The 144,179-nt window shown below is 43.0% G+C and overlaps 3 protein-coding genes across 4 annotated transcripts; all 3 read left to right on the top strand.

Annotated features, from left to right (window-relative positions):
* Positions 1-73,179: 73,179 nt before the first annotated feature.
* Positions 73,180-94,369, top strand: LOC147975626 (uncharacterized). The gene is made up of 2 exons (XM_087520509.1): positions 73,180-74,236; positions 94,362-94,369. Exons 1-2 carry the CDS (start codon positions 73,180-73,182, stop codon positions 94,367-94,369), a joined length of 1,065 nt encoding a protein of 354 aa, XP_087376635.1.
* Positions 94,370-98,672: 4,303 nt separating this feature from the next.
* CLPP6 (CLP protease proteolytic subunit 6) lies at positions 98,673-124,901 on the top strand. 2 transcript variants are annotated; one of them, XM_048714563.2, is made up of 9 exons: positions 98,673-98,919; positions 98,987-99,051; positions 105,545-105,614; positions 105,768-105,972; positions 106,115-106,180; positions 123,536-123,676; positions 124,168-124,221; positions 124,339-124,431; positions 124,521-124,901. In XM_048714563.2, the coding sequence occupies exons 1-9, from the start codon at positions 98,861-98,863 to the stop codon at positions 124,566-124,568; spliced, it is 801 nt and encodes a 266-aa protein (XP_048570520.1). In that variant the 5' UTR covers positions 98,673-98,860; the 3' UTR covers positions 124,569-124,901. The 2 variants fall into 2 exon arrangements, with proteins under 2 accessions (XP_048570520.1, XP_048570521.1); XM_048714564.2 differs by having other exon boundaries at positions 98,793-98,919; positions 99,017-99,051.
* On the top strand, positions 99,058-105,615 carry LOC125551315 (uncharacterized). Its single transcript, XM_048714497.2, is given in 2 exon segments — positions 99,058-101,251; positions 101,254-105,615. Coding segments are annotated over 2 exon segments (1,809 nt in total). The 5' UTR covers positions 99,058-101,113; the 3' UTR covers positions 102,925-105,615.
* Positions 124,902-144,179: the final 19,278 nt, after the last annotated feature.

Raw genomic sequence — 144,179 nt, 5'->3', positions numbered from 1 at the left:
CCTGGGTGCTAATTTTCCTTTAACCCCAAATCTCTTGATTCCACGAAGTGGGGACACATGGAGATATGCTCGGTCTCCAACTTCATACGTTATCTCCTTGCGTTTACTGTCGGCATAACTCTTCTGTCTCAACTTGGTTATCTTGAGTCTATCTCGAATTAGCTTGACTTTCTCTTCGGAGTCTCTGATAAGATCGGGACCAAAAAGTTTTCGGTCTCCAACACCATCCCACAGCAATGGTGTTCTGCACCTCCTCCCGTATAGAGCTTCGAAAGGGGCCATCTTTAGACTGGTCTGATAGCTGTTGTTGTACGAGAACTCTGCGTATGGCAAATTGTCATCCCAGCTAGACCCATAGTCTAGTGCACAAGCTCTCAACATGTCCTCCAGAATATGGTTGACTCTCTCGGTCTGTCCATCTGTCTGCGGATGAAAAGCGGTACTGAACTCCAGCCTTGTACCCAAAGTTTCATGTAACTGATTCCAAAACTTTGAGGTAAATTGTGTTCCTCTATCTGACACGATACTCCTCGGAACTCCATGCAGACATACGATCCTGGTCATGTATATCTTGGCTAACTTAGCGCTGGTATATGTAGTCTTCACGGGAATGAAATGAGCTACCTTGGTCAAGCGATCAACTACTACCCAGATAGAATCATAACCTGAACGGGTCCTGGGTAATCCTGTGATAATATCCATTCCAAGTTTTTCCCATTTCCACTCGGGAATCGGTAGTGGTTGAAGTAACCCTGCCGGCTTCTGATGTTCTGCCTTTACTCGCTGACAAACATCGCATACTGCTACGTACTCGGCAATATCCTTCTTCATACCTGTCCACCAGAAACTTTCCTTCAAGTCCAGATACATCTTGGTGTTTCCTGGGTGAATCGAGTACGGTGAGTCATGGGCCTCCTGAAGAATTAACTTCCTGACCTCTGGGTCATTAGGCACATAGATACGATCCTCAAACCATAAAGTTCCGTGTTCATCCTCACGAAAACCTTTAGCCTTTCCGTTACTCATCTTTTCCTTTATCTCTGCAATTTCCTTGTCCGTCTTCTGCGCTTCACGGATCTTTTCGGTCAGGGTGGACTAAATATCCAAGGTGGCGACAAATCCTCTTGGTACTATTTCCAATCAGAGATCTCTGAGATTGTCGGCTAAATTCTGAGGTAATCCTCCGGCTATGAGGCTGTTCACATGGCTTTTACGGCTCAAGGCATCTGCTACAACATTTGCTTTCCCTGGGTGATAATGCAATCTCATATCATAGTCCTTGATCAATTCAAGCCATCTCCTTTGTCTGAGGTTCAACTCCTTCTGCGTGAAAATGTACTTCAAGCTCTTATGATCCGTGTAAACATCACAACAATTTCCGACAAGGAAATGTCTCCATGTCTTGAGTGCGTGCACTACGGCTGCTAACTCCAAATCATGTGTGGCATAATTCATCTCGTGAGGTCGTAGCTGTCTGGAGGTATAATCTACAACTTTTCCTTCCTGCATGAGCACTCCTCCGAGCCCTTGATGAGAAGCGTCACAATACACCTGGTAATCCTTGTGTGTGTCCGGCAAAATGAGTACTAGGGCTGTAACCAGACGTTTCTTCAACTCCTGAAAACTGGCTTCACAATCCTCGGTCCAAATGTACTTTGTTTCCTTCTTCAACAGCTCGGTCATGGGTTTAGCAATCTTGGAGAAATTCTCAATAAATCTCCGATAATATCCTGCAAGCTCGAGAAAACTGCGGATCTCCTTGACTGAGGTGGGGGATTGCCAGTTGGTGACCGATTCAACCTTGGTGGGGTCGACTGCTATTCCTTCTCCTGAAATAACATGTCTGAGGAATCCGACTTCCTTCAACCAAAATTCACATTTGCTGAACTTGGCATATAACTAATGTTCTCGGAGTATCTCCAGGACTAGACGCAGATGTTCCTTGTGCTCTTCCTCGCTCTTGGAGAAAACCAATATGTCATCGATGAACACCACGACAAACTTGTCCAGATATTCCATAAATACCTTGTTCATCATGCTCATGAAATACGCAGGGGCATTAGTCAATCCGAATGACATGACGGTATACTCATATAAACCATACCTGGTGGTGAAAGCTGTTTTGGGTATATCCTGTTCACGAATCTTCAGCTGGTGATACCCTGATCGAAGATCGATCTTGGAAAATACTTTGGCTCCGACTAGCTGATCAAATAAATCGTTAATCATTGGTAGAGGGTACTTATTCTTGATGGTCACGTCATTCAATGAACGATAATCTACAACCATTCTCAGGGTTCCATCCTTCTTCTCTAGCAAAAGAACTGGGGCCCCCCAAGGTGACGAACTTGGGCGAATATATCCTTTCTCCAATAATTCCTTGATCTTCTGCTTGATCTCTTCCAAATCATTCGGGGGCATCCGATAAGGTCTCTTGGATATTGGGGCTGTGCCCGGTAATAACTCAATCAAAAATTATATTTCTCTATTCGGTGGCATTCCTGGTAATTCCTCCGGAAATACATCCGGAAAATCTTGTACTACAGGCACTTCCTCCTGAACCACTCCCGTGAGGGAATTCACCTGCTTCTTTATCGGTGTGCGTCTGGATACATACTTGATCCTCTTCTGCTCCGGGGTGGTGAGCAAAATTGTCTTGCGGGCACAGTCGATGTTCCCTTCAAACTTCGTCAACCAGTCCATGCCTAGAATCACGTCCAATCCCTGGGATTCTAAGACTATGAGGTCTACAGGAAAATCATGATTTCTGATGCTGAGGGTTGAATGACAGCCTAAGCCTGCCATCATCTCTCCTCCTGGAGAAGTGACTTGGATCGGGGTTCTAAGGGTTCTAGTGGGCAACCCGTACTTTTCCACAACTACCCTTGATATGAATGAATGTGTTGCGCCGGAATCAAAGAGTACCAATACTGGGCATGAATTTAATAAAAACTTACCAACCACAGTTTCTGGCTGATCATAGACATCCTCCATGTCGATGTGATTCACCTGAGCACGAGGAAAAGGGTTGGGCTTCTTTGCTGAGCTTCCATTGCCGTTGCCGTTTCCATTCCTCTGCTTGGCCTCCGGGCAGTCGGTGGCATAGTGTCCTGTCTTCTGGCACTTGAAATAGGTGATGTGACTCAGATCCTTCTGAGTCAGAGCAGGACGGTGCTGGTTGCCGTTGCCTCCATTGCCTGACTTGGGGTTGTTGTCGTGGTTGCGATTGTTCCCATTCCCTCCATGGTTATGTCCTCCATGATTGTGTCCTCCATGGTTGTGATGGGTATGTCCTCCCAAGTATGGGGCATAGTGGGGCTTCTGCTGAGCTCCGGAGTTGTACTTTCCCTGTCCATATTTCCGCTTGCGGCTTTCAATCTGCTACTGCTTGCCTTCAAGTATAGTGGCCTTGTCTACCAACTCCTGGTAGTTGTTGAAGGTAGCCACCATTAGCTACATTCCGAGCTCATCATTGAGTCCTTCAAGAAAATTCTCCTGTTTTGCGGCATCTCTAGCCACATCATCTGGGTCATATCGAGATAATTTGCTGAGCTCATCAACATACTGCCCCACAGTACGGTTCCCCTGGCGTAAGTTGCGGAACTCACACTTCTTCAGACTCATGGCTCCAGCTGGGACATGCGCGGTGCGGAAAGCCCGCTGGAACTGATCCCATGTCATGGTGGCGACCGGATAAGTGGCGGTGTAGTTTTCCCACCAAGAGGCTGCAGGTCCATTCAGTTGATGTGCGGCAAAACGCACCTTCTCAGCATCTGTGCATCCAGCAGTTGTTAGATCCCTTCCGATCTTGCGGAGCTAATCATCAGCTACAATCGGCTCGGTGCTACTAGAGAACACCGGCGGATTCAGCCTTAGGAACCGGGTCAGGTTATCGACAGGGGGTGGTGGCAGTGGATTGTTGTTGTTGTTGCCTTGGTTTTGGATGAGCATTTGCATTAAGGCATTCTGTTGTTGAATCAGCTGGGTGAGCTCCGGCGGGAAAGTGAAAGCGGGGTCACGTCTCGGAGGCATCTGGTGTTATGGAGTGGATGAGAAATTAGAATAGAACAAGGGTCTAATGAGAAAATAGAACTACCCAAATGAATGCACAAACACAATCACACCAATCATTTATTCATTCATCTCAAACAAGGTTCAAACTCGGATTACAAGATCTCACGACTAATCGAAAATAATGGCCTAACTGATCGACGAAAATAAAATAACATGGCAGTCGACTAAATGTCTTCATCAATTATCCCTGCGTCCTCTGGTGTGGCGCCTCCTCTTGCGGCTTCCTTCAGTGTAGCTCTCTTCATAATCCTGGTCATTGCTCACGAGAGGTCCATCATCTCCACTCGGGAAAAGGTCTTCTCCCAGGTCCATCTTCTCCTCCAGTGTGGCAATATATTTCTTCCGGTCCTCGAGTCTTTCCATAAAATCCTTGACTTCATCCTCATGCTCATAGTAGGCTTCACGTGCTGCATCCTCCAGTTCAATTTCATGAAGATGCAACTTTTGGACCGTCTTCAAGCTCCTACACATCTGAATCTCTAGAGCCCTGATGTGAGCCTCCAAGTCTTGGACATATGAGTGAACAGAGTCATCATCTATGGTGCGGATAATCTCTCCATCTGCAGTCCTGCGAGAAATCATGGTGTGGTCTGATCCAACAAGCTCGGTCATGTATTCCTCCTGGATGCGTCCAAGTGCACTATGAACTACTATGTCTCTCCCGAGTATCCAAGTGGGAGCAGTGAACTTGAAGTCAACGGACGCTGAGAGACTTCCGAAAGTCCTCCCTGGTATGTGCACCTTAATCCTATAACGGTGGTCTTCTGGAAATGCCATGATAGGGGTCCCGGTGATAGACGGTAGAGCAATCTTCAATTCCTTGGTGATCTGGACCAGCCTCCTGCCGAAAAGCATTGTTTCATCTGGCTGGCAAAACTCTAGTAGCAGAACTGGGATGAACTTGACGGCCATCTAGAATGTTGAAATCGGAGAGAAGTCAGAAATGAACAGGGGAGTATTACGGAATGGTAAGGACATAAAATAAAATAGTTTCTTCCTATGGCTTTCCGATCCTAGGGGTTACGTCCTACGATCAGCGTGTGCTCTGATACCATCTCTGTAACGACCCGACCCAAAATCGGTCAAGTCTCTGTGTAGCTGTACCATCCCAAAATTATGCTGGCACACACAGTACATTGATGAAAAGATTCAAAGTTCAATCACACCTGAATTTATTACACAGTTCTCATATCGAGTCTTTATTACATCATAATAAATTCGGCCGAAGGCCAACTCATGAGAAATAAACTAAATAAGCTGCGGAAGCGTAGACGAATAGCGAGTCCATCCGACTCCATAGGGCAATCGCCAAGCGTAGATCGTAGCCTCACTCCTGGTCGGAAAACTCCTCTGCAACATGAGACGTTGCAGCCATGTAGGTCAGCATTTAGAATATGTCGGCAAGTCATAGAGAGACAACAATAATAAAGCTAACACTATATGCAATTTGGCTGTGGGGCTCTAAGTTTTATGTTTTTGCGAAAAAGCCAGCTTTTCCCTACAACAAAGGACTTGCTTACAATTACTACAAAATGTTGGTAGTTATTGAGATGGTTCTGCCAACCAATGTCTCATTCCCAATTACTAATTAACCCCTCAATTAATTTATTTGTTCGGTGTTGAGATTTCCGAAATACTCCAGTTTCCAGAGGCTCATTTGTCCGTAACCGGGGACACGGCTAATCGATTAGGTTGTTACTCTGCAGAGTCTTGTGCACTTTACCCGCAAGAATCGTTCCCTCCTTTATGTCCTCGCACTGCCTGGTGTTTGAAGACGGGATGAATGAAACAGGGTCTTCCGTAGAGTTTCTCTGAGCCCTGCCGGTACCCATCCATGTCCTGTCATTCTTCTACATCTGCTGGCACCGTCCGTCCAGAGTCACGCCTAAGGTCAACCCAGCCAAAGCCCATAATGGCTTGCGGCTGCACAGGTAAGCTTCCGGTCAAGGGGTATCCATCCGTCTCTTCGTGGCTGGGTGAAGCTTTCCGCAAGATGTCATGGCGCTTCTCCATGCATCCCGGCCATCCGCTGGTTTCTCCAGGGTGCCCGTCAACCGTCCTCCACCCAGTAGTGAATTAGAAGTCCATCTTGATCTTGAAGTCATGGGGTTGTCATCATCTTGACTCTCACATCTCCCTTATGAATCTCTCAACCAACCCCGTCTACGAGCATAGCAAGGTAAACTACATCGTCCCGGGCAATAGTAGCGTACAGGGCGCACACCCCTTTTACCACGCTGGGCTGGCCCATGTTACTTTTTTTTCTGTTACAGACGCAAAAAAACAGCGGTTCGGTGACTCAAACTGGCGATTTCCTTGCTCTTAGTTCGTTGTCACAACCAACCAGCCACACCTACTTGACATGTTTATATATAGCCTTTCTCTTCTTATATAATCTTTCTTTTTTTTCTTTTTTTTGCTAGAATGGTTTTTGTTTTGCATTTCTCTTCTGTTTATATATAGCCTTTCTCTTCTTATAAGCATGGATGATACAATGAAAAAGTGTGAACACAGACAGATGAAATAAGTGAACAAGAATGTAATGTCGGTGAGAAACACATACTCCCCCAAGCTTAGGCTTTTGGCCTAACTTGGTAATCTATCAGTAATCTGGATAGTAGTCGGCGTGGTAGCTCACGGAGGCTCTCGGTGCGGATGCCTCGGCCTGCCGTGCTGCCTCCACTGCCGCATTGTGAGCTCGGGCCTCGCTCTCAAGAACAAAATATCTTAATTTGTTGTGATAGTCAAAAAGAGCAGGCATAGGCAAATATGTGTGCACAATAGATGTTTGGTTAAACAACAGATTGTAAGTGAAGTTATGATTTTTTTTTCTTTCAGGATCTTATTACTTTTTAAAGCATCAAAATATAAATACTGCATGGGTAGGATAGGGTCAAAAGGCAAAGGTGAAACACCCAGCCCTCGTGCTAAACGCGTGGCATATATTCCACCATAGAAATAGCCACTGTTAGCATTATCCTGCAATCTGTGTGCAACAATCGCGCCAAGGTTATAACTCCTTTTACCGGTGAGAGCGGTGCGTATGTGGCTCAAGTCTGGAGCACAAAGCGTACTATAGTCTTTCTTGCTTACTATACATTTCCCATTAAATAATCCAAAGTACTGAATTGCGGGAAAATGAATGCTCTTTATTCTACCTTGTATTACTCCCCTTGTCTCACTGTAGCAAAGACTAGTCAAGAATGATTGGTACTCAGCCCTTAGCCGTTTGTCAAGCGAACCCCAGAATGGGACTTTGCAGTGGTGAGCAAAACTCTCTAGTGAGATGGTAAATGGATTTTCATAAAGCTTTAATGACACCCTAGACTCACGGGGATGGAATTTAGATCCTTTGACAAATGATTCGGTAAGAGTGTGGCGTTGCTCGCACTTATCTGAAATGTAGGGACCGAGACCAGCATTGTGAACATATTGCTCAAATTCCTCCTTAATGCCCACATGCATCATATAGTCATCGCATGGCCATAAGCATGTTTTGGTGGCTGCATCTCAAATGGAACTTTCACTTGGTTCGACATAAGACAAACGAGCGGAGTTGTCACTAGAAGATGCCCCCGAGGATCTCTTCCTCAAAGAACTCCTTCCAAATAGGTTCATCATGTTCGCGTACAATTTTCTTAAAAAAAATTGAGTGACAAAAATTTATCAATAAAACTTTATAAGATTGATAGCAACTACTCATAGGGATACATAGAGGCCATAGCAAGCATTCAAACTACTTAGAACTCTAAGAATTCAACATGCAAGCTCATCTACAGTAGCACCAAGAGTAGCTAATTATTCAAAATATAAACCACTAAAACAAAAACTAATTGGACAAACGGTGGAGTCACATACCAAGCAACAATCCCTAGAAATAGTTTCGGAAACGGAGCTTCGAGCAAAGAGATCAAAATCTGTGGGTTTGAGAGCAAGAACACGGGAGAGAGAGCAATGGAGAATTTTGCTGGAGGTAAGTGATGATGTGGTGTGAAGGTATAGTGAGGGGGGCCACATGCGGACCAAAACTCACCAGGGCACACTTGGGGGTCCTGGCGCGCCCAAGTGGGTTGTGCCCACCTGGTGCACCTCCCTCTGATATTATTTGCACCAGAAATTCTTCAATATTCAGAACAAATTGTATTAAATTTTTAGAGCATTCTAAGAACTTTTATTTTTGGGTCATTTTTTATTGCACGGGAAATTCAAAAAATAGACTAAACATGGCATTTTATTTTATTTAACTAATAAAAACAAAAAACAAAAAGTAGGGATAGAAGGTAGTGCTTACTAAATTCATCAACTTCATACCGCTCAAAAATTATCCATTAATAAGGTTGATCAAGTCTTATTAACAACCACTTTCAATTAGCATGAAACCGAAGAACTATCGTAAATCACTAAGTTACCTCAACGGGGATATGAATGTCCCCAACAATAAGCATTTCATATTTCTTTTTTCACAGTAGGTAGAGGTATTTGAAAACTTCCAATAGTGATTGTCAGATATTTTTCAATAACATTAATACCATTCACATGGAATTGTTTCTTTGGAAAGTGCACCATATGCTCATTACCATTGATATGAAAAGTGACCTTGATTTTATTGCAATGAATAACAGCCCCTAAAGTGTTCAAGAAGGGTCTACCAAGGATAATCGGCATGTTGTCGTCCTCGGGCATCTCAAGTATAACAAAGTCAGTCAAAATAGTAACATTAGCAACAACAACGGGCACATCCTCACAAATACCGATAGGTATGGCAGTTGATTTATCATCCTTTTGCAAAGATATTTTAGTAGGTGTGAGTTTATTCAAATAAAGTCTTATATAAAGATAAAGGCATAACACTAACACCAGCTCCTAAATCACATAAAGTAGTTTTCACATAATTCTTTTTGATGGAGCAAGGTATAGTTGGTATTCCCGGATCTCCATGTTTTTTAGGTACTCCATCTTTAAAAGTATAATTAGAAATCATAGTGGAGATTTCAGCTTTCGGTATTTTTCTCTTATTAGTGATGATGTCTTTCATATACTTTGCATAAGGAGGCATTTTCAAGATATCAGTCAAGCGAGTTCGCAAAAAGACTGGCCTCAGCATTTCAGCAAAGCGTTCAAATTCTTCATCATCTTTCTTTTTAGTTGACTTCGGTGGAAAAGCCACAAAGTTATTATCATACCTTTTATTCTTAGGTTGTGGGTTATCAAGATCAATAGGTGGTTCTATCTCAACATCATTGTCTGGTTCTTTATTATTTGTTTAAGTATTTTCATGAACATCAGCATTATCTTTTTCATTATCACTAGGTGAATGTTCATTACCAGACTGAGTTTCAGCATCAGAGATAGAAGTTTCATTATCATTATCAGGAGGTTTTTCTATTTCAGGTTCACTAGAAGCATGCAAAGTCCTATCATTTTTCTTCTTCTTCTTTTTAGAAGGACTAGGTGCAGTGGTGTTGCTCCTTTGTGAATCCTGTTCAATTCTTTTTGGGTGTCCCTCAGGATAAAGTGGTTCCTGAGTCATTTTACCTCCTCTAGTTGCAACTCTAACAGCAAAGTCATGTATATTGTTATTCATTTCATCAAGCAATTCTCTTTGAGATTTAGCAACTTGTTCTAACTGAGTTTGAACCATAGAAGCATGCTTTCCAACACCTCTAACATCATTTGAGATTCTGAATAACAAGTCACTCAAGCGAGCAATCATATCAGAATTGTATTTCAATTGTTTCATAACATTTGCATAGAAGTGGTCTCGTTTTCTAATATAGTTTTCAAACTCATAAAGACATTGGCTAGGGTGCATATTGTGAGGATTGTCGTTATCATTGAACTTCATTAGAGAATTTACCTCTACCACCTTAGGCAGTGGTGGTGTATTAAGCCCATGTATTTCTTCAATAGGAGGTAAATTTTTGATATCCTCATCTTTAATACCTTTTTCCTTCATAGATTTCTTTGCCTCTTGCATATCTTCAGGACTGAGATATAATATACCCCTCTTCTTCGGAGTGGTGTTAGGCGGTGGTTCAGGAAGAGTCCAATCATCATAATTTTTCAATATGTTATTCAATAATTCTTCAGCTTGCCCAACAGTTCGTTCCCTGAAAACACAACCAGCACAACTATCTAGGAAATCCCTAGAAGCATCAGTTAGTCCATTATAGAAGATATCAAGTATTTCATTTTCTTAAGAGGATGATCAGGCAAAACATTAAGTAATTGGCAAAGCCTCCCCCAAGCTTGTGGAGACTCTCTCTTCTTTAATTTGCACAAAATTAAATATTTCCTGCAAGGCAGCTTGTTTCTTATGAGCAGGGAAATATTTTTCAGAGAAGTAATAAATCATATCCTAGGGACTACGCACACAACCAGGACCAAGAGTATTATACCAAGCTTTAGCATCACCCTTTAATGAGAAAGGAAATAATTTGAGAATAAAGTAATAGCGCATTTTCTCATCATGAGTAAAATGGGTGGCTATGTCATTCAACTTAGTAAGATGTGCCACAACAGTTTCAGTTTCATAACCACGGAAAGGATCAGAGTCAACCAAAGTAATTAACTCTGGGTCGACAGAGAATTCATAGTCCTTATCATCAATAAAGATTGGTGAAGTAGAAAAGTTAGGATCATATTTCATTCTAGCATTCAGAGATTTTTTTGTACTTGCATAATAATGTCTCTAGATCATCTCTATCTCTATGATACGTCTCCGTCGTATCTACTTTTCCAAACACGTTTGCCCTTGTTTTGGACTCTAACTTGCATGATTTGAATGGAACTAACCCGGACTGACGCTATTTTCAGCAGAATTGCCATCGTATTATTTATGCGCAGAAACAAAAGTTCTCGGAATGACCTGAAACTTCACGGAACGTCTTTTTGTAAATAATAAAAAATCCTGACAAAAGTTCAAGACCAGGGGGCCCACACCCTAGCCACGAGGGTGGGGGCGCGCCTGCCCCCTGGGCGCACCCCCCTACCTCGTGGGCCCAACGGAGCTCCTCCGACCTCAACTGCAACTCTATATATTTTCTTTCGGGGAGAAAAAAATCAGAGAGAAGGATCATCGCGTTTTACGATACAGGGTCGCCGCCAAGCCCTAAAACCTCTCGGGAGGGCTGATCTGGAGTCCGTTCGGGGCTCCGGAGAGGGGAATCCGTCGCCATCGTCATCATCAACCTTCCTCCATCACCAATTTCATGATGCTCACTGCCATGCGTGAGTAATTCCATCATAGGCTCGCTGGATGGTGATGGGTTGGATGAGATTTATAATATAATCGAGTTAGTTCTGTTAGGGTTTGATCCCTAGTATCCACTATGTTCTGAGATTGATGTTGCTATGACTTTGCTATGCTTAATGCTTGTCTCTAGGGCCCGAGTGCCATGATTTCAAATCTGAACCTATTATGTTTTCATCAATATATGAGAGTTCTTGATCCTATCTTGCAAGTCTATAGTCACCTACTATGTGTTATGATCCGGCAACCCCGAAGTGACAATAATAGGGACCACTCCCGGTGATGACCGTAGTTTGAGGAGTTCATGTATTCACTATCTGTTAATACTTTGGTCTGGTACTCTATTAAAAATAGGCCTTAATATCCCTTAGTTTCCATTAGGACCCCGCTGCCACAGGAGGGTAGGACAAAAGATGTCATGCAAGTTCTTTTCCATAAGCACGTATGACTATATTCGGAATAGATGCCTACATTACATTGATGAATTGGAGCTAGTTCTTTGTCACCCTATGTTATGACTGTTACATGATGAACCGCATCCGGCATAATTCTCTATCACCGATCCATTGCCTATGAGCTTCCCATATATTGTTCTTTGCTTATTTACTTTTCCGTTGATATTGTTACAACCACTACAAAATGCCAAAAACATTACTTTTGCTATCATTACCTTTTGCTACCGTTACCACTACTATCATATTACTTTGCTACTAAACACTTTGCTGAAGATATTAAGTTTCCAGGTGTGGTTGAATTGACAACTCAGCTGCTAATACTTGAGAATATTCTTTGGCATCCTTTTGTCGAATCAATAAATTTGGGTTGAATACTCTACCCTCGAAAACTGTTGCGACCCCCTATACTTGTGGGTTATCGAGACTATTTTCTGGCGCCGTTGCCGGGGAGCACAGCCCTATTATTTGAGTCACTTGGGATATATATCTGCATATCATTATGAAGAACTTGAGAGATCAAAAAACCAAGATTTATCCCTCAACTACGAGGGGAGGTAAGGAACTGCCATCTAGCTCTGCACTTGATTCACCTTCTGTTTTGAGTAAGCTTGTGACACCTAAACCTGCTTCTGCTATTCTTTCTGATATGTCGCATGTTATTGATGATACCACTTCTGCTATGCATGATACTTATGATGAAACTACTTCTATGCTTGATACTACTGTGCCACTTGGTGAATTTCTTGATGAATAACTTGCTAGGGTTAGAGAGAATGAAATTATTGAAACTGATAATATTGACAAAAGTGATGATGAAGACTCTTCCCCTAATAAATATGAATCTCCTGTTGTTCCTGAAGGTTATGTTTTGGAAAAAGAAGCTGCTATAGCTATTTTAGCTTGCAAAGATAGATACGAGCTCAAGAGGTTATTAACTAAATGGAAGCAGCAATCTCTTAATGCTGGAATGAAACCTAACCCTGCTTTTGCTACTTCACCTATGTGTGTTACTGATAAGGATTATGAATTCTCTGTTGATCCTGATATAATTACTTTGGTTGAATCTGAAACTATTGTGGCACATCTTACTAAATTAAATGATATAGCCACCCTGTTCACTAATGATGAGAAATCTCGCTACCTTTATATCCTTAAAATATTTCCATTCTCATTAAAGGTGATGCTAAGATATGGTTTAATTCTCTAGATCCGGGTTGTGTGCGTAGTCCCCAGGATATGACTTATTACTTCTCTGCTAAATATTTCCCTGCTCATAAGAAACAAGCTGCTTTGAGGGATATATATAATTTTGTGCAAATTGAAGAAGAGAGTCTCCCACAAGCTTGGGGGAGGCTTCTCAAGTTACTTAACGCTTTGCCTGATCATCCTCTTAAGAAAAATGAAATACTTGATATATTTTATAATGGACTAACCGATGCTTCCAGAGATTACCTGGATAGTTGTGTTGGTTCTGTTTTTAGGGAAAGAACACCAGATGAAGCTGAAATTCTATTGAATAATATGTTGACAAATGAAAATAATTGGACACTTCCTGAGCCAGCTCCCGAGCCTATTCCTAAACCAACTCTGAAGAAAAGAGGTGTTCTATTTCTCAGTCCTGAAGATATGCAAGAGACAAAGAAATCTATGAAAGAAAAAGGTATTAAAGTTGAAGATGTTAAGAATTTACCTCCTATTGAAGAAATACACGGTCTTGATTTACCGTCCGTTGAAGAAACATATGATCTTAATCCATTACCTATTGAAGAAATACATTGTCTTGATAACTCGACATAGGTAGTAAAGGTAAACTCTCTCTATAGATATGATAAAGCTGAAATCCCTCTTACTAAGTTTGCTAGCCAATGCTTAGATGAGTTTGATAATTTTATGGTGAAGCAAGAAGATTTTAATGCTTATTTTGGTAGACAATTGCAATACAATTCAAATATGCTTGAACACTTGGGTGATTATATGGCTAATGTCAAAGGTGAACTTAAACTTATTAGTAAACATTCTTCAATGGTTACCACTCAAGTAGAACAAGTACTTAAGGCTCAAAATGATTTGCTCAATGAATAGAATAGTAAGAATAATGATTATGCTGTTAGAGTGGCTACTAGAACTGGTAGAATGACTCAGGAACCTCTGTATCCTGAAGGCCACCCTAAGAGAATTGAGCAAGATTCTCAGAGAAATAATATAGATGCACCTAGTCCTTCTAAAAGGAAGAAAAAGAAAAATGATAGGACTATGCATGCTTCTAGTGAACCTATTGCTGAAACACCTAAGAATCCAAATGATATTTCTATTTCTGATGCTGAAACACAATCTAGTAATGAACCTGAAACTAGTGATAATGTTAATGATAATTTTCATGATGATGCTCAACCTAGTAATGATAATGATATAGAAATTGAACCTATTGTTGATCTTGATAACCCACAATCAAAGAATCAATGTTATGATAAGGAAGACTTTGTTGCTAGGAAACACGGAAAGGAAAGAGAGCCTTGGGTTCAGAAACCCATGCCTTTTCCTCCCAAACCATCCAAGAAAAGGATGATGAGGATTTTGAGCGCTTTGCTGAAATGATTAGACCTATCTTTTTGCGTATGCGATTAACTGATATGCTCAAAATGAATCCTTATGCTAAGTATATGAAAGAAATTGTTACTAATAAAAGAAAGATACCGGAAGTTGAAATTTCCACCATGCTTGCTAATTATACTTTTAAGGGTGGAAAAGAAACTTGGGGATCCAGGAGTACCCACTATACCATGATCCATTAAAAGAAACTATGTTAAACTGCTTTATGTGATCTTGGAGCCGGTGTTAGTGTTATGCCTCTCTCTTTATATCGTAGACTTGATTTGAATAAGTTGACACCTACTAAAATATCTTTGCAAATGGCTGATAAATCAACTGCTATACCTGTCGGTATTTGTGAGGATGTGCCTGTTGTGGTTGCAAACATTACTATTTTAACGGACTTTGTTATTCTTGATATTCCTGAGGACGATAGTATGTCTATTATTCTTGGAAGACCCTTTTTGAATACGGCAAGGGCTGTTATTGATTGCAACAAAGGCATTGTCACTTTTCATGTTAATGGTAATGAGCATACGGTACACTTTCCAAGGAAACAACCTCAAGTCCACAGTATCAATTCTATTGGAAAAATTCCATCGATTATTTTTTTAGGTTTTGAATTTCCTCTTCCTACTGTCAAGAAGAAATATGATATTCTTATTGTTGGGGATGTGCATGTCCCCGTTGAGGTAACCTAGTGTTATTCAAAAATTCTCCGGTTCCATGTTATTCGGAATGAGTTTGTTAACAAGACTTGATCAACCTTGTTAATGGGTTCCTTTTGATGATCATGAGATGGATAAATTTAGAAAACACAACTCTCTGTACCCTCCTTTTACTTTCTGTTATTTATATTAAATAAAATAAAAATAAGTATTTTCCGTCTGTTATCTGATTTATCCGTGCAATATAAAAATACCCCAAAAATAAAGTTCTCCAAATGCCCTAAAATTTAAATATGATTTTTCCTGGAATATTTGAGAATATCTGGCAGTGAGAACACAACAGGGGGAGCAAGCACCTGGCCACGAGGGTCCAAGGCGCGCCCCCCTGCCTCGTGGGCCCACGGTGGCCCTCCTCCACTTATTCCTGCACCCACACACTCCTTCTTCCTCCCACAAACACGATTATCCAGTTCAAACCCGATTCCAAGCTCATTTTGCTGCCATTTTTGATCTCCTTGCTCAAAGCACCTCTCACAAAACTGCTTGGGGGGATTGTTCCTTGGTATGTTACTCCTCCATTGGTCCAATTAGTTTTTGTTCTAGTGCTCTATTCATTGCAAATTTGTGCTGCCTAGGTGACCATGTTCTTGAGCTTGCATGTCAAATTTATATGGTCCCAAGTAGTTCTAATGCATGATATAGGCTCTAGGCACTTGTAGGAGTTGTTGCTATCAATTTTGTTGAGCTTGGCTCACTTCTCTATATATTTGCTTTCAGGGAGAAAAAAATCAGAGAGAAGGATTCATCGTGTTTTACAATACGGAGCCGCCGCCAAGCCCTAAAACCTCTCGGAAGGGCTGATCTGGAGTCTGTTCGGGGCTCCGGAGAGGGGAATCCGTCACCATCGTCATCATCAACCTTCCTCCATCACCAATTTCATGATACTCACCACTGTGCGTGAGTAATTCCATCGTAGGCTCGCTGGATGGTGATGGGTTGGATGAGATTTCTCATGTAATCGAGTTAGTTCTGTTAGGGTTTGATCCCTAGTATCCACTATGTTCTAAGATTGATGTTGCTATGACTTTTCTATGCTTAATGCTTGTCACTAGGGCCCGAGTGCCATGATTTCAGATCTGAACCTATTATGTTTTCTTCAATATATGAGAGTTCTTGATCCTATCTTGCAAGTCCATAGTCACCTACTATGTGTTATGATCCAGCAACCCCGAAGTGACAATACTCGGGACCACTCCCGGTGATGACCGTAGTTTGAGGAGTTCATGTATTCACTATGTGTTAATACTTTGGTCCAGTACTCTATTAAAAGGAGGCCTTAATATCCCTTAGTTTCCATTAGGACCCCGCTGCCACGGGAGGGTAGGACAAAAGATGTCATGCAAGTTCTTTTCCATAAGCACGTATGACTATATTCAGAATACATGCTTACATTACATTGATGAATTGGAGCTAGTTCTTTGTCACCCTATGTTATGACTGTTACATGATGAACCGCATCCGGCATAATTCTCTATCACCGATCCATTGCCTACAAGCTTACCATATATTGTTCTTTGCTTATTTACTTTTTCGTTGCTATTGTTACAACTACTACAAAATACCAAAAACATTACTTTTGCTATCATTACCATTTGCTACCGTTACCACTACTATCATATTACTTTGCTACTAAACACTTTGCTGCAGACATTAAGTCTCCAGGTGTGGTTGAATTGACAACTCAGCTGCTAATACTTGAGAATATTCTTTGGCTCCCCTTGTGTCGAATCAATAAATTTTGGTTGAATACTCTACCCTCGAAAACTGTTGCGACCCCCTATACTTGTGGCTTATCACCCTACAAGCAAGAATATCTCTAGTTGTATCCTCATTCATAACATAACCTTCTGGTACCTTAGGCAATTCATATCTAGGAAGGCTAGTTCTAGCAGGTCTTTCAGGAGTTTTAGTTTCAAGCTCATCATCAGATTCAACAACATCATGTTGTATTACTCTAGCAATTTTTTCATCAAGAAAATCACCAAGTGGCACATCATTATCATCAAGCAAGGTATTATCATCATCATAAGCATTATCCATAGCAGAAGTAGCATCATCAATAACTTGCGACATATCAGGATTAATAGCATGTGGTGGTGTTGCAAGTTTACTTATAACAGAAGGTGAATCTAAAGTAGAACTGGATGGCGGTTCCTTACCTCCCCTCGTCTTAGAGGGATAAATCTTAGTCTTAGCATCCTTCAGATTCTTCATAGTGATAAATTGATAATAATCCCAAGTGACTCAACAAATATAGATATGCTCCCCGGCAATGGTGCCAGAAAAAGGTCTTGATAACCCACAAGTATAGGGGGTCACAATAGTTTTCGAGGGTAGAGTATTCAAACCAAATTTATAGATTCGACACAAGGGGAGACAAAGAATATTTGAAGGTATTAGTAGTTGAGTTGTCAATTCAACCACACCTAGAGATTAATTATCTGCAGCAACGTGATCAGTAGCAAAGTAATATGAGAGTTTTGATAATAGTAGCAGCAGCAATGGTAACGGTAACAGTGATAACAGTAGTTTTGTAACAAGTACAACAATAACGATAGCAGTAGTAACTTAGCAAGAACAATATAAGATAAATTCGTAGGCATTGGATCGGTGACTTGTTGGATGATATTCATCATGAGACAGTTATAACCTAGGGCAATACGACACTAGCTCCAGTTGGTCAATATAATGTAGGCATGTATTCCGTAAATAGTCAAACATGCTTATGGAAAGAACTTGCATGACATCTTTTGTCCTACCCTCCCATGGCAGCGGGGTCCTATTGGAAACTAAGGGATATTAAGGCCTCCTTTTAATAGAGAACCAAAACAAAGCATTAACACACGGTGAATACATGAACTCCTCAAACTACGATCATCACCGGGAGTGGTCCCGACTATTGTCACTCCGGGGTTGCCGGATCATAACACGTAGTAGGCGACTATAACTTGCAAGACCGGATCTAGAACATGGATATAATGGTGATAACATAAACGGTTCAGATCTGAAATCATGGCACCCGGGCCAAAAGTGACAAGCATTAAGCATGGCAAAGTCATAGCAACATCAATCATAGAACATAGTGGATACTCGGGATCAGGCCCTAACCAAACTAACTCGATTACATGATGAATCTCATCCAACTCCTCATCGACCAGCGAGCCTACGAAGGAATTACTCACTCCCGGTGGGGAGCATCATGGAATTGGCGATGGAGAAGGTTTGGTGATGACGAAGAACGAAGATCCCCCTCTCCGGAGCCCCAAACGGACTCAAGATCTGGCCTCCCGATGAAGAACCGGAGGTGACAGCGGCTCCGTCTCGTGGATCACGATAATTCTTTCTCCCTGATTTTTTCTGGAAAAATAGGATTTTATAGTATCGGTTTTAGGGTCTGCGGGACCACCAAGTGGGGACAGCCCACCTGGGCGCGCCAGGAGGGGGGCGCGCCTTGTTGGGTTGTGCCCACCCAGGTGCCCCCTTCAGTGGATCTTGGCTCCAGAAATTCTTATTTATTGTATAAAAAATCCTCGCAAAGTTTTGTTCCATTCCGAGAACTTTTATTTCTGCACAAAAACAACACCATGGTAGTTCTGCTGAAAACAGCGTCAGTCCGGGGTTAGTTTCATTCAAATCATGCAAATTAGAGTCCAAAACAAGATGAAAAGCATTAGGAAAAGTAGATATGTTGGAGACGTATCACCAACCTTGCTTACAAACGAGTAACCATCAACGATAACTTCGATGACATCTTTGTCTACTCCTTGCCATTGCATTGATAACCCCATAGCCTTCCTTTTGCTCGCTTACCCATCAAGACTAGCCTTTGAGTATTACCGACAACGTCACTTGTGCACATTAGTGATCATCATCTCGTTGCATATATCATATCATCATTGGTAGCCATATCTTGATATCATCTCTTGTGTCACAAGGTTGTCATAGCATATACACAATTGCTATCTTGGTTCATCAATTTTGCATGAGAATGAGCTCAAAATAGAAAGAGCCAAACAAGCTTTTAAGCAAAAAGGAAAGATAAGCAAAGATATTTTAAGCAAGAACCATAGCATCATACTACATTAAGATTGTCATACTCGATCATCTTGGATCATATCATAGAAATACCATACATATAGCATACTTGGGATAGAAGTCGTTACATATTTGCTTTATAGGTTGTGCCCAAGTTTCATTTCTGCCTATTCTGCAATCGTGCTAGCGTCTCTCTAGAGTTGTGCAACAAGAGCATTTTCGTGGATTCCACATTTTGGCTCATTTCTTGGTTGCACGACCCCATTTATCTATTCGTGTGTGTGTTTCCGTGTACCACTATCTTGCTATTGGTCTACTTGTTGCATTTACAATTTGCGAATCTTTTCCAACATTATTGAGTCTCACTAACAATTGCATCAATTTTGAGCCACCATCCTAACCGAGCTCCACTATAAGCTTTATTTGTGTAGGTGTGAGAACCGACAAGAATTGGTACCAATTGTGCTATTTCCTTGTTACATCATTGAGTGATCTTTGATCCACCTTCAACATCAGTCAAGGTACATTTAGTATAAGTTCTTCTCTTTCTCCCACTCACATATTTGCTTGGAATGATGGATAGGCCAAGTTCTTCTACCAACCCACTCTTCATCGAGCAAGACGACGACCCAAACAATTATGTCACCAAGAGCCACCTCTTCGGTGCACAACGAGCTTTGCATCAAGAACAACAAGCATTGAGCGACCGCATCGACAACCTCACCACCGACTTGCATCTCTCTGAGAAACATACAAGGGACTACTTCGACAACATGCTCGACAAACAAAAACAAGATAACAACACAAGAATGGGTGAGATTCGTGCCTTGTTGGTCAATCGCTCTTCTACCACTTCATCCTACTCTAGGCGAAGCCGCTCAAGTCGAAACTCCTCTGACAACTCAAGTACACCGACATCGAACACTCTTTGCCAAGTCACGCACCAAGACCGTCAAGCAAACCGCAATCCTCTCCAAGGCAATCATACACAAGATCAACTCGACGAGCAAGCACATCGGCATCGCCAAAACCAAGCCACCATGGTGCAAGCTCAAGAATGGCAACGCCTATGCCGAAAAGAGGAAGAGCGAGTGCGACAACACCAAGACGAACAAGATGCCAAGGCCCAACATCAAGAACAAGAAGAAGCACTTTGCGAAGAAGTTCAAGATAGGATTTATCAATCACGAGTGCATCGTCAAGTTCCTCCACAAGCTCGATAAGCTCCTCCACAACATCGTCAAGAACCACAAGTTCGACAAGAGCAACTTGACAATGAAAATCCTCCATGGCAAGAGCAACATGAAGTAGACAATCCTCCTCGTCAAGGACATCACCATCCTCGACCCCAACACAATGAAGAGCAACGCTACGGCAAGCTAAAGTTCACCATGCCCAAGTTCACCAGAACCAATGATCCTGAAGAGTACCTTTCATGGGCATTGAAGGTCGACAAAATCTTTCCTTTGCACAACTACGAGGAAGAACAGAAGATCGCCATGGCATCCCTTGATTTTCAAGACTACGTCCTTATTTGGTGGGAACAAGTCATTGAGCGTCCTGAGGAAAGAGCTGAACCACCCATCACTACTTGGGCGCAAATGAAGGATGTCATGAGAGCACGTTTTGTGCCAACCTACTACAACCACGACCTCTTCAAGAAACTCCAACTTCTCAAGCAAGGAACAAAGAGCGTTGAAGAGTACTACAAGGAAATGGAGATTGCCATGATTCAAGCAAATGTCACGGAATATGATGAGCAAACTATGGCACGCTTCTTGAATGGACTCAATCACCCTATCAAGATGGTTGCCGACTTAAAACCTTACACCAACCTCATCGAGCTAGTGCACCAAGCCACCAAGGCGGAGAGGCAAGTGCAAGATGACTTCAAGTATGCCAAGTTCTCTTCCAAGTCCTATGGCTTCTCCAACAACCAAGCTTCAATGACTCCAACACCTTCTACAACCATCGGCGACAAGTCAAGTTACAAGAAAACTTCGACAATCGCAAGTCGTCCTCCTACTACAAGAAACTTCAAGCCGAGAGCTTCATCATCTACAACTCCACCAGATGAGACCGTCAAGACAAGTTCTATCAAGTGCTTCACATGCGACGGCCGAGGCCACAAGTCCTTTGGGTGTACCAACAAGCGCACCATGATCCTCAATGACGACGAAACATATGACTCCATGAATGAAGAGAAGATGGAAGCCCTTGAGCAAGTGGCCATGCATCGGCGCGTGAACGATAATGAAGATGATCGAGTCTTTTCTGACGAAGATTCGAGCCCCGCTCTCGTTGCCTCCAAGGTCTTGACACTTCAACATCAACAAGACGAGGACCAAAGATGCAATATCTTCCACACTAAGGACGGCATCAATGGAAGGTCCGTGAAGGTCGTCATCGATGGAGGGAGTTGACATAACTTGGTGAGTGAAAAACTATGCTCCATGCTCCAATTGGTCAAGATGAAGCACCCGCATCCCTACAAGGTTCAATGGCTAAGTGACTCTGGCACTATCCAAGTCTAGCATATGGTGCAAGTCTCCTTCAAGATCGGAGCATACGAAGACACTTTGGAATGTGATGTCATTTCGATGTTTGTTTGCCACCTCCTTCCTGGACGGCCAAGGCAATTTGACCGAGGCATCATCCACAACGGGTGAATGAATCACTATAGCTTCAAGATGAAGGGAAAGGAGTACGTGCTACAACCTATGTCTCCTAGCCAAGTGATCACCGACAAGCAAGCCATCCATCATGGAGAGAATAGTGAGAGAGCGAACCACCATAAAGAGAGTGAGAGCCACAAGCCCAAAATGAGCGCCTCCACAATGAGACACAAGAAAAACTTAGTCCTATTTGCCACCAAAAGTGAGATGAGAGAAGTGTGTGAGAACCCATCAAGTGTCATGCACTATGTCCTTTTATGTAAAGGACGAGGCACCTAAAACTAACACCTCTCACAATCTACCATTAGTGTTATCCTCTCTATTGCAGGAATTCCAAGATGTATTCCCTGACAAGCTACCTCCGGGTCTACCTCCACTACGAGGCATTGAACACCGCATCGACCTCATCCCCAGAGCACCCCTTCCTAACAAGGCTCCCTACCGCATCAATCTCGAGGAAACAAAGGAGATCCAATGGCAAGTACAACAAATCATCGACAATGGCCATCTACGTGAAAGTATGAGCCCTTGTGTCGTCCCGATAATCCTTGTTCCCAAGAAAGATGGTACATATCGCATGTGTTCTGATTGTCATCCTATCAATGCTATTACCGTGCATTATCGAAACACCATTCCATGCCTAGATGATATGCTAGATGAGCTTAGCGAAGCCGTAGTTTTCTCTAAGATTGATGTTAAAAGTGGCTACTATCAAATACGCATCCAAGAAGGTGATGAATGGAGAACCACATTTAAGACCAAATTTGGCTTATATGAATGGCTTGTAATGCCAATGGGTTTGTCCGAAGCACCCGGTACTTTCATGCGACTCATGCATTTTTTTTCTTAGGCCTTACATTGGCGTATTTGTTGTGGTCTATTTGACGATATCCTTGTCTTTAGCAAATCTCTTAAATATCATGTCACCCATCTTAGAACCGTGTTGCAAACCCTTAGGAAAGAGTGCCTTTATGCTAATATGGACAAATGCCTTTTTGGTGTTGATAAGCTTGTTTTCTTGGGTTTCGTTGTGTCTTCTAAGGGTGTTCATGTAGATGAGTTTAAGATCAATGCTATTAAAACTTGTCCCCAACCAACAAATTTGCAACAAGTGCGAAGTTCCCTTGGTTTAGCTGGTTTCTTCCATAGATTTGTGAAGAACTTTAGCACCATTGCTTTACCTTTACATGCTTTGAGTAAGAAGAATGCACCCTTTGTTTGGGGACCATCTCAAATTAACGCATTCAATGATCTTAAGAATTTGCTTACACATGCTCCTTTGCTTGCTTTACCCAACTATGATAAACCTTTTGAGATCCATTGTGATGCTAGTGGTTATGGCATAGGAGGTGTGTTAATGCAAGAGAGACGCCCCATAGCTTACTTTAGTGAAAAACTTTCTGGAGCGCAACTAAATTATCCCATCTATGACAAAGAGCTATATGCTTTAGTGAGAGTCTTGCATGTTTGGGAGCATTATCTCCGCCCTCATGAGTTCATTCTTCACACCGATCATGAAACACTTAAGTACCTTAAGGGTCAAACTAACACTACTAAGGAAAACCTTATACACATAACTTTTGCAGTAGCGCTGGTTAAAAAGGGGTGCTACTGCTACTTAGCAGTAGCGCGGGGCAACAGAAGGCGCTACTTCTATGTACATACCAGTAGCGCTACCTGGTAGAAGAGCGCTACTACTAAAATTACCCCACCGTTGCCGCCAGGCTAAGTGTAGTAGTAGCGATTTCCCATGAAACGTGCTGCTGCTAGGTAGTTTAGCAGTAGCGCTTTCTCCTAAACCTTGCTACTGCTAATCCAGCCTTATCCCCCCACCCGCCCACCCGTTTCCTCACTCTCCTCTGTCTAACTGTCGCGGCCATCATCCTCCTCCTGTCATCGCCCCCGATGCCGCATTGTTGCCGTCGTCGCTGCATTGCCGCCGCCATCAGTAAGCCTCCTCCCTCCTATAGCTGCCCCTCCTCCGTCCTCCACCCCACTCCTCCCTCCTCTAGCTGCCTCTCCTCCTCCCCTCGTCCCTTGTCCTGCTCCTCCCTCCTCTAGCCGCCCCTCCATCAACAGCACCTCCTCCCTCCATAGCCCCTCCTCCCTCCACAGCCCCCACTCCCTCCCCCTCCTCCATCCACAGCCCCTCCTCCCTCCATAGATTTAGTTGATAGTATAGATAGGTAGAATCTAGGTTTTTTCAATAGTATAGATAGCTAGAATTTTGTAGAATGTACATAGAATTTAAGTGGTTAATAGAACTAGTTTATTTATAGTAAGTCCTTAATAGAACTAGTTGAATTAGTAAGAAAATTAATTATTTTTATTTATAGTAAGTGCTTAGTTGAACTAGTTGAATTAGTAAGAAAATTAATTGTTTTTATTTATTGTAAGTGCTTAGTTGAACTAGTTGAATTAATAGAACTAGTTTATTTCTAGTAAGAAAATTTAGGTATAGATTTTTTTTGTAATTTTGTTTTTCAATATAGAAATGTATTGGAAAATTTGATGATCTAAAATTTTACCCGGTGGAATACACAGGCTTTGTAGAGTCGTGTCTCCTTGGAGTGATCGTCATCCGAGCTACCTCTGCTTCCTCTACACCCGAGTCGGTGAGCTAAAAGTCCACCTCTTCCTTCTCCACTCCTTGGTGTGTTGAATAGAGTAGAACTAGGGTATTTAGTCGGTGAGCCCACGTGTGGATGCTTATGATAATTGATCCGAATGGAATTGCAAGTTTAAGCATCGTTGTATGTGTATGGACATCTTTGTATCACGGGGAAAATCCGAGTGGCCTATGTTTTGCTAGAGTGTTGATTCATTTCGGTTCTGGCAAATTTCAGGCGCTCGATATGTCCTACTTTAGCAATGAAGGAAATATGCCCTAGAGGCAATAATAAAGTTGTTATTTATATTTCCTTATATCATGATAAATGTTTATTATTCATGCTAGAATTGTATTAACTGGAAACTTAGTACATGCGTGAATACATAGACAAACAGAGTGTCCCTAGTATGCCTCTACTTGACTAGCTCGTTAATCAAAGATGGTTAAATTTCCTAGCCATGGACATGTGTTGTCATTTGATGAACGGGATCACATCATTAGAGAATGATGTGATGGACAAGACCCATCCGTTAGCTTAGCATAATGATCGTTCAGTTTTATTGCTACTGCTTTCTTCATAACTTATACATGCTCCTCTGACTATGAGATTATGCAACTCCCGAATACCGGAGGAACACCTTGTGTGCTATCAAACGTCACAACGTAACTGGGTGATTATAAAGATGTTGTACATGTGTCTCCGATGGTGTTTGTTGAGTTGGCATAGATCGAGATTAGGATTTGTCACTCCGTGTATCGGAGAGGTACCTCTGGGCCCTCTCGGTAATGCACATCACTATAAGCCTTGCAAGCAATGTGACTAATGAGTTAGTTACAGGATTTTGCATTACGGAACGAGTAAAGAGACTTGTCGGTAACGAGATTGAACTAGGTATTGAGATGCCGACGATTGAATCTCAGGCAAATAACATACTGATGACAAAGGGAACAACGTACGTTGTTATGTGGTTTGACCGATAAAGATCTTCGTAGAATATGTAGGAGCCAATATGAGCATCCAGGTTCCGCTATTGGTTATTGACCGGAGATGTGTCTCGGTCATGTCTACATAGTTCTCGAACCCATAGGGTCCACACGCTTAATGTTCTGTGACGATCTGTATTATGAGTTATGTGATTTGATGACCGAAGTTTGTTCGGAGTCCCGGATGAGATCGGGGACATGACGAGGAGTCTTGAAATGGTCGAGATGTGAAGATTGATATATTGGAAGGCTATATTCGGACATCGGAAAGGTTCCTAGTGATACGGGTATTTTTTTCGGAGTACCGGAGAGTTACGGGAATTCCTATTGGGCCTTAATGGGACATACGGGAAAGGAGAGAAAGGCCTCAAGGGTGGGCACGCCCCTTCCCCATGGACTGGTCTGAATTGGACTAGGGAAAGGGGGCGCCCCCTTCCTTCCTTCTCCTTCTCCCTTCCTTTTTTCCTATTCCATGTAGGAGGTGGAATCCTACTAGGACTAGGGAGTCCTAGTAGGACTCCACACTTTGGGCGCGCCCTATGAGGGCCGGCCTCCTCCTCCCTCCATCCTTTATATACGTAGCCAGGGGGCACCCCGTAGACACACAAGTTGATCATTGATCCCTTAGCTGTGTGCGGTGCCCCCCTCCACCATAATCCACCTCGGTCATATCGTAGTGGTTCTTAGGCGAAGCCCTGTTCCGGTAGCACCATCATCGCTGTCATCACGCCGTCGTGCTGACGAAGCTATCCCTCGACACTCTGCTGGATTGTGAGTTCGTGGGACGTCACCAAGCCGAATATGTGCAGATCACGGAGGTGCCGTACTTCCGGTACTAGGATCGGTCGATCGTGAAGACGTACGACTACATTAACCGCGTTGTCATAACGCTTCCACTTACGGTCTATGAGGGTATGTGGACAACACTCTCCCCTCTCATTGCTATGCATCACCATGATCTTGCATGTGCATAGGAATTTTTTTGAAATTACTGCGTTCCCCAACAGTGGCATCCGAGCCAGGTTTATGCGTAGATGTTATATGCACGAGTAGAACACAAAGGAATTGTGGGCGTGGCTATATACATATTACTTGTCATCACTAGTTGTTTCTTGATTCGGCGGTATTGTTGGATGAAGCGGCCCAGACCGACATTACACATACGCTTACGCGAGACTGGTTCTACCGACGTGCTTTGCACACAGGTGGCTGGTGGGTGTCAGTTTCTCCAACTTTAGTTTAATCGGATTCAATGAACAGGGTTCTTTCTGAAGATCAAAAAGCAATCACTATACCGCATTGTGGTTTTTGATGCGTAGGTAAGAACGGTTCTTGCTCAGCCCGTAGCAACCACGTAAAACTTGCAACAACAAAGTAGAGGACGTCTAACTTGTTTTTGCAGGGCATGTTGTCATGTGATATGGTCAAGACGTGTTGAGATATAAATTGTTGTATAATATTATCATGTTTTGTTAAAGTTATCGGCAACTGGCAGGAGCCTTATGGTTGTCTCTTTATTCCATAAGATGCAAGCGCCATATAATTGCTTTACTTTATCACTATGCGATAGCAATAGTTGCAAAAGCAATAGTTGGTGAGACGACCATGTGACGACACGTTGATAGAGATCAAGATGATGGAGATCATGGTGTCATGCCTGTGACGATAGAGATCATGACGGTGTTTTGGAGATGGAGATCAAAGGCACAAGATGATGATGGCCATATCATGTCACATATTTTGATTGCATGTGATGGTTATCCTTTATGTGTCTTATTTTGCTTAGTTCGGAGGTAGCATTATAAGATGATCTCTCACTAAATTTCAAGGTATAAGTGTTCTCCCTGAGTATGCACCGTTGCGACAGTTTGTCGTGCCGAGACACCACGTGATGATCGGGTGTTATAAGCTCTACGTTCACATACAACGGGTGCAAGCCAGTTTTGCACACGCAGAATACTCGGGTTAAACTTGACGAGCCTAACATTTGTGGATATGGCCTCGGAACACTGAGACCGAAAGGTCGAGCGTGAATCATATAGTAGATATGATCAACATAGTGATGTTCACCATTGAAAACTACTCCATCTCACATGATGATCGCACATGGTTTAGTTGATATGGATCACGTGATCACTTAGATGATTAGAGGGATGTCTATCTAAGTGGGAGTTCTTAAGTAATATGATTAACTGAACTTAAATTTATCATGAACTTAGTCCTGGTAGTATTTGCATATCTATGTTGTAGATCAATTGCTCGCGTATTGCTTTCCTGTTTTATTTATGATATGTTCCTAGAGAAAACTATGTTGAAAGATGATAGAAGCAATGATGCGGATTGGATCCGTGATCTAAGGATTATCCTCAGTGCTGCACAGAAGAATTATGTCCTTGATGCACCACTAGGTGACAGAACTATTGCAGGAGCAAATACAGACATTATGAACGTTTGACAAAGCTCGGTATGATGACTACTTAATAGTTTAGTGCACCATGCTTTACGTCTTAGAACCGGGACTTCAAAAACGTTTTGAACGCCACGGAGCATATAAGATGTTCTAAGAGTTGAAATTGGTATTTCATACTCATACCCGTGTCGAGAGGTATGAGACCTCTCACAGTACTTTGCCTACAAGATGGAGGAGAATAGCTCAACTAGTGAGCATGTGCTCAGATTGTCTGGGTACCACAATTGCTTGAATCTAGTGGGAGTTAATCTTCCAGATAAGATAGTAATTGACAAAGTTCTCTAGTCACTATCACCAAGTTACTAGAACTTAGTGATGAATGATACGTCGCCAACGTATCTATAATTTTTGATTGTTCCATGCTATTATATATTCTGTTTTGGATGTTTAATGGGCTTATTTATACACTTTTATATTATTTTTGGGACTAACCTATTAACCGGAGGCCCAGCCCAAATTGCTATTTTTTTGCCTATTTCAGTGTTTCGCAGAAAAGAAATATCAAACGGAGTCCAAACGGAATGAAACCTTCGGGAGCGTGATTTTTGGAACAAATGTGATCCAGAGGACTTGGAGTGGACGTCAAGCAACCAACGAGGAGGCCACGAGGCAGGGGCGCGCCCTCCCCCTCGTGGGCCCCTCGTGGCTCCACCGACCTACTTCTTCCTCCTATATATACCTACGTACCCTAAAAACATCCATGAGCACCATGAAACCCTATTTCCACCGCCGCAACCTTCTGTAACCAAGAGATCCCATCTTGGGGCCTTTTCCGGAGCTCCGCCGGAGGGGGCATTGATCACGGAGGGCCTCTACATCAACTCCATGGACCCTCCGATGATGTGTGAGTAGTTTACTTCAGACCTTCGGGTCCATAGTTATTAGCTAGATGGATTCTTCTCTCGCTTTGGATCTCAGTACAAAGTTCTCCTCGATTCTCTTGGAGATCTATTCGATGTAATCTTCTTTTGCAGTGTGTTTGTCAAGATCCGATGAATTGTGGGTTTATGATCAAGACTACCAATGAACAATATTTGAATCTTCTCTGAATTCTTTTATGTATGATTGGTTATCTTTGCAATTCTCTTCGAATTATCAGTTTGGTTTGGCCTACTAGATTGATCTTTCTTGCAATGGGAGAAGTGCATAGCTTTGGGTTCAATCTTGCGGTGCTCGATCCCAGTGACAGTAGGGGAAACGACACGTATTGTATTGTTGCCATCGAGGATAAAAAGATGGGGTTTATATCATATTGCATGAGTTTATCCCTCTACATCATGTCATCTTGCTTAAAGCGTTACTCCGTTCTTATGAACTTAATATTCTAGATGTATGCTGGATAGCGGTCGATGTGTGGAGTAATAGTAGTAGATGCAGGCAGGAGTTGGTCTACTTGTCACAGACGTGATGCCTATATACATGATCATACCTAGATATTCTCATAACTATGCTTAATTCTATCAATTGCTTGACAGTAATTTTTTCACCCACCGTAATACTTATGCTATCTTGAGAGAAGCCACTAGTGAAACCTATGGGCCCCAGGTCTATTTTCCATCATACAAGTTTCCAATCTATTTTATTTTGCAATCTTTACTTTCAATTTATATCATAAAAATACCAAAAATATTTATCTTATTATTATTATCTCTATCAGATCTCACTCTTGCTAGTGGCCATGAAGGGATTGACAACCCCTTTATTGCGTTGGTTGCGAGGTTCTTATTTGTTTGTGTAGGTACGAGGTGTCTCGCGCGTGGTCTCCTACTGGATTGATACCTTGGTTCTCAAAAACTGAGGGAAATACTTACGCTGCTTTACTGCATCACCCTTTCCTCTTCAAGGGAAAACCAACGCATGCTCAAGAGGTAGCAAGAAGGATTTCTGGCGCCGTTGCCGGGGAGATCTATGCCAAGTCAAGACATACCAAGTACCCATCACAACTCTTATCCATCGCATTACATTATTTGCCATTTGCCTCTCGTTTTCCTATCCCCCACTTCACCCTTGCCGTTTTATTCGCCCTCTTTTCCGTTCGCCTCTTTTTCCTTCCTGCCTTCTATGTGCTCGTCCTTTTTGCTATTTGTTGCCTTCATGTCGAAAACTGGGGAGGTTATCGTTGATAAGGATAATAATATGGAAAACTTTGAAGCTATTGATGATCCACTTGAAAATTCTACTATTTTACACACTATAAGGTTTCGGATTGGTAGCGGCAATATTATTGGGAAGGGAGTTATTCAAGATTTCTTTACTTGTGTCGGTGCTTTGCCCACCATGAGCGGATCTATCCTTCATAAAACTAGTAGTCTCGCGGATGCTATATCTTTGCTCATAGTTGAACTTGAAAGACAATTTTTACATATGCATCCTTCCATACAAAGTATTTTCCTAGAATTTTCTAATATTGAGCATTCTTCTGTTAAACGAGCAGCAACCATCTTTTTAGCTCATGAGTTCAGATTTATAATAAAAGAAGCCAATGAAATTTTTGCGCATTATAGGGTGGATGCTGGCCGTCCTCCCATAGAAGCAATCCTTTTTTATCAAGAAGACATTATGCGTTTACGATCTTTAGATCATGTTGCTTTTAATGAAAACCTTAGAAAAAAGGTTCCTACCGATGTTCTTGTCAATAGGACCTCTGAACTTAATGATAATTTTGCTATCCAGAACAATGGGCTAGGTTTTTCCTTTGAACAAAGGCTCATGACTTTTTTTCCAAAAGAATGCTTATAATGATGAATTGGTTGTGCAATATGAGGGGCCAAACGAGTAACCAACACCTCCCGAGCTTGATCTTGGGGACTTTTGTCCCATTAAATTTAGCCCGTTTGATTACTTTTGCTTGCCACAAAGAAAGCTTGCTTCTGAACGTGGGGAGTATGAGATGCGTTTTCGCGATTTACCTTATCATTATCATGGTAATACCTAGATCTATCCTTGGTTTTATGCCTAGCTAGGGGCGTTAAACGATAGCGCTTGTTGGGAGGCAACCCAATTTTATTTTTTGTTCCTTGCTTTTTGTTCCTATTTAGTAATAAATAATTTATCTAGCCTCTGTTTTGGTTGTGTTTTTTGTGTTTAGTTAGTGTTTGTGCCAAGTAGAACCGTTGGGAAGACTTGGGGAAAGTCTTTTTGATCTTGCTGTAAAAAACAGAAACTTTAGCGCTCACGAGATTGCTGACATTTTTTAATGAAGAGTACTATTTAGTTAATTATTTTTGCAGATGATTAATAGATAAATTCCTCACGTCCAGCAATTTATTTTAGAATTTTTGGGGTTCCAGAAGTATTCGAAACCTACAGATTACTACAGATTGTTCTGTTTTTGACAGATTCTGTTTTTCGTGTGTTGTTTGCCTATTTTGATGAATCTATGGCTAGTAATAGAGTTTATGAACCATAGAAAAGTTGGAATACAGTAGGTTTAACACAAATATAAATAAAGAATGAGTTCATTACAGTAACTTGAAGTGGTGGTTTGTTTTCTTTTACTAACGGAGCTCACGAAGATTTTCTTTTAAGTTTTCTGTTGTGAAGTTTTCAAGTTTTGGGTAAATATTTGATGGATTATGGAACAAGGAGTGGCAAGAGCCTAAGCTTGTGGTTGCCCAAGGCACCCCAAGGTAATCCAAGGACAACCAAAAGCCTAAGCTTGGGGATTCCCTAGAAGGCATCCCCTCCTTCGCCTTCGTCCATCGGTAACTTTACTTGGAGCTATATTTTTATTCGCCACATGATATGTGTTTTGCTTGGAGCGTCTTGTATGATTTGAGTGTTTGCTTTTTTAGTTTACCACAATCGTCCTTGCCTTTTGGGAGAGACACACATTAATTGGAATTTATGAGAATACTCTATGTGATTCACTTATATCTTTTGAGTTGGATAATTTTTGCTCTAGTGCTTCCTTATATCTTTTAGAGAACGGCGGTGGTTCTATTTTATAGAAATAATTGATCTCTTATGCTTCACTTATATCATTTTGAGAGTCCTTTAGAACAGCATGGTAATTCACTTGGGTTATAAATTTTAAAATGCTAAGAGAAGTTGGATGCTTGATAGATTGATTTGAGATATAAAGGTGGTAATATTAGAGGTGTGCTAGTTGAGTAATTGTGAAATTGATGAATACTTGTGTTGAAGTTGGCAAGTCCCATAGCATGCATGTATGGTAAACATTATGTGACAAATTTGAAGCATGGGGTGTTCTTTGATTGCTTTCCTTATGAGTGGCGGTCGGGGACGAGCGATGGTCTTTTCCTACCAATCTATCCCCCTAGGAGCATGCACGTAGTGCTTGGTTTTGATGACTTGTAGATTTTTGCAATAAGTATGTGAGTTCTTTATGAGTGTTGAGTCCATGGATTATACGCACTCTCACCCTTCCATCATTGCTAGCCTCTTCGATGTCGTGCATTGCCCTTTCTCACCTTGAGAGTTGGTGCAAACTTCGCCGGTGCATCCAAACCCCGTGATATGATACGCTCTATCACACATAAGCCTCCTTATATCTTCCTCAAAACAGCCACCATACCTACCTATTATGGCATTTCTATAGCCATTCCGAGATATATTGCCATGCAACTTTCCACCGTTCCATTTATTATGACACGCATCATCATTGTCATATTGCTTTGCATGATTATGTAGTTGACATCGTATTTGTGGCAAGGCCACCATGCTTAATTTTTATACATGTCACTCCTGACTCGTCGCAATCCCGGTACACCGCCAGAGGCATCCACATGGAGTCATATTTTGTTCTAAGTATTGAGCTGTAATTCTTGAGTTGTAAGTAAAAAGAAGTGTGATGATCATCATTATTAGAGTGTTGTCCCAGTGAGGAAGCGATGATGGAGACTATGATTCCCCCACAAGTCAGGATGAGACTCCGGACGAAAAATAAAAAAAGAGAAAAGATGCCAAAAGAAAAAAAGGCCCAAATAAAAAAAGAGAGAGAAAAAGAGAGAAGGGACAATGTTACTATCCTTTTTCCACACTTGTGCTTCAAAGTAGCACCATGATCTTCATGATAGAGAGTCTCCTATGTTGTCACTTCCATAAACTAGTGGGAATTTTTCATTATAGAACTTGGCTTGTATATTCCAATGATGGGCTTCCTCAAATGCTCTAGGTCTTCGTGAGCAAGAGAGTTGGATGCACACCCACTTAGTTTCTTTGATGATCTTTCATATATTTATAGCTCTAGTGCATCTGTTGCATGGCAATCCCTACTCCTTGCATTGACATCAATCGGTGGGCATCTCCATAGCCCATTGATTAGCCGCGTCAATGTGAGACTTTCTCCCTTTTTGTCTTCTCACACAACCTCAATCATCATATTCTATTCCACCCATAGTGCTATGTCCATGGCTCGCGCTCATATATTGCGTAAAAGTTGAAAGAGTTTGAAAAGGCTAAGTATGAAACAATTGATTGGCTTGTCATCGGGGTTGTGCATGATGAGAGCATTTTGTGTGACGAAAATGAAGCATGGCCAAATTATATGACTTTGTAGGGATAAGTTTTCTTTGGCTATGGTATTCTGATAAGACATGATTGCTTGATTAGCATACTTGGAGAATTACTATTTTTATGTCAACAATAAACTTTTATCTCGAATCTTTCAGATCTGAACATTCATGCCACAATGGATAAAATACATAGAAGAATATTCTAGAAAGCATTCCGCATCAAAAATTCAGTTTTTATCATTTACTTACTCGAGGACGAGCACGAATTAAACTTGGGGATGCTTGATACGTCTCCAACATATCTATAATTTTTTATTGTTCCATGCTATTATATATTCTGTTTTGGATGTTTAATGGGCTTATTTATACACTTTTATATTATTTTTGGGACTATCCTATTAACCGGAGGCCCGGCCCAAATTGTTGTTTTTTGCCTATTTCAGTGTTTCGCAGAAAAGGAATATCAAACGGAGTCCAAATGGAATGAAACCTTCGGGAGCGTGATTTTTGGAACAAATGTGATCCAGAGGACTTGGAGTGGACGTCAAGCAACCAACAAGGAGGCCACGAGGCAGGGAGCGCGCCTACCCCCCTGGGCGCGCCCTCCCCCTCGTGGGCCCCTCGTGGCTCCACCGACCTACTTCTTCCTCCTATATATACCTATGTACCCTGAAAACATCCAGGAGCACCACAAAACCCTATTTCCACCACCCAACCTTATGTACCCAAGAGATCCCATCTTGGGGCCTTTTCCGGAGCTCCGCCGGAGGGGGCATTGATCACAAAGGGCCTCTACATCACCTCCATGGCCCCTCTGATGATGTGTGAGTAGTTTACTTCAGACCTTCTGGTCCATAGTTATTAGCTAGATGGCTTCTTCTCTCTCTTTGGATCTCAATACAAAGTTCTCCTTGATTCTCTTGGAGATCTATTCGATGTAATGTTCTTTTGCAGTGTGTTTGTCGAGATCCGATGAATTGTGGGTTTATGATCAAGACTATCTATGAACAATATTTGAATCTTCTCTGAATTCTTTTATGTATGATTGGTTATCTTTGCAAGTCTCTTCGAATTATCAGTTTGGTTTGGCCTACTAGATTGATCTTTCTTGTAATGGGAGAAGTGCTTTAGCTTTGGGTTCAATCTTGCGGTTCTAGATCCCAGTGACAGTAGGGGAAACGACACGTATTGTATTGTTGCGAGGATAAAAAGATGGGGTTTATATCATATTGCATGAGTTTATCCCTCTACATCATGTCATCTTGCTTAAAGCGTTACTCCGTTCTTATGAACTTAATATTCTAGATGCATGCTGGATAGTGGTTGATGTGTGGAGTAATAGTAGTAGATGCAGGCAGGAGTCGGTCTACTTGTCACGGACGTGATGCCTATATACATGATCATACCTAGATATTCTCATAACAATGCTCAATTCTATCAATTGCTCGACAGTAATTTGTTCACCCACCGTAATACTTATGCTATCTTGAGAGAAGCCACTAGTGAAACCTATGGCCCCCGGGTCTATTTTCTATCATACAAGTTTCCAATCTATTTTATTTTGCAATCTTTACTTTCAATTCATATCATAAAAATACCAAAAATATTTATCTTATTATTATTATCTCTATCAGATCTCACTCTTGCAAGTGGTCGTGAAGGGATTGACAACCCCTTTATCGCGTTGGTTGCGAGGTCCTTATTTGTGTGTGTAGGTACGAGGTGACTCGCGCGTGGTCTCCTACTGGATTGATACCTTGGTTCTGAAAAACTGAGGGAAATACTTACTCTGCTTTGCTGCATCACCCTTTCCTCTTCAAGGGAAAACCAACGCCTGCTCAAGAGGTAGCAATGAACTATAATATGCAAGGGATGACGAAAGTAATTCCCAAGCTCTTCGCGATGCTGAAATCAGCGAAGGTAGAAATCAAGAAATAGCATCAAGTGTTGATGCTTAACAAGACCACTAGTTTCAAGAAAAGGGCAAAGGGAAAGAAAGAGGAACTTCCAAGAAGAATAGCAAGCAAGTTGTTGCTCCCATGAAGAAGCCCAAAACTAGACCCAAGCCTGGAACTAAGTGCTTCTACTGCAAAGGAGATGGTCAGTGGAAGTGGAAGTGCCCTAGATACTTGGCGGATAAGAAGGATGGCAACATAAACAAAAGTATATTTGATATACATGTTATTGATGTGTACTTTACAACTGTTTATAGCAACCCCTCAGTATTTGATACTAGGTTCAGTTGCTAAGAGTAGTAACTCGAAAAGGGAGTTGCAAAATAAATAGAGACTAGTTAAGGGCGAGGTGATGATGTGAGTTGGAAGTGATTCCAAGGTTGAGAAGATCACCATCACACACTCCCTTTACCTTCGGGATTAGTGTTGAACCTAAAATAAATGTTATTTGGTGTTTGCATTAAGCATAATATGATTGGATCATGTTTATTGCAATACGGTTATTCATTTAAGTCAAAGAATAATTGTTATTCTATTTACATGAATAAAACCTTCTGAGGTCATACACCCAAGGTGAATGGTTTATTGAATCTCAATCGTAGTGATACACATATTCATAATATTGAAGCCAAAAGATGCAAAGTTAATAATGATAGTGCAACTTATATGTGCCACTGCCGTTTAGGTCATATTGGTATAAAGCGCATGAAGAAACTCCATATTGATGGGCTTTTGGAATCACTTGATTATGAATCATTTAATGCTTGCGAACCATGCATCGTGGGCAAGATGACTAAAACTCCTTCCTCCGGAACAATGGAGCAAGCAACTGACTTATTGGAAATCATACATACTGATGTATGCAATCCCATGAGTGTTGAGGTTCGCGGCGGGTATCGTTATTTTCTGATCTTCACAGATGATTTGAGCAGATATGGGTATATCTACTTGATGAAACATAAGTCTGAAACATTTGATAAGTTCAAAGAATTTCAGAGTGAAGTGGAAAATCATCGTAACAAGAAAATAAAGTTTCTGCGATCTGATCGTGGAGGAGAATATTTGAGTTATGAGTTTGGTCGTCATTTGAAACAATGCAGAATAGTTTCACAACTCACGCCACCTGGAACACCACAGCATAATGGTGTGTCCGGACATCATAACCGTACTTTATTAGATATGGTGCAATCTATGATGTCTCTTACCGATTTATCACTATCGTTTTGGGGTTATGCATTAGAGACAGCTGCATTCATGTTAAATAGGGCACCATCTAAATCCGTTGAGACGACACCATATGAACGGTGGTTTAGCAAGAAACCTAAGCTGTCGTTTCTTAAAGTTTGGGGCTATGATGCTTATGTGAAAAAGTTTCAACCTGATAAGCTCGAACCCAAATCGGAGAAATGTGTCTTCATAGGATACCCAAAGGAAACTATTGGGTACACCTTCTATCACAGATCCAAAGGCAAGATATTCGTTGCTAAGAATGGATCCTTTCTAGAGAAGAAGTTTCTCTCGAAATAAGTGATTGGGAGGAATGTAAAACTTGATGAGGTAATTGTACCTTCTCCCGAATTGGAAAGTAGTTCATCACAGAAATCAGTTCTAGTGATTCCTACACCAATTAGTAGGGAAGTTAATGATGATGATCATGAAACATTAGATCAAGTTACTACCGAACCTCGTAAGTCAACTAGAATACGTTCCGCACCACAGTGGTACGGTAATCCTGTTCTGGAGGTCATGTTACTTGACCATGATGAACCTACGAACTATGAGAAAGCGATGATGAGATTCCGTGAAATGGCTTGAATCCATGAAATCTAAGATGAGATCCATGTATTAGAACAAAGTATGGACTTTGATTGACTTGCCCGTTGATCAATGAGCCATTAAGAATAAATGGATTTTCAAGAGGAAGACGGACACTGATAGTAGTGTTACTATCTACAAAGCTCGAATTGTCGCAAAAGGTTTTCGACAAGTTCAAGATGTTGACAACAATGAGATTTTCTCACTCGTAGCGATGCTTAAGTCTGTCTGAATCATGTTAGCAATTGCCACATTTTATCAAATCTGGCAAATGGATGTCAAAACTGCATTCCTTAATGGATTTCTTAAAGAAGAGTTGTATATGATGCAACAAGAAGGTTTTGTCAATCCTAAAGGTGCTAACAAAGTGTGCAAGCTCCAGCAATCCATCTATGGACTGGTGCAAGCATCTCGGAGTTGGAATATATACTTTGATAAAGTGATCAAAGCATATGGTTTTATACAGACTTGCGGTGAAGCCTGTATTTACAAGAAAGTGAGTGGGAGCACTACATCATTTCTGATAAGTATATGTGAATGACATATTGTTGATCAGAAATAATGTAGAATTTTCTTAAAAGCATAAAGGAGTGTTTGAAAAGAGTTTTTCAAAGAAAGACCTCGATGAAGCTACTTACATATTAAGCATCAAGATCTATAGAGATAGATCAAGACGCTTGATATATTTTCAATAAGTACATACCTTGACAAGATTTTGAAGTAGTTCAAAATGGAAAAGTCAAAGAAGGAGTTCTTTCTTGTGTTGTAAGGTGTGAAGTTGAGTAAAGACTTAAAACCCAACCACAGCAGAAAATAGAAAGAGAATGAAAAGTCATTCCCTATGCCTCAGTCATAGGTTCTATAAAGAATGCTATGTTGTGTACCAGACCTATTGTGTACCTCACCATAAGTTTGGCAAGAGGGTACAATAGTGATCTAGGAGTGGATCACTGGATAGCGGTCAAAAATATCCTTAGTGGAATAAGGAAATATTTCTCGGTTATGGAGGTGACAAAGAGTTCGTTGTAAAGAGTTACGTCGATGCAAGCTTTGACACCGATTTGGATGACTCTAAGTCTCGATCTAGATACATATCGAAAGTAGGAGCAATTAGCTAGAGTAGCTCCATGCAAAGCATTGTAGACATAGAAAATTTGCAAAATACATACGGCTCTGAATGTGGCAGACCTGTTGACTAAATTTCTCTCACAAGCAAAACAAGATCACTCTTTGGGTGTTAATCACATAGTTTTGTGAACTAGATTATTGACTCTAGTAAACCCTTTGGGTGTTAGTCACATGGAGATGTGAACTAATCACATAAAGATGTGGACAATTGGTGCTAAATCACATGACGATGTGAACTAGATTATTGACTCTAGTGCAAGTGGGAGACTGAAGGAAATATGCCCTAGAGGCAATAATAAAGTTGTTATTTATATTTCCTTATATCATGATAAATTTTTATTATTCATGCTAGAATTGTATTAACCGGAAACTTAGTACATGTGTGAATACATAGACAAACAAAGTGTCCCTAGTATGCCTCTACTTGACTAGCTCGTTAATCAAAGATGGTTAAGTTTCCTAGCCATGGACATGTGTTGTCATTTGATGAACGGGATCACATCATTATAGAATGATGTGATGGACAAGACCCATCCGTTAGCTTAGCATAATGATCATTTAGTTTTATTGCTACTGCTTTCTTCATAACTTATACATGTTCCTCTGACTATGAGATTATGCAACTCCCGAATACCGGAGGAACACCTTGTGTGCTATCAAACGTCACAACGTAACTGGGTGATTATAAATATGCTCTACAGGTGTCTCTGATGGTGTTTGTTGAGTTGGCATAGATCGAGATTAGGATTTGTCACTCCGTGTATCGGAGAGGTATCTCTGGGCCCTCTCGGTAATGCACATCACTATAGGCCATGCAAGCAATGTGACTAATGAGTTAGTTACGGGATGTTGCATTATAGAACGAGTAAAGAGACTTGCCGGTAATGAGATTGAACTAGGTATTGAGATGCCGACGATCGAATCTCGGGCAAGTAACATACCGATGACAAAGGGAACAACGTATGTTGTTATGCGGTTTGACCCATAAAGATCTTCGTAGAATATGTAGAAGCCAATATGAGCATCCAGGTTCCGCTATTGGTTATTGACCAGAGATGTGTCTCGGTCATGTCTACATAGTTCTCGAACCTGTAGGGTCCGCACGCTTAACGTTTTGTGACGATTTGTATTATGAGTTATGTGACTTGATGACTGATATTTGTTCAGAGTCCCGGATGAGATCGGGGACATGACAAGGAGTCTCGAAATGGTCGAGACGTAAAGATCGATATATTGGAAGGCTATATTCAGACATCGGAAAGGTTCCGAGTGATTCAGGTATTTTTCGGAGTACTAGAGAGTTACGGGAATTCTTATTGGGCCTTAATGGGCCATACGGGAAAGGGGAGAAAGGCCTCAAGGGTGGCCGCGCCCCTTCCCCATGGACTGGTCCGAATTGGACTTGGGAAAGGGGGAAGCCCTTCCTTCCTTCTCCTTCTTCCTTCCCTTTTTCCTATTCCGTGTAGGAGGTGGAATCCTACTAGGACTATGGAGTCCTAGTAGGACTCCACACTTTGGGCGCGCCCTATGAGGGTCGTCCTCCTCTTCCCTCAATCCTTTATATACGTGGCCAGGGGGCACCCCATAGACACACAAGATGGTCATTGATCCCTTAGCCGTGTGTGGTGCCCCCTCCACCATAATCCACCTCAGTCATATCGTAGCGGTGCTTAGGCGAAGCCCTGTTCCGGTAGCATCATCAACACCGTCATCACGTCGTCGTGCTGACGAAGCTCTCCCTCAACACTCTGCTAGATCGTGAGTTCGTTGGACATCACCGAGCCGAACGTGTGCAGATCGCAGAGGTGCCGTACTTTTGGTACTAGGATTGGTCAATCGTGAAGGCGTACGACTACATCAACCGCGTTGTCATAACGCTTCCTCTTATGGTCTACGAGGGTACGTGGACAACACTCTCTGTAGCGACCAGACCTCAAACAGTCTGATCTCTGTGCTCCGGTGTCATCCCTGGATCAGTAATGCTAACACCACACAGTACTCGGAGGATTTATAGCAGAGTAGCAATCACACACTTATTACATCGAGTGTCTCAAAAGAGAACTTATTACAATAAATATGGCTTAAGGCCATCTAATAACGATAACAACGGAAGGCTTGGAAGATAAGTGAGTCCATCAACTCCAACGGCATCACTGAGTATAGAACCACGACCTAAAACTCCTTAATCATCGTATGAAAAGTCTGCAACATTAACGTTGCAGCCCGAAAACGGGTCAGCACATGGAATATGCTGGCAAGGTAACACATAGAGAGTAATGGAATGAAACAGCTATACTATATGCATATTTGGCTGGTGGAAAGCTCTATGGTTACAGTTTTGCATAAAGCCAATTTTTCCCTACTTCAAAGGAATAAATTTAATTACTATCATGGTGGTTGTTAAACATTGAGAATGGTTGACAGCATTCTCAATCCCAATTAAGCATCATCATTAAACATAACCCAACAAAATTAATTTAGAGTAACATGTTGAGATTCACATGAAAATCCGAGTACTAGATACTCAAGATGTCCATAACCGGGGACACGGCTAACCATGATTAGTTTATTACACTCTGTAGAGGTTTGCGCACTTTTCCCCACAAGACTCGATCGCCTCCGTTTGTTTTCTCGCACTACAGGGTGTTTGAGAAGACGGATGACCGAGACATAGTCTTTCAGAAGCGCTAGCACCTTACGATCGGGTAGACCGTACCACCTACATCCCCTACATCTGCTAGTTTACCACTGTAAGAGTTCGCACGACTTAGTCAACTATGCTAGAGCCCATAATAGCTTGTGGCTGCACACGGAAGTTTCTAGTATGAATAGTCTCATGATCCCTTTGAGCCTGGGTGGCGGTCCAAAAGAAAACAGGCAAGTCTTGGAATACCCAGGTGCCTCAATTCACCAGATGTGTGTTTAAGTTGCCACCTTAGATAAACCATTAATTAACAATCTCACATCTGTCATGGATTTCACTCACCCAGTCCACGTCTACTAGCATAGCATGGCATAATAAGCAAACGTAGAAGTAACTCCCAAAGGTTTGAAAATAAACAGGTAATAGGTACTACCTCATCTACTTCCCATCCCACAATTTAATTAGATCCTAATCATGCAATGTGTGAGGATTGATCTAATGCAATAAAATTGGGTAGTAGAAAAGGTATGATCAAAGTGTTACTTGCCTTGCTGATGATCCGCGAAACCTAACGATTCGAAGTAACAGACGGCGCACTCCGGGTATTCTATCGCAGACAAACAAACAAGCATACAATAAGTACTCATCTAATGCACAGGTAAAACTCAAATAAGAGATCTAACCAGAAGGTTCAACTTAAGAACTCCGGTTGGCAAAAAGAATCAAATCGAACGAAGTAACGAAAGACAAACGGCGAAAGAAAACAACTTCATTCTACTAATCTTAATCTAGGGCAAATTTTACAGTAACAAAAACTTGTTTAAGTTGGTTAAACGGATAGAGGGTTTCGAGATGAATCCCTAGGCGCTTGAATCGCCTGATTCCGATAAACGAGTGAAAAGTTAAACTAAAACGAAAATTGGATCAGGAATCGCGATCAGAAAAATCGCGGATTTAATCCGAGAAAAAGAAAAACGACGAACGCCGAATTTTTTTTCTCTTTTTTTCGGCACGGAAAACGAGGCGCGACGAACCTCGGGCGGCGGGATCGTCGGCGGCGGCGGCTCCGGCGGCGCGCGCGGATCGAGGCGGGGCTGATGGGCTGGGGCGGCTCGGGGCGGCGCTATTTAAAGGCTGTCCCCGGGCGGTGTCCCGCTCGGGTACGGCCCGAACTCGGTTCTTTTTTTTAATTATTCCGCTCGGAAGAAAAATAAAAAGAAATACCAAACGAACTCCAAAAATTCCGAAATAAATTTTCACGGGCTTCTAAAATCAAGCCGCACAAGGTGAACATTTATTTGGGCCCTAAATGCAATTTTGAAAAACGCACATTTTTCCTAAATTCAAATAAAACACCGAAAAACTCCGAAATAAAATCTTATTTGATTTTTTTATTAAATCCTCAATATTTTTTTATTTTGGCAAAGTCATTTTATTCCCTCTCTCATATTTTTGTAGTAGAAATAATTGATGATAAAATAAATAAAATCAAATGATCCTATTCTCAAAATTTGAGAAAACTCAAACATGAAAATAACGAAATCCCCAACTCTCTCCGTGGGTCATTGAGTTGCGTAGAATTTCTAGGATCAACCAAAATGCAAAATAAAATATGATATCCATGATGATCTAATGTATAACATTCCAAATTGAAAATTTGGGATGTTACACTCTCCCCCCTCGTTTCTATGCATCACCATGGTCTTGCGTGTGCGTAGGATTTTTTTTGAAATTACTGCGTTCCCCCAACAAGCAAAGGTCATGCCAGATTTTCCGTGAATTTAAGCATGACTCATGCTAGAATATGTAGGAAATATTGAGTGCCCCGGATTTGCTAGAAAGAGAATTAAACGACATTTCGAGTTGACTTTAAGTTTGTCGGGGCTCAATACATGACAGTCAAAAAATCGGTGAGGGAGAGTCTCCACCATATATGAGAGAAGAAGAATGTCGACTATTGTCGTGGGGGTCGCTTCTCCCTCTTCTCTTTGTGCTAGACCTTTGTTACGCACTAGGGGAAGAAGGAGTAGCGACCATCATTGACGGTCGAAACGGTGAGGAGTGTCCACCATATATGAGAGAAGAAGAATGATGACTGTTGTCGTGAGGGTCACTTCTCTTTCTTTTCCTTGTGCTAGATATTTGTAATGCACTAGGGAAAGGAAGAGTAGCGACCATCACCGACGGTCGCAATATCAGAGAGGGAGTGCCCACCATATACGTGAGATGAGAGTTTAGGAAGGAAGACTCGACAGACCTAAAGTCAACCCGTTGCATATTGAGTAATAGTGATCTGTGTGTTGAGTTTCCTGGTAGTTGCCTTCGATCGATTTTCAATTAATGTTTCAACTATGAACATAGGAAATGTCTGACAACGAAACTGAATTCGTGATGCGCGAATACTGCAAAGACAAGCGCGGCCTGTGCGACAGTTCTCACCTAGTTGGTGGTAGGCGCTTCAGCATCAAGCTGGATGAGACCTTCGAAGTGGATACAGTAAGTCAGAACGATAAGTCTTTTTTCGTAATTAAGCATGACTTCTGCTTCTTTTGCTTCAACTTATAATTTTAATTTTTTACTATTCTACTAGCGTATCCCCTGCCATGCAAGAATGTATGTCTTGGATAAGATTGGTTTCCGTACTATGGAAAGTATGGAGGTAAAGAGAGTTCACTTGAGGACCGAGCATGGTTATACTTTTGCCGTAAAATTATACAATGCAGACACCTACACCTATTTTGAATGCAAAAATTGGAGAGCACTATGCAAGGCTTATGCATTTGAGCCTGGTATGCTTATCACCTTTGATATTCGTCCGAAAGATGAAGTTGAAGGTAATATCGACATCTGGGTCGGTGTTCAGACGCCTCCAGTTCTACCATTATGTGAGTTTCTCAACCATATTTATGTCTTGGATATTGTTTATTCAAAAATAGTTGACAACTAATTTCTATTGACAGCTTATTTCCATTGAAGCAAACATGTCCGACGCTTGGTAGACATGACCTACTACTGTCTCGGGATTGAACTAAACTGCGAGTAGATAAGTCATTATGTTTCATGGCTTGGGGATCTTGATACTTTCAAGACAGATTATTTTTCTGGACTTCGAGATATTAGTACTCAAAATGTGCGACCACTAGTGTGCGTATTGAACTACGGCCACATGTATTTAGGAAAGATGGTAAGATTTTTACTATTAGTCCTCGGTGCATCTTTTGCATACATTATTTTTTAAGCTAAACTTCATTGCTAAGTAGTTACTAAGATGTTCTTCAACAGGGACTCCTGATGATAGTTGTGCGTCATTGGATTGATGCTAAAGGTTGCATGAAAATGGTTAGCTTACGGCCAAGACATCCTACATTGCACATGAGTGCATTTAGGATTTCTCAAAACGAGCAAGTCTTAATAGTCAAAGACTGGAGAAAAATTGTGAAGGATTGCAGTAGAGAAGTACTAGGGGGCAGCAATCAGAAGCGCGGCCCACAATTAGGAGGCAGGTTCATCTACATGCTCCAATATGATGAACCAGGAGTGCTACACATGTTCTACGCTATTTTACCTGAGAGAGAACAGCAGGAGTGATTAGCTAGCTAGAATGAGTTTGAAGATGATGATGTGCTACACTATGACTATGATGATTAAATAGCTAGTGTTGGTGGTAATGACTATGATGATTATTATTAGCTAGTGTTGGTAGTGATTAGATAGCTACACTATGGCTATGATGAATAAATAGTGTTGGTGGTAATGACTATGATGATTATTAGCTAGTGTTGTTGGTGATGATATGATGCAAGAGTTTTTATATTAATATGATGATGATGATGATGATGATGATGATGATGATGATGATGATGATGAGTTATTATATCACTGGTTGAAAGAACCATTGATTAGTTTCAAGTGGATGGATCCTAGGATCCATGCACTTGAAACTAATCCGCGGTTCTTTCACCTAGTGATTTAATAACTCATTATAATGTCAAAACTGTCTCTAAATTGCTACTGTATGAAAACTTGTATAAAGCTGTATGAATACGACATAAAATAAAAAAGAAATAGAATACGGAATAATACTAGTAGCGCGGGCAGTGAGACACGCTACTAGTAATTACCAGTAGCGCCTTTTGCAGGAAGCGCTACTACTAAGTAGATATAGCAGTAGCGCGGGTAAACCAACGCTACTGCTAACCTTTAACTGTAGCGCCATAGCAGTAGCATGGTCTCCTGTGCTACTGCTAGGCCAAAAACCCGCGCTACTGCTAGGCTTTTCCCTAGTAGTGTAAGTTGAACAAGCATCATGCTAAGTGGAGTGAATTCATTGAGTCATTTCCTTATGTCATCAAGTATATCAAAGGTAAGGAAAATGTTGTGGTGTATGCTCTTTCCCGCTTATGCATGCTTGTTACCCAACTTGAACTAAATATCATTGGCTTTGAGCACATAAAAGACTTGTATGCGCATGATCCTACTTTTGCTATTCCATATGCCAAATGTTTGACACATATGTCTTGGGAACACTATTACATCAAAGATGATTATCTTATGAGAGCTAACAAACTATGTATTCCCGAGTCTTCTCTTCGTTTGCTACTTTTGCAAGAATCTCATGGAGGAGGACTAATGGGACACTTTGGATGTGACAAGACATTCGCTACGCTCTCAAAGAACTTTTTTGGCCCAAGATGTTCCGAGACGTCTCACGCTTCACCAACACGTGCTCTACATGTTGCAAAGCTAAGTCTAAAGCTCAATCCCATGGTCTATATATGCCACTTCCTATTCCATATCACCCATCGGAAGATATTAGCATGGATTTTGTGCTTGGTTTGCCTAGAACTCGAAACGGCAAAGATTCCGTGTTTGTTTTTGTGGACCGGTTCTCTAAGATGGCTTGTTCCATTCCTTGCAACAAGATAGACGATGATTCACATGTTGCAAATCTTTTTGTAGGGAAATATTACGCCTCCAGGGAGTTCCAAAGACTATTGTATCGGACCGCGACGTCAAGTTCTTGAGCTACTTTTGGAATACCTTATGTGCCAAGCTTGGAATCAAGCTCTTGTTCTCTTCGGCATACCATCCTCAAACCGACGGCCAAATGAAGGTGACGAACCGAACACTCTCCACTCTACTTCGCGTGTTGATCAAGAAGAACATCAAGGAGTGGGAAGAGTATCTACCCATCGCCGAGTACGCCTACAACCGTGCAAGACATTCGACTACCGGCAAGTCCCCCTTCGAGGTCATCTACTGCTTCAACCTGTTGTCCCCATTGGACATTCTTCCTCTACCACTACAAGAGCGCATCAACATGGACGCGAGTGCCCGAGTGAACTACCTCAAGAAAATGCATGAATATACAAGGCACACCATCGAGCGCCAAGTACAATGACTCGCGACCAAGCTCAACTTCAACAAGCAACCCATGATATTCAACATTGGAGATCTTGTGTGGCTACACCTTCGCAAGGAATGCTTCCCCAACGAACGCAAGTCCAAACTTCTACCACGAGTTGATGGACCATTCAAGGTGCTTGAATGCTACAACAACAATGCCTACAAGATCGACATCCCACGCGACAAGTACTCCATGGGAGACATATTCAACGTCAAAGATCTCTCCCCGTACCATGGTGATGAGGATTTCGATCTGAGGCCGGATCTTTCCCAAGGGGGAGAGATGATGCGGAGCATCCTGTGGTCATCCCCATGGACACTACATCAACTACCCAAGCTCCAAGTGGACCCATGACAAGGGCTCGAGCACGTGCTATTCAATCTGAGGTGACATCTCTCCTACTTGAGTTTCCCTTTCAGTCAAGTGAGACATGGCTACTGCCTAAGTCAGAAACACTATGTGTGATCAGGTACAATGAGCAAGATACGGAGACGAGAGCTGAAGAAGAAGAAGGAACAGGCGACAACTCTCTGTCCAGCCCAGAACTTCCGGCCAGAGCCAGGAACCTCAGGCTGCCCCGGAACTTTCGACCCCCGACGACCCAGACAAGGCCGAGCGCGTCAACTTTCGGGTTAGCCCGGAACCTGGCCCGAACCTTCTGACCCCCGAAACATCCGGCCTGCCCGGGCCTTTCGGCCCCTGGACACCAGCCAAGCTCCCACCGTGCCAACTCTCGGGTTAGGCCGGACCCTCCCCGGAACCTGGCCCGGAACCTCCGGTGCCCAAAACTTCTGGCCTCGCCCGAAACTTCTGGCCCTGTGTGCGCGCAGTTGAAAGATCGTGGATGTCGCCTAGAGGGGGTGAATAGGCGCTTTTAAAATAATTACCGTTTAGGCTTGAACAAATGCGGAATAAACCTAGCAGTTAATTTGTCAAGCACAAAACCTACAACAACTAGGCTCACCTATGTGCACCAACAACTTATGCTAAGCAAGATAAACTACTAGGTGATAGCAAGATATATGACAAGAAACAATATGGCTATCACAAAGTAAAGTGCATAAGTAAAGAGCTTGGGTAAGAGATAACCGAGGCACGCGGAGACGATGATGTATCCCGAAGTTCACACCCTTGCGGATGCTAATCTCCGTTTGGAGCAGTGTGGAGGCACAATGCTCCCCAAGAAGCCACTAGGGCCACCGTAATCTCCTCACGCCCTCACACAGTGCAAGATGTCGTGATTCCACTAAGGGACCCTTGAGGGCGGTCACCGAACCCGTACAAATGGCAACCCTTGGGGGCGGTCACCGAACCCGTACACTTTGGCAACCCTTGGGGGCGGTCACCGGAACCCATCAAATTGCTCGGGGCGATCTCCACAACCTAATTGGAGACCCCGACGCTTGCTCGGAGCTTTACACCACAATGACTGAGCTCCGAACACCAACAACCGTCTAGGGCGCCCAAGCACCCAAGAGGAACAAGCTCAAGGGTACCAAGCACCCAAGAGTAATAAGCTTCTCAACTTGTAACTTCCACGTATCACCGTGGAGAACTCAAACCGATGCACCAAATGCAATGGCAAGGGTACACGGAGTGCCCAAGTCCTTCTCTCTCAAATCCCACCGAAGGAACTAATGCTAGGGAGGAAAATGAGAGGAAGAACAAGAAAGAGAACACAAAGAACTCCAAGATCTAGATCCAAGGGGTTCCCCTCACATAGAGGAGAAAGTGATTGGTGGAAATGTGGATCTAGATCTCCTCTCTTTTTCCCTCAAAAACTAGCAAGAAACCATGGAGGGATTGAGAGTTAGCAAGCTCGAAGAAGGTCAACAATGGGGGAAGAACACGAGCTCAAAGGATAAGGTTCATTGGGGAAGAAGACCCCCTTTATAGGAGGGGGAAATCCAACCGTTATGTGCTCAGCCCGCACACGAGCGGTACTACCGCTCCACGAGTGGTACTACCGCTCCGGTGGAAGAAACAGGGAAAAGGAGCAACAAAACATGAACCTTCGGGCGGTAGTACAGCAGGAGACAGCGGTACTACCGCTGGGTTAAGCGTTACTACCGCTCCCTTCGGCGGTACTGCCGCGCAGAACGAAGGGTAAAGGGAAAGAGGAAACCGGGCGGTACTATTGCGGAGGAAGGGCGGTACTGCCGCTAAGGAGCGGTACTGCCGCACTACTGCCGCAGCGAGGTACTGCACAATCCAACACAGAAAAAGACCCCTTGAATCGGCGCGGTAGGGACCTGGTAAGCCAGCGGTAGTACTGCTGCGGAGTCACCGCCGGTACTACCGCTGCAGAGCGGTACTGCCGCTTGTGACCCCTCGGCGGTACTACCGCTGGGTACCACGGTACTACCGCTGGGATCCTGACAAAAACCACACTCAAGAAAACAAGAACTGCCATAACTTCTGCAAATGAGCTCTGAATTGAGCAAACTCAAGCTTGTTGGAAACAAGACGATGAGTAGCATCAAAACAGCGACTGGTTATAGTAAGAAGAGGCAGGGGAGGTATGCCTAACAAAAAGAGGAGTGAAACCTCCAACCGAGAAGAATCGGCAAAGCCTCCAACATCGAAAACATCATAGAAGATGCATGCGAACTCCGTTTTCGATGAACTCAAGCTTGTCATCAAGATGACCATAAGCTCTAAGATTCACAAATAGAACCAAGAAAGATGATGCAAGGATGCAATGGTTTGAGCTCTCAACGAACGATACAATCAAGCTACTCATCGAGAGCCCCCCTTGATAGTACGGCAATCGATCCTATAACCCGGTCTCCCAACTACCATCATGAGACCGGTAAAATAGAAAACCTATCAAGGGCAAACCTTTGCCTTGCACATGGTCCACTTGAGCTAGATGATGATGATCTTGACTTCCTCAAGTTGGACCACCTTTCTTGATTGTGTTGGCTCAATGAAGACTAGTTGATTGCTCCCCCATACTCCACTATGGGTGAGCCACTCTTCCGCACATCTTCACATGTCCATTGTCACCACAATGGACGGCAAGCTTCAAGCATTTGATCTCTTCATGATGCTCCACTTGAACTTGCACACCGCAGCCTAACCCCACAAAGAACTCTCATGAAGACCATGGGTTAGTACACAAAGCGAAATTGACAATGCTTACCATACCATGGGATCACTTGATCCCTCTCGGTACATCTTCTGCGCTTTGTGAGTTTATCAACTTGATTCATTGTTTACTTAATCTCGATCAACCTTGAATCTTTCCAATTCTCTTCATTTGGATGATGTCTACAAGGTAGACATGAATGATCACACAATCTTCTTCTTCAAGACATGCTTGCAATAAGCTCGACACTCACATGACCAATCTTTGGATAATTCCTTGAATGGCACCTTGGTCGACACAAACTCTCCTTGAAACCAACACATGTACTCCAAGAAAAGCCTATGGACAAAACCTTTAAATATAACTCAAGGAAACCATTAGTCCCATAGAGATTGTCGTCAACTGCCAAAACCAAACATGGGGGCACCGCATGTTCTTTCAATCTCCCCCATTTTGGTAATTGATGACAATCACTTTCAAGAGAGTTTATACAAGGAATTATGCATCACCATGCAATGCAACAACCAATAATGCATGCGTATGAGATGAAAATGCTTAGGAACAAAACTAAAGAAAGGAGAAAACTCTAAAGACTTCTCCACAAAACTCTCTGAAACCTCCACAAAACTCTCTGAAACTTCTCCCCCATTGGCATCGATTGCCAAAATGGGCGAAAAGCTTAGAAGGCCAATATAGATTGAGTTCCTCCATAAGTTGTGTATTTCTCAACAAGAGAGTGGAATGCAATACACATATCCAACGGTAAATACTTGGAGGAAGACAAACTATATTGAGGCCCAAAGATTGCTAAAGTAATGATATGCCACAAGGACATAACAAAGAGAGACACAAGCAATCAAGCAATCAAAAGATACCAATTGAAGCAAGCAATCAACGGATATCAATTGAACCAACTAGACTAGATATCCTAAGAGACATATGAATAAAGGATATTATGATATGAGCATAGGAGTGTTCTTCTAGAGAAACTAGAGAAGCTCCCCATGATTTGTGCACACATAAGAATGTTTGTATTTGGAAACAAAGTGCACAAAATAGGATCATAGCTCCCCCAAAATCAATAGAAACTTACAACAAGTGCAAGTGAGCATATAGGAAACTTAGCCTAGTACTTGCAACAAACACATGGTTGAGCAACAAGTAAAAGAGGCAACTTAAGAATAGGCTCAACCAAAACCGATGTTTGTGAGTCACGGCAACGCACTTGAGAAGACTAAAGTACGGATGAGCATTAAGCATCAATAAAGTCTTGAAAGAATGAGGCACACAGTGCAAGGCCTATCATTCCCACACACAACTAGCAAATGGGTTCACAAGCTTACTAATAAGCATATAAAGAACCTATGCTTGTGACAACCCGTGGTGAAGATAGAAGAAGAAAGTCTCATCAAGATGAGGGGTACCAATTAAGATGGCAAAAGCAAAGATAAGCAAGAGGAAAATAATCTCCACCACACAAGAGTGCATCAAGATGCAACGAAAAAAGACACGCACTCAAGGCAAAAGCTTTCACGGAGCCACCAAAGAAATAACATAAGAAAGACAAGGTGGACGTGAAAGAAAGGATATCATCTAGAGATGTAATTTCTCTCAAGTGTATAAGGTTCTAGGTAGACGAAAATCATGATGATATATATCTACAAAGAAGGATGTACACCCAAAATAGTTACAACACGAAGGAACAAGATATCCAAAAGGAAGTCATACATATACCAATAAGATATTTGCTTGGAAGCATAGCACTTGGCTAGATATGGTCTTATTGTATATAAATGAATTCCTACTACACAACCATCAAAGATATCACAACTAGCAACATGAGATCATCGTTGAGATGCTTTAAGAAAGGAAACAAGTATCACAAGATGGAATTAAAATCATGCCAAGATGCAACCTACACAAGGTTGAAAGCAAGAAAGGAATGCATGAATAGATACTTGTTACCGAGATATCATTGGAAGGATGTAGAAGAAACCAATTGAAGGTAGTAGATAGTTCATTGATCATCCTAGCTTGAGTCCAATAAGCACATGGTGACACCACCTTTCTTGTGAGTGAGCCGAGCATCCAATGCATCTCCAATTGTTTCTAGAACAACAACACAAACAAAATGGTACCCAAACTCATTGGGACCAAAGAGTTAGAGAACCAACAATACATAGGACAAACTCCACATAAATATGTGCATATAGATATGAAAATGAACTTCTTGCACATCTCATCCAATTTGAGACTTGGTGGAGTTCCCTATAACTTGGGTCAAAGAAAAAAAAGCATGCCAAAGAAACTACATGAAGTTAATATGCATGCTCAAGACTTTCAGAACCGATACCAAAAAACAAAGAAATACCAAGGAAAGAAAAGATACCAAATGAATAAATCATCACTTGGAGGGTATCCATAATGGATACAACAAGGAATGAGATATCCATTGATATACACAAAGAAGAGGCATCAAACTCCCAAAAGAGAGGATGGTTCCAAACAAACCAAGATCTCTACAAAGTTTCATGATGGCACAAAGTACCAAAACGAAAACGGCTTGCCTTCCACCAACACACACTTGATAAGGATCGCAAGATGAGTGTTTTATAGAAAATAGGATAGCTCCACCAAGACTAGTGCATTAAAGAGAATTTGCATTTGAATACAAAATGCACAAGGTGGGATCACCGCTTTCACTATATCTAGAAAACACTAGACAAGATCAAGAAATTACCAAGATCCACAAGTGGTATGGAATACAATGGGAGTTGACACAAAGAGGCAGGGGAGGTATGCCTAACAAAAAGAGGAGTGAAACCTCCAACCGAGAAGAATCGGCAAAGCCTCCAACATCGAAAACATCATAGAAGATGCATGTGAACTCCGTTTTCGATGAACTCAAGCTTGTCATCAAGATGACCATAAGCTCTAAGATTCACAAATAGAACCAAGAAAGATGATGCAAGGATGCAATGGTTTGAGCTCTCAACGAACGATACGATCAAGCTAGGCAAGAGATAAAGCAAATAAAAGCAAAGGACAATGTAAAGATGATCAATAATTTCTACCACACATAAATGAGTACCAATTGTCAAAAGACAAGAAGTATTTGGAAATAATTCCCGGTGGTAGATAACAAGGATATCCGACATCATCTTCACACCAAACAAAAAGCAAATTACAACTTGTAGAGCTAACATGCCACCTAGGAACAAGATAATTTGCAATATCAATTCTAGGTGACAATATCTCAAATATACACATTTTCTAGGCTAGTAATATACACATAGCATATTACTCCCCCATAATGTGATACCAATTAAAGACTTAACAAGAGGCAATAAGAGGAACCAACAAGAGATAATTAATGGACTATTTAGAATTTGAATTTCTCATGAGAAGACATACCACATAGCAACTTGTAGTATCAATACTAGATGGTATTCCTCATGTACACACATTTATAGGATTGTGAGGTGCACAAAGCACATCACTCCCCCATAATGGGATATTCCATTAATCTCTCACAAGAGCCAACTAAGATATAAACAAGATGCAAAAGGCTCAAGCAAGACACACACGTACATGATGTGCAAACCAACACACACATACTTGATTGCTCAAGATAATCAAGTTGGAAGCACAACATATACAAACACATGCAAGGAACGAAACCAAACATGCAAAGGGAGAAGTGCTTAGCTTTGGGTTAAATCTTGCGGTGTCCTTTCCCAGTGACAGTAGGGGCAGCAAGGCATGTCTTGTATTGTTGCCATCAAGGATAACAAGATGGGGTTTTTATCATATTGCATGAATTTATCCCTCTACATCATGTCATCTTGCTTAAAGCGTTACTTTGTTCTTATGAACTTAATACTCTAGATGCATGCTGGACAGCGGTCGATGTGTGGAGTAATAGTAGTAGATGCAGGCAGGAGTCGGTCTACTTGTCTCGGATGTGATGCCTATATACATGATCATTCCTAGATATTCTCATAACTATGCTCAATTCTATCAATTGCTCAACAGTAATTTGTTCACCCACCGTAAAATACTTATGCTCTTGAGAGAAGCCACTAGTGAAACCTATGGCCCCCGGGTCTATCTTCCATCATATTAATCTTCCAACACTTAATTATTTTCATTGCCTTTTATTTTACTTTGCATCTTTATCATAAAAATACCAAAAATATTATCTTATCATATCTATCAGATCTCACTCTCGTAAGTGACCATGTAGGGATTGACAACCCCTTATCGCGTTGGTTGTGAGGATTTATTTGTTTTGTGTAGGTGCGAGGGACTCGCGCGTAGCCTCCTACTGGATTGATACCTTGGTTCTCAAAACTGAGGGAAATACTTACGCTACTTTGTTGCATCACCCTTTCCTCTTCAAGGGAAAACCAACGCAGTGCTCAAGAGGTAGCAAGTTACAAGTGATGATTCCAGGAATTTGAAGCCACCATAATGAGTGCATGAAGCCTTGGATGAAATATACAAGATGCCACTACATAAATTTCGTCCAGAGGCTATTCTAGGTGCTGTGTCACCTTATTATTGGGCCAGGCCCATGTAAATTCTAAATACTTGATTATAGGCTATTTTTAGAGTCTGTATATGTGGGGAAACAAGAGTTAGGGTTGGTTTCGGACCCCTTCCCCAAGGGCCACGAAATTCCCCCCTCTTCCCCCATATATATAGCCCTTAGGGCGTCGTTTAGACTTTGGGTTTTGTTTAGATTAAAAGTTCTCCATAGCTGCAACTTCGCATACTTCATTTGTGTTCAACAACCAGACCAAGACGTCACTGAACCCCATCTTGATCAATAAAGCTTTCCTCTTTTATTAGCAATATCCTGATTGCAATTTCAGTTTCTTGCTTGTTCTTTGTTTGCTTGCAGGAAATAGACCCTTGTGGTTAGGTTGATCGTCCTCCGGCATGATCAATAACCTCTCAGAGTTGTTTTAGCGATTGCTAAGGCGCGACGTCCTCGCACGTTCGTAGTCGGATCGTCAAAGTCTACTCCACCATAGACGATAGCCACCATCTCATCAAAAGATGGGACACCTTCGCCTCTATCAAGTGGTATCAGATTTCTAGGTTGCTCGGTGAGATTTTACAGTTTTTCATCATTTAGATTGAGCCTGTTCTTCATTCCTACAGTCCACAAAAAAACCAAAATAAATTAGGGTTAGTTCATCATATCCAAACCAATCTGAGCCTTTGCATAATCTTTTCTGTATTTTCTTTGTTGAATTTTCGGTTGCATCGTCGTGTGAAGTTGCTGGTCTTAGCGTCTAGTCCTTTAGAGTTTCGAGTTCTATCACAATTTGTCACGCCGCCGCGGCACCATCATCATCGCTGCTACCATATACCACCACCGCTGCCATATCCTACCACCTCTGTCATATCCTACCACCGCTGCCATAAACCAACACCCCTGCCATATCCTACCACCGCTCCCATATACCACCATCGCTGCTACATCCTACCACCATATGTCCACCACCAATTAGAGTTCTTTTCATATTAGGTTTGTTTTCGAGATCCATCTATTTTTCGATTCGTGTTTCCTTGCCTGAGTAGGTTTTGAAAAAAAAGAGTCTGGAGACCCCCGGGCAGTTTTTAGGCCAAAATTTTGGCAGGCGAAAATATGTTTTCCCTGTCCTATTTATAGGTTTTCTGAGTCTTTTGAGACACTCGCCATTATAGTGATTTTTTGCCGCACTTTTTCGTCGTTGATGTCTGATTTCTGGAAGAAAAAAAGTCAAAAAAAATTCCATGCCTATCCTCTCAATTTGATTTGGGAAGAGTTTTGAGGCACTCGCCATTATAATGATTTTTTGCAAAAAAAAGAGCGCAAAAAAAGAAAGCGGAAAAAATTCTCAGAGTGTGCTTTTCCCTTGTTTACGTGTCGCACCGTGATTTTGTTAGTGTTCTAGTCTCGCGTCTCTAGTACGGTCTAGCCTGGGACTAGCACAGTACCGTCGTTGAGTTCTTATTCAACTTTGCATCTCTGAATCGATTATTCTTGACCCTTTTTGCTACCATATTATAAGCCTTCCCAGCTCCACATACATCTACGTTGTGCGCTGGACTATCACTGGTAATCGCTCTATCCAAGCTTTGAGAGTTTTGGCTACAATGGTTGCCAATCACCACCTGCCGCTGGGGAAGAACTGGTAAGAATTTGAGATTTGCTTGACGGATTTGTGACACACCGCCACTTTCTAGTAGTCTATAGGATCATATTCTTGTGCGTTTCTATTGCTGCTAACCATGGCAGGACAACAAGCCGACGAGATTGACTGGGAGAACATGACAAACAAGGAGTTGCATGATAAATTTCAGCAAATGATGAGTGGCCAGGTGGAAGATGTGCTACACATATTTGAAGAGGCCATGGAGAAGATAGGTGGCATTGAGAAGGCGTTCGAAACAAAGCTCGATAACAAGTTTAATGGATTGCTCGCGCGTCTTCCACAAACACCGCTCGCTGCACCTGTCGCACCTCTACAGCAGCAGCAGCAGCAACAATAGCAGCAGCAGCAACAACAACAACAGCAGCAGCAGCAACAACAACAACTACAACTACAACAACAACAAACAGCAACAACAGCAACAACAACAACAACAACAACAACAACAACAACAACAACAACAACAACAACAACAACAACAACAACAACAACAACAACAACAACAACAACAACAACAACAACAACAACAACAACAACAACAACAACAACAACAACAACAACAACAGCAACAGCAGCAGCAGCAGCAACAACAACAACAACAACAACAACAACAACAACAACAACAACAACAACAACAACAACAACAACAACAACAACACCAACAACAACAGCAGCAGCAGCAACAACAACACCAGCAACAACAACAACAACAACAACAACAACAACAGCAGCAACAACAACAACACCAGCAACCAGCAACACCAGCAACAACAACAACAACAACAGCAGCAGCAACAGCAATAACAACAACAACAACAACAACAACAACAACAACAACAACAACAACAACAGCACCAGCACCAGTACCAACAGCAACAACAACAACAACAACAACAACAACAACAACAACAACAACAACAACAACAAGAGCAACAGCAACAGCAGCAATAGCAACAGCAACAGCAACAACAACAGCACCAGCACCAGCAACAGCACCACCACCACCACCACCACCACCACCAACAACAACAACAACAACAACATCACCTTCCAAATCAAGTGGGACGAGCACTGCGCGTTCCCCTTGAGCCTGGCCAAAATTTTGGTGCCGATGTACCTACTGTTGATGCTTTTGTAGCTCCTGCCGCTACTACAGAGGTGGAGGACCATTACGAGGATGAGGTCGATCAAAATCAGAACTATGTGCAACCACCACCACCACTAGGTCGTCCTCATGCATATCATCGAAACGGTAGGGCAGCACCACCACCTGAGGTACGAGATCATGACCATATTTCTAAACTAAAATTGAATATTCCACCATTTAAGGATATATATGTTCCTGATATATATCTTACTTGGGAGTTAGAAACTGAACAACATTTTACATGTTTACAATATCCTAAGGAGAGACGTGTTCCTGCTGCAGTTTGTGCTTTCACTAGTTTTGCATGTGTTTGGTGGTATGAACATTATAGATTATATCCTATTCCAGCTACTTGGGTTGCTTTGAAAACTGCTATGCGTACTCATTGGGTCCCATCATATTATCAATGTGAATTACTTCAAAAATTGCAGTTTTAAGACAAGGAAAAAATTTGTAGAAGAATATTTTAGGAATTACAAACTGGAATGATTAGATGTGGTATTGTTGAGGATAATGAAGCTATGCTTGCATGTTTTCTGGGTGGATTAAATAAAGAGATTCAGACCATTCTAGAGTATAAGGAGTATAATAATATCACTCGTTTATTCCATCTTGCTTGCAAAGCTGAACGTGAAGTGCAGGATTGACAGGCATTGGCGCAGACTAACTTTTCTGCAGGTCAACCTTCATCATGGACACCGCGTGTATCCTCTACTCCCACACGTCCTGCTGCAGAACCACTGACTTCAGCCGCCAATTCCAACCGAGATACAAGAAAACAAGCACCACCATCTGACAAGAGTACACCTTCCGGTTCCGCACACAGCTCTTCTTCATCCATGGCATCAACAGGGCAAACACATGATATTATTTGTCGTCATTGCAAAGGGTGGAGGTCATTATGCGAGAGAATGTCCATCTAAGCGTGTGATGATTGCTACTAAGGATGGTAGGTATGAGTCCGCTAGTGACTATGATGAGTTGATGTTGGCTCTTATTACAAGTAAAGAACACGGTGGAGATGATTCTGATCATGAGACGCAATACATGGCTCCTGAAGACGCTGACAGGTATGAATGTTTAGTTGCTCAACGTCCTTTGAGTGTGCAGGTCACACAAGCTGAGCAAAATTAGAGGCATAATTTGTTCCATACAAAGGGAGCTGTGAAGGAACGTTCTATTCGCGTCATCATAGATGGAGGGAGTTGCAACAGCTTGGCTAGCATGGAGATGGTGGAGAAGTTATCTCTCACCACAAGACCACATCCACATCCTTACTACATCCAGTGGTTCAACAACAGCGGCGAGGTTAAGGTAACACATATTGTTCGTGTGTACTTTAGTATTTCTACATATGCTGATTATGTTGATTGTGATGTGGTACCTATGCAAGCATGTTCCTTATTACTTGGTAGACCATGGCAATTTGATACAAATTCTGTACACCACGTTAGAAACAATCAGTATACTCTTGTTCATAAGGATAAAAAAATACTTTGCTTCATATGACTCCTGGTACCATTTTGAAAGATGATATTAATAGAGCTAATAAAGAAAAACAGGAGAAAATACGAGTGAAAATCAGATTGTGGCAAAAGAATTTGAGCAACAAATGAAGCCTAATAATAAACCATCTAGTGTTGCTTCTGAAATTAAATTGAAAAGTGCTTGTTTACTTGCCACCAAATCTGATATTGATGACCTAGATTTCAGCAAATCTGGTTGCTATGCTTTTGTGTGCAAAGAGGCATTATTTTATTTTAAGGATGTACCTTCCTATTTGCCTCCTGCCGTCACTAACATTTTGCAGGTGTTCGCTGACGTCTTTCCACAAGACGTGCCACCAGGATTACCACCTATTCGAGGGATTGAGCATCAGATTGACTTAATTACCGGTGCTTCGCTGCCAAACCATGTGCCATACCGTACCAATCCAGAGGAGATGAAGGAGATTATGCGTCAAGTATAGCAGCTGCTCGACAAAGGTTATGTACGCGAATCTCTTAGTCCTTGTGTTTTTCCTATTATACTAGTGCCAAAAAAGGATGGTACATCGCGTATGTGTGTTGATTGTAGAGGCATTAATTATATTACTATTCGTTATCGTCATCCCATTCCTAGGCTAGATGACATGCTTGATGAATTGAGTGGCTCTACAATATTCTCCAAAGTTGATTTGCGTAGTGGATACCGTCAAATTCGTATGAAATTGGGAGATGAATGGAAAACAGCATTTGAAACTAAGTTTGGATTATATGAGTGGTTATTCGTGCCTTTGGGGTTAACTAATGCACCTAGTACTTTCATGAGATCGATGAACGAAGTTTAACGTGCTTTCATTGGACGGTTTGTGGTACTCTAGTTTGATGATATACTAATTTATAGCAAATCTTTGGAGGAACATTTGGAACATTTACATGCTATTTTTATTGCTCTCCATGATGCACGTTTGTTTGGTAACCTTGGGAAGTGCATCTTTTGCACCGACCGGGTATCTTTTCTTGGCTATATTGTTACTCCATAGGGAATTGAAGTTGATAAAGCCAAGATTAAAGCTATTGAGAGTTGGCCGCAGCCCAAAACGGTCACACAAGTGAGGAGTTTTCTTGGCCTCGCTGGATTCTATAGGCGTTTTGTGAGAGATTTCAGCACCATTGCTGCACCTCTCAATGAGCTTACAAAGAAGGATGTGCCTTTTGTTTGGGATACCGCACAGGAAGAAGCCTTCATGGTATTGAAAGATAAGTTGACACATGCTCCTTTACTCCGACTTCCTAATTTAAATAAGACTTTTGAGCTTGAGTGTGATGCTAGTGGAATTGGATAAGGAGGTGTGTTATTACAAGATGGCAAACCTATTGCATACTTTTCTGAAAAATTGAGTGGGCCTAGTCTGAGTTATTCTACTTATGATAAAGAATTATATGCTCTTGTTCGGACTTTAGAAACATGGAAACATTATTTATGGCCCAAAGAATTTGTTATACATTCTGATAATGAATCTTTGAAACATATTAAAAGTCAAGCTAAACTGAATCGTAGACATGTTAAATGGGTTGAATTCATTGAGACTTTCCCTTATGTCATTAAACACAAGAAGGGTAAAGAAAATGTTATTGCTGATGCATTGTCTCGTCGTATACTATGCTTTGACAACTTGACTTCAAAATATTTGGTTTGGAGACCATCAAAGATCAATATGTGCATGATGCTGATTTTAAAGATGTAAAGCAGAATTGTAAAGAAGGAAGAACCACTACTGCAGGATGCTACTAACGCGACACTACGATCAGAGACCCTTCGAGAAACTGTGTGTGATGCCATAATCGCAAACGGTGTTGTATGAAAACCGTCAAAAAAGGTGAAAACATTTGCGATGGAGGATGCATCAAACACGGTTCAGATTTTAGTTGCGTGTGCGATCCAGGGCATATGGTTCAGTCCAATGAACTGTTTGCGATGAGGCGGAACAATAGAAATGGGAAGCCTGATGAAGGCGTGTGCGATATAGAGCATATGGTTCACTCGGATGAACTGTTTGTGATTAGGCAACACGGCAGAAACGGGCAGCCAAATGAAGGTGTGTGCGATATACAACATACGGTTCACTCGGATGAACTGTTTGTGATTAGGCAACACAAAAGAAACGGTCAGCCAGATCAAGGTGTGTGTGATTAAGGGCATACGCTTCAGAAGGATTAACTGTTTACGATTAGGCAATAGAACAGAAACGGGTAAGCCAGATCAAAGTGTCTACGATTGATGGCATACACTTCACATGGATGAACTGTTTGTGATTAGCCACAACAAACTGAAACAGTTAGATAGATCAATGTGTGTGCGCTAGACGGGCACACCCATTCTAATTAAAAGACGTGTGCTGACATTGCCTATTGCGGTGCACCCTATGGTGCAAACGCCACGTACGCGGCCGACAAGGCGTACGTGCCCACGTTACGCCTTCCGGGAATAGTGCCGCACTTATAACCGTCAGTAAATTTTGAGCATGCGTCCCATCACATTCCATATTGCAAACCTGTTCACACCGATCAAAACCTAAACGGTTTCCCACTTAGGAGCGTATTACTACGCGGTTATAAATACTACAACTCCAAGATGACTGCACATTCCTCCTCAACTCCTCATCCACAAAAGGTAAAAAACAGACAAGTCATTCATCATCGTTCCCTTGCGTCCACCATGGCCAGCGTGAGTTTTGGGTCGAGAGATTGCGACCAGGGAGAGGCGAGCCTGGAAGCGGGAGCACAAGAGATGTCCCGCCTTGACGCAACAGCAGCCAACATGCCCCGCCGCACGATCGTAGCAGCAGAGAGGTCCCACCGCGCCGCCGAAGCAGCACGAAGGACTCGCCGCGCCGTCGATGCAGCAGATTGGTCCGGCCGCACCTCGGAAGTAGAAGAGATGTCCCGCCATGCCACGAATGCAGCAGAGATGTCCTCCCTTGCCGCGGTGGCCTGGGAAAATGCCTCGCGGGCAGGCGAGGACTCTTACAGACGCATGTGTGCCCTTGTCCATAGGCAGATGGATCGGATCTCCAGGTGGGCGAGGTTGCAGGATGACCTACAAGCCTCGTTTGAACAGTCTACCGACATCATCCGGTAACTAAATGAGAGCAATGCGAAGCTCCGGGCTGAGCGCGACCTGCTGAGGGCGAAGATCGTTGGAAGTGCGGAGCAGCAGGAGCAGACCACTACCTTGTTGAAGAGGACCGACGGCATCGTCGAGAAACTTATGGACGAGAATAACAAGCTGCGCATCGAGCGCAGAAGGCTGGTGGAGGAATCCGTGGATGCTCTCAAGCAGCATCTTGAGGACAAGAAAGAGATCGTCGCCGCTCGCCGCAGAGACTAGTTCCCGCGGCCTGCAGCAACGCCTCAAGAAAGTAGAGATTAGCGAGCCAGATCGTTGTCTTCCTTCTTCTTTTGCCCTTGTGTATTTCGAGCGTTGCCGTATGTGGCTTTTTTTAATTATGTTTCTAAATATGTAAGACAATTATTATCCACTGTTATCATCCTTATATTCATCATGCTTTCTATAAGTCGCAGTTGATGCTATATAGGTCCGTCGGATCTTACATCAAGACCCATGCAAAACTTTTCAGATTTTCATTTTTCTCTCTTAAATCTCAGTCAAGTGAGACATATAGCCACGCCATAGAACAGGTGCTCGGACGCCATTAATGGAGACGTTGGGAGGGAGGTGCGTGACGGGTAGCGTTCAAAGGGCTCACCTCCCGATAAGCACGTGCAGGGGTCTGATCGCACACCTTCCGTACTCAAATAGCTACCCCGCACAGCACCTCCTAGCCAATAAAAAAGGGGACACATGGCCGCACGTAATTGGTAAGTCGAACGGCCACGGTTTCAATAATACTTGTGTTTCCGATTTGTAACGTGGCAACACTTGTTCTAAAATGACTTTGTTGATTGTTAATGTGTGGGCCTTCGCAAATCGGACAGAAAAATTACCACAGCATGTTGGTGCGCATGTCATGAGACCATGCTAAGTTTCATGATTTTCAGGCGTGTTTTGGAATTATAGGAATTAAAAAACCAAGTTTCTCAATCTTTTCGGCCGAGCCACGACGCCCAGATGTTTGAATTTCACTCCCATCTCTTGCATAGGACCTAGAAATTCACCCAAGGACACACATGTGATTTTTCAAACAACTTTGGTGCACTAGAGCATGTGCTTGTAGTTCAAATTTGAATTATGCACATTAAATCCCCAGAAACTCAACTAATGTATAAAAAAGTCCACATGAACCTAGAATAATTCCAAAATTTAGAACGGTACTTCTATTTGGTCTAATCTGTCTGTGTAAAAAAATAAGGCGGGAGAAGGCAGTGTACGTATGTCGTTTCGCACATGGAGGTGACACGTTCCCTCTCGGAACCACGAACCTTCTTGAGGGAAGCTCCGGTTTGCAACAAGCTTACACCAGATCTTGTTCCAATTCGGCCAAAAATATTACCGCAGCATGTTGGTGCCATGTCATGACACCATGCCAAGTTTCATGATTTCCAGGCGTGTTTTGGAATTACAGGAATTAAAAAATCAAGTTTCTCAATATTTCCGGCCAAGCCAGGATGCCCAGATGTTTGAATTTCACTCCCATCTCTTGCATTGGACCTAGAAATTCACACAAGAACACACATGTGATTTTTCAAACAACTTTGGTGCACTGGAGCATGTGCTTGTAGTTCAAAGTTGAATTATGCACATTAAATGCCCAAAAACTCAATTAATGTATAAAAAGGCGAAACGAGCCTGGAATAATTCCAAAATTTAGCACAGTACTTCTATTTGGTCTAATCTGGCTGTGTAAAAAAATAAGGTGGCAGAAGGCAGTGTATGTATGTCGTTTCACACACAAAGGTGGCACGGTCCCTCTCGGAACCACGAGCCTTCTTGAGGGAAGCTCCGGTTTGCAAGAAGCTTACACCAAAGCTTGTCCCAATTCAGCCAAATATATTACCGCAGCATGTTGGTGCCATGTCATGACACCATGCCAAGTTTCATGATTTTCAGGCGTGTTTTGGAATTACAGGAATTAAAAAACCAAGTTTCTCAATCTTTCTGGCCGAGCCACGACACCCAAATGTTTGAATTTCACTCCCATCTCTTGCATGGTACCTAGAAATTCACCCAAGGACACACATGTGATTTTTCAAACAACTTTGGTGCACTTGAGCATGTGCTTGTAGTTCAAATTTGAATTATGCACATTAAATGCCCAAAAACTCAATTAATGTATAAAAAAGGCGAACCGAGTCCAGAATAATTCCAAAATTTAGCACGGTACTTCTATTTGGTCTAATCTGGCTGTGTAAAAAAATAAGGCGGGAGAAGGCAGTGTACGTATGTCATTTCACACACAGAGGTGACACGTTCCTTCTCGGAACCACGAGCCTTCTTGAGGGAAGCTCCGGTTTGCAAGAAGCTTACACCAAAGCTTGTCCCAATTCAGCCAAAAAAATTACCGCAGCATGTTCGTGCCATGTCATGACACCATGCCAAGTTTCATGATTTTCAGGCGTGTTTTGAAATTACAAGAATTAAAAAACCAAGTTTCTCAATCTTTCCGGCCGAGCCATGACGCCCAGATGTTTGAATTTCACTCCAGTCTCTTGCATAGGACCTAGTAATTCACCCAAGGACACACATGTGATTTTTCAAACAACTTTGGTGCACTGGAGCCTGTGCTTGTAGTTCAAATTTGAATTATGCACATTAAATTCCCAAAACTCAATTAATGTATAAGAAGGCGAAACGAGCCTGGAATAATTCCAAAATTTAGCACGGTACTTCTATTTGGTCTAATCTGGCTGTGCAAAAAAATTAAGGCGGGAGAATGCAGTGTACGTATGTCGTTTCGCACACAGAGGTGACACGTTCCCTCTCAGAACCACGAGCCTTCTTGAGGGAAGCTCCGGTTTGCAAGAAGTTTACACCAAAGCTTGTCCCAATTAGGCCAAAAAAATACCGCAGCATGTTCATGCCATGTCATGAGACCATGCCAAGTTTCATGATTTTCAGGCGTGTTTTGGAATTATAGGAATTAAAAAACCAAGTTTCTAAATCATTCTGGCCGAGCCACGGCGCCCAGATGTTTGAATTTCACTCCCATCTCTTGCATGGGACCTAGAAATTCACCCAAGGACACACATGTGAGTTTTCAAACAACTATGGTGCATTGGAGCACGTGCTTGTAGTTCAAATTTGAATTATGCACATTAAATGCCCAGAAACTCAATTAATGTATAAAAAGGCGAAACGAACATGAAATAATTCCAAAATTTAGCACGATACTTCTATTTGGTCTAATCTGCATGTGCAAAAAAATTAAGGCGGGAGAAGGCAGTGTACGTATGTCGTTTCGCACACGGAGGTGACATGTTCCCTCTTGGAACCAGGAGACTTCTTGAGGGAAGCTCTGGTTTGCAAGAAGCTTGCACCAAAGCTTGTCCCAATTCGGCCAAAAATTTACCGTGGCATGTTGGTGCCATGTCATGAGACCATGCCAAGTTTCATGATTTTCAGCCGTGTTTTGGATTTACAGGAAGTAAAAAAACCAAGTTTCTTAATCTTTCTGGCCGAGCCACGACGCCTAGATGTTTGAATTTTATTCCCATTTCTTGCATGGGACCTATAAATTCACCCAAAGACACACATGTGATTTTTCAGCAAACTTTGGTGCATTGGAGCATGTGCTTGCAGTTCAAATTTGAATTATGCACATTAAATGCCCAGAAACTCAATTAATGCATAAAAATGCCAAACGAACCCAGAATAATTCAAAATTTAAACACGACACTCATGTACTAGTTGCATGTTCAATGTACGTAAATGTTCTAGCAATTCAAACACCATCCTTTCCCTCCGTAACACCATTTTGTCTTTCAAAACATAATGAAAAAATCAGGTATACCACAAACAGTTTACTAGAAAGAATCATGTGGGATGCGATATAAAATATCTTGGCGCACCGTCTTGTCTGGCTTACGCAGGAAGCTCCGTCGTCTACAGTCCACTGCCTCCGCTTGAACCACACTTGCGCGCCAGTTTCTTCGCGGCACCGAGCGAAACTTTTTTGCCACCTCGGAAATATCTATCTCCCCGCCCCCTCCCTCCTACCAAAAGCCACATTTCCACTGTTCCTCCTTGCTTTCCAAGTTCAAACCTTCACTGTTGCTTACTGGCAGCTCAGCCTCCTCGCCGGTGACCCTTCTTCTTGCAGTGCCGCCTCCTCGTCGGCTACCCTTCTTCTTGCCGCGTTGCCTCCTCGCCGCCGACCCTTCTTCTTACTGCGCGGCCCCATCGATATGGTCAGGTAATCCACACCCCATCCACACCATCCTCCTCCTTTCCTGTCCCACATGCGCCGACTGACAGAGCGACACCTTCCACCGAAATCACTGCCCCCCTCCTCCAATTAAGCACCGCCCAGAGCCATTTTACATGCAGTATAACGTGGAGCCGAGTAGCATGTGGCCGCACGCGCGAACGAGGTCGCTATGGCTGACATGCATGTCGACCGCCAGATCTTGGAGGAGCACCTCGTCTTCGAGGCCATCGTCGACACCGCCGCGCGGTTGTCTACTTTAAAATACAATTCGTGATTTTTCTCGAGGCCATCGCCAGTGCCTTCTAGTGATTTGTCCTCTGTAATGTTAATATGCAATCTGATGTTTAGTTAACAGTTTGGTCCTCTGAAATGTAATGTTCAGTTAACACTTTGGTCCAACAATTTCTACATTTCGTAGTACTGTTCTCAAGCATTCTTTGTTTTGTTAACTGTCTTATCTTCTAGTACATGTTTCTATTCTGCAATGTCATGCTCAGTTAACTATTTTGGTTCATTTGGTCTGATGTCCATTTAACTGTTTGGTTCAGTTCTGCAATTTGATTTTCATTTGTTGTGGGTACAATTTTGTATTGTTATGCATGTGACACCAATCGAATTTGGCTGTACTAAATACATATTTTACTGATAGTATGGCAACTCTCAGTTAACCTGATCAAGATCTTCCTTATGTGTGTTGCAGGGAAACTATGGGAGACACTGCGGTTTACCATCGAGGTTTGTTCAAGCAGGGTCCTTTGGCTAATAGCACATTATTGTGCAGTTGCAGGAATCATTCTAATATTTAGGTTTCTTACAATTTGGTCTTGCACATGTAGGTCCTGCTGTCAGAGGCTTAGACCCACTGTTCGACCCATTTTGCATATGGGGAAATGAGATGTCCATGAATATCAGTCAAGTCAAGAAACTCAAAAAGATTGTTAGGATGAAGAAACTTGCGATGAATAACAGCAAGATCTTTGTTTGCAGAATGAAGAAGACATCGGTCAACTATAGGATGGTACCAACTCTTTTACCTTGTTTTTACCCCTTGCACCATTTCAAAATTTACAACAGCGATTTATGCATAGCTTTGTTTTCAGTACTTTTCAAAGCAGTTCACCGATGATTACCTCTCAAACCACCTGCATGGTCAAAAGGCGAGGAAGGTATTCATTCAACACCCATGGTACAATATTGAAGTCTTGCTGAAGAGGACGAAGGTTGGGCGGGCAATTATCCATAGCCACTGGCCTAAAGTTGCAAGGACATTCAACATCACTGAAGGCTCAATATTTGCCTTCCGCTTCTGCAGTTTCCCATATGAGATTCATCTGTCTATTTACCGTGTATGATGCTACTTTCCAAAGGTTTTTTATGCTACATGTGAAACATGGTGCTGTTGTGTAATGGCGTAATTGAGTGCTGAAGTTATCTGATGTAATTCGATTATGAAATCATGGTTGCTTTTATACGGATATGAAATATCTGGCATGTTTTATAAGAAATATCAGTTTGATTAGTACATGGATTATTAATAATAGGCTAATTACCCTGCTTATTGGGGTTTTCTATTGCAAACGGTTACTCAGACAGCACCATGGGCGATGAACTCAAACAACCCGCACGGTTTCTAGAAAGTAGGCGTGTTCGATCAACTAACAATCACACACGGCTTCCGGCAGCGAACTGTTTGCGTTAGGCCACCTTGCACACACGTTGCCACACAAAGAACTGTGCGGGATGTACATACCTAAGAAAATGATTTTCTAGGATTCACCGTGTGGGATGTACATACCTACGGAAATGATTTCTGGGATTCACCGTGTGGGATGAACATACCTACGGAAATGATTTCTCGGATTCACCGTGTGGGATGTACATACCTACGGAAATGATTTCTAGGATTCACCGTGTGGGATGTACATACCTACAGAAATGATTTCTGGGATTCACCTTGTGGCATGTACATCCCTACAGAAATGATTGGGTTTCCATGCCTCGCCCGATCGCACACGGCCCCAGCCTGGGTCCCACGAGGGCCTATCCCCGACGATTTTTGGGTCGTGTGGGAAGGACCCCCCTATCGCCCACACTCACCTGGCGGCGGTTCCAAATGCCATCGTGGAAAGGGGTTTTAAACCGTTTGTTTAGGAGCTCGCTGTAATGTTAATGATGGATTTGTGTTCCGTGCAAACAAGCTATGCATTCCAGCTAGCTCCGTTCATCTTTTGTTGTTGTAGGAGGCGCATGGAGGAGGATTAATGGGACACTTTGGCATGAAGAAGATGGAGGACGTACTTGCTACACATTTCTTTTGGCCAAAGATGAGACAATATGTTGAGCGTTTTGTTGCTCGCTGCACTACATGTCAAAAAGCTAAGCCACGACTCATTCCTCATGGTTTATATATGGATTTGCCTGTACCTAGTGTTCCATGGGAGGATATATCTATGGACTTTGTTTTGGGTTTATCTCGAACAAAGAAGGGGAGCGATAGCATATTTGTTGTCGTGGATAGATTCTCGAAAATAGCACCCTTTATACCATGTCATAAAAGCCATGATGTTGTTAATGTTGTTGATTTGTTCTTTCGTAAAATTATTCGCTTGCATGGTGTACCAAATACTATTATTTTAGATCGTGATACTAAATTTCATAGCCACTTTTGGAGATGTTTATGGGCTAAGTTGGGGACTAAACTGCTTTCTAGTACTACTTGTCACCCCCAAACTGATGGACAAACTGAAGTAGTCAATAGAACAGTGTCTACTACGCTTAGCAATGTTATGAAGAATAATAAGAAAATGTGGGAAGAATGCTTGCCTCATATTGAATTTGCTTATAATTGTTCATTGCATTCTACTACTAAGATGTGCCCTTTCGAAATTGTGTATGGTTTCCTACCTCGTGCACCTATTGATTTGGTGCCTCTTCCATCTTCGGAGAAGGTTATTTGTGATGCTAAACAACGTGATGAATTGATCTTAAAAATGCATGAGTTAACTAAGGAAAACATCGAGCGTATGAATGCTAAATATAAACTTGTTGGGGATAAAGGTAGAAAACATGTTGTGTTTGCACCTGGAGATCTTGTTTGGTTACATTTGCGAAAGGATAGATTTCCTAATTTGCACAAATCAAAGCTAATGCCACGTGTTCATGGTCCTTTTAAGGTCTTAGAGAAAATAAATGATAATGCGTATAAACTTGAGCTGCCTGCAGATTTTGGGGTTAGTCCCACTTTTAACATTGCAGATTTGATGCCTTATTTGGGTGAGGAAGATGTTCTTTAGTCGAGGATGACTTCATTTCAAGAAGGGGAGGATGATGAGGACATCAATAGCATTGTTACACTCACAGCCCCTGCTGCTATACATACTAGACCAATTACTAGAGCTCGTGCACGCCAATTGAATTACCAGGTACATTCGTTTCTTGGTAACGATTCTAATGTTCATGGGAATATGATGCTGCCTAAATTGGATACATCTGTTTTGCTTACAAATGAAGAGCCTAGCTTGGACAAGTAAGACAAACCTTGGAGCAAGTTCAAGCATGGAGATGATGGCATGCGCAAGGAGAACAAGAATGGAGTTACAAGTGATGATCCCAGGACTTTCAAGCCACCATAATGAGTGCATGAAGCCTTAGATGAAATATACAAGATGCCACTACATAAATTTCGTCCAGACGCTATTCTAGGTGTTGCATCACCTTATTATTGGGCCAGACCCATGTAATTTTGAAATACTTGATTATAGGCTCTTTTTACAGTACGTATGTGTGGGGAAACAAGAGTTAGGGTTGGTTTCGGACCCCTTCCCCAAGGGCCACGAAATCCCCCCCCCCCTCTTCCCCCATATATACAGCCCTTAGGGCGTCGTTTAGACTTTGCGTTTTGTTTAGATTAAAAGTTCGCCATAGTTGCAACTTCGCGTACTTCGTTTATGTTCAACGACTAGACCAAGACGTCAGAGAACCCCATCTTGATCAATAAAGCTTTCCTTTTTTATTCAAAATATCCAGATTGCAATTTCAGTTTCTTGCTTGTTCTTCGTTTGCTTGCAGGAAATAGACCCTTGTGGTCAGGTTGATCGTGCTCCGGCGTGGTCAGTAACCTCTCGGAGTTGGTTTAGCGATTGCTAAGGCGCGACGTCCTCGCACGTTCGTAGTCGGACCGTCAAAGTCTTGATGAGGACATCAATACCATTGTTACACCCATAGCCCCTTCTGCTATACATACTGGACCAATTACTAGAGCTCATGCACGCCAATTAAATTATCAGGTACTTAAGTTTCTTGGTAATGATTCTAATGTTCATGAGAATATGATGTTGCCTAAATTGGATATATTTGTTTTGCTTACAAATGAAGGGCCTCGCATGGATAAGAGGGATGAACACTGGAGCAAGACCAAGCATGGAGATGATGGCATGCGCAAGGGGAACAAGAACGGAGTTACAAGTGATGATTTCTGGACTTTGAAGCCACCATAAGGAGTGCATGAAGCCTTGGACGAAATATACAAGATGCCACTGCATAAATTTCGTTCGGAGGCTATTCTAGGTGCTGCGTCACCTTATTATTGGGCCAGGCCCATGTAATTTCGAAATACTTGATTATAGGCTATTTTTAGAGTCCGTATGTGTGGGGAAACAAGAGTTAGGGTTCGTTTCGGACCCCTCCCCCAAGGGCCACGAAATCCCCCCCCCCCTCTTCCTCCATATATACAACCCTTAGGGCGTCGTTTAGACTTTGGGTTTTGTTTAGACTAAAAGTTCGCCATAGCTGCAACTTCGCGTACTTCGTTTGTGTTCAACGACCAGACAAAAGTGTCACAAAACCCCACCTTTATTAATAAAGTTTTCCTCTTATATTCGCAATATCCAGATTGCAATCTCAATTTCTTGCGTGTCCTTCATTTACTCGCAGGAAACAGACCCTCGTGGTCAGGTTGATCATGCTCTGGCGTGGTCAATAACCCCTCGGAAGTTGGTTTAGCGATTGCTAAGGCGCGATGTCTAACACATTCGTAGTCGGATCGTTAAGGTCGACTCCCACAGAAAATGATAGCCACCATCTCATCGAAACATCACGATACCTTTGCCTCTATCAAGTGGTATCAGATTTCTAGGTTGCTCGGTGAGATTTTACAGTTTTTCATAGTTTAGATCGAGTCTGTTCTTCATACCTACAGTTGACGAAAAAGCCAAAAAACTTTTAGGGTTAGTTTAACATATCCGAACCAATCTGAGCCTTTTCATAATCTTTTTAGGGTTTTGCATTTTTGAATTTGCGGTTGCATCATCATGTCTAGTTGCTGGTCTTAGTGTCTAGTCCTTTAGAGTTTCGAGTTCTGTTCACAAGTTGTCACGTCGCCGCCACATCATCATCATCACTGCTGCCATATACCACCATCATCGTCACCGCTTCCATATACCACCATCGTCATCACCGCTACCATATACCACCATCGTCATCACCGCTTCCATATACCACATATCCACCGCCATCACGATAATCCGAGTCCACCTCCATCACAGATTCGCCACCAGTCTGTGTTCCACCGCCTGCATATATCTGCCACCAGTCCGAGTTTCCACCAGTTTCATCTCCGCCACTAGTCCGAGTCCAGTATTTGTGTCTTTGTTTTCAATTTCCAGATCACGCCATACTCCGAGTCGTGACAGAGTAAGACTCCCCGATTTCCATGCCATCCACAGTAGAAAAATAGTTCCAGTTTCAAAAAAAACTAAGTCTAGAAAATTCTGGCTAGGCAATTTTTAGACCATTTGTAGACTTTTTCAAAAAAAAAATTTGTGGAGCAAAAAAAGAGGGAAAAGGTGCAATAAAAAGTGAAAAATCAGATTGTGCTCCTCCTTTGTTTACGTGCAGCGTCGTGATTTTGTTAGTGTTCTAGGCTCGCGTCCCTAGCACGGTCTAGCCTAGGACCAGCACAGTACCGTCATTGAGCGTTTATTCAACTTTGCATATTTGAATTGATTATTGCTAACCCTTTTTGCTACCATATTATAAGCCTTCCTAGCTCCACATACATCTACGTCATGCGTTTGACCCTCCCTGGTAATCGCTCTATCCAAGCTTTGAGAGTTTTGACTACAGCGGTTGCCGATCACCGCCTGCTACTGGGTAAGAACTGGTAAGAATTGGAGATTTGCTTGACGGATTTGTGAAACACTGCCACTTTCTAGTAGTATGTAGGATCATATTCTTGTGTGTTTCTATTGCTGCTAACCATGGCAGGACCACAAGCCGACGAGATTGACTGGGAGAACATGACGAAGAAGAGCTTCATGATAAATTTCAACAAATGTTGAGTCAACAGGTAGAAGACATCATGGCCACCTTCGGAAAGGCACTGGAGAGGATTGATGACATTGAGAAGACAATTGACACCAAGTTGGACACCAAGTTCGATGAAGTACTCGCGTGTCTTCCACAACCACCGCCCGCTGCACCTGTCGCACCTCTACATCAACAACAACAACAACAACAACAACATCGCCTTCCAAATCAAGTGGGACGAGCTAGCGCGTTCCCCTTGAGCCTGGTCAAAATTCTGGTGCCGCTGTACCTACTGTTGATGCTTATGTAGCTCATGCTGCTACTGCAGAGGTGGAGGACCATTACGAGGATTAGGTTGATTAAAATCAGAACTACGTGCAACCACCAGCACCACCACCACCAGGTCGTCCTCATGCATATCATCGCAACGGTAGGGCTGCACCACCACCTGAGGTATGAGATCATTACCATCTTCCTAAACTAAAATTGAATATTCCATCATTTGAGGGTAGATATGTTCCTGATATATATCTTACCTGGGAGTTAGAAACTGAACAACGTTTTACATGTTTACAATATCCTGAGGAGAGACGTGTTCCTGCTGTTGTTTGTGCTTTCACTAGTTTTGCATGTGTTTGGTGGTCTAAACATTGTAGATTATATCCTATTTCAGCTACTTGGGCTGCTTTGAAAAATGCATGCGTACTCGCTGGGTTCCACCATATTATCAACGTGAATTGCTTCAAAAATTGCAGCGTTTGAGACAAGGAATTTTTTTTGTAGAAGAACATTATCAGGAATTACAAACTGGTATGATTAGATGTGGTATTGTTGAGGATAATGAAGCTATGCTTGCATGTTTTATGGGTGGATTAAATAAAGAGATTCAGACCATTCTGGAGTATAAGGAATATAATAATATGACTCGTTTATTCCATCTTGCTTGCAAAGATGAACGTGAAGTGCAGGATTGACAGGCATTGGCATGAACTACCTTTTCTGCAGGTCGACCCCCATCATGGACACCGCGTGCATCCACTACTTCCACACGTTCTGCTGCACCGACACCTCCATCAGCTGCCATCCCCAACTGTGATACAAGAAAGCAGGCACAACCACCACTATCTGCCAAGAGCACACCTTCTGGGCCTGCACAGAGCTCTTCTTCATCCTTGGCATCAACATGGCAAACACATGATATTATTGTCGTCGTTGCAAGGGTGGAGGTCATTATGCGAGAGAATGCCCATCTAAGCATGTGATGATTGTCACTAAGGATGGTGGGTATGAGTCCGCTAGTGACTATGATGAGGAGACTTTGGCTATTATTACACGTGAAGAACACGGTGGAGATGATTCTGATCATGACACGCAATACATGGCTGCTGAAGATGCCGACAGGTATGAATGTTTAGTTGCTCAACGTGTTTTGAGTGTGCAGGTCACACAAGCTGAGCAAAATCAGAGGCATAATTTGTTCCATTCAAAGGGAGTTATGAAGGAACGTTCTGTTCGTGTCATCTTAGATGGAGGGAGCTGCAACAGCTTGGCTAGCATGGAGATGGTGGACAAGCTATCTCTCACCACAAGACCACATCCACATCCTTACTATATCCAGTGGTTCAACAACAGTGGCGAGGTTAAGGTAACACGTACTGTTAGTGTGCATTTTAGTATCTCTACATATATTGATTATGTTTATTGTGATGTGGTACCTATGCAAGCATGTTCCTTATTACTTGGTAGACCATGGCAATTTGATAAAAATTCTGTACATCATGGTAGAAACAATCAGTATACTCTCATTCATAAGGATAAAAAAATTACTTTGCTTCCTATGACTCCCGATTCCATTTTGAAAGATGATATTAATAGAGCTAATAAACCAAAACAGGAGAAAAATAAGAGTGAAAATCAGATTATGGCAAAAGAATTTGAGCAACAAATGAAGCCTAATAATAAACCATCTAGTGTTGCTTCTAAAATTAAATTGAAAAGTGCATGTTTACTTGCCACCAAATCTGATATTGATGATCTAGATTTCAGCAAATCTGTTTGTTATGCTTTTGTGTGCAAAGAGGCATTATTTTCTTTCGAGGATGTACCTTCTTCTTTGCCTCCTTCCATCACTAACATTTTGCAAGAGTTCGCTGACGTCTTTCCAAAAGACGTGCCGCCGGGATTACCACATATTCGAGGGATTGAGCATCAGATTGACTTAATTCCCGGTGCTTCGCTGCCAAACCGTGCGCCATACCGTACCAATCCAGAGGAGACGAAGGAGATTATGCGTCAAGTACAGGAGCTGCTCGACAAAGGTTATATACGCGAATCTCTTAGTCCTTGTATTGTTCCTATTATATTAGTGCCAAAAAAGGATGGTACTTCGCGTATGTGTGTTGATTGTAGAGGCATTAATAATATTACAATTCGTTATCGTCATCCTATTCCTAGGCGAGATGATATGCTTGATGATTTGAGTGGCTCTACAATATTCTCCAAAGTTGATTTGCGTAGTGGATACCATCAAATTCATATGAAATTGGGAGATGAATGCAAAGCGGCATTTAAAACTAAGTTTGGATTATATGAGTGGTTAGTCATGCCTTTTGGGTTAACTAATGCACCTAGCACTTTCATGAGATTAATGAACGGAGTTTATGTGCTTTCATTGGACGATTTGTGGTAGTCTATTTTGATGATATACTGATTTATAGCGGATCTTTGGAGGAACATTTGGAACATTTAAGTGCTGTTTTTATTGCTCTACGTGATGCACATTTGTTTGGTAACCTTGGGAAGTGCACCTTTTGCACCGACCGAGTATCTTTTCTTGGCTATGTTGTTACTCCATAGGGAATTGAAGTTGATAAAGCCAATATTGAAGCTATTGAGAGTTGGCCGCATCCAAAAACGGTCACACAAGTGAGGAGTTTTCTTGGCCTCGCTGGATTCTATAGGCGTTTTGTGAGAGATTTCAGCATCATTGTTGCACCTCTCAATGAACTTACAAAGAAGGATGTGCCTTTTGTTTGGGGTACTGATACGTCTCCGTCGTATCTACTTTTCCAAACACTTTTGCCCTTGTTTTGGACTCTAACTTGCATGATTCAAATGGAACTAACCCGGACTGACGCTGTTTTCAGCAGAATTGCCATGGTGTTATTTATGTGCAGAAACAAAAGTTCTCGGAATGACCTGAAACTTCACGGAACATCTTTTTGGAAAAAATAAAAAATCTTTACAAAATATGAAGACCAGGGGGCCCACACCCTAGCCACGAGGGTGGGGGCGCGCCTGCCCCCTGGGCGCACCCCTACCTCGTGGGCCCCCTGGAGCTCCTCCGACCTCAACTCCAACTCTATATATTTGCTTTCGGGGAGAAAAATATCAGAGAGAAGGATTCATCGCGTTTTACGATATGGAGCCACCGCCAAGCCCTAAAACCTCTCGAGAGGGCTGATCTGGAGTCTGTTGGGGCTCCGGAGAGGGGAATCCGTCGCCATCGTCATCATCAACCATCCTCCATCACCAATTTCATGATGCTCATCGCCGTGCGTGAGTAATTCCATCATAGGCTTGCTGGACGGTGATGGGTTGGATGAGATTTATCATGTAATCGAGTTAGTTTTGTTAGGGTTTGATCCCTAGTATCCACTATGTTTTGAGATTGATGTTGCTATGACTTTGCTATGCTTAATTCTTGTCACTAGGGCCCGAGTGCCATGATTTCAGATCTGAACCTATTATGTTTTCATCAATATATGAGAGTTCTTGATCCTATCTTGCAAGTCTATAGTCACCTACTATGTGTTATGATCCGGCAACCCCGAAGTGACAATAATCGGGACCACTCCCGGTGATGACCGTAGTTTGAGGAGTTCATGTATTCACTATGTGTTAATGCTTTGGTACGGTACTCTATTAAAAGGAGGCCTTAATATCCCTTAGTTTCCATTAGGACCCCGCTTCCACGGGAGGGTAGGACAAAATATGTCATGCAAGTTCTTTTCCATAAGCTCGTATGACTATATTCGGAATGCATGCCTACATTACATTGTTGAACTTGAGCTAGTTCTGTGTCACCCTAGGTTATGACTGTTACATGATGAACCGCATCCGGCATAATTTTCTATCACCGATCCATTGCCTACGATCTTTCCATATATTGTTCTTCTCTTATTTACTTTTCCGTTGCTATTGCTATCATCACTAGAAAATACCAAAAACATTACTTTTGCTATCATTTCCTTTTGCTACCGTTACCACTACTATCATATTACTTTGCTACTAAACACTTTGTTGCAGATATTAAGTTTCCAGGTGTGGTTGAATTGACAACTCAGCAGCTAATACTTGAGGATATTCTTTGGCTCCCCTTGTGTCGAATCAATAAATTTGGGTTGAATACTCTACCCTCGAAAACTGTTGCGATCCCCTATACTTGTGGGTTATCAAGACTATTTTCTGGCGCCGTTGCCGGGGAGCATAGCTCTATTCTTTGAGTCACTTGGGATTTATATCTGCTTATCATTATGAAGAACTTGAGAGATCCAAAACCCCAAGATTTATCCCTCAACTATGAGGGGAGGTAAGGAACTTCCATCTAGCTCTACACTTGATTCACCTTCTGTTTTGAGTAAGCTTGCGGCACCTAAACCTGCTTCTGCTATTCGTTCTGATATGTCGCATGTTATTGATGATGCCACTTCTGCTATGCATGATACTTATGATGAAACCACTTCTATGCTTGATACTACTGTGCCACTTGGTGAATTTCTTGATGAACAACTTGCTAGGGTTACAGAGAATGAAAATATTGAAACTGATAATATTGATGAAAGTGATGATGAAGACTCTCCCCCTAATAAATATGAATCGCCTGTTATCCCTGAGGGTTATGTTTTGGAAAAAGAAGCTGCTTTAGCTATTTTAGCTTGCAAAGATAGATACGAGCTCAAGAGGTTATTAGCTAAATGGAAGCAACAACCTCTTAATGCTAGAATGAAACTTGACCCTGCTTTTGCTACTTCACCTATCTGTGTTACTGATAAGGATTATGAATTCTCTGTTGATCCTGATATAATTACTTTGGTTGAATCTGATCCTTTTCATGGCTATGAATCTGAAACTGTTGTGGCACATCTTACTAAATTAAATGATATAGCCACCCTGTTCACTAATGATGAGAGAACTCGTTACTTTTATATCCTTAAAATATTTCCGTTCTCATTAAAGAGTGATGCTAAGATATGGTTTAATTCTCTTGATCCTGGTTGTGTGCGTAGTCCGCAGGATATGATTTATTACTTCTCTGCTAAATATTTCCCTACTCATAAGAAACAAGCTGCTTTAAGGGAAATATATAATTTTGTGCAAATTGAAGAAGAGAGTCTCCCACAAGCTTGGGGGAGGCTTCTCCAATTATTTAATGCTTTGTCTGATCATCCTCTTAAGAAAAATGAAATACTTGATATCTTTTATAATGGACTAACCGATGCATCCAGAGATTACCTGGATAGTTGTGCTGGTTCTGTTTTCAGGGAAAGAACACTGGATGAAGCTGAAATTCTATTGAATAATATGTTGACAAATGAAAATAACTGGACACTTCCTGAGCCAACTCCTGAGCCTATTCCTAAACCAACTCCGAAGAAAAGAGGTGTTCTATTTCTCAGTCCTGAAGATATGCAAGAGGCAAAGAAATCTATGAAAGAAAAAGGTATTAAAGTTGAAGATGTTAAGAATTTACCTCCTATTGAAGAAATACATGGTCTTAATTTACCACCTGTTGAAGAAACATATGATTTTAATCCATCTCCTATTGAAGAAACACATGGTCTTGATAACCCGACACAGGTAGTAAAGGTAAATTCTCTCTATAGATATGATAAAGCTGAAATCCCATTTACTAAGTTTGCTAGCCCATGCTTAGATGAGTTTGATAAATTTATGGTTAAGCAAGAAGATTTCAACACTTATTTTGGTAGAGAATTAAAATGCGGTGCAAATATGCTTGAACACTTGGGTGATTATATGGATAATGTCAAAGGTGAACTTAAACTTATTAGCAAACATGCTTTTATGGTTACCACTCAAGTAGAACAAGTACTTAAAGCTCAGAATGATTTGCTCAATGAATTGAATAGTAAGAATAATGATTATGTTGTTAGAGTGGCTACTAGAACTAGTAGAATGACTCAGGAACCTCTGTATCCTGAAGGCCACCCTAAGAGAATTGAGCAGGATTCTCAGAGAAATAATATAGATGCACCTAGTCCTTCTAAAAGGAAGAAAAAGAAAACTGATAGGACTTTTCATGCTTCTAGTGAACCTATTATTGAAACACCTGAGAATCCAAATGATATTTCTATTTCTGATGCTGAAACACAATGCTAGGAAACACGGAAAGGAAAGAGAGCCTTGGGTTCAGAAACCCATGCCTTTTCCTCCCAAACCATCCAAGAAAAAGGACGATGAGGATTTTGAGCGCTTTGCTGAAATGATTAGACCTATCTTTTTGCGTATGTGATTAACTCATATGCTTAAAATGAATCCTTATGCTAAGTACATGAAAGATATTCTTAAAAATAAAAGAAAGATACCAGAAGCTGAAATTTCCACCATGCTTGCTAATTATACTTTTAAGGGTGGAATACCAAAGAAACTCGGAGATCCAAGAGTACCCACTATACCATGCTCCATTAAAAGAAACTATGTTAAAACTGCTTTATGTGATCTTGGAGCCGGTGTTAGTGTTATGCCTCTCTCTTTATATCATAGACTTGATTTGAATAAGTTGACACCTACTGAAATATCTTTGCAAATGGCTAATAAATCAATTGCTATACCTATCGGTATTTGTGAGGATATGCCTGTTGTAGTTACAAACGTTACTATTTTAACGGACTTTGTTATTCTTGATATTTCCGAGGACGATTGTATGTCCATTATTCTTGGAAGACCCTTTTTGAATACTGCAGGGGCTGTTATTGATTGCAACAAAGGCAATGTCACTTTTCATGTTAATGGTAATGAGCATACAGTATACTTTCCGAGGAAACAACCTCAAGTTCATAGTATCAACTCTATTGGAAAAATTCCATCAATTATTTTTGGAGGTTTTGAATTTCCTCTTCCTACTGTCAAGAAGAAATATGATATTCTTATTGTTGGGGATGTGCATATCCCCGTTGAGGTAACCTAGTGTTATTCGAAAATTCTCCGATTTCATGTTATTCGAAATGAGTTTGTTAACAAGACCTGATCAACCTTGTTAGTGGATTCCTTTTGATGATCATGAGATGGATGAATTTAGAAAACACAACTCTCTGTACCCTCCTTTTACTTTCTGTTATTTATATTAAATAAAATAAAATTAGTATTTTCTGTCTGTTATCTGAATTATCCGTGCAATATAAAAATACCCCAAAACAAAAGTTCTCCAAATGCCCTGAAATTTAAATATGATTTTTTGGAATATTTGAGAATATCTGGCACTGAGAACACAGCAGGGGGGCATCCACCTGGCCACGAGGGTGGAGGGCGCGCCCTACCCCCCTGGGCGCGCCCCCCTGCCTCATGGGCCCACGGTGGCCCTCCTCCACTTATTCATGCACCCACACACTCCTTCCTCCCACAAACACCAATATCCAGCTCAAGCACGAGTTCTAGCTCATTTTGCTGCGATTTTCGATCTCCTTGCTCAAAGCACCTCTCACAAAACTGCTTGGGGGGATTGTTCCTTGGTATGTGATTCCTCCATTGGTCCAATTAGTTTTTGTTCTATTGCTTTATTCATTGCATATTTTTGCTGCCTAGGTGACCCTATTCTTGAGCTTGCATGTCAAATTTATATGGTTCCAAGTAGTTTTGATGCATGATATAGGCACTAGGCACTTGTAGGAGTAGTTGCTATCAATTTTGTTGAGTTTGGTTCACTTTTATTTTGAAGTTACTAAAAATTTCAGAATTTTTCAGAAAATAATGAAGAGATTTTTGAGGGGCTCATCGAGCCGAAGCTCGAAGGAAAAGCAAAATGAAGAAGCAAAGAAGTCCAAATATAATCTACCTCGCACCGCGGAGGTTCGGCCATGTGAATGGCCCTCCGATGATTTCTTGAGAGCAACCGGGATTTATGAGGATTTTTATGAATTGGTTAAGAATGCAGGCCTCACCGACTTCCTCCGTGACCAACGCGAACAGTATCTCTTACTCACCAATACTTTTGTGCAAAACTTCTACTATTATCCTAGGGAATCACCTCCTTCAGTAGAGTTTCATTTATATGATGTGGTTAAGAAGATGTCACTATATGAATTTTGCAGGGTTTGTAAAATACCTTTCGAGGGTAGCTTAGAGGAATCACATCGTAAAGATGTGGATGGGTTTATTGACACTATCACTGTAGGGGAAACCAGGAAGGTTTCCGATGCAAGAATCACTAGCATACATTTTCCTGTTTTATGCTACTTTGCAATATTTGCTAGTCGTTGCTTAATTGGTCGCGGAAACTGTGGAAACCTTAGTGTTCCTGATATTTTTATTTGGTTCCATGGTTTATTCCGTGATGACTCTGTTAGTGTGGGCGGTATTATTGCTAAACGGTTAAGTCTGAACCGTACAAAAGGACACATCTTTGGTGGTATCTATGCTTCACGCCTTGCTGCACACTATAACATACCTATTAGGCACTATGAAAAAGAAGAAAAATTGTTGCCTACTGTTTATTTAGATTATAAGAGTATGGTAGCGCATGATTTTATTATAAAGAATAGGGAAGGGGAGCTGAAATACAAATTGTTCTTTGATAAACGTCATCCTGAGACTATCACCTTGTCTGCTCCTTCCTTGTTTGATTTATCTACATGCTAGTACCTCGTCTCGCCGGAGGACATTCACGCTTACCGGAACCCTACATCAACCACAGAGCCAGAGTCAGAACCACAAGTTGATCCTCCACGACAGTCTAATTACCAGTGGGATCCGGAAATGATTGCCAACCAGTGGCAATCAGAGTCTTCTTCTTCGCAGTACGACCCCAACTATTACTATGGATATCCGCCAGGCCAACCGTGGCCATAGACCAACTTAGGCCAAAAGCCTAAGCTTGGGGGAGTACGTATTTCTCACTGACATTATATTCATGTTCACACACTCATTGCTAGATGTCGGTGCTCATACTTTTTCATTGTATCATCCATACTAGTTTATTTCCTTTTTATGCTTTCTTCTTGTGTGTTTAATAAACCTTAAGAAAAACCAAAAAATTAGTTTTAGCTTTTAGCTAGCTTTAATTTCTATGCTTGTAGTAGTAATTAAAAAGAAAGCCCAAAAAGATTTCCTGTTCTTCTTTTGCTTGTTGGGAGATTTCCCGTGTAAATAGTTTTATTTCTTTTCTTTTCTTTGGGGTCGATAGGAGAAGACCGTGATTAAATTGTTGAAGTGGCTCTTATATGCATTATTGTTAATCTGACAAAAGAGCCCATATTGCCTTGTCTTCTCCTGTTTATTGAATGCTTGCAGGTTCCAGCTTAGTCCAATGCACGTGCACTATTATTATTATCCACATCGTTCGGTCGTGCAAGTGAAAGGCAATTATGACGATATACGATGGACTGACTGAGATGAGAAAAGCTGGTATGAAGTCGACCTCTCTTGTTTTTGTAAATATGATTAATTCATCGTTCCTGATTCAGCCTATTATGAATAAACATGTTTGCAATGACAACTAGAGATCATAGTTTCTTGTGCCATACTTAATTAGCTAGGAGCTTATAATGGTTTACCTTGCGTGCCAACATGCTACTAAAATGGTTGTGATGTGGTATGATAGGGTGGTGTCCTCTTTTCAACGATTCGAGTGGCTCGACTTGGCACATGTTGACACATGTAGTTGAAACAAAATCAACATAGCCTCTACGATATTTATGTTCATGGTGCATTATATCCTACTCATGCTTGCATTCGGTGTTGATTAATTTTAATGCATGTTCATGACTGTTGTCGCTCTCTAGCTGGTCGCTTCCCAGTCTTCTTCTAGCCTTCACCTGTACTAAGCGGGAATACTGCTTGTGCATCCAACTCCATAAACCCCAAAGTCGTTCCATATGAGTCCGCCATACCTACCTATACACGGTATCTACCTGCCATTCCAAGTAAATTTGTATGTGCCAAACTCTAAACCTTCAAATAAATATCCTGTTTTATATGCTCGAATAGCTCATGTATCAACTAGGGATGTCCGTATCTTTCATGTTAGGCGGGTTATTCTCAAGAGGAGTGGACTCCGCTCCTCACTCACGAGAAAGTGGCTGGTCACTGGGATGCCCAGTCCCATGCTTTATGCAAACTAAATCAAAATAACTGCAAACAAAACTCCCCCTGGGACTCTTGTTAGTTGGAGGCACTCGTTGTTTTGAGCAAGCCATGGATTGATGCTTGTTGGTGAGGGGAGTATAAACTTTACCATTCCGTTTGGGAACCGCCTATAATGTGTGTAGCATGGAAGATATCGCCATCTCTTGGTTGTTATGTTGACAATGAAAGTATACCGCTCAAAATAGTATTCACCTCTATTTCAAAACCGAGCTCTGGCACCTCTACAAATCCCTACTTCCCTCTGCGAAGGGCCTATCTATTTACTTTTATGTTGAGTCATCATCCTCTTATTAAAAAGCACCAGTTGGAGAGCACCGCTGTCATTTGCATTCATTATTGTTAGTTTACATTGAGTATGACTTGACTGGATCTCTTTTACCATGAATTACAATGTCTAGTCAGTCCTTGATCTTTAAAGGTGCTCTGCATTTATGTTTTGCGGTCTCAGAAAGGGCTAGCGAGATACCATCTTGTTATATCATATTATGATTGTTTTGAGAAAGTGTTGTCATCCGAGATTTATTATTATTGCTCGCTAGTTGATTATGCCATTGATATGAGTAAACATGAGACCTATGCGTTATTGTGAATATGGTTAGTTCATAATCTTTGCTGAAAACTTGAATGCTGGCTTTACATATTTACAACAAAAAGAGCAAACAGAGTTTGTAAAAGTTTTTCTTTATCACTTTCAGTTTGTCAACTGAATTGCTTGAGGACAAGCAAAGGTTTAAGCTTAGGGGAGTTGATACGTCTCCGTCGTATCTACTTTTCCAAACACTTTTGCCCTTGTTTTGGACTCTAACTTGCATGATTTGAATGGAACTAACCCGGACTGACGTTGTTTTCAGCAGAATTGCCATGGTGTTATTTATGTGCAGAAACAAAAGTTCTCGGAATGACCTGAAACTTCACGGAACATCCTTTTGGAAATAATAAAAAATCCTGCCAAAAGATGAAGACCAGGGGGCCCACACCCTAGCCACGAGGGTGGGGGTGCGCCTGCCCCCTTGGGCGTGCCCCCCTACCTCGTGGGCCCCTTGGAGCTCCTCCGACCTCAACTCCAACTCTATATATTTGCTTTCAGGGAGAAAAAAATCAGAGAGAAGGATTCATCGCGTTTTACGATACGGAGCCGCCGCCAAGCCCTAAAACCTCTCGGGAGGGCTGATCTGGGGTCCGTTCGGGGCTCCGGAGAGGGGAATCCGTCGCCATCGTCATCATCAACCATCCTCCATCACCAATTTCATGATGCTCACCGCCGTGCGTGAGTAATTCCATCGTAGGCTTGCTGGACGGTGATGGGTTGGATGAGATTTATCATGTAATCGAGTTAGTTTTGTTAGGGTTTGATCCCTAGTATCCACTATGTTCTGAGATTGATGTTGCTATGACTTTGCTATGCTTAATGCTTGTCACTAGGGCCTGAGTGCCATGATTTCAGATCTGAACCTATTATGTTTTCATCAATATATGAGAGTTCTTGATCCTATCTTGCAAGTTTATAGTCACCTACTATGTGTTATGATCCGGCAACCCCGAAGTGACAATAATCGGGACCACTCCCGGTGATGACCGTAGTTTGAGGAGTTCATGTATTCACTATGTGTTAATGCTTTGGTCCAGTACTCTATTAAAAGGAGGCCTTAATATCCCTTAGTTTCCATTAGGACCCCGCTGCCACGGGAGGGTAGGACAAAAGATGCCATGCAAGTTCTTTTCCATAAGCACGTATGACTATATTCGGAATACATGCCTACATTACATTGATGAACTGGAGCTAGTTCTGTGTCACCCTAGGTTATGACTGTTACATGATGAATCGCATCCGGCATAATTTTCTATCACCGATCCATTGCCTACGAGCTTTCCATATATTGTTCTTTGCTTATTTACTTTTCCGTTGCTATTGCTATCATCACTACAAAATACCAAAAACATTACTTTTGCTACCGTTACCACTACTCTCATATTACTTTGCTACTAAACACTTTGCTGCAGATATTAAGTTTCCAGGTGTGGTTGAATTGACAACTCAACTGCTAATACTTGAGAATATTCTTTGGCTCCCCTTGTGTCGAATCAATAAATTTGGGTTGAATACTCTACCCTCGAAAACTGTTGCGATCCCCTATACTTGTGGGTTATCAGGTACTGCACAGGAAGAAGCCTTCACGGTATTGAAAAATAAGTAGACACATGCTCCTTTACTCTAACTTCCTGATTTTAGTAAGACTTTTGAGCTTGAATGTGATGCTAGTGGAATTGGATTAGGTGGTGTGTTATTACAAGATGGCAACCTGTTGCATATTTTTCTGAAAAATTGAGTGGGCCTAGTCTGAATTATTCTACTTATGATAAAGAATTATATGCTCTTGTTCGGACTTTAGAGACATGGCAACATTATATATGGCCCAAAGAATTTGTTATACATTCTGATCATGAATCCTTGAAACTTATTAAAAGTCAAGCTAAACTGAATCGTAGGCATGCTAAATGGGTTGAATTCATTAGGATTTTCCCTTATGTCATTAAACACAAGAAGGGTAAAGAAAATGTTATTGCTGATGCATTGTCTCGTCGCTATACTATGATTTCACAACTTGACTTCAAAATATTTGGTTTGGAGACCATCAAAGATCAATATGTGCATGATGCTGATTTTAAAGATGTAATGCAAAATTGTAAAGAAGAAAGAACATGGAACAAATTCGTCGTTAATGATGGATTTTTGTTCCGTGCTAACAAGCTATGCATTCCAGTTAGCTCCGTTCGTCTTTTGTTGTTGAAGGCGGCGCATGGAGGAGGATCAATGGGACACTTTGGCGTGAATAAGACGGAGGACGTACTTGCTACACATTTCTTTTGGCCAAGGATGAGACGGGATGTTGAGTGTTTTGTTGCTCGCTGCACTACATGTCAAAAAGCTAAGTCACGACTCAATCGTCATGGTTTATATATGCCTTTGCCTGTACCTAGAGTTCCTTGGGAGGATATATCTATGGAATTTGTTTTAGGTTTACCTCGAACAAAGAAGGGGAGGGATAGCATATTTGTTGTCGTGGATAGATTCTCGAAAATGGCACACTTTATACCATGTCATAAAAGCGATGATGCTGTTAATGTTGTTGATTTGTTCTTTCGTGAAATTATTCGCTTGCATGGTGTGCCAAATACTATTGTTTCAGATCGTGATACTAAATCTCTTACCCATTTTTGGAGATGTTTATGGGCTAAGTTGGGGATTAAACTGCTTTTTAGACTACTTGTCACCCCAAACTGATGGTCAAACTGAAGTAGTCAATAAAACATTGTCTACTATGCTTAGGGTTGTTTTGAAGAATAATAAGAAAATGTGGGAAGAATTCTTGCCTCATATTGGATTTGCTTATAATCGTTCGTTGCATTCTACTACTAAGATGTTGCCCTTTTCAAATTGTGTATGGTTTCCTACCTCGTGGACCCATTGATTTGTTGCCTCTTCCATCTTCGAAGAAGGTTAATTTTGATGCTAAACAATGTGCTGAATTGATCTTAAAGATGCATGAGTTAACTAAGGAAAACATTAAGCGTATGAATGCTAAATATAAACTTATTGGAGATAAGGGTAGAAAACATGTTGTGTTTGCACTTGGAGATCTTGTTTGGTTACATTTGTGTAAGGATAGATTTCCTGATTTGCTCAAATCAAAGCTAATGCCATGTGCTGATGGTCCTTTTAAGGTGTTAGAGAAAATAAATGATAATGCATATAAACTTGAGCTGCCTGCAGGTTTTGGGGTTAGTCCCACTTTTAACATAGCAAATTTGAAGCCTTATTTGGGTGAGGAAGATGAGCTTCCGTCGAGGACGACTTCATTTCAAGAAGGGGAGGATGATGAGGACATCAATACCATTGTTACACCCACAACCCCTGCTACTATACATACTGGACCAATTACTAGAGCTCGCGCACGCCAATTAAATTATCAGGTACTTTCATTTCTTGGTAATGATTCTAATGTTCATGAGAATATGATGCTGCCTAAATTGGATACATTTGTTTTGCTTGCAAATGAAGGGCCTGGCATGGATAAGAAGGATGAACACTGGAGGAAGACCAAGCATGGAGATGATGGCATGCGCAAGGGGAACAAGAATGGAGTTACAAGTGATGATTTCAGGACTTTGAAACCACCATAAGGAGTGCATGAAGCCTTGGACGAAATATACAAGATGCCACTACATAAATTTCGTTCAGAGGCTATTCTAGGTGCTGCGTCACCTTATTATTGGGCCAGGCCCATGTAATTTCAAAATACTTGATTATAGGCTATTTTTAGAGTCTGTATGTGTGGGGAAACAAGAGTTAGGGTTCGTTTCGGACCCCTCCCCCAAGGGCCACGAAATCCACCCCCTCTTCCTCCATATATACAACCCTTAGGGCGTCATTTAGACTTTGGGTTTTGTTTATATTAAAAGTTCACCATAGCTGCAACTTCGCGTACTTCATTTGTGTTCAACGACCAGACAAAAGCGTCAGAGAACCCCACCTTTATTAATAAAGCTTTCTTCGTTTGCTCGCAGGAAATAGACCCTCGTGGTCAGGTTGATCGTGCTCCGACGTGGTCAATAACCCCTCGGAAGTTGTTTTAGCGATTGCTAAGGCGCGACATCTCGCACGTTCGTAGTCGGATCGTCAAGGTCGACTCCCACAGAAAATGATAGCCACCATCTCATCGAAAAATCGAGACACCTTCGCCTCTATCAAGTCTACTCCACCATAAACGATAGCCACCATCTCATCGAAAGACGAGACATGTTCGCCTCTATCAATGGCATCTACGGAGAAGATCCCCCAAATGGATTCAAGACCCCTCACGGGAAGACCCCTCAAGACCTCCTCACGGAGAAGAACGTGCTACTTGTATCATCGCTTGTTGATCATGGATCTTGTACCTCGTTGTGTTTCGTTTGTTTGACTGATTTCTCCCGTACTTTCCCCGTGTTTCCCTTGTGTTTCCCCCCCATGTTCCTTGATACCTCTTGAGCATGCGCTGGTTTTCCCTTGAAGAGGAAAGGGTGGTGCAGCAAAGTAGCATAAGTATTTCCCTCAGTTTTTGAGAACCAAGGTATCAATCCAGTAGGAGATAACACACAATATACCTATTACCTGCACAAACAATCAAGAACCTTGCAACCAACGCGATAAGGGGGTTGCCAATCCCTTCACGGTCACTCGCAAAAGTGAGATCTGATAAAGATAATAAGATAAATATTTTTGGTATTTTTGTTGTATAGATTGGAAAGTAAAGATTGCAAAATAGTAAACGAGATGCGATGTAAATAAAAAGAGATGCAATATAATAAGAAAGAGACCCAGGGGCCATAGGTTTCACTAGTGGCTTCTCTCATGATAGCATGTGTTACGGTGGGTGAACAAATTACTGCCGAGCAATTGATAGAGGACCGCATAATTATGAGAATATCTAGGCAATGCTTATGAATATAGGCATCACGTCCGTGTTAAGTAGACCGAAGCGATTCTGCATCTACTACTATTACTCCACACATCGACCGCTATCCAGCATGCATCTAGAGTATTAAGTTCATAAGAACAGAGTAACGCCTTAAGCAAGATGACATGATGTAGAGGGATAAACTCAAGCAATATGATATAAACCCCATCTTTTTATCCTGGATGGCAACAATACAATACATGCCTTGCTGCCCCTACTGTCACTGGGAAAGGACACCGCAAGATTGAACCCAAAGCTAAGCACTTCTCCCATTGCAAGAAAGATCAATCTAGTAGGCCAAACTAAACCGATAATTCGAAGAGACTTGCAAAGATATCAAATCATGCATATAAGAATTCAGAGAAGAACCAAATATTATTCATAGATAAACTTGATCATAAATCCACAATTCATCGGATCTCGGCAAACACACCGCAAAAAGTATTACATCGAATAGATCTCCAAGAACATCGAGGAGAACTTTTTATTGAGAACCAAAGAGAGAGAAGAAGCCATCTAGCTACTAACTATGGACCCTGAAGGTGTGTGGTAAACTACTCACACATCATCAGAGAGGCTATTGTGTTGATGTAGAAGCCCTCCATGATCAAATCCCCCTCCAGCAGATCGCCGGAAAAGGCCCCAGATGGGATCTCACGGGTACGGAAGGTTGCGGCGGTGGAAAAGTGGTTTCGTGGCTCCCCCTGATGTTTTTAGGGTATAAGAGTATATGTAGGCGAAAGAAGTACGTCGGTAGAGCTCCCTGGGGCCCATGAGAGTGGGGGGCGCCTACCCCCCCTCGGTGCGCCCTCCTATCTCGTGGCCGCCTCGCGGACTTCCAGACTTCCACTCCAAGTCTCCTGGTTTGCGTTTGTTCCAAGAAAGATCCTCGCGAAGGTTTCGTTCTGTTTGGATTATGTTTGATATTCCTTTTCTGCGAAACACTAAAATAGGCAAAAAAACAGAAACTGGCACTGGGCCTCCGGTTAATAGGTTAGTCCCAAAAATAATATAAAGGAGCATATTAAAAGCCCATTAAACATCCAAAACAGATAATATAATAGTATGGAACAATCAAAAATTATAGATATGTTGGAGACGTATCAAGCATCCCCAAGCTTAATTCCTACTCGTCCTCGAGTAGGTAAATGATAAAAACAGAATTTTTGATGTGGAATGCTACCTAACATAATTTTCAATGTAATTTTCTTTATTGTGGCATGAATGTTCAGATCCGAAAGATTCAAGACAAAAGTTTAATATTGACATAAAATAATAATACTTCAAGCATACTAACCAAGCAATTATGTCTTCTCAAAATAACATAGCCAAAGAAAGCTCATCCCTACAAAATCATATAGTTTGGCTATGCTTCATTTTCATCACACAAAATGCTCCAATCATGCACAACCCCGGTGACAAGCCAAGCAATTGTTTCATACTTTAGTATTCTCAAACTTTTTCAACTTTCACACAATATATGAGCGCGAACCATGGACATAGCACTATAGGTGGAATAGAATGGTGATTGTGGAGAAGACAAAAAAGAGGAAGATAGTCTCACATCAACTAGGCGTATCAATGGGCTATGGAGATGCCCATCAATAGATATTAATGTGAGTGAGTAGGGATTGCCATGCAACGGATGCACTAGAGCTATAAGTGTATGAAAGCTCAACAAAAGTAACTAAGTGGGTGTGCATCCAACTTGCTTGCTCAAGAAGACATAGGGCAATTTGAGGAAGCCCATCATTGGAATACAAAAGCCAAGTTCTATAATTAAAAATTCCCACTAGTATATGAAAGTGACAACATAAGAGACTCTCTATCATGAAGATCATGGTGCTACTTTGAAGAACAAGTGTGGAAAAAGGATAGTAACATTGCCCCTTCTCTCTTTTTCTCTCATTTGTTTGGGCCTTCTCTTTTTTATGGCCTCTTTTTTCGTCCGGAGTCTCATCCCGACTTGTGGGGGAATCATAGTCTCCATCATCCTTTCCTCACATGGGACAATGCTCTAATAATGAAGATCATCACACTTTTATTTACTTAAAACTCAAGAATTACAACTCGATACTTAGAACAAAATATGACTCTATGTAGATGCCTCCAGCGGTGTACCGGGATGTGCAATGAATCAAGAGTGACATGTATGAAAAATTATGAATGGTGGCCATGCCACAAATACGATGTCAACTACATGATCATGCAAAGCAATATGACTATGATGAAGCGTGTCATAATAAACGGAACGGTGGAAAGTTGCATGGCAATATATTTCGGAATGGCTATGGAAATGCCATAATAGGTAGGTATGGTGGCTGTTTTGAGGAAGGTAAATGATGGGTTTATGGTACCGGCGAAAGTTGTGCGGCACAAGAGAGGCTACCAATGGTGGAAGGGTGAGAGTGCGTATAATCCATGGACTCAACATTAGTCATAAAGAACTCACATACTTATTGCAAAAATCTACAAGTCATCAAAACCAAGCACTACGCGCATGCTCCTAGGGGGATAGATTGGCAGGAAAAGACCATCGCTCGTCCCCGACCGCCACTCATAAGGAAGGCAATCAAAGAAACACCTCATGCTTCAAATTTGTCACACAACGGTTACCATACGTGCATGCTACGGGACTTGCAAACCTCAACACAAGTATTTCTCAATTTCACAATTACTCAACTAGCACGACTCTAATATCACCATCTTCATATCTCAAAACAATCATCAAGTATCAAACTTCTCATAGTATTCAATGCACTCTATATGGAAGTTTTTATTATACCCATCTTGAATGCCCACCATATTAGGAATAATTTTATAACCAAAGCAAATTACCATGCTGTTCTAAAAGACTCTCAAAATAATATAAGTGAAATAAAACCACCACCATGCTCTAAAAAGATATAAGTGAAGCACTAGAGCAAAATTATCTAGCTCAAAAGATATAAGTGAAGCACATAGAATATTCTAATAAATTCCAATTCATGTGTGTCTCTCTCAAAAGGTGTGTACAGCAAGGATGATTGTGGTAAACTAAAAAGCAAAGACTCAAATTATAGAAGACGCTCCAAGCAAAACACATATCATGTGCTGAATAAAAATATAGCCTCAAGTAAACTTACCGATAGACGAAGACGAAAGAGGGGATGCCTTCCGGGGCATCCCCAAGCTTAAGCTTTTGCTTGTCCTTGAATTTTACCTTGGGGTGCCTTGGGCATCCCCAAGCTTAGGCTCTTTCCACTTCTTGTTCCAAAATCCATCAAATCTTTACCCAAAAACTTGAAAACTTCACAACACAAAACTTAACAGAAAATCTCATGAGCTCTGTTAGTATAAAAAAACAAACCACCACTTTAATGTACTGTAATTAACTCATTCTTTATTCATATTGGTGTTAAACCTACTGTATTCCAACTTCTCTATGGTTCATACGCCCCGATACTAGCCATAGATTCATCAAAATAAGCAAACAACACACGAAAAACAAAATCTATCAAAACAGAACAGTCTGTAGCAATCTGGAGGTTTCGAATACTTCTGTAACTCCAAAAATTCTGAAAATTTAGGACAATCTAAATAATTTTTATATTGGAATTGGTATTTTATCGCTATCTGGTAAAAAACGGAAATTATTTTTGTGAGCGCATACTTGCTGTTTTTATCAACAAGATCAAACAACAATCACCCAAGAAGATCCTAAAGGCTTTACTTGGCACAAACACTAATTAAAACATAAAAAACACAATCATAACAGAGGCTAGATAAATTATTTATTAGTAAATAGGAACAAAAAGTAAAGAAAAAAATAAAATTGGGTTGCCTCCCAACAAGCGCTATCGTTTAACGCCCCTAGCTAGGCATTGATAATTTCAATGATGCTCACATGAAAGACAAGAATTGAAGCACAAAGAGAGCATCATGAAACACGTGACAAGCACATCTAAGTCTAACATACTTCCTATGCATAGGCATCTTATAGGCAAACAAATTATCATAGAAAGCAAAAACTAGCATATGCAAGGAAGCGGAAAGAAACAATAGCAATCTCACCATAACGAGAGGTAATTTAGTAACATGAAAATTTCTACAATCATATTTTCCTCTCTCATAATAATTACATGTGGGATCATAAGAAAATTCAACAAAATAGCAATCACATAAAATATTTTCAACACTATCCACATGCATGCAAAGTTGACACTCTTCCAAAATAGTGGGATTAACATTAACTAAAGTCATGACCTCTCCAAACCCACTTTTATCAAAAAAATCATAAGATTGAACATTCTCCAAATATGTGGGATCTAAAGTTGACACTCTTCAAAACCCACTTTCAATAATATTGCAACCACTATTATCAATCTCATATTCATCATGGGGCTTAAATAAATTTTCAAGATCATAAGAAGAATCACCCCAATCATGATCATTGCAACAAGTAGCGGACATAGCAAAACTAGCATCCCCAAGCTTAGGGTTTTGCATATTATTAGCACAATTGACATTCATAGAATTTATAATAAAATCATTGCAATCATGCTTTTTATTCAAAGATCTATCGTGAATCACTTCATAAAGCACTTCATCACAATTTTCAGATTCACGAATTTCAAGCAAAACTTCATAAAGATAATCTAGTGCACTCAAATCACTAGCAATTGGTTCATCATGACTGGATCTCTTAAAAAGATTAGCAAGGGGATGAGCATCCATAAACTCTTAGCAAGCGAAGATGCAAGCAAAAAGAAGGCACATGGTAATACGAGCAAACAGAAGGACAGACGGAACAAGACCAAAGAAAAGGGCAAATTTTGTGAAGTGGGGAGAGGAAAACGAGAGGCGAATGGCAAATAATGTAATGCGAGGGAGAAGAGTTTATGGTGGGTACTTGGTATGTCTTGACTTGGGTAGATCTCCCCGGCAACGGCGCCAGAAATCCTTCTTGCTACCTCTTGAGCATGCGCTGGTTTTCCCTTAAAGAGGAAAGGGTGATGCAGCAAAGTAGCATAAGTATTTCCCTCAGTTTTTGAGAACCAAGGTATCAATCCAGTAGGAGATAACATGGAGGTCACCTAGTACCTGCACAAACAATCAAGAACCTTGCAACCAACGCGATAAAGGGGTTGTCAATCCCTTCACGGTCACTCGCAAAAGTGAGATCTGATAAAGATAATAAGATAAATATTTTTGGTATTTTTGTTGTATAGATTGGAAAGTAAAGATTGCAAAATAGTAAATGAGATGCGATGTAAATAAAAAGAGATGAAATATAATAAGAAAGACCCAGGGGCCATAGTTTCACTAATGGCTTCTCTCATGATAGCATGTGTTACGGTGGGTGAACAAATTACTGCCGAGCAATTGATAGAGGACCGCATAATTATGAGAATATCTAGGCAATGCTTATGAATATAGGCATCACGTCCGTGTTAAGTAGACCGAAGCGATTCTGCATCTACTACTATTACTCCACACATCGACCGCTATCCAGCATGCATCTAGAGTATTAAGTTCATAAGAACAGAGTAACGCCTTAAGCAAGATGACATGATGTAGAGGGATAAACTCAAGCAATATGATATAAACCCCATCTTTTTATCCTGGATGGCAACAATACAATACATGCCTTGCTGCCCCTACTGTCACTGGGAAAGGACACCGCAAGATTGAACCCAAAGCTAAGCACTTATCCCATTGCAAGAAAGATCAATCTAGTAGGCCAAACTAAACTGATAATTCGAAGAGACTTGCAAAGATATCAAATCATGCATATAAGAATTCAGAGAAGAACCAAATATTATTCATAGATAAACTTGATCGTAAATCCACAATCCATAGGATCTCGGCAAACACACCGCAAAAAGTATTACATCAAATAGATCTCCAAGAACATCGAGGAGAACTTTGTATTGAGAACCAAAGAGAGAGAAGAAGCCATCTAGCTAATAACTATGGACCCGAAGGTCTGTGGTAAACTACTCATACATCATCGGAGAGGCTATGGTGTTGATGTAGAAGCCCTCCGTGATCGAATCCCCCTCCGGCAGATCGCCGGAAAAGGCCCCAAATGGGATCTCACGGGTACGGAAGGTTGCGGCGGTGGAAAAGTGGTTTCGTGGCTCCCTCTGATGTTTTAAGGGTATAAGAGTATATATATAGGCGAAAGAAGTACGTTGGTGGAGCTCCGTGGGATCCACGAGGGTGGTGGGCGCGCCTACCCCCCTCGGCGCACCCTCCTATCTCGTGGCCACCTCGTGGACTTCCAGACTTCCACTCCAAGTCTCCTAGTTTGTGTTTGTTCCAAGAAAGATCCTCGCGAAGGTTTCATTCCGTTTGCTATTCCTTTTCTGCAAAACACTAAAATAGGCAAAAAACAGAAACTAGCACTGGGCCTCTGGTTAATAGGTTAGTCCTAAAAATAATATAAAAGAGCATATTAAAGCCCATTAAACATACAAAACAGATAATATAATAGCATGAAACAATAAAAAATTATAGATACCTTGGAGACGTATCATTCCTCGTGTTCTTTGCGGGATCTGCTCCTTTTGTGAAAACTCAGGCATCTAGGGATCTACCCTACACCAAAAACTATTTGCCAAAGCACATCTAGGGGGATTGAATCAATCAGGACAAATACATGAATAGAAAGTAGCACTTGTCTCGAGTTCGGTGTATTTTAGTCTCCAAAATTCAGCACCAGACATAAATGGTAGGCGCTGCAGGTATAAATAAAATGCTGAGAAAACATCAGGGTTGGGATAAGCATATGGATCTTGCCGCCAAGCTGTTTCTTGATTCACACCGTCTAGTTACTAGGTTCCATTTCAAAAAGGCGACATAGTTTAAGATCACTCATGTGGGAACCATCTCACATGTATCCGGTCCATTTGAAGGGAGCTAGCACCAAAGTTCGAGGGGCCGGCTTGCGCCACCAAGAATGCAGAACAGGGATGGGGAGGCGCTTGGTGAGGGAAGGCTTTGACGACGAGACCATGGATGGCCTGGACGCGGCGGAATCCAGGCGCAATGTCGGGAATACGGCCGCGACAGCGGGGGATTGGGGCGCAACAGAAATCCAGTCAGCAGCGGCGGGGGTCTGCCACGAGACGGCCAAGGGACACGGAGGCACAGACGGCGATAGCGGTGTGCAGGGAAGGGAGGAGACAGGAGATGTCGTCATGTGCGGTGGCGGGGAGAGGAACGAGCAGTGTGAGAAGCGACGAGTCTCGATGCTCGTTCGCTGGTTTTTATTTTCTGCAACGTTGAAGCGGGCTTCGCTGCCTTGGGTCGAGTATGAAAACTGGCCCAATTAACCATAGGGCTCCAAAATAGCTACGGGAGTAGCTGCCCTTGCGACTTCAGGCCCAGTTCGTGGCAAACACCGCGTTTACTTTAGATCCGACGATCAATAACGTTTGACCAACGAAATCAAACGGCCGAAAACACCTAATTCGTGAGATTGCAGGGATTAGGTGCAGTTTTACTGTTCATAATAACAATGAACTTGATCCAGGAAAAAAGGAGTGGGCATGGATGTAAGGTTTAGATTCAAACACATTTGAATTTAATTCAAATGGGTGAATAGGAAGTGGGGGTCTGGAAGGTCCAAAAATGTTGATATTTTTAGTGGAGCTTCGATAAATGCAAACAAAATTATTGCGAGGGTTTTGAGGCCAAACTTGCAAATAGGAAGGCATAAGATTTGAAAGGAAAATATTAAAGGCATATGATTTAAACTGCAAGCGTGTTTGAGGGTGGTTCCAAACTAATGGAATATTTCAATATAGCTCCTCAATGATATTGGGAGGATGTATGTTTTAAAGAGAAATCACCATGTGAATTTCCCTCGATTTAAATGGATCGAAGATCCATGCGATTTATTTATTTGAGTTTTTAAAAAGGTTGCAAAAATTAATGGCATGATGAAATGATGCAATGCAACAAACAAATAATTAGCACGGCTATCACGACAACATGGAAGGCATCTGAAGCGTTGGTCTTGGGTTGTTACACTACCGACATTAGTAGCAGAGATTCCAAAATACCCTATATAAAGAAGATATTAATTAAGATTGCATTGTAAACGGAATATTAGAAATGGATAATATAATAGCATATTTAAAACCTAAACATTTTTTTGAAGTATTTTCATATATAACATGTTAGATTTGAAGTTAAAAAAGCTGGGCCAAAACTGAAACATTTTGCAACCCATCTGCTAAATGACGCTCAGGCGAGACAGTAATATTAGTAGCAGAGAAAAGGAGAAAAAGAAGGAGAGAGCCAGGGATCAAACCCAGGTCTGTGGCGGGGAGTGCTTAGGCTCATACCACTACACCACTTGGTTACGTCTGTCGAGGGATTAATATAAATAACATAAACTATCGGTGGTAAATTTTTTACTTACCAATGACACGGTGGGTAATTATTTACAACTTCAAGGATAACTTTAATGATGGACGACCAAAAACGGTCCATGCTTTCTATTAACTACTAATAATAGGATTAACGCTTCTTTCTTCCTAATTTTCGTCCGTTTGTTTTTCATACGTCGCCTTCGCTGCCATAATTTCCGTTGGGTCGCTCCGCCCGTACGTTTTTTTTGAGCAACAAACTAGGCTTTATTCATAAGTTGGTATTGCTACCGGTATTACAGAAGTATCATGTGGTTGCCCCAACCAAATATGACGGCCATGATCTGATTTTACAGCATGCCTAGCTAGTTTATGAGGCTCGAAATTCGAGACTCTAGATTCAAACTTAAAAAAGCAAGAAGTAAAAGAAGAATGCCATGAAATAATCTCTTTTACAACTGCACCATAGTTTCCACCTGACTTCTCTTTGATATGCTTCACCACCTCTTGACAGTCGGACGCAATCACGATGTTCTGGAGCCCCAGGTCTTCCGCTAGCGACAATCCTTCTCTGCATGCCATAGCTTCCAAAGTTGGCGGATCAACCAGTCCTCTAGTAACAAGCACCGAAGACCCCAAGTAGTGCTTGTTATTGTTCCTACAAACTGCTGCAGCTGCACCTACTCCACGGAAAACAGCGGCGTCAACATTGATCTTAGCAGTATCACCAGTGGCCGGAATCCACTTCCTTGGTGCAGCAGTAACTGGGATGTTAACACGGGACGGTATTGGATTCTTTTCCACATCCAACTCTGATAAGAAATGAGTGATGAACATGTAAGTGGATAAAGGGCTTTGATGCAACCCTTCGTGGATCAGCTTCCGTCTCCGCCCGTACGTGGTTTGCAGCTTAGTAAGTAATGGGCCAATTTTTTTGTTACGGGCCTCTATAAAAGTTGGACCTCACGGCCTGCCCTCTGGGCTGCCCTTCTTCCCCCTTCCTTACAGAGAGGCAAATAGAGTTTGATTATGTCTGTGCTAAACTTTCAGATTCAAATTAATAGTCCCATCCTACCCCTTTACATCAAATTCTAGCAACTTATATGCTTTTGGAGTTGCAAGAATCAACAAAGCGGTGAGATGTGATTCATCTTTAGCCAAGAGAACTGAAGAAAGATGCCTACTGCATGTATATGCATCATTAATCGAAAAAATGCTGAAGCGAGAAAACGAGCAGAGGCGCATGAATCCAAAGAAAAAACAACATGGGGTGACCAGCCTACCTAGAAAGGTAGCCGATCTGAAGATTCCGAAAAAGTTGATGCAGCCATGATGGGTGTGCAGAACATTTGTCGTTGGAGCTAATAAATAAATCATAAAGAAGCAGAGAGAGCCGGGGATACGGGAAAAAATTGATAGCGGCCCGCCTGAAGAACAGTGACATGAGCAGGCCATTGATTGAGCTGAGCTCGGGCAACCTCCTTTCGCCATCGGCAGCTGCACGCACACCAGCACCAACAACATCAAGCCGAGCCGCATTCGCCCACGCGAAGCCCCGCAGCAAGGCGCTGCTGAAGGTGAGGCTGGACACGACCACTCCGGATCTGGGAGCCCTGAGAGCCTCGACCACTAATCCATGCCCCAACCATGGCATCGCCGAGGACGGCCCTGATCAGTGCCGCGCCAGACCCGCCTCCCACGCGCAGACCGCCCGCCAGGAGAGCATACGCCCCGCATCCTCCTTCGTCACAGCTACCAGCCACCCACCGGAGAGGGGCTCCAGCACCACGGCATGGGGACGCCGCCTCGGATGCACGAGCGTCAGCGATGCGCCTGGTTTCTTCTAGCAATCAGTCGATGTGTCACCCGTAAATTGTTTTCCTACTTTTATTAAGCTTAGTGATACAAAGGACCCCCACAAATAAGGAAATTACATTCATGTCCTCGAGAAACCCACCAACCGGCCACTCCACCGCGAGTTGAAGGTCCGGCGCCGCTGCCGGCATGACTCTAAAATCCACAGTCGGACCTTTTACGGAGGGAAGTCTTCAAGCAACGGCCCAATCGGGCTAGCGTACCAGAGAAGAGGCCGAAAGGATGCACCACCACACCTTCCTCGCCGTCGACGAAGAAGGTAACAAAAAGGAGAGCCCCCATCGAGAGGGATCTGGAGGAAGACAAATTTTGCACGGCCGTCATACAGAAAAACGACAAACGAACAACAACCAAATACGCAATCTTGGTGCTAACCGACGAGAAGAGCAGACCTCCAACTCACCGGCCACTGAATCACAGGGATGGGGAATGAGTTAAGGTAGAAATTATTCCCCGTGCCGCTGTCTTCATCATCCACACGTTAACTTTTCTCTTCTCCTGTTGCAACGCACGGACATATTTGCTAGTATTCGTAAAAAAATAGTAATTATTAGTATTAGTATTAGTAATTAGTAATTAGTATTAGTATTAGTATTATTATAGTATAGTAGGCAGAGATTCCGAAAGTGAAACAGTGAGGACGAAGCGGGGGCTGATCTGATGGCTGGAAAACACGCATCGGACGGTGGCGATGCGACCGGTTGGGAACCGGCGCAGAGCATCGCCCTAGAAAAATGAATTGGAGATGCCCTAACCTCATCTCACCCTCGTCAGTCGTCTGTTCGCTACCACGCTTAGGCACCTCCCGCCTCAGCCTCGAGTGGCGCCCATGGCCATCTCCACGGCCCTCGCCGTCCGCGCCTCTCCCTCCTGCCAATTCTCGGTCAGGTGAATATCCTCACTCTACCGCCCCACGTCTCTCCCGCTCGTGTAATCACCAACTGCTCGTTTTCAGTTCGTCCTTTGCCTGCTCTCCTTTGTTTAGGCGGAATGGAAGCAGTGCATCTCCGCGCCTCCGAGGTGAGCGTCTTTCTGTATTTTTGTTTTGTTTTTTTGGTTATGTAGAATTACTTTTCTCTTCTATGAATTGAGTGGAGCAACGAAATATTGAGTTGTGTAGGCGACCACTGTTTGGAAATGGATAATCTGATTTGATGCGGGTTTAGTAAGGTGTCGGAGATTGTGGTCTAATGATTAGAACGTCTTCTGATTGTTGTCCAGTGTGAGAGAGTACACTGGTGACACGCTTATGTGATTCCAGGATGTTTACTTCTTATAAACCACACATTGCATACCATAAATTGATGATCAACTTGTGTAATCCAGCTGTATACACTGTGCAATCATTTGTATTTTCTGTTGAACAGGTATGCACATATTGTCTGTGCCTAACATTTCAGAATGCATCAAGCGTGGATGAAAGCATATGTAGCAAAAGCTATATCTTCCGTAGCAGTAGTAAATGTTTCATCAATCTGATCTAATTTTGAAGTTGGTTTTTGGCCCTGTTTCAGGTCGAACAAAACTTTCAGATTTTTCTGCATTAAGCATATGTTAGACACTGCATTGTATTAGCACAAATCAAGATGGTTTGAAGAGGAAGTCTGTCTTTAATGTGATAACTGATGACTAACGTGGGAATATTGAAGTTGTCGTTCATTTTGGTGCTGGGTTTGCAACCTCTGCACTAAAACGGTATAAGCTGGCAAGCAACCAACTTGAGTGGGCTAGGTTGCTGAAGCTGACTTTAGTTGGCTGATGCAGACCAGTGTTCGGGTAATCTGGAGAAAGACCGGTCGAAAGTGATTGGATCTAGGCCTCAGATTTGTTCATTTCTGTTAGCGCCCCTGACGAGAGGGACCCACTGGGCAGCAACCACAACAACTCTACAGCTGCCCAGCGGCCCACACGAGTCAAGCGGCCCAGCCCGCGCACCCACGGGCCTGAATGGATCAACTGAGCCCGCGAGTACGACTACTTCAGGGGAGACGCACGAAGAGCACACCATCCAGTGGATCAGGACGAACCGGCGGCTACCTACTTTCCTCTTCCCCAACCCTAGTTCTTCCCCTGTTCATTCTCCATTCGAGAGCGATGCTCCTGTAATCGATTTGTACTAGCTACTACTTCGGAGAGCAACAGTAGATCGATTCTAACATCTGGTATCAGAGATCCAGCCACCACACACCTCCACCCCGTTCTGGCGAACCTCATCGAGACAAGAGGGTTGCGGCACGTGCGTGAAGCCATGGATCCGAGCGTCTCCGCCTTCCTCACTCGCTTCGAAAACAAGATTGAGGCCGCCATCGACGGGCTGACCAAGGCTCAGTAGTCCACGGCGACGAAGATCGACGACCTTCTATCATGGCGTCCCGATCTCGAGCGCCGAGTGGTGGATCTGGGCGACGCGGTCACAGCACTGCAACGTGCACACGCGCCGCCACCAGCTCGCTCCGGCACGGATCTGGTGCATGAGAGCACTGAAGAGGGGATCCATCCTCAAGGGCCCGATGGCCACGGCGAATTACAGATCAAACGGGGGCCATCGGCGGCGTCCCTCACACCGCCGCCGCCGCTCTCGGCTAACGGTACAGCCACGATTCCCATCTCCCCAGTTCCGCTGTCTCCGTTTTCGCATGCCAGTCAAATGCTCACCGGCCTTGGCCAGGCACACCCCTCTATTTCCTTTCCGCAGTTCTCGGGCGGAAATCCTAATATATGGAAAACTCTTTGTGAGCAGTATTTTTCCATGTTTGGGATTGTGCCTTCGTTTTGGGTTCCTATGGCATCTCTGAACTTTTCGAGGCCAGTGGCAATGTGGCTGCAGTCCATCCAGCGCCGTCTGGGCGAGTTCGATTGGGACTCGTTAACCGCACTGCTGTGCACGCGGTTCGGCCGAGATCGTCATCAAACTCTCATTCGGCAGTTTTATTGAGTTCGCCAAACCACTACCGTGGCAGATTATATCGAGAGATTTGAGTCTATCATCAACCACTTGAATTCATACTCTGAATCAATTCATCCTTACTATTTTCTCACGCGTTTTGTCGAGGGCCTTTGGACGGACATCAGGGCGGTCGTCATGGTGCAGCGACCCCCTGACCTGGACACGGCGTGCGCGCTCGCGCAACTACAGGAGGAGGTGGCGGATGGAGCGCGGGGACACCCACCACGACCACCATATGCGTCTCCAAGGGCAGCAGTGCCATTGCCACTGCCCAACCTCCGGTGCGCCATCCGACCCCTACGATCGCCACCGATCGGCGTGGAACTGACGCCGCGCGCGCGGACTCGTCCAAGATCAAAGCGCTGCGGGACTATCGAGGCGCCCGCGGCCTCTGCTTCAAGTGCGGCGAGAGGTGGGGGCATAATCACGTGTGCCCCACCTCAGTCCAACTGCATGTCGTCGAGGAGCTCCTCGACATGATCGGCCTCGACAACTTCATCGACACCAAGATCCCACAAGACGAAGGCCCGAATGACACGGTCATGGCAATCTCTTTATCTGCCGTGATTGGGGGCGTCTCGGCCAAGGCGTTTCAGTTGCGCGCCTGGATACAAGGGCGCGAGGTACTCCTCCTCATCGACTCAGGCAGCTCCAACTCTTTCATCGACGAGCAACTGGCCACAACTCTCGTCGGGGTCCAAGCAATGGCCAAACCAGGCCGTGTTCGTGTCGCGGATGGTGGCGAAATGGTCTGCTCAACCTACATTCCACACTGTGCGTGGTACGCTCAAGGGCATGAGTTTTTCACGGATCTGAAGGTGCTTCCTCTCGGTACCTACGATGCCATCCTAGGGATGGGCTGGCTGGAGGAACACAGTCCCATGACCGTTGATTGGCGCGCCCGTTTCATCGAGACAATCACCCTAGCAGGACCGATCCGGCTGAATGGACATGATGCAGCTTCGGTTGTCTGTGAAACCATCAACAGCATCCAATTACAGAGCCTCTGCAGCAACGGGGCTGTCTCGCATATCATACACCTATGTATGATTGCACCAGAGGAGTCAACTGCACCTGTTCCGGACTGCATTCAGAAAGTGGTCGATGATTTTGCGGATGTTTTCTCTGAACCAAAAGGCCTTCCCCTGCGGCGTGCTTGTGATCACAAAATACCGCTCATCCCTAGAGCACAACTAGTCAACATTAGACCTTACAGACACAAGCCAGAGCACAAGACAGAGATAGAGAAACAAGTCGAAGAGCTGCTGCGATCAGGTGTGATACAGAGAAGCACGAGCCCATTCTCCTCACCAGTCATTTTAGTCAAGAAGAAAGACGGAACATGGCGACTATGTATCGACTACCGTCAGCTCAACGCTCTCACAGTGATCGCCAAGTTTCCGGTACCTGTCATTGAGGAACTCCTGGATGAACTTCACGGTGCAGCTTGGTTCTCCAAACTTGACCTTCGCGCAGGCTATCATCAAATTCGCTTGGCTCCCGGAGAGGAATACAAGACAGCCTTCCAGACGCACCAGGGCCATTTTGAATTCAGAGTGGTCTCGTTTGGCCTCGCAGGTGCGCCGGCCACTTTTATTGGAGCAGTCACCACCACTCTCAAGCCTGTCAACCGTGTCTGTGTTCTGTCGTTCTTCGATGATATTCTCGTCTTCAGCGCAACACTCCAAGAGCACGTCGGTCGATCATCTGAGGCAGGTGCTTACTCTCCTCCGCAGACTGTTGGAAGGCCAAGCTCAGCAAGTGTGCCTTCGGTCAGCAGCAGATTTCCTACCTGGGGCATGTCATCAACTCAGAAGGCGTCGCTACCGACCCCTCCAAAATTGCAGCAGTCAACAACTGGACAGCTCCGACAAACGTCAAAGAGGTTCGCAGCTTCCTGGGGCTTGCAGGCTACTATCGAAGGTTCGTCAGAAACTTTGGTGTGATCGCACGTCCTCTGTTCAACCTGCAACCTGCTCAAGAAGGGGACTCCTTTTCTCTGGACCTCCACAACTGAAACAGCATTTCAAGTCCTCAAACAGCAGCTGATTTCTGCTCCCGTGTTGGCTCTCCCTAATTTCAAACAAGCCTTTACAATCGAGGCTGATGTGAGTGACCACGGCATCGGGGCGATCTTACAGCAGTAGGGGCACCTGATCGCTTTTATGAGTAAAGCACTCAGCCCACGCTATCAGGGGTTGTCCACGTATGAGAAGGAATACTTGGCTATAGTCGTAGCCGTGCATCAGTGGCGTCCGTACCTGCAACACGCTGAATTTGACATCCTGACCGATCAGAAGAGCTTGATTCACTTGGAGCAACGTCTGACAACCCCTTGGCAGCAGAAGGCGTTCACTAAACTGCTCGGCCTGCGATACCGCATCCGGTACAAGAAAGGGATTGAGAATGCTGGTGCAGACGCGCTATCTCGTGCCAAGCCAAGCGACACACTTTTCTCCACCACGTCATGCAACCCGGCCTGGCTCGAGGATGTCACCAACAGCTACCACAACAACGATCAAGCTTCGCGTCTGCTGTCCCAACTTGCCATCAGGGAAGACCCAAAAGGCAGATTCACCCTTCGGCAAGGGATAATCTACTTCCGAGGCAGGATTTGGCTGGGGGGGAGCACTCATATACAGCAGAGAATCATATCAGTGTTTCACGACAGCCCCATCGGCGGCCATTCAGGGTTTCCCGTCACCTACCGTCGCATCAGACGTCTCTTTGCCTGGCCTAAGATGAAACTTCAAATCCTGCAGTACGTCCGCTGTTGCCAGGTGTGTCAGCAAGCTAAGCCAGACCGTGCCGCATCACCAGGGTCTGTTACTGCCTCTACCAGTTCCACAACAACCATGGGATATGATTTCCATGGATTTCATGGATGGCCTTCCCCAGTCCAGCAAGTTCAACTGTTTGTTGGTGCTCGTCGACAAACGAACCAAATTTGCTTATTTCCTCCCTCTGGCTCATCCATACACGTCAGCTTCAGTGGCACAGCTATACATGAACCAGATCTACCGGACGCATGGTTTACCCAAAGCAATCGTCTCTGACAGAGACCCAGTCTTCACTAGCCATTTCTGGCAGGAGTTATTCTGTGGAGCAGGCACTGAACTCAGACTGAGCACAGCCAATCATCCGCAGACTGACGGCCAAACGGAACGTGTCAATCAGTGCGTCGAGACATTTCTTCGCTGTTTCACTCAAGCTTGTCCAAGGAGATGGAGTTTCTGGATCCCACTCGCTCAATTCTGGTACAACAACGCACACCATTCTGCTATAGGCATGACTCCATTCAAGGCACTGTTCGGGTACGAGCCTGCACAACTGGGGATCTCCGTGGATAGTGTTTGCTCTGTGCCAGCGCTGCAATCATGGCTGGATGAACGAGCAACAGTTCAAGACCTGCTGCAGCAACATCTGAACAGGGCGCGACAACTCATGAAAGACCAAGCAGACAAGAAAAGATCTTTTCGAGAATTCCAAGTGGGTGAGAAAGTGTTCCTCAAGCTACAACCATACATCCAATCCTCAGTGGCACCGCGGGCGAACCACAAATTAGCCTACAAATTCTTTGGACCATTCCTCATCATCGACAAGATCAATGAAGTAGCGTATAAACTGCAACTACCACCAGAAGCCACGGTGCACCCAGTTTTCCACGTTTCGCTGCTTCGCCGCGCCCTACTCCCTGGTATGTCGGTCGAACCATAATTGCCTCATTGCTCTGATGATCTTGCTGTACCAATGGCAGTAGTGCAAACACGCTGGCGCAAAAAGAACGGGGGTATGCAAGAACAAGTCAGGGTGCAATGGTCCAATTCTGCAACCTTGGGCCACCTGGGAGGATAAGGCCAGCCTCATGGCGCGCTTCCCGCATGCAGAGGCTTGGGGACAAGCCTCATCTCAAGGAGAGGGGGATGTTAGCGCCCCTGACGAGAGGGACCCACTGGGCAGCGACCACAACAACTCTACAGCTGCCCAACGGCCCACACGAGTCAAGCGGCCCAGCCCGCGCACCCACGGGCCTGAATGGAACAACTGAGCCCGCGAGCACGACTACTTCAGGGGAGACACACGAAGAGCACACCATCCAGTGGATCAGGACGAACCGGCGGCTACCTACTTTCCTCTTCCCCAACCCTAGTTCTTCCCCTGTTCATTCTCCATTCGAGAGCGATGCTCCTGTAATTGATTTGTACTAGCTACTACTTCGGAGAGCAACAGTAGATCGATTCCCTCATCCAGTCTCTAACAATTTCTTATTTGAGGAGCCAGAACATGCTGTACTCATAGCCTTGCGCAAGCTGGCACAATGCTAGGGGACAAGCCAGGCCAGAGCATGGTGGTGACTGTCTCCCTAGTTATCCCTTTGCTATAACCGTAGCTCCTGATATCGTCTCCTGCCATCCCTCTCGCCATCCTGTAACCCAAACCGTAAGAACGGAGAATATATTGTGCTGCATATTCTTTTCCACAATTTTTCTGCAGTCCATGTTTTTTCTCTTCATGGTATTATTGCCAACATATCGAGTTTCTGTCTCACTCAAATTGTACATATAGGACTGCAAGTTTTAACATCAGGTGTTTCTGCATGGTTGGATGAGAGGATACACGGTCAATCTTATCTGAGGTGATACATTTGAAGCTACCATGGTTGCTATCTTCTTATCCTTGTCTATTTTTAATATAGGTTGTGTATAAGAAGCCTGATTATTTCCTTTTCCAGTCAATAGTTTGTGGACTCAAATGCACCCATAACTGTAAATGATTATCTATTCTATAGGAAAAATACAATCGTGGCATCAGAGAATGAAAATCCACCTTTAATGCCTGCTATCATGACTCCTGGTGGCCCTCTGGATCTGGCAACCGTACTGCTAGGAAACCGTATAATCTTCATTGGTCAATACGTTAACTCGCAAGTGGCACAACGTGTGATATCACAGCTTGTCACACTTTCTGCTATAGATGAAGAGGGTGATATTCTGGTTAGTGTACATTTTTTTATTGGAGGTTCAAAATTAATTTTATAACGTAACATTTGCCTTATTGTGTGTGTGTGCGCGCGTGCACGTGTGTATCTGGCCCCTCGATTTGTGAATTACTCAATGTGTTCTTCTTCTATATCAGATATATCTTAACTGCCCTGGCGGAAGTCTCTATTCTATCTTAGCAATTTATGATTGCATGTCTTGGGTATGTTATCTATAATCTCTCCAGCTTAGCAATTTATGATTGCATGTCATGGGTACATTATCTATAATCATTGTAATTCACTACTATAATTCATGCCACATTCTTAATATTTCTAGTTCCATTATATATATTTTGTTTCTTGTTCACCCGGCACAATAATGCTTCCATTTGATCAAGATTTATGTTGTTGGCACTAGAATCATTGCACACACAGCACCAAACAATTTTGAGTCTGTCGTGTATAGACCTCCTTGGCCAGTGAGCTTACATATAAAACGAGCCAGTGAGCTTACTCGTAGTATTAAAAGGAAATAATAATGTTATGCAAAAGCCGCTCTTGTGTCCATGGTGTTGTTTACAAGAGTTGTAATATTAAATTGGTACATAAACCTGAGCAATTCCTGTGCTGGGCGGCTCCAAGTAGGCTTTGGTACGGTTCTGCTTGCCACATGCCTCATTTCCCAAATCTGGTTTAGCCTTAGAAACTGTTTTTTGGGCTGGCTAGGCCAAGTACTTATGTCTTGTACATAGATCACACATGGAGCTTCACCATTGCTTCTTTTGCCTTCTTCTACTTCGCTTAGCATCTTTTTACGACATATAATGAGAATTTTCTTTTGCTGCGTCTCAGGCCCTTAGATTTGTAATGCTGGTGGTGTCATTGGATGTTTCATGGGATAGTCAGAAAAATAATGTTGTAAAATGATGAAGTGTGAACTTATCCGTAAAACAGGAAAACCGATGTACTCCAGACAGGGACTCGCATTATGTGTGGTCAATGTCTATTGTTAGACTTTCCTATTTCCCACAAAACTAACAGAGCGACGCATGTTTATGTGGCTAGATTTGTGAAATAATCTTCAGTTCACATATCTGATACTAATGTTTTTTTTGCTTGTGCTGATTTGAATGCTCACGGTAGACATGTAAAACTATAAGTAAGATGTAACAAAAATGAAGTTTTAGTGTAATTGGGTTCTTTGGTAATCTTAAATTTGTTGCTAAAGAATACATTCCACTTTTGACACTATGTGCACGTCAAAACCAATACCTAGCTTAAGAATTAATTTTGACACAAATGTACCTGATTAAGAACCCGAAAATAAGAATGTTGCTAATCATAGCATTTTTGACCATTCTAGTGGGGTTGGTTGGCATTTAACTGTCGATGTGGCACTCCACCTAGTCACTTCCTGTAGGTTGCTCAACATTTTAGCTGTAATCCTTGTGTTACTTAGCTGTAGCTGCATTTCCTTGTAAGACAATGTATGTGTTAAGAGTTGTGTCGAATATTATTGTACAAGGTAGGTTACAGTTGGACTTGGTTTTGGATTGTGTGTAGACAGGGTAAGAGTTGTGTCCTATTAGGACACTTGTGTCCTAGGCCTCTCATATATATCGGGGGTAGACACACTATGTAACCTATGCCAACATAATAGCACGGGCACGCGGGGGCTGCGCTGAGCCGAAGAGACGTAGGACACACACGAGATTTGTTGTGAAAAAAAGGGGCTACGCAAAAGACTGGTGCTATCCATCGGAGGAAAAGATAGGATAAGCTAATTGAACTACAGCCTACAGGAGCACGTGGTGAAGTTGTGGAGTTTTCCATTGATCTTCATGGTGAAGTGCACACGGCAAAACTTATGTAGTGGAGTTTGGCTTTATCTCTTTGTACATGGTAGTGTACGAGGATGGTAGCGTGAGAGTGTGTGGAGTGTGTGGCGAGGATAGCGACATGTGTATAAGGTTCGGACGAGTCTTGAGTATGTCGGCAGGGATCGTGCATACACATGGCGTCAAGCAATGCACCGAGATATGCGGGGCGGACACGACGCAGGGTGAAGCATGATTGCAGTCGGATAATTTCGGCTGGGTCGGACTGGATTGCCTGATGGATTGACATGGATGTTGGTCAAACAAGAAGACGGTGGTGATCTCGGCGACGACGACATAGGGGCGTGATGCTGATGGTGACCGACTTCTGGGGCGTGGAAACACGTGGTGCAGGCCTGAGGGCTTGTGCGGCTTCGGCAAGACTATGGCGCAAAGTTGATTCAAGGCAATGTACACATGAGAGCTTGAAGTCGACAGGGCGCGGGGGTGGCATGTACAACCACCATGGAGTCATGTTGAAGGTGGAGCTGGAGTTTGATGGACGACTTCACTCTGTGCTGATGGAGGGGCTACGGCGTAAATGCATGGAGAGTCGAAGACTAATTCAGCGGGATAGCGAGAGACCCGTGGATCGGGCTGGGTACCAGTGGTCTGGTGGAGACGTGATACTCTTGCATCGGTCGGTGATGATCGGTGGTTCTCTGTAGTAGGGGTTGAGTGTTGTGGGTATGCGACCCTGGAGACTCAGCCAGGACAGTAGAGGCTCGACGCGGTGATAGCGGCGAGGCGTGCGGTAAGCACGGAACACAGCAGGGGTGCTGAAGCAGTGTTGATGAGTACCAGATTCAAGTTGGTGACTGGGTCTATCGGTGCTAGTTGATGGACATGAGTTGACCATGGAGAATCTGAGAAAGTGGCGGAGAGTCTGAAATTGTCAAAAGTTGAGAGAGTACATGGCCGTATAATCTATGGTGTTCAGTGCACATGCAAAGTGCGGATGGCAAATATAGAAGGAGGCGGAGTGCTATAGCTGTGGGACATGCTAGAGACTATCCGGAAGATGATGAGGACATCAATACCATTGTTACACCCACAGCCCCTACTGTTACATATACTGGACCAATTACTAGAGCTCGCGCACGCCAATTAAATTACCAGGTACTTTCGTTTCTTGGTAATGATTCTAATGTTCATGAGATTATGATGCTGCCTAAATTGGATACATTTGTTTTGCTTTCAAATGAAGGGCCTAGCTTGGAGAAGGATGAACATTGGAGCAAGAACACGCATGGAGTTGATGGCATGCGCAAGGGGATCAAGAACGGAGTTACAAGTGATGATTTCAGGACTTTGAAGCCGCCATAAGGAGTGCATGAAGCCTTGGACGAAATATACAAGATGCCACTTCATAATATTCGTCCATAGGCTATTCTAGGTGCTGCGTCACCTTATTAATGGGCCAGGCCCATGTAATTTCGAAATACTTAAGTATAGGCTATTTTTAGAGTCCGTATGTGTGGGGAAACAAGAGTTAGGGTTGGTTTCGGACCCCACCCTCAAGGGCCACGAAATTCCCCCCTCTTCCTCCATATATACAGCCCTTAGGGCGTCGTTTAGACTTTGGGTTTTGTTTAGATTAAAAGTTCGCCATAGCTGCAACTTTGCGTACTTCGTTTGTGTCCAACGACCAGACCAAGACGTCACAGAACCCCACCTTGATCAATAAAGCTTTCATCTTATATTCGCAATATCCAGATTGCAATCTCAGTTTCTTGCTTGTTCTTCGTTTGCTCGCAGGAAACAGGCCCTCGTGGTCAGGTTGATCGTGCTCCGGCGTGGTCAATAACCCCTCGGAAGTTGGTTTAGCGATTGCTAAGGCGCGACGTCTCGCACGTTCGTAGTCGGATCGTCAAGGTCGACTCCCACAGAAAACGATAACCACCATCTCATCGAAACATCGGGACACCTTTGCCTCTATCAAGTGGTATCAGAGCTTTCGAGGCAAAGGTGTCCCGATGTTTCGATGAGATGGTGGCTATCGTTTTCTGTGGGAGTCGACCTTGACGATCCGACTACGAACGTGCGAGACGTCGCGCCTTAGCAATCGCTAAACCAACTTCCGAGGGGTTATTGACCACGCCGGAGCACGATCAACCTGACCACGAGGGCCTGTTTCCTGCGAGCAAACGAAGAACAAGCAAGAAACTGAGATTGCAATCTGGATATTGCGAATATAAGATGAAAGCTTTATTGATCAAGGTGGGGTTCTGTGACGTCTTGGTCTGGTCGTTGGACACAAACGAAGTACGCAAAGTTGCAGCTATGGCGAACTTTTAATCTAAACAAAACCCAAAGTCTAAACGACGCCCTAAGGGCTGTATATATGGAGGAAGAGGGGGGAATTTCGTGGCCCTTGAGGGTGGGGTCCGAAACCAACCCTAACTCTTGTTTCCCCACACATACGGACTCTAAAAATAGCCTATACTTAAGTATTTCGAAATTACATGGGCCTGGCCCATTAATAAGGTGACGCAGCACCTAGAATAGCCTATGGACGAATATTATGAAGTGGCATCTTGTATATTTCGTCCAAGGCTTCATGCACTCCTTATGGCGGCTTCAAAGTCCTGAAATCATCACTTGTAACTCCGTTCTTGATCCCCTTGCGCATGCCATCAACTCCATGCGTGTTCTTGCTCCAATGTTCATCCTTCTCCAAGCTAGGCCCTTCATTTGAAAGCAAAACAAATGTATCCAATTTAGGCAGCATCATAATCTCATGAACATTAGAATCATTACCAAGAAACGAAAGTACCTGGTAATTTAATTGGCGTGCGCGAGCTCTAGTAATTGGTCCAGTATATGTAACAGTAGGGGCTGTGGGTGTAACAATGGTATTGATGTCCTCATCAGAAGAAGGGTGAGACAACTGCGAATTTGACTTAGGGTGACACAGGGCGACGGTGAAATTCCTTCAAGTTTCAGACAAGCAGTCAAGAAAGAGCGGTGACGTTGAGTTCAAGTAACTCTTATATGTGGCGTCCAATATGTGAGTTGTTCATTTTCACGCAAACAGTGGTCGGTGTGTGATGGCGTTGAACAAATTCTCCGGAAGATTGGGAGCACAAAGTAGAGTAATGAGGAACTTAATTTTGCTTGAGTGTTGACTGTGAAGAAGATGAGAAAGGACTACAGTTGCAGGTGGAGTCACATGGAGTATGAGAGTAGCAGCGATGCTCATGGCGTATTTCAAGTCCAATGTACATGGAGGTTCGACACACACATGAATTCAAGGTGGTGAAGAATATTCGCCAAGGTGGAGTTTGTTAGAGTTGTGTTGAATATTATTGTACAAGGTAGGTTACAGTTGGACTTGGTTTTGGACTGTGTGTAGACAGGGTAGGAGTTGTGTCCTAATAGGACACTTGTATCCTAGGCCTCTCATATATATCGGGGGTAGACACATGATGTAACCTATGCCAACATAATAGCACGGGCACGCGGGGGGAGCCGGCGTCGTGTGCTGGCGCCCGGGCGGCTGGGGTGCGGTATTGTAGGGTGTCATGGGGAGGAGCGCCTGTAGTCAAGCCCCAGGGATGTAGCCATGATGGTGAACCTCGTTAACAAATCTCGGTGTCGTGCTTGTGTGATTGCTTGGTCGTAGATCGACGGAGCGTCTCGGATTTATTCTAACAGTATGCACCTAGACAACTAGTAGTCAATTTGCTTTTTTGCTTGTACTAGCAGCTGCTAGAGTTGCATGGTCGGTTTAGACTTAGCAACCGACTTGCCCTGTACTATATATATGCCTCAAGGCAATAATACAAAAAATAGCTTCAAGAAATCAAACTATCCTGTGTTCAGCCCTAGCTCCTCTCTGCTTCTCTACTTTAACCTGTTTCTAACATTTGGCATCAGAGTAAGGTGTTGATCCAAGACTGTGTCAGCTTCAGTGGATGGCCACACCGGTCACTGCCCACAGTGGCACGTCCATCTTCGACGTTCCCCTTTCGCGTAGCCAAGGCGCCGTCGTCGCCATGATGGTCCAGTGGTGGTCGTCCAGCGCGTGGTGATGGAAGTCGGCGGTGCGGTGTTCCCGCAGCTGACTCAGAGCAACTATGAGGATTGGAGCCTCTTGAGTGAAGATGGAGGTCGTGGTCTATGGGACACCGTCAAATTCGGCGATGTAGACCACCAGGAAGATCGCATGGCGCTTGAGGCCGTCCTGAGAGCCGTGCCATAGGAGATGATCCACGCCCTGGCTGTTAAGAGGACAACCAACGAAGCTTGGGAGGCGATTCGACATTGATCGCGTCTGCAAGTCCATGGTGTAGAAGTTGCGTCGGGAGTGGGAGCTGCTCACTTTGCTAACCCTAGAAAGGATGAGGGGAATGGATATATATATAGTATAGGGATGGACGGGTAGGTGGGTTATACAAGGCAACATTGGCCAAATCCTGGGATGGATGATCTGGAAGCATAGGAACGTGTGCATTTTTGACCATGTAAACCCATCGCTCAATGAGCTTGTCGACAGGATCAAGGACGAGACCAGATGTTGGGCAAAGGCCAGGGCTCAAGGGCTCAGGGTCGTTCTGCCATCATCCTGGGATGTCCACTGGTCTCTTGGTGGCTGTGTAACTCTGCCTCCTAGGAGGATGTAAATTCCCTATCTTTCCAATGCAATGAAACACAAAGGCCATTTGCGTTTTCTCGAAAAAATACTGGCCAAATCAGGCCGGGTCAGAGCAACTATGAGGATTGGAGCCTCTTGAGTGAAGATGGAGGTCATGGTCTATGGGACACCGTCGAATTCGGCAACGTAGACCACCAGGAAGATTGCATGGCGCTTGAGGCCGTCCTGAGAGCCGTGCCGCAGGAGATGATCCACGCCCTGGCTGTCAAGAGGATAACCAAGGAAGCTTGGGAGGCGATCCAGCATTGATCGCGTTTGCAAGTCCATGGTGTAGAAGTTGCGTCGGGAGTGGAGCTGCTTCTGGGATAGCGGCCGGACAGTCCGGCGCCTGATGGATGCGTGTCTTCGTGGCTGGTGCGGGGTCAGGCTACTACTGATCTCCAGAGGCCGGGCAATTTGGGGTGGTGGCCGGACAGTCCGGCTTTGCCATTTTGCTTTCGGGTGCCTTCGACGCTAATCCTCGACAAACAGCTGGACAATAAGTCAAGTGGTTGTTTTATCCGGCTATAGGCCGGATAGTCGAACATGATGGCCGGATAGTCCGGCCACTAGTTCTTCTTCCTCTTCCATGCTTCCCTCGGGGATGGTGTTGTTGTTCCCTTGGGCTTGCACTTCTCGATATGTGTGAAGCTGAGCTCAAACTTATACATGCAGGAGGGGGAAGGGTCAAGTAGTATACCATCCAAGAAGAAACCAAGGAGACACATAAAGGACGGAATTCACCTTAGTATATGTGATGCACGTGTCCCTTGGCAATGGAGCCAAAGCCATGGTGATGACCCTTGGGTGCTCTGCACCTCTCTTCCCCTCTGCCACGCCCAATATACGACCCTATCCTCGAGGTACTCGGAGGTCCCACCAAGGATAGAAGTGCATATTGAAGACGCTTTGCAAGGCGGATATCATTACATCGTACCATGTACATAATAGTTGGGGATACATACAATGGCATACAATAGCCACATGAATACATCAAACATCATACAGAAGTGCAGCATCCGACTACGGATGAAATCAAACGAAAAACACAAACGACATCCACCCTGCTAGCCTAGACTGCCGACCAGGAACCTATCCCTCGATCGAAGAAAAAGAAGTAGAAGAACTCCAAAACAAGCAAGCATCGCTCTCACGTCAGATCATCGCATTACCTGTACCTGCAATTGCTGTTGTAGTAATCTGTGAGCCACGAGGACTCAGCAATCCCATTACCATGGGTATCAAGACTAGCAAAGCTTAATGGGTATGGAATGGATAAGTGGTTAGGTTGCAGCAAGCACTAAGCGTTGTATGGTGGCTAACTTACGAGTACAAGAGTAAGAAGAGTAAACTACACATAACGGTCGCAAACTAGTAATGATCAATAAGTGATCCTGAACTACTTACGAGTTAAACATAACCCCACCGTGTTCTCTTCCCGAACTCCCTTGAAAAGAGAGGATCACGGTTACGCACGCGGTTGGTGTATTTTATTTGAAGTTTAGTATCAAGTTCTCTACAACCGGATATTATAAATTTCCAAGTTGCCACATAACCGCGGACATAGCTCTCGAAAAGATTTAACCCTGCAGGGGTGCTCCAAGTGGTCCATTATAAATTACCACGCGCATCCGATGGAACATCCTCACACCATGAAGAACATGATGCTTACGATAAGGAATTCCGGTGGACCTTCCTCTCGTTAAAGGTAAAACTAAACCAGGAAGACCTCCCGACGTGTCGACGATCTCGATAGGAGCCGCGTATCTCGTTCTCAGGACACGACAGATGAACACTACGTACGACAGCCAAAAACCCGAGTTGCCCCAGGTGGCGCCGCAAGTGGCTCTAGTTTGGACCATCAACATCAGCACTGCCCCCTTGTGTTATGTTGAATTAAGAATCATCGGGTAGCGCTAACTCCCTATGTGTCAATTTAATATTATTAGTATTATTATGTTGGCAAATTTTAAAACCGAAGTTGGGCCTTGCCGGAGGAGTTTTAGCCTAAGCGAACGGTCAGGGGGTTCCCATACCCTCGGGAAAGATCTGACTTTGGATCGAAATCTACATCACCATGGGAAAGAGATAGATTGAAGTCGTCGCAAGAGTAGAACTTGTCGATCGCCATATACTCATCATCTTGACGTTCTATATGGCCACTCTTCATTGTCGCTCGCCCATCTATGAGATGTGTATCATGCAAGCAACAAGGAAAGAACAATGAAAGTGTAGTCTATTCATAAAGTTCATATCAAGATGGCTCGATAGGAAGGAATTCACCTTAGGAAGGTTCCTGGAACACTTGTCAGTCAGTATAGTGTATGTCTTTTCGCGGGCAAGATGTCTCATGATGGCATCGCCTTGCGATTCCTTTAAAATGAGCAAACGGAACGAACACTTGGAAACACAAAGGTTTTCGCATGAACACTATCTATTATTCATGTGGCGATTCACCCAACAAGTGTCAGTATTGTGCTTAGCATAAGATGCGACAAGGAAATGCTTCATGGCATATAAGTGTAGGAAGTGAGCACAACCAAAGACATCATATTCATGGACTAGAAGCAGTAGAACTCTATGATCACAAACATGCAAATGTGAGGTAGTGGTCATCCCATCAAATGCATGCATGTACGTGAAATCATCAAAAGGTTTGTGATATAGGAATGTGTCGTCAAAGTAAAGAACGACAAAGTTCCTAAGGGGATGCCTAAACACATGTGTCCTCAAGTGCATGAGAGTATGACGTGCAATAGGCAATCCAAAGTGCAAGACAATCATCATAGTGTGCAAAGGTTGTGGTTAAAGTAATGCTACATTTAAGACAATAGAAAGAACAATTGTTCAATGTGTGTGGGGCAACAAAGTGAGAAATGTAACAATCAAGAGTGCATGGCATATGTGAGGTAAGGACATTGTTGCAAAACATATTGTAAAGGCATGTAATCAATAAGTTCTTTTTTTGAACATGTCACCGGGGTGGGGGAGGGGGAGGAGGAATCCCCACCTGAATATTGACCTCTATTCAAAGAAAATGAGCCAGTTTATGAGGGAAACCAGGTCGAAAACCATCATCCGGTTTATGATGAAGACCGGATCGAAAACCTTGATCCTGTTTATGAGGGAAACCAGATCGAAAAATCATACAACCCAAGGGGCAAAAATGCCGAAGCAGGAAAACACAAGAAACCCGGTACATAGTTACAACACAAAGCCAAGGCGAACAACCTAAAGAAATAGGTAGTTGGGTGGAGCAACACATGTTATGCATAACCATCTACAAGGCCGGCCCTAGCAAGACAACAAGGAGGCAAACTCAGAGGTCGCCTTGAGAGTACACGAGCATTAGCAACATTGAAACCAGTGACGTAGGATAATGCATGGTTCCACCACCAGGGGGTTGCACCATCGCCGGTCCCTAGCCATCCAACACCAAAGATTAGGGTGGTCTTGCCTGTGGCGAGGTGATAATGACAGAGGGAAAGACGCTAGCTGAGCAAGGATGCATAGAGAGAATGCCAGTTCACCACTGGAAGATATTGTTAGCTGGTGAGAACTAACGGAGAGTGACAAGCTCACAAAGAGGCCTCAGAAGAAAATATCTCAACTAAGGCCGGCTATAGACCATGGTGGAGGACACACAACCACAAGTTGGCGAGAACAAAGGATCCAAGCAGAAGCCGGACAGAGTGTTGCAAGCAGCTCACATGGTGAGAAGAGGAGATTATTCGGGTTGCCGAGGAAGAGACATCAACATGAGGGGAGCAGGAGGCACAACGATCGGAGGCAAAGTAGAGGAACCCAAAGAGTGGAGTGAAGGGAATCCCAGCTACGGAGCTATGCCTTAGATAAGCAGTGGGATAATCATGAACCCCTTTCACAACAACTCCAAGAAGAAACGGAGCGCCCAAAGGCATCATTGTTGCGAGCACTGAAGCAGCGCAAGGATTTCTCCCAGAGCCGGACAGAGCCACAACTAGCCGAGGCAACGGAACACACCCCATAAGCGACCGGAAGACCTCGCATCCGACATCACACAACTGAAGGTTGAGCCGTGGAGGCCGGACGGGGCGCACCAAAGCATGTTGCACATGGGCTGCAGGGAACCTTTTGTGGATCCAGCAAGAACCAGGCAGACGAGCGGCATGTCGTTGTGAGCATAGAGCCTGGCCACCCTTGCCGAGGGAGCTGGCTTACCAGGGGCATGTTGAAAGCGGAGAAGATGTAGGCGGGGGTTGGTCTCGTACCACATGGGGGTGGAAGGTCGAGGTCTAGCAAGCTATGCAGCGCGCGGGGCGCACAGAGCAGGGGGCGACATCGGGGCACCTAGTAGCTGCAGATGTCATGGGGGTGGAGTGGTGGTGAAGGTCGACGTCGAGGCTCATGTTGGGGTTGGGCCGGTGCCTCAGCCACCAAGGACGAGCAGGAGGCAGCCCAACATGCCACGCCACGACAGTGACCACCATGGTTGGCGGCCGCGGGTGGAGCGCGAAGGCGCGTCCTGTTTATTCGGTGGCGACCGAGCACAACAGGGGGGCGTCAATGTGGGAGGGGTGGTGGGGAGAAGTAGCGTTGCCGTAGACTTTCCTAAAGAGGCAGAGTAGTGGATGGGAGATGTGGAGCTAGGAGAGGGACGAGTGTCCCGTTTGCGGGTGGAGTAGTCAAGAGCGACCCCGGAGACAGGCGTGGGCTCAGCCCTTTCCATTATTATTGTTAGCTCGGAATCAACAAGTTTGATACAACACACAAGGTATATTCATCAAGAGTCATGAAAAAGTGGCAATGATACGTCAAATCAATATCACAATCATGTGCGCAAGTAATTAGCCGAAAAAAACAACTGGGCGACATGATGCATGCAACAGTGTGGTGTGATCCAAAATTTCCATGCTCAAGGTTAGGGATTCTCAAAAGAGAAACAGATCACCTTGAAAGCTTGTCCTTGTGCGTACTTCACAATGTCAAGGGACAAGCAAATGTGTTATAGCAGCGCGTCGGTGGAAAGTGTACTTGGCTTGCTCTCAAGAGCTCGGATGGTCAACTCATGGTATGTAGGAGTAGGCGAGTAGTCGATATTACCTACACATGAACAAAACAAAACAAAACAAAGAACGTATGTGCATGGTAGATAAACACATCATCTATCATGATGTGTCTCTTCTCTTGCACATAACCATTAACACAAAATATAGTCAATGCATGAATGGTGTATGCATGGCTTTTGACATAGCAACAATGATCATCATGCATATTGTGCAAAGAAGGAAAGAAAACATGAGTCACATGGAATACGTGAAGATCTCAAACCATATGCGAGAAAGCTATAGGGGCAGTCTCATGTTCAAGCATAAGAACATCGTTGCATTCAACAATAACAATTAGCAAATATTCAACATGGGAGGTGCAACAAAGGGAGACTTATGACAATATGCAATACCAATCATGTGCAAAGCATCAAAATAGTTGTCATCAACCCCATGAAAAGAGCAAGTATTAACCATGTGTGATGCAACATACAATGCATATGCGACACAATCATGGGGCAAACATCAATGTGTTGGGTAGAAGTCCTATGGAAGGAACGATGCATAATCATGGCTCTCTCAACACAAGTATCACTATAGGCATGTATCAAAAATGGAACATGACAATAGCAATGGATATCTCCACCAAGCTTGCAAATACAAATACAATGAATAGAAGGATGGGTCATGTATAATGCAAAGCATGGGTCACAAATGCATGTCATTGTAATAGGAATGGTTATGGCAAGATGGGCACAAATTGTGAAAATGAACAGTAACCCATAACCATGTGAGTGCCATGTAGAATAAGGTCGCGAAGTCTCGTCGCGAAGAGGAATGGTGGAGGAGCTCCATGGTAGCGCACACCTTGCTTGCTCTTAGGAGCTATTTTTGTCAACTCGTGTGCTTGCGAGGTTGATGAGTGTGGACACCTACACAATATTGAAAAGGAAACAATGTGTGCGCGTGCTATATGTACACATCATCCATCATGATTTGTATGTGCTTGTGGGAGTTAGCAAAAGATATGCAATCCGTAAAGAAATTAGATGCATGATACAAGAAAATATCATCCATCATGAAAGGATGGTTGTGGGGCACAACATAATGGAGACCTGAAGTGGAGCAAAAGTATGATGTATATGTATAGCATTTGTTGTTGGGATGCATATGGTGCACACAATTATTGGAATCATGCAACACAAAAGATGTATCAAGTTCTCCATCATGTATGAGAAAACTATGGGTTGCTAGCAATAGTATAGGCATGGTTGCTTGCAATACAAGTACTTGAAGCAAAACACGGAGAAATTGAACATGTAAAGCAATGCATGGCCATAGCAATATTATTGGTTTGCATGGAAAATGTGGTTTCGCATGAATGGTTTATAGTGCTACCATGCTCGCAAACAAAATCATGAGGATGGCAAGTATGCAATGTATTGAATGCAAGACATGTGTAGTTATCCGCAAATTCCATGCTAAAATGTCATGGCAAGGCATATGCAAAGAATTTCTCAAATTATGTAAAGGATGCATTGCAATATTATTACAACTTATGCAAATGCCACGAACCATGAATTTGTCATCTATGCCATACTTGCCAAAGGATTGAATTTAATGGGATATGGATAGTTACTACGATGAGATTGCAAATGTGTGAATTTGGAAATCTCACCCATAGCATATGTGATCTAAAGAATTCTCACAAGATATCCTATGCAACATCACAACTAATAGACTCCACATGAACATCATCGTACTGATCATAAATGAGTAATAAGTCATCACATGAGGGAGTCAAACTAGCATGAGGCATGACAATAGGGAGATGTAATCAATGTCCACTAGTGGAGCAAGAGCATCACCATCACCTCTATTATTACCTCCGTAGGTCCACCCATGTGGTGTAGGTGTGGTGGAAAGGACCATCTTCTAGCCATCTACATCATCTTGATGGAACCACGTGGGGGGTGCATCTTCTTCCACCATGGCCATCGTCGTATCCATAGGAGGGACGAAGTTGTCGATGGTTGGTGCTTCATCATATATGGGATCTTGCACCAAATAAGAAGACACAAGCGAAGTAGAGGTTAAGTTGTTAGAGTTGGAAATGGCCTCACAAGACCTGTCAACCACCCCCACTCATGTGTGGTGGTTCACTCACTCCCTTAAGGTGGACACACTCAAACTCGCATATGGTAGAGTCACTCAAGTGGTGGTTGTGGCTTTCCTCACACGAGAATTGGTGCATCTCATCAAATATGGGGCTAGTGGTGAGTTCTCTCACTCTCAATATGGGTGCAAATGTCTCTCAGCTCATCACCATACGCCACCATCGTTGAAGGGAAAATCTCATGCTCAACCATCTCGTCACCTTCGCCAAGGAGGAAGGCCATATGACTAGGTTCATCATCATCCGCCTCCATGACCGAATGGAATATCCCATGCTCGGCCGTCTCACTTGAGGTGCATCTGAAGATGGAGTGGTCACCCTTGCTTGTAGTTCGTCGCCTTGATGTTGGCATCGTAGCTTCCTCTTGTCGGTGATGGTGCCAATGCTGGTCTGATCTTTAAGAAGATGGTAGCTCGAAGCTCTGCACCTGAGCGTCGTTGAGAAGATGATCTTGAAGATGATGGCGACTTGCGTTTGTTGGGCATATTTTTGATAAGCTCAATTTGTGCGCCCATCTTGGCCTCGATGTAGTCCCACTTGGCATCGAAGTGGTCCTTGTTGGCATAGACCGAAGGTGATGTGCCTTCCCTATCCATATTAACATTCGAGCTAGGTGTGAGAAGAGAAGGGAATGAACAATGCATTACCTCTTTCTGATGTTGGTGAAGGATCAAGCAACCTCGCAATTGACAATATGAAATGAGTGCACTTGGTAATGAACCTTGTCCAACCTCACACCTACACAAATGGCTTATAGTGGAGCTTGGCAGGGATTAGTGGCACGATTCTTGCAATTTGAAGTTCAAGAGATGTAAAAGTTGGAAACAAACCACAATGAACTCAAAATGCTATGCAAGTGTTCACAAAAGGATGGACATAGAGACAGAAGGAAACTCATGCAAAGATATGGGGCTTGTGCAACCAAGAAAATGAGCATACAAAATTGTCCTAACAAAGACTAAGCTCGTGTTACACAAACTCAAGGAGTGCGATACGGCAAGATTCGAGAACTTGGCACCAATCCTACTGGACAAGTGTATCCTTGGCACAAGTATCTTTATTGCTCAACTCTTTTGCTTATAAACTCTTTTGTGAGTCCTCCTTTTTGTATCCCTCTTTTTTTTGAACCTTTTCTTTGTTTCACCACTTCCCTTTTGAGCCTTGACCAAATATACAAGACAAGTATCACAAGATGATGCACGGAGTAAGTATATGCACGATATGATGCATAAATAATCATTAAGATGCTAAATTTCACGAGGCCTAGCAACACTCGGATAGCTAGTCTCAATAGGTCAAAGGTAATTGCAAAGAATAGAATGGCTCACAAGGGTAATGGCAAGGAAGGCAAAATTTGTGTGACGGAATAGTATACCTCATCGACACCTTTACCTTGAAAAAATCGGAGTGACCAGCCTAGCTTCCAGTGTCGGGGTCAAAAGGATGGATGAATCGTTGTCGTTGGCGAGCTTGGTGGTTGATGTAGTTGATGGAGAGGTACAAGTTGTGCTTGGCGAGGACCCCTGGCGAGGACCCCCAAGGGCGAAACCGGTGAAGATGCACGTCTTTGAGTCGTGGTGGTGGATGGCCTAGGCGAAGATGCCAATTTGCGAAGAATTGGTCCAAATCAAATGATGTGGAAACCTATATGATTATCAAGGCCACATCGTTTGCTTCAAAACGAGCCCAAGAACACCAAAATTGGAGTCCGGAATCAAAAGTTATGGCCAAAACGGTGAAGAACCTGCAACAGTCTTTGGGGAGGTCGAACAGTCCGGCTTGGATCCCGGCCAGTCCGGTTTAAGGCTCGGACGAAACCATTCTCTGACCTTCCGCCCGGCCCCTTTGTCCGGCATGGGCCGGATAGTCCGGGAGACCCAGAACGCGAATTTGGGGCTGTGGAACTTGATTTTGCGGGTGGAAAAGCGAGACTCCTAAGTCGAAATTGGATGGGGAAAAAGAAAAATCGGGGCCAGGGAATGCAAAGGGGGCTAGAAACACTTGGAAAACACTGGGTTGTGGATCAATTTGAACAAAAACTCAGTAGAAACAACAAATCACTCAAAAAGTCAAAATCAGGCGAGGCTATTTTCTGTGTGGGGATTTTCGAATTAGGCAAGAACAAAACAAAATCAGGCTGGAAAGATGAGGGGGAGGGGCTCCAAACTGTGGCAACCTTGTTCATGGTACCAAATGATGTAGGTCAAAGCCTAGGGTTTGGCCCAATCTTCACGAATTGGAGGTGGATTTGAGGAAGAACACTAGGGAAAACACACAAGAGGGACACTCAAGATATGCATAGATCCAAACAACAACAAAGGTAGAAAGTAACTAGGTAGTTCATCCAAATCTCTAGGAGAGATGGGTCTTGAGAGATAGATAGATCTTCCCTAGTCCAAAGGATGTGGAGGTCTTGCTAATCCAAAGGGATTCTTCTCCCTTAGGAGGTCTTCACAACCATGCAAGGTTCTTCTCCCTTCGGTCTTCATCTCCAATGGAGGGGTGGATGAGCATAACTCTCTCAAGTTTAATCTAAATGCTTTGCAAACCCTAGAAAGGATGAGGGGAAGGGATATATATAGTCTAGGGACGAAGGGTTAGGTGGGTGCGAGAGATACAAGTTAACACGGGCCAGATCTGCTCGCAGGCAGGGGCCAGACAGTCCGATGCCTGATGCATGTGTGTCTTCGTGGCTGGTGCGGGGTCGGGCTGCAGCTGATCTGACAGTCCGGCTTCGTCATTTTGCTCCGGGGTGCCCTCAGTGCTGATCCTGGACAAACAACCGGACAATAAGGGGGAGGGGGCTGTTCTGTTCGGCTATAGTCTGGACAGTCTGGCATGGTGGCCGATCAGTCCTTTGGATGGTGGTGTTGCTTCCTTGTGCTTGCACTCCTCGATATGCGTGAAGCTTGTTGGTTCCTTGTGCTTGCACTCCTCCTCGATATGCGTGAAGCTCAGCTCAAACCTATACATGCGCGAGAGGGGGGGGGGCTGTTCTGTTCGGCTATAGTCTGGACAGTCTGGCATGGTGGCCGATCAGTCCTTTGGATGGTGGTGTTGCTTCCTTGTGCTTGCACTCCTCGATATGCGTGAAGCTTGTTGGTTCCTTGTGCTTGCACTCCTCGATATGCGTGAAGCTCAGCTCAAACCTATACATGCGTGAGGGGGAAGGGTCAAGTAGTATACCATCCAAGAAAGTAGACACGCATAGAGGATAAAATTTATCTTAGTATATGTGATGCGCGTGTCCCTTGGCAATGGAGCCACCAGTCTCTTGAAATTTCAGTCATGGAAGAAAAGATGGCTTAGATCTCACATCTATACGCTCCAATAAAAATATAGCATCTCACATGGCTTTGGTCTCACATCTATATTTTTGGATTGATAAATCTCCACCGCTCAGTTTTCTATTGCTTTGATAATACAAAGATGATCAAATGCTACATGCTAAAATTAGCTTTCCACTGTCTAAATGTAAAATTATATATTATCTTGCCAGTACAGCATCCTATAGCTGGTTTAGTATTGCTTAACACTCTTATACTGCATCCCAAACCTAAGTGCTGATATAAACAACATATATTTCGTTGACATGAAATTGACTTTATTATGAAAATTCATGTTTTAGCTTTCAATGACTTTATTATGAAAATTCATGTTTTAGTTGACATATATTTCTGAATGAATTGTAGCGAGTCATGTAAATTAGCTGCAGTTCTTGCCTGTAATGTCATCTTTTGGATTTGCCATTCACAACTTACATCTGTAATAACATATCCTTACAAATAGACCCAGAGACTTGTTGTCTTTTGATGCTCTGTGCCAATGCCTGAAATATATCTTTGAGTTAACACAAGCAGATCACACCGAAAGTTGGGACAGTGTGCTTTGGTGTTGTTGCTAGTCAAGCAGCGATCATTCTTGCTGGTGGTGAGAAGGGGATGCGCTATGCGATGCCTAATGCCAGAGTAATGATTCATCAGCCTCAAGGTGGATCGGAGGTATGATTGTTGGTTTTGTATATGATTTTTTCTAGCAAAAGCCTTGCCTCTCTGATGCATTGATAAGAAAGAGTTTGTACAAAGCCCAAAGATTGGCAGCGCCCAGAATTACAGCAGGATGGCACTAAACGGTGCCTGCCTCAGCTGGTAGCAATGCTGCATGACCCTCTTGTGTCCTTGTCCTTGCCCATTGCCTAGCTTCCGACTGGATAGTGTCAAGGAAGCCGGCTAAACTGAGCCAGGCGTTGTCGAAAATTATCGCATTACAATGCTGTTTGGTATATGAATCGTGTAGCAGGATGTTTTTCTTTAATGTTGTGTGACTAATTTGATATTCCCTCCGTCCCATATTAATTGACGCTCATACGGATACATTACGCTCATACGGATGTATCTAAATGTATCCGTTTGAGCTTTACTTAATATGGAAAGGACGTAGTAATAGCCATCGTTGAAGCTTGCTGTGATGCTAACGATCAGATCACCTGCAGGGTAATACGGAGGAGGTGAGGAGACAGGTTGGGGAAACCATTTATGCTCGAGATGTAAGTTTTTTTTTACCAACATAAGTCTCCTTAAGCATGCTTTTGCTCAGATGCTTGAGGGGCTACTGTTTTTTTTCCTAAGCTGTGATTAAAGGTCCTGAAACCTTGTGCACGCAGAAAGTTGACAAAATGTTTGCTGCTTTCACGGGGCAACCCATCGATATAGTGCGACAGTGGACAGAGAGGGATCGTTTCATGTCGTCGTCCGAGGTAACCTCTCGCTTCATGTCCTCTCCTCTCCTTTAGCACAAGAGAAGCAGAGCAGTAACCTGTGGTGACCTTATGTTTCGTTCACATAGGCCATGGACTTCGGACTAGTCGACGCATTGCTGGAAACGGAATGCTAAGCAAACGGATGCAAATTGGAGCTCTAAGTCAGATACATTCATCATGTTTCGTTGCCCTTTCAGTTGGGACCGACCTATGTTTAGTCACTAGGGATGAGAAGAAGGGGGTGTCATTTGCCTCTTAGGAGTTTGGCTTGGGCTGCGGGTGATTTTGTGTTGGAGATATTATTGATTTTCTGATTAATTTAATTCATACTTAAATCATCATGACAATGTTGACAATCCTAATCTCACATTGTAAGCTAATGACGCGATTGCATGCTAGGCATATATCATATGGAACTATATGAAACTTATAACCAAAATACTAGGCCTGTAAGGGTTTGAATTTTCTGGATTTTTTGACTTTTTCTTACGGTTCTTGTCAATTTGACGCATGTGACTGGGTTAATTCTCTGCATAGCTTTCTTTAATGCTTATAATATTTTGCACGTTTCTCTCCTCCACCGCTTTGACTGTTGCTGCTTTGATCGGCCTTCTAGGCTGTTGTGTTTACTTTGTACATGCCACGCGTACCATCTTCTTTGCCGCCTGCTGCCTACCGCGTGTCCAGTTCTCTCGAGGGCTCGATTTCTTCCCTGCTGCCCACTGCTAAATCGCGGTTGTGCCTATATAAAGGGCACGATTTCTTTGCCCAGGCCACCATCGCGGCGTTGTTGCTTCTGTCTCCCAAATTTTGGCGGTGCCCACACCCACCTCTCCGTCGGTGTATGCTTCCTCGCCCCACCGCCATTTCCTCACGGCCCCCCTCCACCTCATCTCCTCTCCACGCTGCGAGCTGGTGGCGCATAGGAACCACCAGGAACCATGCGTGGAGGGCACAAGGTGGCAGCGGCCACCTCTAGCCTGAAGTCTGAAAGGGATGCCCACCTTTAGCCATTGAGCAGAGCATCGCTAGCCTCTTGAGTTGGCGCAGCGTGCCGGAGCCCCATGCCTGGAAGAGACGAAGTGCTTCTGGATCCTTCGCGCCCCTTGGCGTGCGTGACGTGGCAGATGATTTGCTGAGTCGGACCATCATCCCGCCCTCTTTCTTGTCTGGGTCGAGCAATTGCAGCTCGGTCTGTGGCTTTGCACCTTGCAATAGTAGTAATGTGTATTTCTTTGCCAATAATACTAGGAATCAGAAGTAGCTTAATTGCATTATTAGCACAGTTGGAAAAAAGACAGGTGTACAGAGTACCATATATGATCATGTTTGATCGTGTTCTTCCAACAGCAGCTATCATTAGTGCCGAGCCACTCGAATAATCTTGTAGCTGCAGGTCCCAGCTGCTCCCTGTCTGCTTTTCCTCGAGGACTTGAGGTAATTTTTGAAATATTATTTCTGTCCTTGTTCTTTCTATCTATTGGCCTTGGATCTTGGCCTTGGATGGATCTGTTTTCAGTTACACATTCCTTTGGTGCATGATGAGAACACCAATATGGTTGTTACACTCATAATCTTTGCTGCTCTACATACTGGACCAATTATTAGAGCTTGCGTACACCAATTAAATTACCAGGTACTTTTGTTTTTTGTAATAATTATGATGCTGCCTAAATTGGATACATTTGTTTTGCTTACAAATGAAGAGCCTAGCTTGAACAAGAAAAATTAACCTTGGAGCAAGTTCAAGCATAGAGATGATGCATGCGCAAGGGAGTAAGAACGGAGTTACAAGTGATGATTTCAAGACTTTGAAGCCATTATATTAAGTGCATGAAGTCTTGGACAAAATACACAAGATGCCACTTCATAAATTTTGTCCAGAGGCTATTCTAAGTGCTGCGTCACCTTATTATTAGGCCAGTCCATGTAATTTTGAAATATTTAAGTATAGGTTGTTTTTAGAGTCCATATGTCTGGAAAACAAGAGTTAGGGTTAGTTTAGGACCCCTCCTCCAAGGGCCACAAAATTTCCCCATCTTTCTTTGTATATACAGTCTTTAGGGCATCGTTTAGACTTTGGGTTTTGTTTAGATTAAAAGTTCGCCATAACTGTAACTTCATGTATTTCGTTTGTGTTCAACGACTAGATCAAGGCGTCAAACACTTCAACTTGATCAATAAAGTTTTGCTCTTTCATTCGCAATATCCAGATTGCAATTTCAGTTTCTTATTTGTTTTTCGTTTGCTTGCAGGAAATAGACTCTTATGGTCAGGTTGATCGTACTCCGGCATGGTCAATAACCTTTCAGAGTTGGTTTAGCGATTGCTAAGGCGCGACGTCCTCGCACGTTTGTAGTCGGATCGTCAAAGTCTACTCCACAATAAACGATAGCCATCATCTCATCAAAAGACGGGACACTTTTGTTTCTATCAAGTGGTATCAGATTTTCAGATTGCTCGATGAGATTTTACAGTTTTTCGTAGTTTAGATTGAGTCTGTTTTTCATATCTATAATCCATGAAAAAGCCAAAAAAATTAGGGTTAATTCATCATATCTAAACCAGTCTGAGCCTTTGCATAATTTTTTCAGTATTTTTCTTTGTTGAATTTACGGTTGCATCGTCGTGTCAAGTTGCTGGTCTTAGCGTCTAGTCCTTTAAAGTTTCGAGTTTTGTCACAATTTGTCACGCCGTCGCCGCACCATCATCATCGCTGCTACTATATACCACCACCGCTGCCATATCCTATCACCATATGTCCACACCAATTCAAGTTTTTTTCATATTAGGTTTATTTTAAGATCTATCTATTTTCCTATTCGTGTTTTCTTTCCTGGGTAGGTTTCAAAAAGAAAGTCTAGAGACCCCCGAACAGTTTTTAGGCCAAAATTTCAGCGATCAAAAATATTTTTTTTCTATCCTGTTTTTAGAATTTTTTGAGTCTTTTGGGACACGTGTCATCATAGTCAATTTTTATCGCACTTTTTGGTCATCGCTGCCCTAATTTCTGAAAAAAATTAGTCAAGAAAAATTTCATGTCTATCCTGTCAATTTGACTTAAGGAGAGTTTTGAGACACAATACCGTGATTTTGTTAGTGTTCTAGACTCGCGTCTCTAGTCCGGTCTAGCCTAGGACCAGCACAGTACCGTTGTTGTGCGTTTATTCAACTTTGCATCTCTGAATTGATTATTGCTGACCCTTTTTACTACCATAGTATAAGTCTTCCCAGCTCTACATACATCTACGTCATCCGTTTGACTCCCCCTGGTAATCGCTCTATCCAAACTTTGAAAGTTTTGACTACAACAGTTGCCGATCACCACCTGCTGCTTGTTAAGAACTAGTAAGAATTTGAGATTCGCTTGATGGATTTGTGACATATTCTTGTGTTTTTCTCTTGCTGCTAACCATGCCAGGATCACAAGCGGATGAGCTGGACTAGGAGAATATTATGAACAAGGAGCTCCATGATAAATTCCAGGAAATGTTTGGTCAACAGGTGAAAGACGTGATGGCCATTTTTGGCAAGGCATTAGCGAGGATTGATGACGCTGAGAAGGCAATTGATAACAAGTTGGATGCCATTTTGTCTGAAGTGCTTGCGTGTTTACCTCCACCTACTACCTCTACTGCACCATTGCAACAACAACAACAACAACAACCACCTCCACGTCGTGAAACAACCCTTTGCCGAGCGGGCCGTGTTCCTCTTGAGCCTAGACAAAAAATTCTGGTGCCGCTGCTACTGCTGTTGATGCTTCTGTAGCTCCTGCTACTACTTCAGAGGTGGAGGACTATTACAGGGATGAGGTTGATCAAAATCAGAACTACGTGCAACCACCAGCACCAGGTTGACCTCACGCATATAATCACAATGTTAGGGCTGCACCACCACCTCAGGTACGAGATTATGACCATATTCCTAAACTAAAATTGAATATTCCACCATTTGAGGGTAGATACATTCACTACTGTAGGATGCTGCTAACGCGGCACTACGATCAGAGACCCTTCGATGAAACTGTGTGCGATGCAATAATCGCAAACGGTGGTGTAAAAAACTGTCAAAAAGGTGCAAAACGTTTGCGATGAAGGATGCATCAAACACGGTTCAGATTTTAGTTGTGTGTGCGATGTCGGGCATATAGTTCAGTTTAATTAACTGTTTGCGATGGGGAGGAACAAAAGAAACGGGCAGCCAGATGAAGGTGTGTGCGATATATAGTATAGCATACGGTTCACTCAGATGAACTGTTTATGATTAGGTAACACAAAAAAAACTGTCTGCCAGATCAAGGTGTGTGCGATATACGGCATGCGGTTCACTCGGATGAACTGTTTGCATTGAGACAAAAGAACAGAAACGGTTCAACTTAACAAGATGTGTGTGATACGTGGCAAACATGTATGTAATCGGAAACGTGTGTGAAGACCGATAACAACACAAATGATTGCTGCTAACAAGCCGTGTGTGTTGTGGGCAAACGATTGCTGGTATACAATTGTGAGTGATTGATGAAAACATCACCGGCGGGTTCCATTGTTTAGTTCGTGTGCGATGTGATTTTCTTTGTCCGCACAACATCTACATTCTGCCTACAGAGTATCAACATATATACTTAAAAAGACAACATTGCATAACCAAATTAAGCATGCAATTACACAAGTGACTACACACATAACATTTCCACACACCAAAGCAAGCAATTACGTGCATACTAAACTAGGAGAAATGAGGATCTAATCATCTACTTATTGTTGTGACGACGCTTGCCATTGCTTTGATTCTGGCTGGATCCCTGGTCGTTTTGGGGAAGGAGGCACTTTCTCATGTCAACGATCCGCCTGTAAATGTCGTAGCTCGTGTACGCCTCCTTGGACGCATACACGACATGAGCTTTGTCGAGTTTCTCCATCCAGGCCGAGTGCCAGGCACGCTTGTCCTTGTTGCACGAATCCTTCATGTCTCTGTAGCAGGGGTCGATGATGGCCTCGGCGAGGCGAACCAGTGAGTCCTCATGCTCCTTGCTGCCCCAGATATTGTATTGGCCCTGGATCTTGACAAGATTCTGGCAGGCGATGCCCGAATTCTCGAGCGCCTTTACATCGTTGGTGATGTCCACCGTAGCAAACATGTAGTGGGGGCTGTTGACAAACCTGGCGAAACGCTCGCAAGGCCTTGTGGGCAGGTAGTAGTGGTAGACGAGGACGTGGTGGCGCACTCACATCTGGGTGACAGCGACCTTGGGACGAGACCTGACACGAGCGCACGTGTACTCGAGGTCGAACCCGACCACCTTGTACTTCTCCTCAGCAAGCAACAACTCCATGATGTGGATGGAGTGCTCCATCCAGACCGGGTCGTTGGTGTACACCACTGAGAGGTCCATGAACCTTCTGTGGGTGTCCACCACGTCACGCACGGTGAACTGCTACTCGTCGTCGGCAGCCGCTTGGAGCGCCATTGGAGCTGCACAGGATACCCTCTAAGAATTTCTCGTGGTGGGTGTGCTTCTTGCAATGGTGGGGCGCGATCAAAAGGTTGAAGAGACACGAGGGTTAAATGGCCGCTGTAATAAATGGGGGTCGGCCGACCTGTAATCGTCACGTCTTGTCACGGTGTTCATAGCGGAGGATTCCAGTGCACGCTTGACAACACCGCACCGCATGCGTTTCGTTTGACCACGCGTGGGCTCGAAGAGGTGCCAAATGTATCATCAGTGAGCTTGTTCCTAAGCTACCATGCAAGCTTCCCGCCCGGCTAGTTTGGCCACGCGTTGTCTAGAAGAGGGATAAATCATGGACGTTTATTGGCAAAAAGCTTTGTAAAAACAAAGTGTGTGGAATGACTTAAGTCATAAGTTTACCCGTGGGCGATGAGGTCAAAGTTACATAGAAGGGTAATGATGGACACTCGAGTGCGATAATTAATTCTGCGCTCTACAGGGCACATGGTGGAAGAAACCAACTATGTGCAATAATGTTGAAGATCACAGTCGAGTTAGCTATACAGATTGTGTGCTGTGAGATCAACAAGGTAAACATATTCAAGAATGGTTAATAAAATCTAAGACCATTGCATATTAAGGTCAAAATAGTGCTACCAATATACGAGTCTCATACGATGCCATTTCAACGATTGTACCACAAAGCTCAAAATATTACAAGGTTCAAATTCCAGATTATATGGCTCAAATTCGAAGATTACAAGGTTCAAAATGATATTAGAAGTGAAATTCAGCTCATCAGCTGCAAACTCTCGCGCTGATCCGCTGAACATGGATATCAGAGAGGTTCAAACTAATATTACCACTTCTAAGTCTGGTTTCGAAACCTCACAATTTTTGCAAAGGGGTCAGCCGCTGAGATGTCATGTATGGGGTTGACACGATGACTTCTGATTACTCTGTCATCTGAAGTTCCAAAATAAAATTCAGCACTTTTGTAGCCTATTCCATTCCACCGCAGGTGCCGGCGCTGATCAACAAACCATTCATTTTTGTGAAATAAATGTAGGGCAAACCTCATTACCTTCAGCATCCTTGCTCTGACAACAAAGAACCTGGCGAATATAATCTCCGGTAAGGTCCCTCGGTAGGAGTTCAAAGTAATTTATAAGAGATGCAGATCTAGGAATTCGACGTGATTGTTATATTGTATCACATTATCCACCACTTATTTGCAAAAGAATAAAACGTGTTAGTGCCTACATGCAGTTTTGAACACTACTACGTGCCTATTTGGTTTGCAGGATTTGTAAAATGCACTAACATGCCATCTTCGATCTGACATGATTAACATGTGCATTTGATTACATTCTAGAAAAATGTAGCCTTCTTCACAAGAGGTTGGAATGGATGAGAAGTTCCCTAAAAAAACTAGTACAAATGAATCCAAAGGAGAAATGCTTATTGATTGTAACCATATGGATCAAGCAACCAATATGGGGGGGGGGACATGTATGTACTGAAATCCTCCAAAATAATCCTTCAGAAATTGTAGTACATTGTCATTTTAAACTTGGAAAAAGGTGTCACAAATTGAACTCCCTTATGGTTTGGGGCACCGCATAGGAAGAAGCATAGGAGGAAGTCTTCACGGTATTGAAAGATAAGTTGACACATGCTCCTTTACTCCAACTTCATGATTTTAATAAGAATTTTGAGCATGAATGTGATGCTAGTGTAATTGGATTAGGAGGTGTGTTATTACAAGATGGCAAACCTGTTGCATATTTTTCTGAAAAATTGAGTGGGCCTAGTCTGAACTATTCTACTTATGATAAAGAATTATATGCTCTTGTTCGGACCTTAGAAACATGGCAACATTATTTATGGCCTAAAGAATTTGTTATACATTCTGATCATGAATCTTTGAAACACATTAAGAGTCAAGCAAAACTGAACCGTAGACATGCTAAATGGATTTAATTCATTGAGACTTTCCCTTATGTCATAAAACACAAGAAGGATAAAGAAAATGTTATTGCTGATGCGTTGTATCATCGTTATACTATGCTTTCACAACTTGACTTTAAAATATTTGGTTTGGAGACCATCAAATATAAATATGTGCATGATGCCGAATTTAAAGATGTATTGCAGAATCGTAAAGAAGGGAGAACATGGAACAAGTTCGTCTTTAACGATGGATTTGTGTTTTGTGTAACAAGCTATGTAATCCAGCTAGCTCCGTTCATCTTTCGTTGTTGTAGGAGGCGCATGGAGGAGGATTAATGGGACACTTTGGCATGAAGAAGACGGAGGATGTACTTGCTACACATTTCTTTTGGCCAAAGATGAGACGGGATGTTGAGTGTTTTGTTCCTCGCTGCACTACATGTCAAAAAGCTAAGTCATGACTCAATCCTCACGGTTTATATATGCCTTTGCCTGTACCTAGTGTTCCATGGGAGGATATATCTATGGACTTTGTTTTGGGTTTACCTCGAACAAAGAAGGGGAGGGATAGCATATTTGTTGTCGTGGATAGATTCTTGGAAATGACACACTTTATACCATGCCATAAAAGCGATGATGCTGCTAATGTTGCTGATTTGTTCTTTCGTGAAATTATTCGCTTGCATGGTGTGCGAAATACTATTGTTTCAGATCGTGATACTAAATTTCTTAGCCACTTTTGGAGATGTTTACGGGCTAAGTTGGGGACTAAACTACTTTTTAGTACTACTTGTCACCCCCAAACTGATGGACAAACTGAAGTTGTCAATAGAACATTGTCTACTATTCTTAGGGCTGTTTTGAGGAATAACAAGAACATGTGGGAAGAATGCTTGCCTCATATTGAATTTTCTTATAATCGTTCACTACATTCTACTACTAAGATGTGCCCTTTGAAATTGTTTATGGTTTCCTACCCGTGCACCTATTGATTTATTGCCTCTTCCATCTTCGGAGAAGGTTAATTTTGATGCTAAACCACATGCTGAATTGATCTAAAAAATGCATGAGTTAACTAAGGAAAACATTGAGCGTATGAATGCTAAATATAAACTTGCTGGAGATAAAGGTAGAAAACATGTTGTGCTTGCACATGCAGATCTTGTTTGGTTACATTCACATGAGGATAGATTTCCTAATTTGCGCAAATCAAAGTTAATGCCACGTGTTGATGGTCCTTTTAAGGTGTTAGAGAAAATAAATGATAATGCATATAAACTTGATCTACCTGCAGACTTTGGGTTAGTCCCACTTTTAACATTGCAAATTTAAAGCCTTATTTGGGTGAGGAAGATGAGCTTCCGTTGAGGACGACTTAATTTCAAGAAGGGAAGGATGATGAGGACATCAATACGATTGTTACACCCATAACCCCTGCTGCTATACATACTGGACGAATTACTAGAGCTCGTGCACGCCAATTAAATTACCAGGTACTTTCGTTTCTTAGTAACATTTCTAATGTTCGTGAGAATATGATGTTGCCTAAATTGGATACATTTGTTTTGCTTACAAATGAAGGGCCTAGCTTGGACAAGAAAGATTAACCTTGGAGTAAGTTCACGCATGGAGATGATGGCATGCGCAAGGGGAGCAAGAATGGAGTTACAAGTGATGATTTTAGGACTTTGAAGCCACCATAATGACTGCATGAAGCCTTGGACGAAATACACAAGATGCCACTTCATAAATTTCGTCCAGAGGCTATTCTAGGTGCCGCGTCACCTTATTATTGGGCCAGACCATGTAATTTTGAAATACTTGAGTATAGGCTGTTTTTAGAGTCCGTATGTGTGGAGAAATAAGAGTTAGGGTTGGTTTCGGACCCCTCCTCCTAGGGCCACGAAATCCCCCCTCTTTCTCCCTATATACAACACTTTGGGCATCGTTTAGACTTTGAGTTTTGTTTATATTAAAAGTTCGCCATAGCTGCAACTTTGCGTACTTTGTTTGTGTTCAGCGACCAGACCAAGGCGTCACAGAACCCCACTTGATCAAGAAAGCTTTCATCTTTTATTTGGTATATCTAGATTGCAATTTTAGTTTCTTGCTTGTTCTTCGTTTACTTGCAGGAAATAGACCCTCGTGGTCAGGTTGATCGTGCTCCAGTGTAGTCAATAACCTCTCGGAGTTGGTTTAGCGAGTGCTAAGGCGCGACATCCTCGCACGTTCATAGTCGGATCGTCAAAGTCTACTCCACCATAAACGATAGCCACCACCTCATTGAAAGACGGGGCACCTTTGCCTTAATCAAGTGGTATCAGATTTCCATGTTGCTCGGTGAGATTTTACAGTTTTTCGTAGTTTAGACCGAGTCTGTTCTTCATACCTATAGTCCATGAAAAAGCCAAAAAAATTAGGGTTAGTTCATCATATCCGAACCAGTGTGAGCCTTTGCATAGTTTTTTCAGTATTTTGCTTTGTTGAATTTGCGGTTGCATTGTCGTGTCAAGTTGCTGGTCTTAGCTTCTAGTCCTTTAGAGTTTCGAGTTCTGTCACAATTTGTCACGCCGCCGCCGCACCATCATCATCGCTGCTACCATATACCACGACTGCTGCCATATCCTACCACCGTTGCCATATCCTACCACCGTTGACATAAACAACCACCGCTGCCATATCCTACCACTGTTGCCATATACCACCACCGCTGCCATATCCTAACACCATATGTCCACACCAATTCAAGTTCTTTTCATATTAGGTTCATTTTGAGATCTATCTATTTTCCGATTCGTGTTTTCTTCCCTGAGTAGGTTTCGAAAAGAAAGTCTGGAGACCCCCGGATAGTTTTTAGGCCAAAATTTCGGTGATCAAAAATATTTTTCCCCTAGCCTGTTTTAGGCTTTTCTGAGTCTTTTGAGACACGTGTCATCATAGTCAATTTTTATCGCATTTTTGGTCATCGCTGCCCTGATTTCCGAAAAAATTAGTCAAGAAAAATTTCGTGTCTATCCTGTCAATTTGACTTGGGGAGAGTTTTGAGACACAGTACCGTGATTTTGTTAGTGTTCTAGGCTCGCGTCTCTAGTACGGTCTAGCCTAGGACCAGCACAATATCGTCGTTGTGCATTTATTCAACTTTGCATCTCTGAATTGATTATTGCTGACCCTTTTTACTACCATATTATAAGCCTTCCCAGCTCCACATACATCTACGTCGTGCGTTTGACTCTCCCTGGTAATCGCACTATCCAAACTTTGAAAGTTTTGACTACAACAGTTGCCGATCACCACCTGCTGCTTGGTAAGAACTGGTAAGAATTTGAGATTCGCTTGACGGATTTGTGACATATTCTTGTATTTTTCTCTTGCTGCTAACCATGCCAGGATCACAAGCGGATGAGCTGGACTGGGAGAATATGATGAACAAGGAGCTCCATGATAAATTCCAGGAAATGTTGGGTCAACAGGTGGAAGACGTGATGGCCAGTTTTGGCAAGGCATTAGTGAGGATTGATGACATTGAGAAGGCAATCGACAACAAGTTGGATGCCATTTTGTCTGAAGTGCTTGCGCGTTTACCTCCACCTACTACCTCAACTGCACCATTGCAACAACAACAACAACCACCACCTACTACCTCTACTGCACCATTGCAACAACAACAACAACCACCACCTCGTGGTCAGGTTGATCGTGCTCCGGTGTGGTCAATAACCTCTCGGAGTTGGTTTAGCGATTGCTAAGGCGCGACGTCCTCGCACGTTCATAGTCGGATCGTCAAAGTCTACTCCACCATAAACGATAGCCACCATCTCATCAAAAGACGGGACACTTTTGCCTCTATCAAGTGGTATCAGATTTTTAGGTTGCTTGATGAGATTTTACAGTTTTTCGTAGTTTAGATTCAGTCTGTTCTTCATACTTATAATCCATGAAAAAGCCAAAAAAATTAGGGTTAGTACATCATATCCGAACCAGTCTGAGCCTTTGCATAGTTTTTTCAGTATTTTGCTTTGTTGAATTTGCGGTTGCATAGTCGTGTCAAGTTGCTCGTCTTAGCGTCTAGTCCTTTAGAGTTTCGAGTTCTCTCACAATTTGTCACGCCGCCGCCGCACCATCATCATCGCTGCTACCATATACCACCACCGCTGCCATATCCTACCACCGCTGCCATATACCACCACATCTGCCATATACCACCACCGCTGCCATATCCTACCACCATATGTCCACACCAATTCAAGTTCTTTTCATATTAGGTTTATTTTGAGATCTATCTATTTTCCGATTCATGTTTTCTTCCCTGAGTAGGTTTCAAAAAGAAAGTCTGGAGACCCCCGAACAATTTTTAGGCCGAAATTTCGGCGATCAAAAATATTTTTTCCCTATCCTGCTTTTAGGCTTTTCTGAGTCTTTTGAGACACGTGTCATCATAATCAATTTTTATCCCACTTTTTGGTCATCGCTGCCCTGATTTCCGAATAAAAATTAGTCAAGAAAAATTTCATGTCTATCGTATCAATTTGACTTGAGGAGAGCTTTGAGACATAGTACCGTGATTTTGTTAGTGTTCTAGGCTCGCGTCTCTAGCACGGTCTAGCCTAGGACCAGCACAGTACCGTCGTTGTGCGTTTATTCAACTTTGCATCTCTGAATTGATTATTGCTGACCCTTTTTACTACCATAGTATAAGCCTTCCCAGCTCTACATACATCTACGTCGTGCGTTTGACTCTCCCTGGTAATCGCTCTATCCAAACTTCGAAAGTTTTGACTACAACAGTTGCCGATCACCACCTGCTGCTTGTTAAGAACTGGTAAGAATTTGAGATTCGCTTGATGGATTTGTGACATATTCTTGTGTTTTTCTCTTGCTGCTAACCATGCCAGGATCACAAGCGGATGAGCTAGACTGGGATAATATTATGAACAAGGAGCTCCATGATAAATTCCAGGAAATGTTGGGTCAACAGGTGGAAGACGTGATGGCCAGTTTTGGCAAGGCATTAGCGAGGATTGATGACGTTGAGAAGGCAATTGACAACAAGTTGAATGCAATTTTGTCTGAAGTTCTTGCATGTTTACCTCCACCTACTACCTGTACTGCACCATTGCAACAACAACAACAACCACCACCTACTACCTCTACTGCACCATTGCAACAACAACAACAACAACAACCACCACCTCGTGGTTAGGTTGATCATGCTCCAGTGTGGTCAATAACCTCTCGGAGTTGGTTTAGCATTGCTAAGGCACGACGTCCTCGCACGTTCGTAGTCGGATCGTCAAAGTCTACTCCATCATAAACGATAGCCACCATCTCATCAAAAGACGGGACACTTTTGCCTCTATGAAGTGGTCTCAGATTTTCAGGTTGCTCGATGAGATTTTACAGTTTTTCGTAGTTTAGATTGAATCTGTTCTTCATACTTATAATTCATGAAAAAGCCAAAAAAAATTAGGGTTAATTCATCATATCCGAACCAGTCTGAGCCTTTGCATAGTTTTTTTTTAGTATTTTGCTTTGTTGAATTTGCGGTTGCATCGTCGTGTCAAGTTGCTCGTCTTAGCGTCTAGTCCTTTAGAGTTTTGAGGTCTCTCACAATTTGTCACGCCGCCGCCGCACCATCATCATCGCTGCTACCATATACCACCACCGCTGCCATATCCTACCACCACTGCCATATACCACCACCGCTGCCATATACCACCACCGCTGCCATATACCACCACCGCTGCCATATCCTACCACCATATGTCCACACCAATTCAAGTTCTTTTCATATTAGGTTTATTTTGAGATCTATCTATTTTCCGATTCATGTTTTCTTCCCTGAGTAGGTTTCAAAAAGAAAGTCTGGAGACCCCCGAACAGTTTTTAGGCCGAAATTTCGGCGATCAAAAATATTTTTTCCCTATCCTGTTTTTAGGATTTTCTGAGTCTTTTGAGACACGTGTCATCATAATCAATTTTTATCCCACTTTTTGGTCATCGCTGCCCTGATTTCCAAATAAAAATTAGTCAAGAAAAATTTCGTGTCTATCGTATCAATTTGACTTGAGGAGAGCTTTGAGACATAGTACCGTGATTTTGTTAGTGTTCTAGGCTCGCGTCTCTAGCACGGTCTAGCCTAGGACCAGCACAGTACCGTCGTTGTGCGTTTATTCAACTTTGCATCTCTAAATTGATTATTGCTGACCCTTTTTACTACCATATTATAAGCCTTCCCAGCTCTACATACATCTACGTCGTGCGTTTGACTCTCCCTGGTAATCGCTCTATCCAAACTTTGAAAGTTTTGACTACAACCGTTGCCAATCACCACCTACTGCTTGTTAAGAACTGGTAAGAATTTGAGATTCGCTTGATGGATTTGTGACATATTCTTGTGTTTTTCTCTTGCTGCTAACCATGCCAGGATCACAAGCGGATGAGCTGGACTGGGATAATATTATGAACAAGGAGCTCCATGATAAATTCCAGGAAATGTTGGGTCAACAGGTGGAAGACGTGATGGCCAGTTTTGGCAAGGCATTAGCAAGGATTGATGACGTTGAGAAGGCAATTGACAACAAGTTGGATGCCATTTTATCTGAAGTGCTTGCGCGTTTACCTCCACCTACTACCTCTACTGCACCATTGCAACAACAACAACAACCACCACCTACTACCTCTACTGCACCATTGCAACAACAACAACAACCACCACCACCTCGTGGTCAGGTTGATCGTGCTCTAGTGTGGTCAATAACCTCTCGGTGTTGGTTTAGCGATTGCTAAGGCGCGTCGTCCTCGCACGTTCGTAGTCGGATCGTCAAAGTCTACTCCACCATAAACGATAGCCACCATCTCATCAAAATACGGGACACTTTTGCCTCTATCAAGTGGTATTAGATTTTCAGGTTGCTCGATGAGATTTTACAGTTTTTCATAGTTTAGATTGAGTCTGTTCTTCATACCTATAATCCACGAAAAAGCCAAAAACAATTAGGTTTAGTTCATCATATCCGAACTAGTCTGAGCCTTTGCATATTTTTTCCAGTATTTTGCTTTGTTGAATTTGCGGTTGCATCGTCGTGTCAAGTTGCTCGTCTTAGCATCTAGTCCTTTAGAGTTTCGAGTTCTCTCACAATTTGTCACGCCGCCGCCGCCGCACCATCATCATCGCTGCTACCATATACCACCACCGCTGCCATATCCTACCACCGCTACCATATACCACCACCGCTGCTATATACCACCACCGCTGCCATATCCTACCACCATATGTCCACACCAATTCAAGTTCTTTTCATATTAGGTTTATTTTGAGATCTATCTATTTTCTGATTCATGTTTTCTTCCCTGAGTAGGTTTCAAAAAGAAAGTCTGGAGACCCCCAAACACTTTTTAGGCCGAAATTTCGGCGATCAAAAATATTTTTTCCCTATCCTGTTTTTAGGCTTTTCTGAGTCTTTTGAGACACGTGTCATCATAATCAATTTTTATCGCACTTTTTGGTCATCGCTGCCCTGATTTCTGAAAAAATTAGTTAAGAAAAATTTCGTGTCTATCCTGTCAATTTGACTTGAGGAGAGTTTTGAGACATAGTACCGTGATTTTGTTAGTGTTCTAGGCTCGCGTCTCTAGTACGGTCTAGCCTAGGACCAGCACAGTACCGTCGTTTTGCGTTTATTCAACTTTGCATCTCTGAATTGATTATTGCTGACCCTTTTTACTACCATATTATAAGCCTTCCCAGCTCTACATACATCTACGTCGTGCGTTTGACTCTCCCTGGTAATCGCTCTATCCAAACTTTGAAAGTTTTGACTACAACCGTTGCCAATCACCACCTGCTGCTTGTTAAGAACTGGTAATAATTTGAGATTCGCTTGATGGATTTGTGACATATTCTTGTGTTTTTCTCTTGCTGCTAACCATGCTAGGATCACAAGCGGATGAACTGGACTTGGAGAATATTATGAACAAGGAGCTCCATGATAAATTCCAGGAAATGTTGGGTCAACAGGTGGAAGACGTGATGGCCAGCTTTGGCAAGGCATTAGCGAGGATTGATGACGCTGAGAAGGCAATTGACAACAAGTTGGATGCCATTTTGTCTGAAGTGCTTGCGTGTTTACCTCCACCTACTACCTCTACTGCACCATTGCAACAACAACAACCACCTCCACATCGTGAAACAACCCTTTGCCGAGCGGGCCGTGTTCCTCTTAAGCCTAGAAAAAGAATTCTGGTGCCGCTGCTACTGCTGATGATGCTTCTGTATCTCCTGCTACTACTTCAAAGGTGGAGGACTATTACGGAGATGAGGTTGATCAAAATCAAAACTACGTGCAACCACCAGCACCAGGTCGATCTCATGCATATAATCGCAATGTTAGGGCTGCAACACCACCTCAGGTACGAGATTATGACCATATTCCTAAACTAAAATTGAATATTCCACTGTTTGAGGGTAGATGCATTCACTACTGTAGGATGCTGCTAATGCGACACTACGATCAGAGACCCTTCGATGAAACTGTGTGCAATGCAATAATCGCAAACGGTGGTGTAAAAAAACTGTCAAAAAAGGTGTAAAACGTTTGCGATGGAGGATGCATCAAATGTGGTTTAGATTTTAGTTGTGTGTGTGATGCCGAGCATATAGTTGAGTTCAATTAACTGTTTGCGATGAGGAGGAACAAAAGAAACAGACAGCCAGATGAAGGTGTGTGCGATATATAGCATACGGTTCACTCAGATGAACTGTTTATGATTAGGCAACACAAAACAAACGGTCTGCCAGATCTAGGTGTGTGCGATATACGACATGCGGTTCACTCGGATGAACTGTTTGCATTGAGACAAGAGAACAGAAACGATTCAACTTAACAAGATGTGTGTGATACACGGCAAACAGGTATGTAATCAGAAACGTGTGCGAAGACCGATAACAACATAGACGATTGTTGCTAACAAACCGTGTGTGTTATGAGCAAACAATTGCTGGTATACAATTGTGATTTTTTGATGAAAACATCAACAGCGGGTTCCATTGTTTAGTTCGTGTGCGATGTGATTTTCTTTGTCCGCACAACATATACACTCTGTCTACAGAGAATCAACATATATATACTTAAAAAGACAACATTGCATAACCAAATTAAGCATACAATTACACAAGTGACTACACACAAAACATTTCCACACACCAAAGTAAGCAATTACATGCATACTAAACTAGGAGAAATGAGGATCTAATCATCTACTTATTGTTGCGATGACGCTTGCCATTGCTCTGCTTCCGGCTGGATCCCTGGTCGTTTTGGGGAAGGAGGCACTTTCTCATGTCAACAATCCGCCTGTACATGTCGTAGCTCGTGTACGCCTCCTTGGACGCGTACACGACGTGACCTTTGTCGAGTTTCTCCATCCAGGCCGAGTGCCAGGCACGCTTGTCCTTGTTGCACGAATCCTTCATGTCTCTGTAGTAGGGGTCGATGATGGCCTCGGCGAGGTGAACCAGTGAGTCCTTCTCATGCTCCTTGCTGCCCCAGATCTTGTATTGGCCCTGGATCTTGACAAGATTCTGGCAGGAGATGCCCGAATTCTCGAGCGCCTTTACATCGTTGGTGATGTCCACCGTAGAAAACATGTAGTGGGGGCTGTTGACAAACCTAGCGAAATGCTCGCAAGGCCTTGTGGTCAGGCAGTAGTGGTAGACGAGGACGTTGTGGCACACACACATCTGGGCGACGACGACCTTGGGACGAGACCCGACACGAGCGCGGGTGTACTCGAGGTCGAACACGACCACCTTGTACTTCTCCTCTGCAAGCAACAGCTCCATGATGAATATGGAGTGCTCCACCTAGACTGGGTCATTGGTGTACACCACTGAGAGGTCCATGAACCTTCTGTGGGTGTCCACCATGTCACACATGGTGAACTGTTGCTCGTCGTCGGCAGCCGCTTGGAGCGCCATTGGAGCCGCGCAGGATACCCTCTAAGAATTTCTCGTGGTGGGTGTGCTTCTTGCAATGGTGGGGCGAGATGGAAAGGTTGAAGAGACACAAGGGTTAAATGGCCGTTGTAATAAATCTGGGCCGGCCGACCTGTAATCGTCACGTCTTGTCAGGACGTTCATAGCAGAGGATTCCAGTGCACGCTTGGCAACACCGCACCACACGCATTTCGTTTGACCACGCGTGGGCTCGAAGAGGTGCCAAATGTACCGTCGGTGAGCCTGTTCCCACGCTAGTGCGTAGTTTACCGCGCAAGCTTCCCGCCCGGCTAGTTTGGCCACGCGCCGGCTAGAAGAGGGACAAATCATGGGCATTTATTGGCAAAAAGCTTTGTAAAAACAAAGTGTGTGGAATGAATTCAGTCATCAGTTTACCCGTGGGTGATGAGGTCAAAGTTACATAGAAGGGTAATGATGGACACTCGAGTGTGATAATTAATTCTGCGCTCTACAGGGCACATGGTGGAAGAAACCAACTATGTGCAATAATGTCTAAGATTGCAGTCGAGTTAGCTATACAGATCGTGTGCTGTGAGATCGACAAGGTAAATAGATTCAAGAACGGTTAATAAAATCTAAGACCATTGCATATTAAGGTCAAAATAGTGCTACCAATATATGAGTCTCATACGATGCCATTTCAACGATTGTACCACAAAAGCTCAAAATATTACAAGGTTCAAATTCCAGAGTTATATGGCTCAAATTCGAAGATTACAAGTTTCAAACTGATATTAGAAATGAAATTCAGCTCATCAGCTACAAACTCTCGCGCTGATCCGCTGAACATGGATATCAGAGAGGTTCAAACTAATATTACCACTTCTAAGTCTGGTTTCGAAACCTGACGATTTTTGCAAAGGGGTCAGTCACTGAGAAGTCATGTATGGGGGTCGACACGATGACTTCTAATTACTCTGTCATCTGAAGTTCCAAAATGAAATTCAGCACTTTTGGAGCTTATTCCATTCCATCGTAGGCGCCAGCGCTGATTAATAAACCATTCATTTTTGCGAAATAAATGTAGGCAAACCTCATTACCTTCAGCACCCTTGCTTTGACAACAAAGAACCTGGCGAATATAATCTCTGGTAAGGTCCCTCGGTAGGAGTTCAAAGTAATTTCTGAGAGATGCATATCTAGGTAATCGACGTGATTGTTATATTGTATCACATTATCCACCACTGGGCCTAATCTTATTTGCAAAAGAATAAAACGTGTTAGTGCCTACATGCAGTTTTGAACACTACTACAGGCCTATTTGGTTTGCAGGATTTGTAAAATGCACTAACATGCCATCTTCGATTTGACATGATTAACATGTGCATTTGATTACATTCTAGAAAAATGTAGCCTTCTTTACAAGTGGTTGGAGTGGATGAGAAGTTCCCTAAGAAAACTAGTACATATAATCCAAAGGAGAAATGCTTACTGATTGTAACCATCTGGATCAGGCAACCAATATGAGGGGGGGACATGTATGTACTAAAGTCCTCCAAAATAATCCTTCAGAAATTGTAGTACATTGTCATTGTAAACTTGGAAAAAGGTGTCACAAACTGAACTCCCTTATGGTTAACATTTAACAGGAAAGGAACATCACCTCAATATATAGCTTCTCCAGGCACGAAAAGCATCTCAGGAAACTGACAACTTGCTCCAGGTTGGGGCCGATAGATTCTAGTGCCAAGACCTTCACTATGAACAGTTTCGGGGTCAAGCTTGTCGGAATCATTTTCCGAATGATAGACGAACAAACATCTTCTAAATTGGAAATAATGTTAATTTGTAGAAGGAGAGGTAGAAGGCGACTGTTGTACCTGAATGGGTGTGGATCCAATAACAAGTTCGGAGTATTTGTCAGACAAGTAGCCCACCACTGTCAATTTCAGCACAGAAATGACATTGATTCTTGTTGGACCTTCTTGATCAACTACAAGTACTCTCTCAAGTGCAGGTGTGTAACATCCCAAATTTTCAATTTGGAATGTTATACACTAGATCATCATTGCATATCATATTTTATTGCATTTTGGTTGATCCTAGTAATTCTACGCAACTCAAGGACCCTTGGAGAGAGTTGGGGATTTCGTTATTTTCATATTTGAGTTTTCTCAAATTTTGAAAATAAGATCATTTGATTTTATTTATTTTATCTTCAATTATTTCTATTATCAAAATATGAGAGAGGGAATAAAATGACTTTCCCAAAATAAAGAAATATTGAGGATTTAATAAAAAAATCAAATAATATTTTATTTTGGATTTTTTTGCTATTTTATTTGAATTTAGGAAAAATGCGCGTCTTTTAGAATTGCATCT

The sequence above is a fragment of the Triticum urartu genome, chromosome 4A, assembly GCF_056163025.1.
Source record: "Triticum urartu cultivar PI428250 chromosome 4A, HENAU_Tu73, whole genome shotgun sequence".
Lineage (NCBI taxonomy): Eukaryota > Viridiplantae > Streptophyta > Magnoliopsida > Poales > Poaceae > Triticum > Triticum urartu.
Note: the sequence above shows the minus strand (reverse complement) of the source record. Positions and strands in the feature narration are given on the sequence as shown.

What these genes read in the sequence shown, in the direction of transcription:
- LOC147975626 (XM_087520509.1), top strand. Translation starts at nt 73,180, where the DNA reads ATGATTGTCACTAAGGATGGTGGGTATGAGTCCGCTAGTGACTATGAT.
- CLPP6 (XM_048714563.2), top strand. Translation starts at nt 98,861, where the DNA reads ATGGCCATCTCCACGGCCCTCGCCGTCCGCGCCTCTCCCTCCTGCCAA. An exon ending in TCCTGCCAATTCTCGGTCAG is followed by an intron (nt 98,920 to 98,986) that starts GTGAATATCCTC and finishes GCTCGTTTTCAG; the next exon opens with TTCGTCCTTTGCCTGCTCTC. An exon ending in GTTTCATGTCGTCGTCCGAG is followed by an intron (nt 124,432 to 124,520) that starts GTAACCTCTCGC and finishes TCGTTCACATAG; the next exon opens with GCCATGGACTTCGGACTAGT.